General features: G+C 51.5%; 2 protein-coding genes across 6 annotated transcripts; one reads left to right on the top strand and one right to left on the bottom strand.

The window, feature by feature from the left end:
• Positions 1 to 15971: 15971 nt before the first annotated feature.
• RPS14 (ribosomal protein S14) lies at positions 15972 to 21908 on the bottom strand. Of its 2 annotated transcripts, none has more exons than XM_028106684.2 (5): positions 21831 to 21908; positions 19362 to 19512; positions 18524 to 18685; positions 16966 to 17042; positions 15972 to 16104 (listed from the first exon to the last, which is right to left on the bottom strand). In XM_028106684.2, exons 2-5 carry the CDS (start codon positions 19508 to 19510, stop codon positions 16037 to 16039), a joined length of 456 nt encoding a protein of 151 aa, XP_027962485.1. In that variant the 5' UTR covers positions 19511 to 19512; positions 21831 to 21908; the 3' UTR covers positions 15972 to 16036. The 2 variants fall into 2 exon arrangements, with proteins under 2 accessions (XP_027962485.1, XP_087879627.1); XM_088023501.1 differs by lacking the exon at positions 21831 to 21908 and adding an exon at positions 21628 to 21647.
• A 23727-nt stretch (positions 21909 to 45635) lies between these two features.
• Positions 45636 to 108053, top strand: NDST1 (N-deacetylase and N-sulfotransferase 1). Of its 4 annotated transcripts, none has more exons than XM_028106590.2 (15): positions 45636 to 45746; positions 73676 to 74572; positions 84416 to 84910; positions 87767 to 87854; positions 89021 to 89175; positions 89862 to 90047; positions 91767 to 91895; positions 92705 to 92887; positions 93828 to 93924; positions 95140 to 95263; positions 97404 to 97578; positions 99581 to 99751; positions 100413 to 100522; positions 102264 to 102366; positions 103131 to 108053. In XM_028106590.2, exons 2-15 carry the CDS (start codon positions 74060 to 74062, stop codon positions 103248 to 103250), a joined length of 2649 nt encoding a protein of 882 aa, XP_027962391.1. In that variant the 5' UTR covers positions 45636 to 45746; positions 73676 to 74059; the 3' UTR covers positions 103251 to 108053. The 4 variants fall into 4 exon arrangements, with proteins under 4 accessions (XP_027962391.1, XP_087879625.1, XP_027962392.1 ...); XM_088023499.1 differs by lacking the exon at positions 45636 to 45746 and adding an exon at positions 46094 to 46220; XM_028106591.2 differs by lacking the exon at positions 45636 to 45746 and adding an exon at positions 50057 to 50348.
• The last annotated feature ends 26506 nt before the right edge of the window (positions 108054 to 134559 follow it).

Here is a 134559-nt window from a genome sequence, read left to right as displayed (position 1 = left end):
ATGTACTGAGATGCAATTTTGGGAGTATATGATGTTAAATTACGATAATTTCATAGAAAATTAAGTAAATAAAGGAACACTCGTGCACTGTTGGTGGGAACATGAACTGGTACAGCCATTCTGGAAAACTGTATGGAGGTTCCTCAAAAAGCTAAAAATAGAACTACCCTACAATCCAGCAATCTCCCTACTAGGTATTTACCCAAAAAGTGCAAAAACACGAATTCAAAGGGATACATGCATCCCTATGTTTATTGCACCATTATTTACAATAGCCAAACTATTGAAGCAGCCCAAGTGTCCATCAAAAGATGATGGATAAGAAGATGGAATGGAACACAATTGAATATTATTCAGCCATAAAAAATTGAAGTCTTGCCATTTGCAACAACATGAATGGAACTAGAGATTATAATACTAAGCAGCTAAGTTAGAGAAAGAGAAATATATGATTTCACTCTTATGTAGAATTTAAGAAACAAAAGAAAATGAGCAAAGGAAAAGAGACAAACCAAGAAACAGACTTTTTTTTTTTTAAGATTTTATTTATTCATTTGACAGAGACACAGCAAGAGAGGGAACACAAGCAGGGGGAGTGGGAGAGGGAGAAGCAGGCTTCCCGTGGAGCAGGGAGCCCAATGCAGGGCTCGATCCCAGGACCCTGAGATCAGGACCCGAGCCGAAGGCAGACGCTTAACAACTGAGCCACCCAGGTGCCCCAAGAAACAGACTTAACTATAGACAACAAACTGATGGTTACCAGAGAGGAGGTGGGTAGGGGATGGGTGAAAGAGGTAATAGAGATTAAAGAGTACACTTACCATGATGAGCCCTGAGTAATGTACAGAAGTGTTGAATCACTCTATTGTACCACTAGAACTAATATAACACTGTACGTTAACTATACTGGAATTAAAATAAAAAACTTAATTTAAAAAAAGAAAGAAAAATAAATGAACAACCAAGACAACTATTAAGTCTTGGGAAAACAAAAGTTATTTAGGAAATGTTTAGTAATCTTAGTATACTGTGTAGCTCAAATGGAACGATGTACACACTGTCATAATATGGTGAACGTTGAACGCTGATCATACATAACCAAACATACAATGGAGGCATAAGGGAGGATGAAAGGACAGAAAGAGTGACATAGAGGGACAGAGGAGGGAAGAGGGCGAAATCTTCACCTTCCACTGTGAAAAACCAACCAGACAATGTTTAAAATTGAAAAATCAGGAAGTAATACCAGAAGCTATTCGGAGGTACAGAGATAAATACCAAAAGAATCGGCTAAAAAAGTTTATAGTAGTATAAAGAGGAAGGTGAGGAAATGCTATTTTTCACAGCAAGGCTTATAGAGTATTTGATTCTTTAAATATGTAAATTTGTAACTTGGATACAAAGTAAAACTAAATTTAAAAATAAAGAAAAAATGCAACAGTTGATTCTAGGCTGATTGTGAAAATAAAAATGGCAGCCCAAACCCTCTCCCTTGTTTTTTTTAAAGGTTTCATTTATTTATTTGACACAAAGAGAGAGAGCACAAGCAGGGGGAGCATCAGGCAGAGGGAGAAGCAGGCTCCCCGCTGAGCAGGGAGCCCGATGCGGGACTCGATCCCAGGACCCTGGGATCATGACCTGAGCCGAAGGCAGATGCTTAACCGACTGAGCCACCCAGCACCCCCAAGCCCTTTCCCTTGTGAAGCAACTTTAGGTCAAGGCTGAGGATGTCCCCAAAGATCAACCTGGCCTTGCCCAGAGGAGGCTATAGACTAATTCCAGCCAGGAGGGTATACCCCAAGACTGAGTTTCCCCAGGATTGGCGGGAGAGGGCTCCCTTCATCTTTTCTAATTGTAGGGTAGTATGTCAGTTGTCATACAGGCCCCACTGCCCAGTGTAGGAGTCCTGTGCCACCCCTCTCCTTGCGTGGGGAAGGAGACAAAGTGATGGAAAGTAGGAAGGCTTGGTATGTGACACATCCTTAGGGGGATACAGGGTTAAGGCAGGATTCAGCTCCCCCATTTTTCAGATGGAGAAAGTCTGGCTCAGAAGGGGAAAGGAACTGACCCAAGGTCACACAGCGAGGTCACACAGAGCTGAGACTAGCCCCTGCAGTTAAACAAAAGAACTCTGGGGCAGACTTCCTGTATTCACATCCAAGTTCCAAAAGCTGGATCACAGGGTAGAGGAAAAGAAAGTACAGGTAGGTGTGTTGGAGACATCTTTTTTTCCAGAAAACAAGGAAATGCTCAGACTACTGGGATTTGTCAGAAGGATCCAGGATCTGGGGCAACTGGGTGGCTCAGTCAGTTGACAGTCTGACTCTTGATTTCAGCTCAGGTCATGATCTCAGGGTCATAAGATAGAGCCCTGAGTCGGGCTCCACTCTCAATGCAGAATCAGCTTGAGATTCTCTCTCTCCCTCCCCCTCTGCCCCTCCCTGATGCTCATGCTCTCTCTCTAAATAAATAAAATCTTTAAAATAGAACTCCTTTAAAAAAGAAGAAGGATCCAGGATCCAACTTGAATAGGCACCTGCCAGCCAAATATGGGACAATTCCAGAATCAATTAGAGTAATTTACCTTCCCTCTTTGGAAGAAACTATAGTTCAATCCCAGTTGATAAAGAAAAATTCTTCTTTACATAAGAATGCAAGAAAACTAACATAAAAGAAAACATAGAATTAGAAAATCACCTTTTTATAACCTCAGTGTAATAGCTGGTTCAGGCGAGGGCCACCAATGGATGCCAAAACCATGAGATGAAATGTTGCAGGGCGACAGGATATCCACACACAGCAGTATCATCCCAAAGGTCCCTGCTGGTGGCAAAGAGGGAACGGCACTTTACTGCTGTCACTACCAAGTGACCAAACTTTTACTATCACCAACAGTGGGACAACCTGACATTATGTTTCCTAATGGGGTGTAATATTCAGCATCAGCCAGGAAATATCTTTTCTAAAAAATCATTAATCTGAATCTACCTTTAGACCTAAGTTCCAGTTTACAGTAATTATAGGGGTAGAAGAACAAGTTAAATGACACCATGAGGAAATAAAAAATTCCAGGGACAGTCTGCAAGACAATGACTGTTACCATCAAAGGGTCAATGCCATGAAAAAGGTATATGTGTGAGAGGGTTTTATATTTTAAAAGATTAAAGAAATGTAGGGGTGGGATGCCTAGGTGGCTCAGTTGGTTAAGTGTCTGCCTTCACTCAGGTCATGATCTCAGAGTCCTGGAATTGTGCTCCCTTTCTCTCTCTCCCTGTACTCATGTTCTTGCTTGCTCTACTCTCTCTCTCTCAAATAAATAAATAATCAATCTTTTTTTTTTAAAGATTTTATTTATTTGACAGAGAGAGACACAGTGAAAGAGGGAATATAAGCAGGGAGAGTGGGAGAGGAAGAAGCAGGCTTCCCGCTGATCAGGGAGCCCGATGCGGGGCTCAATCCCAGGACCCTGGGACCACGACCTGAGCCGAAGGCAGATGCTTAATGACTGAGCCACCCAGGCGCCCTAAACAATCTTAAAAGAAAGACATGTAGGGGAACCAGCTGGCTCAGTGAGTGGAGCATAGGACTCTTGATCTCAGGGTTGAGTTCAAGCCCCATGTTGGGTGTAGAGATTACAAAAAATAAAATAAAATCTTTAAAAAAAGATTAAGGAAATGTCATAACCAAATGCAATTTGTGAATCTTTTTAAAAAGATTTTGTCAGAGAGAGAGAGTGAGAGAGAGGGGGCACAAGCAGGGGGAGTGGCAGGCAGAGGAAGAAGCAGGCTCCCCACTGAGCAAGGAGTCCAATGAGGGACTCAATCTCAGGACTCTGGGATCATGACCTGAGCCAAAGGCAGACATTTCACTGACTGAGCCACACAGGCATCCCTGCAATTTGCGAATCTTGACAAGATTCTGGTTTGGAAAAAAAAAAAGCTACAAAAGGTATTTTTGAGAAACTGAGGAAATGTGAATCTGGATAGATTATTAGAGGATATTTGGGAATTATTGTTTTTTTAGGTGTGATAATGGAATTTTTGGCCATTAAGTGAATATTTCTTTTTAGGGGCTGAAGGCTGAATGAAATACTCGGATGTGACATGACATGAGGTTTGCAACTTATTTTCAAATGTTCAGAAAAAAGATACAGGTAGATAATAGATAAAATTAACAATAGTTGATTATAGATGTGGGTATAGGAATAATCAATTTTCTATATGTCTGAAATTTGTCATAATAAATGGTTGGGGAAAAAAAGGCAATTGTATACAAATCCTACACAGGAACTGTGCTGGCTGCTAAGAATACACTCCATTCCCATCACTGTTACATTGACACTTGTGGGACAGTGGGTCCTTTCACACCATAGGCACATAATGTGTGTTGTAATCTTTGTTGGACTTTCTCAGTAACTACCAGAAGTTGGTGTTTGGCTTGTTTTTTGTTTTTTGTTTTGATTGGAAAAAATTCCAGCTCTACCACTTACTAGATGTGTGATTTTAAACAGGTTACTTAACTCCCTTTTGCCTCCATTTCATCTGTAAAATAGGCATACATACCATAGAACCAAATAGGCATACAACAGAACCTATCTTACTGGGTTGCTGGGAGAATTGAATGAGTTAATACACACATGCCTGACATAGAGACTAAGTGTGCAATAAAATTTTGGTAGCTCAATATGATTTTTCCTGCAAACTTGCTAAATCTGAATCAGGGACCCTGCCTGTGTACAGAGATTTTGGAGCTGCTCAACAAAAGGGAGCAGCAAGGCTTTTCTTTTTTTTTTTTTAAGATTTATTTATTTGACAGAGAGGGACACAGCGAGAGAGGGAACACAAGCAGGGGGAGTGGGAGAGGGAGAAGCAGGCTTCCCGCAGAGCAGGGAGCCCGATGCGGGGCTCGATCCCAGGACCCTGGCATCATGACCTGAGCCAAAGGCAGACGCTTAACGGCTGAGCCACCCAGGCGCTCCCGAGGCTGTTTGTTCGAGCATGTGTATCCTCCCACCCGGGACCTTCCTGGGAGTCTCATACTGTACCCTTCAAGCTGGTCAGTTGAAAGGCCTGCACTCCCTTGGTCTGGATACTCCAGGCTCCAGAGGCATGAGTTCCTACCAGTTCACTTGGGTGAGCCAGGAGGTGGAGTGTCCCAGGACCTCAGGCCCATCCTGTTCTCCTCCTTAGTCCCTAAGTCCCTGAGAGGGAAGAGCCGCCCCAGGTGGCAGGCAGGCTGTTCATGTCCAGCCCTGTCCACACGCCACATGGCCTGGGGTGGGGCCTCCGTGGATCCTAGTACACTTGGGCCATAAACACAGAGCCAGAAAAGGGGCTCTTTGTGGGGAAGAGCAGGTCTGGGCTCCAGCCTCGTATCTGCTATACCCGCCCCAGGCAAGTTACTTACTTCACTTCTTTCATTCATTCAACATTTATTTATTGCACATCTACTTTGTGCCAGGCACTCTCCTGGGTACTTGGGCTACATCAATGAACAAAGCAGAGAACTATCTCTGCCTTTATGGAACTGACATTCTAGAGGGAGATAAACAAGTAAACTACACTGTATGAGAGAGATGAGCAAGCTGGGAAAAAGGGAAGGTATTGCCAGGGCACGTGGATGGGGGCAGGTTGCAGCACTTTATAGGGTGTTGGGATGGGCCTCACTGGCAAAGCCAGATTTGAGGATAGGCTTGAAGGAGGTGAGGTGGTTTACCAAGCCCATGTCTGAGGAAGTGTCCTCGGCAGAAGGAACAGGCAGAGCAAAGGTCCCTTGGTGGGGATGTGCTTGGCATGGTTGAGGAAAAGGAAGGAGGCTAGTGTGGCTGGAGCAGAGCCACTGAGCTAGAGAGTGCATGGACATGAGGTCAGTGATGTATGCAGCCAGACTGTGTGGCTATGTTCATGACTTTGGCTTTTACTATGAGTGAAATCAGGAGCCATGGGAAGCCTTTGAGCAGGAATGCTGTTATCTGATTGTTTTAACAGAGTGGCTCGGGCTGCTTCCTTGAGAACCTGTACGATAGGGACAGATAATCCCCACTGCCTTGTGGGACTGCTTTGAAGGTCTAAGGAGAGCCTGGATGGAAAGCACTTTGTAACAAAAGGCCCTCAATATAGTACAATGCCTCTGGGAAAAAGAGACTAGCTATTCTGTTTCTTCCCATCTTATCGAAGGGACAATTGAGCAAGGAAAGGATCTGATCTGCCCAAGGTCAGATGTTCTACAACCAATTTAGAATCTGGAACTCCCAGAGTCTTCTCCCAGGTGCCATCTGGCAGGTAGGTAAATAGCCGTTGGACTTGTGATTTCAGCTAGCGCCTCTGAGCAGGACGTAGTAGTCCTCCCCTATGATTCATTCATCCAACAAGTATGTACCAGGCACCAGTTCTAGGCCAGGCATTAGGATACAGGGGCATTTGAAGACACCTGGCGAGGGCTGAGCCCCAGTCTCTAGAGGGTGGAGCAGAGGTCAGAGATCAATCAGAGACCAGGCTACCAATGGCTGGGGTTAAGCTTAGGGGTCAGGGGCCCGTCTGTGGCTGGAGGCAGAGAGACCAGTTAGGAGGCTGTGGTGAAAAGTCAAGCTGGAGCGGCAAGGCCTGATGGAGCCTGTGGCTGGGAGCATGGAGGAAAGGGGACGAAGAGTACAAAGGTCAGAAGGAAAGTCCACAGGACTTGAGCCAGACTGGACTTGGGCCTTTCTAGAGAAAGGGATGGGACCAAGATGCTGCTGAGCATTCCTACTTGGGTGACAGAGAAGATGATGTCATTCACAGAAACAGGAAGTCCTTGGCACATTTGAGGAATAGAAAGAAATGCCATACGTCTGAGCATTTTGAGAAAGGGGGAGAGTGGTTTCAAATGTTGATGGGACAGGCAGGGGACAGATCATGCAGGCTTGGGTGTTAGTGGGTATTATTTCAAAACAATGGGAAGCTAGCAGAGGGTGTGAGTCCGGAAGGGCTGGGTTTGGTTAATGTTTTAAAATGATATGTGAGGGCGCCTGGGTGGCTCAGTTGGTTAAGCGACTGCCTTCGGCTCAGGTCATGATCCTGGAGTCCCGGGATCGAGTCCCACATCGGGCTCCCTGCTCGGCAGGGTGTCTGCTTCTCCCTCTGACCCTCTTCCCTCTCGTGCTCTCTATCTTTCATTCTCTCTCTCTCTCGAATAAATAAAAATAAAATCTTTAAAAAAAATAAAAAATAAAATGATATGTGACATATAGATTTAAGGGGAGCAGGAGTGGAAGCCTGGAGACCAGTTAGGAGTGAAGTAGCTTAGGTGAAAGATGGTGGTGATTTCCGGTGGTGGTAGAGACGGGGAGAAGTGAATGGATTCCACAGCTATTTTGAAAGGAGAGATGTCATCACCTGCTTTGGGGATGAGATCAAAGATGGTGCCGGGGTTTGGGGCACAATAGATGGTGGCATTCAAGATGGGAAAGATGGGAGAGCACATTCTGGAACAGGCAGACTCCAGAGTTTGGTTTTGGCTGTATTCTGTGTGACACCCATATGTAGACATCAAGTAGATGGCTGATGGTACCAGACTGAAACTTAAAAAAAGAGTGAACACAGACATTTGTAAATGATCAACTTGTAGATGGTATTCACAACCATGGGACTAGGGCTGAGCTCTAGGGACTCTCAACATTTAGACTGCATGGAGGAGCAGCCCAGACCAGTGCAGAGCAGCCGTCAGGAAGAAGGAAAGCCAGGAGAGGGTGTGCTCACAGATCCCAATAAGGGAGTGGCGGGGGAGCGTCAACTGCAGCAGATACCGCTGGGAGGACAAGGTGGCGGGGGAAGACGTGGCCACGTAGAGGCTATGGGAGATAGAGACAGGAGATCAGTGAATTGGGTCGGGAGGTGACTGGGAGAAATGGTGCCAGTATGCGAGGGAGAGCACAGGTCATGGCTTTTGGGCATGTTTGTGGATGGGAATGACTCAGGAGTGAATGGGGCAGGGGCGGATGGGGCTGAGGAAGGGTCCTGCCCAGCTCCTGCACAGTGAGGTGCTTCTGCAGAAGCTACCCCTCCAAGCAAGGCCACTCTGTCACCCAGCCTCCTCCCCAGTGCCTCCCCTCCATGGCAGCCAAACCAGCTCCCTGACACCCCCGTTCTTCTGTTCCTCGGGACTCAGCCCTCCTGCCTCAGCATGGCAGCTCGGCCAGCTCGTTTCCCAAATGCTGCCAACAGCACTGTCTACTGGATCTGAGGAAAAAGTGAAACTTCCTGAAGTACACCAAGGCCTTCATTCTTGGCTTTTGTTCCCTCTTGGTGTCTCACCTCTGTGGCTGAGAATAACGGATTCCCACAACATGGTTTCTCATTTCATTGTCACCACAGCCCTAGGAGCCTCAGGGAGATTAATGAGATGTACAAGTATGAGCCAAGGGTGTTAGTAAGTGGCAGAGCTGGGACCTGAACACAGGTCTGAGCTGCCTGCAGATTCCATTCTCTTAACTACCATGCCATGCTGCCTCCACAGACCCCTTACTCACTTTGGCCAGTCGTAGTGAAGGCCATGCCTCCTGTACCCCTAATTCCCAAAGGATAGATTTGAAAGGCAGATGTGATTCTTTCCCCATCTTTGTTTCAGGTGGGCAATTTCCATAATTACTCTCTAGACAAGCTTAGTATCAGTTCACCAGGCTTCTGTCCCACCCAGGAATGACCCTTTTTGAGCATTTCCTCACAATCCCTGATAATCTTTTTGCATGCCTCCAGAGACAGAGAGTTCACTACCTCCATGAGCAGCCTGTTCTAGGCAGTAGGATAGCATAACAATCCAAAACACGGACTCCAGATCAAGTTGTTGTGGCTAAATCTCAACTCTGCTACCTACTAGTATCCCATGCCTCAGTTTCTCATCTGCAACATGGTAATAATAGTTGTACCTACTTCCTAGTGTGACTACGAGGATTAATAAGATGCTGCATTTAAGTTGCTTGCTAATTGCATAATAAATTTTAGCTATTAATATCATTATTTTTCCTGAGGGAAAGCCACCACTTACCTTACTACAACCTCGACCCATTGGGCCCTTGGAATTCTACCCTCTTCTGTACTCACCTGCAGTTTCATCCTATTGTTCTGCAGGTCTCAATTTTCATTTTCTCCTGATGCAAGGTTTTTTTGTCTTTTGGGTTTTTGTTTTTGTTTTTGTTTTTGTTTGTAAGCTCTATTAGTTATCATGAAAATATGATTTTCCTAAGATCATGATTTCTCCTTGACAGTCACTGGTGGTTTGCCAGGCAAGCTCGACGTTGCCAAATACATAACTAGGGTAGGAGAATGATAGCTTAAGGCCTCGCCTTCTACCCTTACAGGCCCTCTTGTTGGTTCCCAGGCTTTTGTACTCCCTGGATTTGGAACCCTGTCAGTGGGCCTCCCATGACTGCATATCTACCATCAGGAGAAGATTATGTCATGATGAAGAGCCCAGATTCTGGAAACAGACAGAGCCAAGCTCAAATCCAGACTCTTCTGCTTACTTGCAATGTGTGATCTTGGCCAAGACATTCACTCAGTGTCTCTGAGCCTCAGTTTCTTCAAGAGCAAAAATGAGAGACTAACCTTACTTACTTCATCAGGTGCTATGAGAATTAAGATAATGCATATAAAACACTCAGCACAGTTCCTACCTCAACATTTGCCATGAATACTCTAGGGCTGTGCTGTCTAATAAGGCAGTTACTAGCCACATGTGGCAGTTGACGCCTTAAATATGGCTAGTCTAAATTGAGATGTGCAGGGTTTCAAAGACTTAGTATAAGAAAAGAATGTAAATGGGGCACCTGGGTGTCTCAGTCGGTTAAGCGGCTGCCTTTGGCTTGGGTCAAGATCCCAGAGTCCTGGGATCAAGCCCTGCATTGGGCTCCAGGCTCAGCGGGGGCCTGGTTCTCCCTCTCCCTCTGCTTGTGCTGTCAAATAAATCTTAAAAAAAAAATGTAAAATACCTTGATAATTTTCATATTATGTTGAAATGAAAATATTTTGGATATATTGCATTAAATAAATTATAATTAATATTTTCTACTTTATTAATTCATCTACTAGAGAATTTGAAATTACATGTGACTCAGTTTTGTGGCTTGCATTATATTTCTTTTGGACAGTACTGTTATAGCAGGGCTTTTGTAGTTTTGGGGGAATGATGGTGGTAGTGCTTGTTTTTTTTTTTTTCCCAGTGGGGGAGAAAAAAATAGTACAACTGGTTTTGGGGTATTTGAATTTTAGTGGCTGTACTTGTCTCTTAGAGATGGTATTTGAGCAGCAAGGGCGCTTTGGAGATTAAGGAGATCTAATCTCCCCTCTGTAAAGATGGGGAAACTGAGGCCTACCCACAGACCCGTGGGATATGCCTAGGGCCAGAGAACTAACGGTGGCAGAACTCAGATCAGAACCCAGATACAGTACCCATCCCAGCAGGCAGCTTCCTATCAGAATGATGCTGCCACCTAGTGGTCACCCATAAATGAGTGCCCAAAGTAAGGGCAGCGGCTAGGCTCCCTTAGGAGCAGGACTCTGCTGCCATCTACTTCCTAGTCCTCTGCTGAAGCGAGGACAGGAGGATCCTCCTCCTCCACCTCCTAGCCAGTCGGACTGTGCGGAGCCCCAGCCTGCCAGGGGTATGACAGTGTAGTGATTAAGGCACTATATGTGGTTACAGACAAGTACAGAATTAAATCCCAGCTCGGCCCCTTCTAGCTGTGCCCCTACACAAGTCACTAATCTCTGACCCTTGGTTTCCCTATATGTAAAATGTGGATAATAATAGTACTTACCTCAAAGTGATTAAATGAGGTCGTGCCAATAATCTGAGTCAACAAATATCTACAAACCATCACCACTTATGCACTGTTCCTGGTACTGGGATATAGCAGTGAACCTAAAAAGGCAAGTCCAGTGGTTCTCAAAGTGTGGTCTTTGGACCACTGACAGCAGCAGCACCTAACATCTTGTTAGAAACGAAAAACTTTAGGCCTCCATCCCAGATCTACTGAATCTGATGCATGCTCAAGGTTGAAGACTACTAGACTTAGACATATAGATGTATATATATCAGGTAGAGTTAAATGCTATGAATATGGCAAATAAATGGTTAAATAGCTTGAGAATAATGGCTGGGTGGGGGGGTAGGTGGGGAACATTAATTCATCTGTGATGGTCAGGGAGAACCTGTCTGGATAAGGTGACAGGTTCCAGCAGAGATCTGAAAGCAATTATCTAGAGGAAAGTTTAAAAGGGTATGCCTTTTTCTGTTCAAGACACTTCCTATATTTATAATAAGTCTTGGGGATATAATATAGTGGACTATAGTTAATAATTCCAAAAGATACTTCCTGCAAATTGCATACACAAATTCTGCTTACATCTCATTGCCCACAACTTAGTCATATGGGCCACACTTAACCGCCTGAGGAGTCTATTTTTGTTTTTTTTAAAGTAGGATCCCGGCGCCTGGGTGGCTCAGTCGTTAAGAGTCTGCCTTCGGCTCAGGTCATGGTCTCAGGTTCCTGGGATCGAGTCCCGCATCGGGCTCCCTGCTCCACGGGAGGCCTGCTTCTCCCTCTCCCACTCCCCCTGCTTGTGTGTTCTTGCTCTCGCTGTCTCTGTCTCTGTTAAATAAATAAAATCTTAAAAAAAAAAAAAATAAAGTAGGTTCCATGCCCAGCATGGAGTCCAGTGTGGGGTTTGAACTCACAACCCCAAAATCGAGAGTCAGATGCTTAACCAACTGAGCCACCCAGGCGCCACTGAGGAGTCTTTATTCTTATCAGCCATACATCCAGTTAAAAATTGAGATTCCTTTTTACAAGAGAAAATGAAGAAGTAGTGTATTGGGAAACAATGGTCTCTGCCACACTAAGAGATTCTAATGTAACTAGCCTTTGACAGTCTGTTTATGCTTGCATGCCTCCAATGATGGGGAGATCCCTATCTCATTAAGCAGCTGTATTCCCTTTGAGCAACTCTTTTAGAAAACTCTTTGATAACTCAAGTCTACCTCTCCACAACTCCTATCCAACGGCCAAATCCTACCACCTTAGGACTACATGCAACAAGACTGCTTGCCCCTTCCTCCCCAAGACAGAACTGACCAATTTTAAGTCCCTTATCCATCTTCTCTCTGGACCACTAAAAGTCAATGGCTTCCCTGAAGCCATGTCTTGGGAAAGGTTTTCCTGATTCTGCATTAAGAGATTGAAAATGACCTTGAAAGTAAACTCCTAGATAACAGGGAGCCAGCCACATCATCACCCAGGTCAATGAAAGCTAACTGGAAGGCTAATGCTCTCACTCAGGCAGAACAGGAAGGGAGCAATGCAGGAATATATTCAGTTCTAATCCCATTGGACTTCTCTGTTTTGTCATTTCTTCAGACTTTGTAGTTCAGCAATTCTTTCTTCTGTTGGCTCTAATCCGTCATTGAACCCATCCACTGAGTATTTAATTTCAATTACTGTATTGTTTTCTTTGCTTCCTTTTCAGAGTGATCTGATTACACATATTTTGCCTACTTTTTTGTTCCATTGTTTGTTTAAACATTTCATTTGAGGTTATATTTTAATTCTAGTATCAAGTCTTTGAGGTATATAAAAAACTTTCTGATGACTCTCATTTGGTGCCTATTTTCATGCGTTGGTATTTTGGGGGGGGTTCCTACTTGGTTGAACCTCATCTGTGGGAAACCAGAGGGCCTCAATTGTGGTTCTTTCCAGAGGATTTGCTTTTGCTTTTGCCAAGAGCCCGGGAACAGTCCTACTTAGGACCATTTTGCCCAGAAATCTGAGGACTTCTGGCTAATTATCGTAAAGGTCAAGCTCCCTCACCTTGGAACAAATAGAGGTAAAGGCAGAGCCTGAACTTAACTTCCTGGCACTGACTTGGTTATTTGCCAGGAGGGCTACCCAACTTTCTTTGCCTACAGCTGTGTTCCCTAATCCATTTCTTCTTGATGAACTTTCCCCCCTCATTTCTTGAATGCCCTTGGGGATTTCCTTAATTTCTTTGAAGCACAGGAACACGTGTTTGTTTTAATTTATCGAGGATCTACCAAGGCTCTTTAAACTATCTAGTTTAGGGGCACCTGGGTGGCTCAATCAGTTGAGTCTGACTCTTGGTTTCGGCTCAGATCATCTAAGGATTGTGGGATTGAGCCCTGCGTCAGGCTTCATGCTCAGTGCAAAGTCAGCTTGAGAATATCTCTGCTGCTCCCCCACCACTCACCCATGCACTCTCCCTAAAATAAATCTTCAAAAATTTTATTTAAAAAAGGGCGCCTGGGTGGCTCAGTTGGTTAAGCGACTGCCTTCGGCTCAGGTCATGACCTGGAGTCCTGGGATCGAGTCCCGCATCAGGCTCCCTGCTTAGCGAGGAGCCTGCTTCTCCCTCTGGCCCTCCTCTCTCTCTCTCTCAAAATAAATAAATAAATCTTTAAAAAAAATTTATTAAAAAAATAAACCATCTAGTTTATAGAACCTATTTAGTTTACAGAAGGGGGAAGCCCACTCACCTATTCTTTCAGTGATTCATTAATCATTATTGAGCCCGTACTTTGGAGACTGGGCTGAGGGCTGGGGTGAGAAACACTGAACAAGACCCACTTGTCCTCTCAGAACTCACGAATTAGTAGGGAAAATAGGCTATTAGAATACAGGGGGCAGTGGTGGCACATGGGAAGTAGGGGTGACGTAGGAATTCAGTGAAGCACTTTGAGGGGCACCCAGGAGGGTGACTTTGAGTGGGATTAAGAATTGATTCTAACAGATGAGCAGAAGATAGTGAGGTGAAGTGGGGGAGAGAAGATGCTGACAGAGCTAAGCTGGGAGGGGACATGAGCAGAAGACTGAAGGCCCAGAGAATTGAAAAGTGAAAGGAAGTAGGTTTGGCTTGGGCAGGAGAGGGTGAAGTGTGTGGCAGGACCAGATAACAAAACATGTGGTCTAGGGCTAGGCAGGGGCCAGTGGGGAGACAGGGAGGCTTGTTTAGGAGACCTGCAGGGCTCAGGTCAAAGAAAGGAGGCAGGAGGGCAGTAGGGACCATTTCTAGGGGCCTGGTTGGGGTTGCAGCTGTAGCCCATGGCATCAGGCTCACCTGCCAAGGCTGGGCTCCCATGGTCCGTGTCGCAGGTGGGCAACAGCTAATCCAGTTCTGCCCTGCATGCCTGTGGCCGACAGACTGCTCCGTTCCAACGCAAGCTGTGCAAGTTGGCTCTCCTTGCAAACAAACCTCTGAAAGGAACTGCTTTCAAAGACCTGGCTGATTGCATCCCTGGTTACCAGGAAACAGCAGGACAAGTTGCAAAGTCCCATCACAGGAAATAAAGAATGCTCTAGCAACTGCCAGCATTTTTCCACCAGGATTCCAGCCAGCTGTCATTCATTCCTTGGCATAAGAACTCAACAGGCATTAAGAATAGCAATAGCTTCTTCAGAGCCAGGCACTGTGCTGAACACTTTAAATCTTATTTCTTATGACACCCTATGAAGCAGCCATTATCACAGGAATTTTCACTCAATGGCTGAGTGCTTATTTGCTTAAAGCTAGTCTGAAGCTGGGGAACTAGGTATTTTCATCCAGGCCTGTTTACCTGAGGGTCTGTACACATCCTGCCTCAGAAACCAGGCTGACCATGTTTGTTTGTTTTTGCCCCCTCACATTTTTACTTCACATTTAGATTCACCAGAAAGTTGCAAAAATCATACGGCTTTTCTGTATACCACTCATCCAGCTTTCCCTAATATTAACATCTTATACAACAACCACGGAACGTTTGTCAAAATTAAGAAACTAATGTTGGTAGATTATTAATTGAACTTCAGGCCTTTTTCGGATTTTACCAGTTTTCAAACCAACGCCCTCCTTCTGATTCAGGATCCAACGCTGTATTTTAAGTTGTCTCCATAATCTCCTCTGGTCTTCTGTCCTTGTTTTTCATCACTTTTGATGACTTAAGCACCAGTATTTTGCAGAATGTCCTCTAAGTGTTATGGGTTTTTAAAGAGTATCACAGAGTTGAGTGCTCCCATCACCTTGAACGACTATAGTTGCCCCTTTAACAGCATAGATTTGAACTGTGTGGGTAATTCAATACATGTGGATTTTTTTGATAAATACAGCAGAGTACTGTAAATGTTTTTTCTCTTCCTTAGAACGTTAATAACATCTTCTTCTCTCTAGCTTACTTTATTAACCACCCACCAGTGTAGCAGCCACCATCCCTGGGCCTATGGTACTTTCTTGCAGAACACTCCGTACCATCTGGTGCCACTGGGTCCTCGGAGGTGGAGACAAGCTTCCGGAGAGCAAAAACTTTTTTTTTTTTTTATCACTGATGAAAATAGGGCTTGGTGTGTTATTTGTGGGGTGACCGAATCTCTATGTACTTTATGTACTGATGTGGAACAATCTCCAAGATCTGCCAAGTGAGAACAAGCAAGATGCAGTAGAGTGTGCTCCCAATTTTGCACAGAAGGTGTGGGGGGCGAGTATACACCCACATGTGTTTATATATGGCTCAAGTCTGAAAGGCTCCTCTTCTGCTCAGACTACACTTGGCTCAACAGTTTCCACTCTGCTCCGGCTCTTTTAAGATTTAGTCCATTTTTGGAACCAACGTCTCCGCTTTCAAAACAAGGTCTCTAAGGCCTTGGTGGGCTTTAGATGATGGCCACAACAAGCAGTGTGGAAAAGACCCAAATGCAGCACAGGTACCTCACCTCTCCTTAGGCTACTCCTCCCAGGAAGTCACTTCACAGAACACAGGCTCACCCGGACGCATGTCAGGGGCCGAACCAATCCCTCCTGTGTTCCTGTTTGGCAAGTTACCTACATCCTCTGAAGTAAAAGATCTACTAAAATGCCTCCTGCTTTGTCCTGCACCTGTGACTGCGAGTCAGTCTCATGCCCTGGTCAAATTTCTAGGAGGAAAGAAACAAATATCCCTGAAGGAGAGAAGACTGGAGTCGAAATAGCTCACACAAAGCCAATTTATTAACAGAAAACAGTAATTTGAGGAATCCTGTTCACAGACGGCGACCACGGCGACCCCCCTTCCTGCGGGTGCTATCGGAGGGGATGGGGGTGACATCCTCTGTGGGGAGGAAGAGAAAACATCATTGCCTAGAGATGGATGGGAAAGAGTCCAGGCCTCCCTAGACCAGTGGTCTAACAGACCAACAGTGAATCCCGCTGCTCCCCACGTGAATCCTCAAGTATATAACACATGGACACGGACTGCCCCATCTGCTGCTTCCTCAAAATTTCTGATGTGGTCTCAACTCACTTTTCTGAAGGGAAAACTGAGGGTCAGAAAAGGCACTCAACTTACAATGTCAGAAGGAGGTGAAATAATCAGGTTTCTGACACCCAGCCCGGGGACTCTCTAGTGGAAAGATTCTTCTAAACGGGCAACTTAAAACTACCTCCTTTCCAAAAGGTAATAGGCTGAACCACTAACTAGACCAATCAGTATTATGATGCTACTGTGTGTACAGAAAACAGGGAAGGGCTAACACCTTAAGTGCTCTACGAGGCCAGGAGATCACAGGCGTAAGGGGGCAGGCACCACACAGATGGAGGTGACTCGCTGTGATTCTCAACCATGGGAGGTGCTGCTCCCTGCATTCATTTTCCACTGTTACAATGACTGGCATGCTCTAATGCTTAGTAGGAAAGAACCAAGGATGTGGATGGTCTTACAATTCAGGGGACAGACCACATGAAATGCCAACTCCCATAAGAAACACTGAAGAAGAGAGACATTTCATCTCTGTCAGGGGTGTTCAGGGAGGAAATTCTGTCATATGGTGCCTCTTGCAACCCCCATTAACTGTGGCACCCTAACTGCCAATAGTCCCCAGACCAGGCACTGCATCCCACTGGGTACAACACAAACTTTCTGGGGTCAATGCTTCAAAGCAAATCCAAGTGCTAGCTAGAGGGAGGCACTTACCAATCCGCCCGATCTTCATTCCTGAGCGGGCAAGGGCTCTGAGGGCTGACTGGGCCCCAGGTCCAGGGGTCTTGGTTCTAGGGAAATAAGGATCTACATGAAGAAAAGCTTTGTCCAACTCATTAGAGGTTCTTCTAGATCCCACAACCCTCTAGTTCAGGAATCATCTGCAACTTTTTGTAAAGGGCCAAACAATAAATATTTAAGGCTTAGTGGGCCACGTATGGTTTTTGTTGCATACTTTCTGGCCCATGCGTCAAGAGTTTGTGCTCTGCTCTGCTGCAGCCCATTGAAGGAACTGTCTTTCTTGCCAAAGGCTGTAATTTTTTTTTTTTTGGCAATCCATTTCCAGCTGCTTCCCCACCCAAAACCAAGACACTAGCATCTCTCCAGAGGACCACTTTCTCTGGTCTGCTGCCCACACAGCAACCAGTTTTTTTTTTTTTTAATGTAAGCTCTATGCCCAAAGTAGGCCTGAACTCATGACCCAGATGTCAAGAGTTTCATGCTCTATCAACTGAGCCAGCCAGGTGCCCTGAAGCAGGAGTCATCTTTTAAAAAAAAAAAAAAAGGGCGCCTGCCTTGGGCTCAGGTCATGATCCCAGGGTCCTGGGATCAAGCCCTGCATCGGGCTCCCTGCTCAGTGGGAAGCCTGCTTCTCCCTCTCCCACTCCCCCTGCTTGTACTCCTGCTCTCACTCGCTGTCAAATAAATAAATAAAATCTTTAAAATAAAGAAAAACCCCCAATCCCTGGAGCACCTGGGTGGCTCGGGCAGTTAAGGGTCCAACTCAATGTCAACTCAGGTCACAATCTCAGGGTCGCGCTGAGCAATGGAGTCTGCTTAAGATTCTCTCTCCTCTGTACCGCATCCCGCCCACACACATTCTCTCTCACAAAAACAAGACTCCAATCTCATCAGGTCATTACTATTAAAAAGTTCTTATGCTCCCCCCACCCTCTTTGGCTAAAGTCCAAATCCTTACTGCTTCCTTTAAGACCTAGCAGGAACTTGCTCCAATCTCTCTGCTCATACCTCATGCAACTCTTTCCCATAGATGTGTCAAGTTCATTCCCACTCAAGACCTTTTCCCTGCAGTTGTATCTGGCTGGAATATTCTCTCCCTGCCCTTCCCTCACTGGACCAACTCCTGGCACAACATTTAGGTCTTAGCTGACATTACACTTTAACTCCCATCCCTCACACTGTACTTCTTACTTCCCAGCACTTGCCACAAATGGAAGGCACATGTTCCCCTAGTCAGGCTGTTTAAAGTCAGCCTCTTCTACCTGCACAGGAAGAGTAGAGGCTGTAACTACCCTTTTCAATCATTCTTTTCTAGTACCTAGAACACAATACCTGGTCTGCAGTTGAGTGCTCAATAAACAGTAAGTTGGGGGGTGGGAGGAGTAGAAGCAGCAGTGCAGCAACCAACTACTAAATACGAACACACTTATGATGTCTTGTGCAAAGTTACAAGAGAAAAACCAAGCCTCAAATCCAGGGGCTCTGGCACCCAGGCCCAGAGATCTCACCAACCAGCCCCTGCCTTATGTACCTATTTCCTCCTGTGGCTCGTAGTTTGATGTGGAGGGCAGTGATGCCCAGTTCCTTGCACCTCTGGGCTACATCCTGGGCAGCCAACATGGCAGCATAGGGAGAAGACTCATCTCGGTCAGCCTTCACCTTCATTCCACCAGTCACGCGACAGATGGTTTCCCTGGGAACAAAAGCGCAGTCATTTCTCTCATCCATCAAGAATTCTGAGTGCTTATCACATCCCTACGGAGTAAAGACTGCCACAGTTCAGGTATGGCAGAGGATGAAGGTCAACTTGAATATGCATCCTTTTTAACAAGACTATGGCCATGGGGTCTTTGAGGCTTTTTTCAAAGTCTTTCAAGACTTTGAACCCCTGATGGGGTTCAAAGACCTAAAATAAATGAACACCGTTATTAACAATATAAATTTACTTCTGCATTTAATCCTCCCAATCGCTCCATGAGGTAGGCACAATTACCTCTCCTTATATGAAAAACCAAAGCTTAGTATTTGAGTGAACTTCACGTGTCATAAAAACTTGCTAATTACAGCCAGAATCTGTACATAGAGTGGATTTCTATCCACCCCTGCTCCTACAAAGTACCAAGAGATTGAGTATTCAAGGATTACACTTTAAGGTCATTAAGGGCAGAGGACGTGTCTCTTTCTTTCTCATAACCCAAGTGCCTGGGAAATCACAGTATTTGTGGCCAAACAGCCAAATGCATTTCCTTATCTGAACATTCTTTTTAATTCTTTCATGAGAACCCCTTAAACTGCCACCCAGTTTCAGGGGCATTTCTTCCCCTAGACCCTTGCCAGTTTGGTCTGTGCCTCTTCACCCAGGTACTCACTTGCCAGAAAGATCGGTGACATGGACAAAAGTGTCATTGAAGGATGCAAAGATGTGGCAGACACCAAACACATTCTCTCCTTCAGCTACCTGAGGTCCAAGGCTGATGACCTGTTCTTCCTTCTTTTCCTTCCCCTTGCGAGGTGCCATTTCTGAAAGAAGGAAAAGAATCCAACATTAGCAATGGACAAGGCTTCCACAACCCTTTCTTCCTGGCTATTGAAGGAAATCTCCCAAGTTTTGCTCCTCTGTGTCCTGCTTCCCTTCACCCTAGTCTGTGAAACCTCATTTCTGTCTAAAACTCGTTTCTCCCTGCATTTGGGGGGCTTTTAATTTATGGCTAAAAATGCAAAGTACCTTGAGATAACCTTTCTCCTGAATCTACCAAAAGCACAGCCCATAGCACTTATAGGAAAGGAGCCTAGAGTTCTAAGCAGATCATAAGTATGCCTCAATTTTTTACCAAGTGGGCCTCAAAAACTTAAAACACACTGGTTTAGGTCTCTGGAGACCTCCAAGTTCAACTGACAGCTCTGCAAACCCGGGCAAATCCGTTATCCCTGAGCCTTACTGCCTCCAATATGTACCCTGAGAAACTTTTGATAATTTGTTTACGGTGACAGAGCAAGTCACTTGAAGAGCAGAAATGAAAACCAAGTTAAGAGATTCCTGGTCTACATATCACAATACTTCCAATGCCAGGAGTGCTTCTGGTTTCCTGGCCCCCAAGTACCATGTACAGGTTAGGCTCAAAGAAGACTTTAAGACCACAACCAAAAAGGTTAGTACAAAGCCAAGGTCAATAACCTACCCATGAATTGGTGACACCTGAAGACCCTTTATGGAAGGCACCTGCTGCCTGAACTCCGCACCAATCCCTTGGCTTAGAATTTAAGGAACCCTTATCCACATACCCTCTAGCTTCATCTACTATATCCTGTGCTCTACCAGATCCCTCCAAAAGCCATTTTAAATGCTATCTCTTATTCTCTGACAAGTGATCTCTTGCTATCCTTCCACAACTGATTAAAACCAAATTCTTAAACTTTTACTAGAATCAAGCATTAAAGGCAGGAAAACATATCTTCTTGGAAGGCTAAAAGCCCCATCCCCAAAATTCAATGTTAGTGAAACCAGGTAACTCTAACATGACATAGCATGTAATGGAATTTAACTGTCACAGACCCTAGGGGAGGGAGATGCTAAGAGGAGAAAAGCAGGTGAGGATCATACGAAGGCTAAGAGAGGACCTACTTTCCGACCGAAGCCCCAGGCCTCCTGAGACTCAAGAATCAGAACAACTTCCTGACACTTCCAGAAGACACTAGAAATAAGAAGGGCTCAGATGACTTAGGCTGTACCCTTCCAGAGGAAGACAAACACAGCCTTGCCTACGTTTGTAAAGACAGTGGCAAAACCAAACCTAAAAACCAGTGTCCCAACCCCCAGTCCAGCACTCTCTACCCTCTATCAAGATGCCTCTATTCCACGAATAACCACAATTCCAGACCTGGATAAGTTCACGTCTCCTGATTCCTGGATCTCCCCAGTGCCTTCCTTATATAAGGTCTGGTGAGTGATCACAGTAAGCCCTACAAGTGTAGGCCTTGGGTGTACAATGTTAACTGCTCCTACGCTTTAATTAAATCCAACAGAGTAAGAATTGTAAGGAGGTGCCAAGGGAGCTCACAGAAGAGCAGCTTTGAGTTCTGCCTGGAGAAGCCCAGAAAGACTCCAGCAGATGTGAACTAAGGAAGCACGAATATGAATGCCTGTAGTGGCCACTCAACAAATGCCCATGTGCAGTTTCCCCACCCCGTGTCGCCCTTAAGTGGTGATGACAATGGTCCTTGGAGAATAAATGATAAACGCACAGCAGGTGCTCAGCAAACACTGATGCACATTCCCTAGCCCCGACTTCTGGCTTCGTGCGGCGCGCCCTAAGCGTCCAGTACTTGCGACGTGCCAGACTTAGCAATCACCCAGACTTAGGGAGCACCCAACACAGCGCCGTTTCTCCTCATTCCCTCCTTGAATCCTCACTACAACTCTATGGGATCGGGGCGAGTCAATCCTCTCCCCCAAACAAGGACACGAACTAGGATTAGGGACCGGGCCTGCGACCGCCCAAGAGGTTGGCGGAGTAGAGGTGAGAGACCACTACTGAGTAGGGTCCCCGCTCCTTCTCAACCACGCTGTGCGGCTCCTTACACGTAGCTGCGGCGGCAGCGCGGAGCCCGGGCCTTCAGGGCTGTAGCCGCACTCACCCCCACTTCACAAGCTCCTCCTGGAGAGAAGACGGCCACCTTCCGAGACAAGGCGCGACCCTGAGTCGGGGTCGGCCGGCCGCGCCCGTCTCGCCCGCACCTGGCTCAGCTTCCACGGAAACACCCCAGTCCCGCGACCCCGGCCCCGGTGAGTGCGCCCTGTCCCAGGATGCCACTCGATTGTCTTCGCCCAGGCCTCTTACCTGCGTGTCTTCTCCAGACTCCGCTACCGGAAAAAGAGAGTGGGAGTGGGCGGGGCGACGGGTCACGTCCGCGTCCCCGGAAGTGTACGCCTGAGGTCACGGAACGAGGGCGGCTCCCGGAAGATGCCGGCTTTAGCGTTTCTAGGGAGCTGAAGATTCGCCCTCGGTAAAGGCGGTTTGCTTAAGAGAGCACGAAAGAAGGCAAGGGGCAGGGTGTCGCTGCGAGCGGGTCGGCCTCTGAGACTGCACGAAGCAGTTACATCAACTGAGTGAGGCGGGCCAGTGTGCAAAGATGGCGGGGCGCCGCGGCTAGACGGACTTCCTGTATCCTGACCCCGGGCCTGGTCAGCCCTAAGACGACAGCGCTTCTCATGGCTCGGAGGGCAATAACAACAACAACCGCGATCATCGCAGACTGGCCTACTATGTACTGGGCAAAATAAGAACAAATTATTCAATATTTGTTATATACTAGCTTAGGCCGAGCAATTTATATGGATTGTTTCATTTGATCCTTACAAAATTATCAAATAGATAACTGTTTTGATTTCCCTTTTTACAGATAAGGCATGTTAACTGAAATCACTCATTTGTGGCTGATTTGGAATTCTGACTTCAAAGCCTGTATGTTTAACAGCCACTTCCATATATCCCTCTAATGTTGAAGGACCTTGAAGGGTTGGGATAATGTATAGATGGAAATATGGGGAAGGGCCGAGAAGTAGGTCGTGTGTGTTTGTGTGTGTGTATGAATGTGTGTACGTGTGTGTGTGTGTGCATGTATACGTGTATATACACATACACACATTTATATAGAGAGCCCATGTAATGGACTGTATATATTGCATATATATATGAACGTTTTTGAACAAAATGAGCGATTATACAGAGTAACAAAGAGCCCTTTCTTCTCTAGAATTGGTGCCACTGAATAGCTTTAAGTTCAATTGGGGGAAGAACTTTTTAAAAAAGTAGTGCTTCTTTTCCCCTTTACAAAGGTAATTAATTACAGAAAACCCATAAAATAGAAACACTCAGAAAGGAGAACAAAAGAGAAAAAAGAAATGACAGTCTTACCCCCACAATTAATACCTTGGTGTATGTCCTTTCCAAACATAATCTATGCAAATACATGCAGAAGAGGCACATCCTCTTTTTTAAAAGAGAATAACCTTCCAGTATCTTTCCTTGATGGTTTAAAAAAAATCCGTGCTCAATATAAACAATCTACACAATAAAGAAAAGCATGGACAAAAAAGTAAAAATTGTCTCTACATACTTTCTTCTAATGATACCGCCATTATCAAATTATCATTATCAAAGTGGAGCATCATTCGAGAAATAACTTTCTATTATCTATGCCAATATTTTTATTATATAATACACAGTCTTAGGTAAATGAAATTGTATTCTGTATGTCGTTTGGTAACTTTCTTTTACTCAACGTTGTGGACATCTTCCCAAACAACTAGTAGAGATCTTCAAGATTTCTTCACAATATTTTATTTTATTTTTTAAAAAGACTTTATTTATTTACTTGACAGAGAGAGAGAGGGAGGGAGAGCACAAGCAGGGGGAGCAGCAGAGGGAGAGGGAGAAACAGGCTCTCTGCTGAGCAGGGAGCCCGATGCAGGGCTGGATCCCAGGACCCTGGGATCATGACCTGAGCGGAAGGCAGACACTTAACGGACTGAGCCACCTAGGTGCCCCGCTTTACAAATATTTTAAATTTTATTTGCTATTTTGAGTATTAAATGCATTCACAAAAATAAAAACTACAAACAGATATAAGTATGCACAAAAAAAAGTCCTCCTCAATTCTGACTCCAGCAACCCAATCCTCTTGCATGCAAACAACCAGGAATAGCTGTATTGTATCATTTTTAACTACTGTATGATATTCCTTTGTATAGCTGACCCAATTTTTATTTAGCCAGTTCTCTATTGTTGGGAACAGAATTTGTAAATGTAGACAAAACTGTCAAGAACACACTTGTGCTATTTTTTCCTCAGGGTAGATTGCCAGAAGTAAAAAAGAATATATATTTGAAATTTTGATACATGTTGCTAAATTGCCCTTCAGAAAGTTCTTATCAGTTTCCACTTTTGCTTAACTGAGAAACTAAATATGTCTCCTTGTATTATATTTCTTCCATGGTTAGGAAGGTGAGATGTCTCTTTATGGATTATTTTGCACATTTGCCTAATTTATGTGAATTGTCTGTTTATAGTCCTGAAAAGGGAGGGCTTTTTATTTTCTAGTAGTGAGTTCCTCAGTAGAAGAGGTATGATAGCAACACTCAGGTTGCTGGAGGGGAGGAGTGTGGGGGGATGGGGTAACTGGGTGATGGGCATTAAGGAAGGCACGTGATGTAATGAGCACTGGGTGTTATATAAGACTGATGAGTCACTGACCTCTACCTCTGAAGCCAGTAATATATTATATGTTAATTAATTGAATTTAAATTAAAAAAGACATTTTCTTTCTCTTTATGAATTTCAAAATTATTTGCATAGAATATTTTACAGTATTGTATTAAATTATTTTAACATCTGTATTTGTAGTTATGTATCTCAGTAAATGTTTGCATATTTTACCTCAAAAAAAAAAAAAGAAGAGATAATGATAGTAGAGACTGGAGCATTGTGGAGTGAGTTCTTGCTTTGGGTAAGAATTTTATTAAACCCACAGATCTCAGTGAGGGAAAACTTCATGAAGGAAGCATGGCTTGATCTTACAGCTGAAGATAGTCCATACAGTCACCGCAGAACATTATTTTTTAGGGGCACCTGGCTGGCCCAGTCAGCAGAGCATGTGACTCTTGATCTCAGGGTCATGAGTTCTAGCCCCACGCTGGGCATAGAGCTTACTTAAAAAAATAAAGTAAGACAAATATTTTAAAAAGAACGTTGTTTTTTTTTCCACAGGGAAGTCTTATCTTCATATCAGAAATCAGCAAACTCACTGCTTTCAAACTCCAATTCGATTATTTAATCAACATATTTATTATTTCTACAAATAACTATTAGTCATGAGTCCTTGGGCAAAAGTTGTAACCTCTCTGCACTGTAGTTTTCTCACCTGTAAAATGGGGTAATAACTGTATTTTTAAAAACATGTATTGAAACATATATCTTCAGTGGGCACTTGCTCTGTGCCAAGCTCTGAGATATAATAATACTGGCATTTAAGCTAAGACTTAAAAACAGAGCAGGAATTAGCTAAATGAAGGTGGAAAGAATGGTCTGGACAGGGAGAACAGTTTATGCAAAGGTCCTGAGGTAGGAAGGAACTGGGAGAGCTCAAGGAATTAAAAACATGGCCAGTATGGTTGGGGTATTGTGTGTGAGGGAAGAGGGGTGGGAGATCATGGGAGGAATGGTGAGAGCCACTTCCTGCTGGGTCTTCTTACCTCTCTGTTGCCTTGCCTGCTTTCCCCATCACACCCTACCCCATGCAGTGTCAACACTGTAAACACAGGAAATATGTTTGCCATCACCTGCCATATTTTATTCATTCATTCAATAAATACTTACTGAGCCCTTAGTATGTGTCTCGCACTGTTCCAGATACTTGGAGTACATTTGTGATCAAAATAGATAACGATCCTTCCTTTCTGGGAGTTTATGTTCTGGCAGCAGGGGCAGACATTAATATCTAAATAAAATTTCTATTACGTTAGAAGGTAATTGATCAGTTACTATGGAAAGAAGAAAAAATCCAGTAGGGTAAAGGATATTGCGGGTGTAGGGGCTTCTCAGGGAAGGGGTGGGGCATGTGGCAGAATTAAATTGAGAGCGCAAGATAGTCTTGTTGAGAGTTTGAGCAGAGGTGGGAGGCAGGAAAAGGAGCAAGTATTGCCAGTACATAAGGGAAGATTATGACAAGCAGAGGGAACAGCATGTGCAAAGGCCCACGTCGGCGGGAGCACGCTGGTATATTCCAGGAACAGTAAGGAGACCAGTGTGGCTGGAGTAGAATGAGTGAGGGGAGATGGGTGGGAGATGAGATGCAGTGATGGAAGGTAACGGGTGGTGTGGGCAGATCACGTGGGCTTTTAGATCATTGGAGGGACTTTGGCTTTTACTCTGAAAGGAACCATCAGAGGGTTTTGAGCAAAGGAGTGACAGAATCTGACTTCGGTTTTAATAGGATCATTGAAGATGCTCTGTGGAGAATAGACTCTCGGTAGGGGTGGGAGTGAGGGGCTAACATAGAAGGAGGGCTTCCAGGTTAGAGGGGAGAGATACTGGTAGCTGAGCCCCGGGTGGCATCGGTGGGGGCAGAAAGAAGTGATCAAAATTTGACTATATTTCTGAGGTAGTTCCAACAGGATTTCTTGATAGATTAGAGAAAGAGACAATAACATATGAGAAAGAGGAGTGTCAAAGATGATTCCGGCATTTGTGGCTGGAGGAACAGGAAAGATGGCATTGCCATCAGCCAGGATGGAGAAGGCCGAGAGTGAAGTAGGTTTTGGGGGGAAGATCAGATGTTCAATCATGGGCCCGAGTTTAAGGTGTTTATTGCACATCCAAGTGGAGATACCAAGGAGGTTTTGGGGCTAGATGAGTCTGGAATCGAAGAGAGGTGTCTTAAGCGTCTAGATGGTATTTGAAATCGTGAATCTGCTGGTGACCGCTGAGGGGCTGAGTGCAGATGGGCAGGAGGACCAGGGAGTGAACACTGGAGCATGGGGGTAAGAGAAAGAGATAGCCAGCGGAAAAGAAGCTGGGAATAGTGAGTTGGGAGGAAAGCCGAGAGGGGTGTGACCAGGAAGCCAAGCGAAGAAAGGGAATCAAGGAGAAGGGAGGGGGCAGCTTTGCCAAAGCACCCAGAGGCAGATGTGGGGGGAGGCTGAGAATGTGCACGAATGCAGCAACATGGGCGTCGGGGACCTCGGCAAGAGCAGGTTCAGCACGCGCGTGTTGGAGTAGATGTAAGGCAGAAATGAAGGTAACGTGTGCAAAGGACAGGATGAGAAAACGAGGAGATGGGGTCAAGAGGTTCTTTGGGTTTATTCTTTTTAAAGGTTCTATCAATAACAGATGTTTGTACGCTGATGGGAATGGTCTAGTACAGTGACAATTTGATGAAGGCGCTGTGTCCTTAGGCAGGCGAGATTTGATGGGCTTTAGTGCCCACAGGGAGGAACTGACTCGAGGTAGGAGAGTGGGTAGTGCATCTGTATAAATGGGGGAGAAGGAAGGTGTGCAGGGTGAGCACATGTCGGGGAGGGGGCTCGAGAGTGGCCTCGTCGGGGGAATGGCACGAGGCTGGGGCCGGGTGGGGGCATAGGGAAGGCGGGAGGTGAGAGAAGGCTCGAAAGGGTCCCTGAGGTCCAGGGCACTAGAGGATAATTCTGGGGCAGCACGCAGGGCCCCCTTGAGGTTGGTGGTTGGCGTTTTCTCCAGCCACGTTCAGCTGCGTGGATGCAGCTATGGAATAAACAGAGCTTGGGATTTAACCAGAGCTGTGGTTGTGTCCAGAGAAGAGAAAGTGAGAGAGGGGCAGGATAACAAGGGTGAGTGCACAGGAACAATGATCATAACCAAGCATGACGTTCAAGCTGGATGACTGGGGTCGTGAGAGCATCAAGGAGCTAAGGGACATCATAAAGACTGTGGGGGCAACAGGCCAGAGGTCCCGATGGGGCAAGGGGACAGCTGCAGTCAGTTACCGGCTGATACTTTGGGCTGGAGGTCAGGGGCTGAGGGGCATGGGATTGAGATGTTGGTTGAAAGAGGAGCTGCAGGCATTGGTAATGACCATGGGAGTGAGTGGCTCTTCGTAGAGAAGAGCAGATCAAGGGACCAGAGGCCAGGGTGATGGCAGCATCCTCTGTGTGAATACTGAGAGGGCCAAGAAGTAAAACAGGAATAGACAGATGGAGAGTGATACTGAGTCCAGGGGAAAGGCCTTGAGGATGGGAGGCAGGATGGGACTCGGGGTTTGGGAGATATCTTTGCTGAGGTGGAGCAAGGCATGCTAGCTACAGGCGTGCGGTGACAAGATTCAAAACTAGTGTCCTTTAGTGTGTGTGATGGGGGAGGGGGACGGAGAATGGCCTGGAAATAACAACGAGGAGCAGGAGGACAACACGCTCACACCCTGTGGTTCCCATCCCCCTTCCATAGGCTGTGGAAGCAAAAGGGGAAGCCATGGGGAGGCCTGCAGGGAGATGGAGGGGAGATGGAGGGGAGATGGAGGGGAGATGGAGGGGAGATGGAGGGGAGATGGAGGGGAGATGGAGGGGAGGGCCAGATTTCCTGGGACTGGACAGGAAAGAGAAGAGACGGAGAGAGAGGAAATCCCATTGCCGATGGCCTGGAATTCCCCAGGGCAGAATTCCAGAAGGCTTTGAGGAACTGAAGGAGGTGGGTGGGTGGGTGGGGGGGGTGGGACTGATGAGGGGCTGCCAGGGCCGCACTGGCACTGGGATGGGGACCGGGTGCGGTGTGCCAGAGACAAGGGAGGCCCTGGGTGTGGGCGGGCGGTCAAGGCGGCAGAGCTTAGTGACAGCCCTGCAGCCGCCCGGGGAACAATGGTAGCAACAATAGCCCCTCTGTTAATGGAACACTTACAGCAGGCCAGAGCCTGTCCCAAGCCAGGTGCATGTATCACCACCCTGGGAGGCAGGACTGTTTTTGTCCCCTCATTTACAACTGAGCAAACAAGTAAGCAGTCAACAGCCGTTGGTGGTGAGCCCAGGCAATCTGACTCCAGAGCCCCGAAGTTTTAGGTGTTTTCTAAACGTCTGTTGGCCGGGTAAATGAAGAGCAGAGAATTAACCTGAGAAACCCACACCCAGCCCTTTGCTGGGCCCTGCCTGGAATGCCCCAAACTTCCCATGTTCGGCAACAGGTCACACTTTAATTTGCTCATGGGTTCCATCCTCTGCTCCTCTTGGAGGCAGCTTTGTGAACGGGAGTAAGGGAAGCGTGGGAAGAAGAAGCTGTGGCCCAGAGAGGGTGAGTTAGTTCACCACAGACACACAGCCAGGAATCAGAGACCAATGGTAGCCCAGTGGGCACGAGGGCTTGGAGGTGGGACCCAGCCTGAAGCAGCACCCTGCGTCCTTCCTGGAAACCCCCAGCGTCCATCCTCCACAGGCTGTGACCCGCTCGCTTCTGATGCTCCCGGGACTTACTCGCAGTTTGAGTGCATGGGGCCCGGGCCCTCTGAGCACTTACCCTGCTGAGGAAAGCATGACAGAGCCTCTGTCAAGGTCTCTGTTGAAGGAGGGATCCGGGCAAGAAGCATGGTGAATGTATGTGGAGCAGGCTTAGCAACAGGGCGGGAGGGATGCCTTGGGGGGCAACAGAGGGCAGGCCTAGCTGGGTCAGGGGCCTCCGGGCAGGTGCCATCTAAGTAGAGGCCCCGAGTGTGAGCAGGGGCTAGGGGTCAGCCAGGACAGGGAGAAGAGGGTGGGGAAGAAAAGAGCCTGTGGGAAGGTCTTGAGTCTGTAGAAAACGTGGACCATTCAGGATCATTCATGGAGCGGTTCTGTGCGGCCGGAGGGGAGGGAATGGTGGGAAGTGGGGTCCCAGATCGGGGGTGAGAGGCTCAGTGCCTGGATGGGCAGCTCCTGTGTTTGCTCCTAGGCCCAGCTCTGCCCACGGAGGGAGTTCAAGGTGGCAGTGGGAACAGAGGGGCTGAGAATGCCTGCTCCTGCCTAGGTTCCCCACTAGATGGCGCGGATCCCCACACTGGGGGCAAGGACAGGCCTTGGCTGAGGCTGGCGTGGGGAGGATGCTCTGGGGTTAGGGACCGGCTCTGCAGGTTCTGAGCCCAGAAGTTGGTTGGGGAGTGTGAGTCTGTGTGTGTAAATCTGCACTTCAGTGGGGACATCCACCTGGGACATGGCTGTGAGGTCGCCTTGGCATACATTCTCTCTGTGTGCCTCATCTCACCCCCAGGAGCTCAGATTTTTATCCTCATTTTCCAGAGAGGAAGCCAGGGCTAGAGAAGGTTGGGGACATGCCCAAGGTCCCTGGGCTGGCTCGGAGTGGAGTAAGTGGTTAGAGGTGGAAACCAGGCCTTCCCCAGATCTGAATCTAGGCCTCTGCACTTCCCCACACTGCAGGCCCGGCTTTCAGAGGACCTGCTCAGGTCGTCCTGAAGGAAATGCAAGGCCCAATGGGGTGATGGCACGACAATACAGATTCTGGGGCATTTACCCATTCAGCACGCTTGTTGAGTGCCTGATATGTGCCAGGATCTCTGCTAGGCATTGGTGAGCAATAAGGCAATGGGTAGCACAGACCCAAAGGCAAAATCTAGCAGTGGAGATAGCCAGATGATGTACGAATAAACTGGCCCAAGTGCTATGAAGGAAACAGGCAGACTTAGACTCAAGAAGGTCACAGGGCTGGGCTCATTCTCTTGGAGGGCGGTGGGGACAAGACTCTGAGACCTGAAGGGAAAGAAGGCACGCGGCCAGAAGATATAACTAGCGCAAGGACTGCCAAGGCAGAGAAGAGCCTAAGGGACTGCCCAGAGGAGGGGGCAGGCAAAGAGGGAGAAAGAAGTAAGATCATCCAGGAGGTCAGGAGCCTGGTGGACCTTGGTGCCAGGGTGCCATGGGAAGGCAGTGAGGAGCTTGAAGCAGGGCATGGCATGCTCCGATTTGTGTATTTCAAAGTTCACTCCAGCTTTTTTGGGAGAATCAGGTAAAGATGGTCATGCAGGTGAGAGATGGCACTCAGAGCATGATAGTAGCTGTGGGGATGGGAGGACCAAATCCAGATTTGAGAGCTGCTTTGGAAGTAACATTTGTAGCATTTTGAGCAATGGGTGGACAGTGGGACCACTTATCAAGGTGGTGGAGCCTGGGAGAGGTCATGATTTGAGTGGAGGGTGGGAAGCTCAGGCCCGTTACTTTTGGAGCTAGCTGTAGGACCTCCTGATAGAAAGATGGGCAGGCAGCTGAGGCTCACTGGAATGGTCAGGGCTGCCGATGTCACTTTAGGAGCCTCTAGATTGTCCTAATGTCAAGGGATCGGGGGAGGTCACCCAGCCCACACTCCAGGTGGCTCCACAATGGAAGGTAGCAAGGGCCCCATCGCTGCAGATGTGCAGGGGAGCCTGGCTGAGGTCAGCCCCAGCTGCGGGAAAGGGGAGGCCTCTTTGAGAGGGCCGGAATAAGTTGGCCTCTTAGGGTGCAGGAGACCAGGGCCGGGCGGCCCTGAGACTGTGTGGAGGAAGCTGGACATGCTGACTCTCTCTTTGTCTGGTTAGATTCTCCTCAGTGGCACTTCCCCCATTGCCATCTGGCAGGGCCCAGAGATGAGACCCTGGGGTGGGGGTGGGGAGGCCAGCCTCAGGGATGGGCTGTAATTTCAGCTGGGGGCAGGGTTTCTCAATTTCAGTTGCACCTGGTGTGAGGTTCCTTTCTGGCGCCTCCCCATGACTGGCTCTGCTGACAGTCCCTCCTCCCCAACTACAGCTCCTCAGCTAGCTTCCCACCTGGAAAGGCACTGGGTCAGGTGGCACAGCATGGGGGGGCGTGGGGAAGGGTAGTTGGGGGGGGCTGCCAAGTTTAATTAGTGGTTGTGAGGCCCTGGAAACTGCGTCTGAGAGCACCCCACCCCCAACCCCAGACTTTCATCTTCAAAACTTCCCCAGCAGCCTGGATGAAAGGGCCAGGGAGGGGCCGGGTATTAATAGTAATTATTAGTTTCACTAATAAAGAGAAGAAACAGGATTATCCCCAAGCCTGACTTGTTCTCCCCTCTTTGTCTACCTCTTCTCTCGTTCCTCCGGCAATATGTCTCTGTTCTTCCCTCTTCTCCTCCTTCTCCCTCTTTCTCTTTCTCTTTTTATCCAGGCCTTGACCATTCTATGCAACCTTGTTTCGAGGCCTCAGGATCCTGCCCCTCTGGGTCTCATCAGACCGTTGCGTTGGGATGTCTAGGGCACCAGGATATTTGGGGAGCACCCCTGTGGTTGTCTGGGTTGCAGAAGGAGGGTGGGAGAAGGGGTGTGTGTATATTAAGCTGTCTACGTCCATTCATTCACTGTTTTCCAAATAGTTACTGAACACCTACTAGGTGCCAAGCACTGGATTGGACCCCAGGGATTCAATGCTGAACAGGACAGACTTGGGTCCTGCCTGTGGAGCCAACATCCGAGGGAGGAAGAGGGACAATAAACAGTCAACTGAGAAGTACGTGTGAGGTCACAGACTGTGACGCACACTGGGAAGGGATAAACAGATAAGATGGCGGCCACTTCAGACTGGGGGACCAAGGAGGTCTCCATGAGGAGGTGGCATTTGGGCTGACACCTGAACAATGAGAAGGACCCAGTTTTGAGACAAGATCAGGAAAAGGGTCTGTGGCAGGGAGAACAGGCTTTAGAAAAGTCCTGAGGTGGGAAAGAGCTTGGAATGTTTGTGGATGAGATAGGAGGGTAAGGTGGCCCTGTGTCAGGAGCGGGGAGCTAGATTTAGAAGGGGTGAGCTGAGCTGGGGCAAGGTTGGCACATGGGTGTGCCCTCTGTGCACTCACACCCCCCTGTGCACTCACACCAGGCCCCACACCTGCTTGAATGCTCTGCCATCACTGTCTTGAAATTCTTTATTTTTGAACAAGAGGTTCTGCATCTTCATTTTGCACTGGGCCCCATAAATTGTGTAGCTATTCCTAGTTGGAGAGGTCGGCAAAAGAAGTGAATGTCTGTGTGTAGAAGTATGAGGGCAACTTGGCTGGTGTTTAGTGAAGGAAGGAAAGGAGGGAAGGGAGGGAGGAAGGAAGGAAGGAAGGAAGGACTGAAGGAAGGACCAAAGGAAGGACCGAAGGAAGGACCGAAGGAAGGAAGGACCAAAGGAAGGACCGAAGGAAGGACCGAAGGAAGGAGGGAGGGAGGAAGGAAGCTGTGTGCTCACATGTGTGAGCTCATCTGTGAGGCTGTCGCAGGGCCACATTAGCCGACCAGGGTTGCCGTAATGTGTGGAGGGTTCACACACAGATGTGGCTGCAGCATGCCCCAAGGTCCTGCGGCACCTGCTACATTCTCCAGAGCCTGTCACCCAAGGGGCTCCCAGGAGCTGTGTGTATGGCCTGAAGTAGCACCATGAACAGGGGGTGAGGCCAGGCTCGGCCCAGCCCCCACTCTGGGAGACAGGGTGATTCCTCCACTTCCAGTGAAGGCAGCCCTGTCTTGCCTGTAAGATTTGAGACTTTGGAGCCAGACAGACTTGAGTTCAAATGTGACTTTGACACTCTGTCTAGTGCTGGCAAATAACTAAACTTTGAGCAGGTGATTTGCTTCTCTGAGCCTCAGTTTCTTCATCTGTAAAATGGGGGTCACTACTTCAAAGTGTTGAGGGGATTATAAGAGAAGAGCTCTTGGCCAAGTCAGCTTGGGAGATACAGGCAATAGTAATTATTATTACCATACAATCTCTGGAGCCTCGGGTAAACATTCGCTTCTGCCTCTAAATGTCTGCATAATCATGAATAAGCTCTTAATCCTCCTGGGCCTCAGTTTCCTCTTCTCTTAAGTTGGAGTGATAACAGTCTAACCCATCTCTAACCACAGTGGTCAGGACAGAACCACATGATCATTGTGAAGCTTCGCTGTAAACTGACGTGTGCATATGTGCGTTGTTGGCACATTCCTGTCCCTTTGGGGGCAGGTTTTCTACAAATCTGCCCACCTGGAGAGAAAAGCACCCCTGGGTTTTTGGCAGCACGTAAAACTCAGTCCCTGGGGGCGCCTGGGTGGCTCAGTCAGTTAAGTGTCTGCCTTTGGCTCAGGTCGGGATCCCGGGGTCTTGGGATGGAGCCCTGCTTCTCCCTCTCCCACTTCTGCTCCCCCTGCTTGTATTCTCTCTGTCAAATAAATGAAATCTTAAAAAAAAAAAAAAATTCAGTCCCTGGATTGCCAGCACTGGGTTATTGCGCTCATGCTGGAAAGTCTGCCTGAGAGTGAACCTCAAGTTTAAGGTCCGCATTTGGGCAAAGAAGAGGAAGGTCCCGAAGCTGCAGCAGCGGAAGGGGGAGAATGAGCTGAGGCAGGGCAAAGGAGCTGGAGCCCAAATCCCTGTGGGTCTTGCTTCCTGCCTCCCTCTGGGCAGCAAGCAGCTGGGAAGCTATGAGAATTAGTTTCTGACAAAGTGTCCAGGTGACAATGTTGGAGTGGGCTGACCCCCACTTCATCTCCCACATACACTCCAAGCAGCTGATTTGCAGGTGCCTCCAAAACTCATGGGGAGCCCTAAGCAGCACCAGCACCAGCCTAGGAAAGAGAGCCCCTTGCCTGGAGGAGTCCTGGTCTGGGGAATCTGGAAGAAGAAAGTGAAAGCTCCCTTGGCCATCCCTGAGTAAAGACTGTGAGCTCTGGGTCCATGTCTAGGGGTGGCCACCAACCAGCAAGGTGACCTTGGGGCTAGTTAGCCTCTCTGTGCCTCAGTTTCCCCATCTAGAACACATCACACCTTCTCAGGGCTTGCTAGGATAACTAAGTGCTCTAAGGTTCTCAGCAAAACCTGGCACACAGTGAGTGCTTTAGCAACACTGGCTATTATTATATTCTTTAAAAAATGAGGCCACCCAGCGAGTTGTGACAGTCTGTCAGATATCCTGATAGGCTAGTTCAAAGCCCTCTATGTTTTGCTGTATTTTTGGTTGGCAACAATCCTCCGTTCATTTGTTTATTCAGTAAGTGTTTATGGAACATATTTATGGCAGCAAAAGGTGGCAGATGGGGGGGAGGGCGGGACTGGTCGGTTCCTGGAAGGCCATTTGAGCGAGAACTAACATTTACTCAGTGCGAACCACGGGCATAGTTTCCATGCACTCTCGGACTCCCGCAAGCCTGGAGATGGGCCTTCGCCAGTTGATAGCAGGTAAAGTCACAGATGCAAGATCACACAGCTACTCAGCAGCAGCTCTGGGATTCAAAGCCCGGCTCACCTCACTCTAAAGTTTGTGCTTTTCCAAATCTAGCTTCCAGGTCCGCCTTCCTGCTGCCCCTCCCCTCAACACCTGGCCCCTGCCCCCACTTTGGCACCGCCACATCCCTAGGGCCAAAGGTTGGCCTGTTTTCTGTCACCCTCTGCAGCAGGATCTTTGTCATTTCCTCCCTGGTTCTCCTGACCAGGCAGAACAACCTTGGGGCTTTCCTCAGAGGGGAAACCCAGCCTGGAAGCAGCCCATGGAAAATGTGGCTGTGGGTGACTCTTGATGTTTGTCTCAGCTGCAGAGCGGCTGGGCGCCCAGGGGGCGGAGCAAGGTGGGCGGGTGCTGGATGGGTGCTGATCCAATGATCCCCCAGCAGCCGAGACCTAGCCCCTCTCTGGCTCTGTTGCCTGAGACAGATCATAGCGTCACTGTGGGCCTCAGTTTCCCCACCTATAGAAAATGGAACAGCTGGGGCTCCTGGCTGGTTCAGTCTCAGTTAAGTGTCTGCCTTTGGCTCATGTCATGATCCCAGGGTCCTGGGATTGAGCCCCGAGTTGTGCTCCCTGCTCGGTGGGGAATCTGCTTCTCTCTCTCCCTCTGCCTCCACCCCCTGGGCATGCTCTGTCTCTGTGCCTCTCTCTCTCTCTCTCTCAAATAAATAAATAAAATCTTAAAAAAATAAATAAAAGAAAATGGAATGGTAACCAAGCTCCGGGACCAGGCCCTCTCTCTGCCTGGCGTTTGGGCTGGGAGTTTATGTGCTGGGTGACAAGTCCTGTCCACCTTCCTCTTGCACTCTTGTGAGGATGAAATGGGACTGTGGCTGCCGAAAGACTCTGAAGGGGGATGCAGAGCTGGACGACAGCAGGGGCAGATCACTGTCGACTGAGCCCCTCACTGTCCAACTCCAGCTTCTGCCTCACCCAGCCTCCTGCCTGTACCCAAGCCCCCTTTCCCCAGACCTTCTGAAGGACCTGAGAGCCTGGGGGCAAGGCTGGAGCCAGGGGGTCTCTGGGCCTGGCACAACTATCCCCCAACCAAGAAGTCATTCACCCAGAGGAAACCCCTGTGGGACCTTCCCGCAGCTTCCCTGACATCCTACCATGCCAGGTTTCCGCCTTGACTTTCCCAGCAAGCGGAGACAGGAGAGGGAGTTTGGGAGTAGGAAGAGGAACCCTGTAGCTAACCAGGCCTCCTCCTGGCAGAGCACAACACTTGCCTTATGCCTAGATTGGGAAACCCTTTCTGCTCTCTGGCTTCAGTTTCCCCATCTGCACAACTCAAAGCGCACATCACATGACCTCAGAGAGCCCTCCTGGGTCTCCCAGCCCTAGACAGTAGGTTTCTGACTTCTGCCCTCCTCGGGGCTCCCGGCTTCAGCCTCCAGCAAATGGAGACCAGTTCCACCTTCAGTGGCCTCCATCTGGGGTTTTAACCACACTCCCTAGCTCCATCTGCTCCAGTAGTCCCCAGATGCTCTCCAGAGTGGACAGAAACGAAGGGAGGGAGGCAGGGGCATGCCCCCTCCCCAGGGAAGATTCAAAGGCAAGAGTTTCACTTCCAGGCTTGTGCGCATGGATGGAGAGATGATGAGCTGGAGAGATGGCTGGTGAGGCAGCTCCGCACAGAGGGGCCAGCTCCCTGGGCACATGGGCACGCCCACCCCCCTCTTCCATGGGTTGGGCCAGATGGAGAGGGCAGCTGAGGGGAGGGCTCCTTGCCCCTCACCCCCCAGGGACTACACAGGGGCCTGGATTTCTTTCCACACAAAAGACATGTTGTGGGGGGGAAGCCTTATCCACAAGCAGGCTTGGGGCAGACTTGGGGAAACATTTCAATCTGGTGGAATCACTATTATAACATTACAGAACCGTAGTATGTTGCAGAATTCTAGAATCTTGGAGGCACAGCATCCTAGAGTTTTAGAAAGAGGAGGTATAGATTTTAGGTTTCTAAACTGCTGTCCAACACTGTAGCCACTAGTCATGTGCGGCTAGTGAGTACTCGAAATCTATCCAGTCTGAACTGAGAGGTGCTGTAAATGTAAACTACCGGCGATTTTGAAGGTTTCATACAAAAGAAAGAATTTAAAACATCTCATCAATAGTTTATATTAATTGCATGTCAAATTGCTAATAGTTTGGGTATATTGAGTTAAATATGATATGTTGCTAAAACTAATTTCATTTGTTTCCATTTTTTAGAATGTGGCTGCTAGGAAACTTAAAATTCAATGAGCGACTTGCATTATATTTCTAATAGAGCTGTTCTAGAACCTAAGAATCATATTTAAAAATCTCAGAATCAGGGGTACCTGGGTGGCTTAGTCAGTTAAGCGTCCAACTCTTGATTTCAGCTCAGGTCATGATCTCAGGGTCATGGGGTCGAGCCCCACTTCGGGTTCTGCGCTCAACAAGGAGTCTGCTTGAGATTCTCTCTCTTCCTCCGCCCCTCCCTGCACTTGCATGTGCGCTCTCTAAATAAATAAATAAATAAATACACACATACCTGCATACATACATACATATATACATAAATAAAATCTTTTTAAAAATCTCAGAATCATGAAATTGTGACATTTCAGAACCTTGAAGTGATAGAATTTTAGAACCAGATTTCCAGATCTTTACATTGCTGACTTTGAATCTTAAACAGTAACTCTCAAAGCCTAGACGAATCTGAGAAGAATCCTGGTCTCTCTCCCACCTAATATAGGGATCCTTCTATCCTTCCCTGACTGGTGCTGACGAGCTTCTGCCTACCGCTTCCTGTCTCCTGGCAGAAAGTTCACTGGAGCCAAGGCTGCTGGGCTTCTTGAATGCTCAGTTTCTTCATGTTGGGTGGGATCTACCCCCTGCCCCTTTCTCCACCCTTGAGATCGGTTCCCAGAGCACCTTCCAGGGCCTCCCGGTCAAGTCCCCATGAAAGGTAGGGAGCCTGGGTCCTGTCCCTCCCCCTCCAGACTGCTGTCCTACAGGCAGGGTCTACCTTGACAACTCTTCCTAAAGGTGGGCTTCAAGTACCACCAAGCAGGGACCCTCAGCTCCAGATGACCTTCCCTGCTTTACCATCCCTCAGCAGAACTGGTCCTGGGACCCCAATAACAGAGGAGGGGGAGTCTCCCAGCCTCTCCCAATTTATAGATTATCCTGTCTGTCCATCTGGATAACTGGCCAGTAGTATGGGCCTTGGTCTAGACCCTGCCTTATTTCCAGCTCCAGGTAGATGGGGGATGGGTGACTACAGGTGCTGGGGCATGGGATGGCACAGGAATCAGGGGGTTGATTTAGAGTGCCCCGAATCTGCTTGAAAAGTGCTTTCCATCTTAAGAGACTCTTAGAGGAAGAAGGAAGAGGCTTTTTTTTCCCCCAGCAGAATCAGGAATTCCAAGGCAGGACTAAGGGGCAGTGACTCAGAGGGCCTCAGCAATTCAGAGGGAGACAGAGATCAGTCAGGGAAGGCTTCCTGGAGGAGGTGGGACTTGAAGGAAGGGGCGGGAGTCGGAGTTGTGAAGAGGTGGGGGTGAGGGCATTCTGGGCAGAAGGGATGCTGGGCAGACATGGCTTGTGCTCAGGCCTTGAGGGGCTCAGGCTGCCTGGAGTAGAGGGGACAGAGGTGGGAGGGCTGTGAGGGTGGGTCAGCGGGCGGAGCGCAGCCTGTGAGTTAGCCTCTGGGAATGGGTGTGTACAACAGAAGAAAAGGAACTCCAAAGAGCTATAGGGGAACGTTGAAGAAAGTAACAGTAACAGCTATAGCAACGCATGGCCTGGTGCAAAGCAGCTTCCTGAAATCTCATTTACCCTATGAGGTAAATATAACTATCCCCATTCTACAAATAAACAATGGAAGTCTAGTTAAGTGACAGTAAGAGGAGGTTGACCTTGGATTCCAACACAGGACGGTCTGGCTCCCAGGCTTTTAAGCACTGGATGGAGGGTGGTTAGGGGAGAAGGGAGGTGGGGGGGGCACATGGGGGGGCGCAGTTTATGATTGTGAATGAGTGGGGCTGTGCGCAGTGTGCACATGGGGGGAGGTATCCCTGCATTTCCCTCCCGCTTCCCTCCCTCGCCCCGCTCCATCTCAGAACACACCCAGCCTGGGCAGGTGGGTGTGAAGATGGGCCTGGAAATGAAAAAACTTCTATGCTTGTTGGAGCAGACAGCCCCAGACAAGAGTGACTGACCGCCCCCCCCCGCCCTGACCGCCAGTCACCGGAGCGAACTTCCCACTGGGTCAACTCTGCCCCCCCCTCCCCATGCTGGCACATTTGCCAGGGCCCAGGAATGGTGGCTACCCTTGGTCCTGGGAGTCCTTGCCTTGCCGGCGTCACCCGCTCCGCAGCTGCTGCACATACAGCGGGGCAATGGGGCAGGCTGCCGGGCAGGGGCCTCCCCAGGTCATCCTAGCTCTGCCACGTCACTGCTCCTCCCTGGGCCTCAGTTTCTCCACTTCTGCAAGGAGGCGCATCAGATTGGCTCAGGAATCATAAACTAAGATGCCAAAGGGGCCCATAATGCAAATGAACAAATTGGGCTGGGCATGTGCATGGAGTGGTGGGGACCAAGGAAAACGGTATGGCAGCCTCCAGACTAGGTGACCTAGACCATCCCTCCCAGCTTCACTGGGGTTGGGGGGGGTGGGGGAGCAGCTACTGGGACCCTGAGCCTCAACTCCATTCTTCAACTAAAGAATGGACATCATAATGCTTAACCCTCCCCCACGGGAGTGGCGAGAATAAACTAGGATAATTGATGGGAATCTTGTGGAGAAATGCCCCCCCTTTTGATTAATGCAATCTTTGGATTTGAGTGATGCTAGAAGTATTTGGCTCCAGGGGATCAAGTGAAGAGAACTGAAGAATGAGGAGGCCAGATAGTGGAGGATTGGATGAGAAATGGGGCCTGGGGGTAAGGGCAAGGCCGGGCAGAGCACCTCTGACCGGCAGCAGAAAGGTTTGGGAAGGAACAGTCCCTCCAGGCCCTTGGCACCTGCCATCCTGATGGCGTCTGAGCCTTCCACTCAGTTTGCCAGGCATGAACTCAGCCCTGGACCCTGCCCTGCCCTCAGGGGACTTTGAGCCCTTGCAGTAATATCATTTAGAGACCACATGTCCTTGTGTGTTTTTCTTTCACCAGGTTGTAATTGGTGCATCACAATGAACACAGTAAAAAGGGAAATTAAGCGATTTACATTTGTTTGCAGAAGCCATTACCTCCTGGCGTGAGCATTGTGAAGATGTTCACCCCCCCCCCCCTTCGCTGTTCTATCTGTTCCGTGGTCAAGACGAATCCTCTGGGGACGTGGAAGCATGCGGGCAGGTGGTCTGCAGACCCTGGGGAGCTGCAGCTCGGCATTTTTGCTAGCTGTGAGCATCTCCTCCAGGTTAGCCAAATCTCCATTTTCTCATCTGCGAAATGGGGGTAACAAATCTCCACTGTGTCTACCTCCCAGGACTGCTGTGTGGTCCCCAGAACTTGGTTTACAGAATGAGACAGTGCTGCCCTTGAAAAGGACTGTGCTAAGTGAGCCATTGGCCAGTGGCAACTCCGGAGAAGGAGGGATGGTCTAGGGAAGGCAGGACACCTATCTTTAGGTTCTGCCTGAAACAGGAAACCTGGGGCGGGAGGTGGGACTGCTTTGGAAACAAGCTTGCAAGTACTCTTCAAACCGCTGCAGCCGCGGGGATGAACGTGGGTTTACAGCAGGGAAGGGCAGGAAGGGAACCCCTGGAAGTGAGGGATGGGGGTGCAGAACCTAGGTGGTCTTGGACAACATGGGGGCTCATGGCCCCTGGGCACCTGCAAGGTGGGGTGAATAGTGACAAGAACTCAGTCTTTTAGTTGGATGGACCTGGATTGGAAATCTCTGCCACTCCTCTCTGGGTGACCTTGGGGAAGTTGTTTCACCTTTCTGAGCTTCACGCCATCTGGGTTGCTGAGTAACAAACAGAAAGCGGGTGGCATGCACCAGAGCAAGTAATTAATTGCTGTTAATTGCTCCTATCCCCCACCTCAGATAGTCTTTGGTTGGTTTCCCGAACATTTTATATCCGTTGTCCAACTGAAGCATGAATCATCTGCCCATTTCACAGATTTTCTCCTTTATTCGTTTAAGAGATTATCAAGATCTGCCAGGAGAAACTCACTGTGCGTGCCTGCGTGTGTGTGTGTGCGTGTGTGCGCATGTGTGTGCGTGTGAGAGAGAGAGAGAGAGAGAGGAGGGGGAGGAAACTGTTACACCATGTGGTCAATGCTGTAATTACGGTGACTGTATTCTCCAAACCACAAATCAGGTCACGTGGTCTGACAGAAGCTATTTTCTGCCTCCACTGAAGTCCAAACATGAAATCACATGTAGTTACACATTCATTGAATCACCTTTTATTTTTTAAAAGAAGCAAATGACATGAAATGTGGATCATTCTTGACAAATCCCAGGATAGTCCTAGAAAATCACTAAAGCCATGACTGGGGCCCAGAAAGAGCCCTGGCAGGAGCAGGAAGACTTCCTGGAGGAAGTGCTGCTTAAGAGGAGCCTTGAAGGCTGAATAAGAGGTCTTCAGACAGAGGAAGAGGAGGTGAGGCCTGAATGCCCTTAGGACAGGGCCTCCTACCCTTCCTGCTCTAAAGACAACCCTACTAGGAACTGGGGATGCTGGCTACAGTCAGCAACTCTTGTCTGTTTTCAGTTACTTTTTACTTTTTGTTGTTTCCAAGACCTCTGGAGGGAGGCCAGTGTAACAGCACACTACTATTGCATTTACTTGCCTCTCTGCAGTAGGCTGTGCACTCCTCCCAGGCAGGGACCACCTCTGTCTTGCTCATCTCTGTGTCCCTCTGCTTGTCCTCCCCCACAAGAAGGGCATGAGGAAGACTACAGGAGAGGTATTTAAAAATGTCAAATAGGGGTGCCCAGGTGGCTGAGTCAGTTAAGCGTCTGACCCTTGATTTCAGCTCAGGTCTTGATCTCAGGGTGGTGAGATCAAGCCCTGCCTCTGGTTCCCATGCTCAGCGTGGAGTCGGCTTAGGATTCTCTCCCTCTCCCTTTGCTCCTCCCCTACACACCTCCCTCCCCACCCCCAGGGCACAGCATTCTCTCCCTCTAAATTAAAAAAAAAAAAGTCAAATAAATAAATGAATAAAGTACCATTGATGAGCATTTTGTAGGTAGACAGTATCTATTTGGTGCTGAATCCGTTGAATTTCATTTCATCTGTTTTGTTAGCGAATGTGTGCGAGTTGCCTACCCTATGCCTGGTGCTGAGCAGGGCCGCGGGGCTCAGCAGTGTCTGAGACAAAAGAGGGCCTGCCCACACAGAGCTTACACTCCAGGGGGAGAGATGGGCAGTGGACAAGTAACTAAGGGGGATGAAGAGGGGGATGTGGCATGTAGACCAGGAAGCCTGGTCTGGATTAGGAGTGTAGGAAAAGCCCCAGGAAGAAATGAAATTTAGCCTGAGATCTAAAGGATCACAATTAATACTAAACTAACACTTACATATAGTGTTCATCAGGTAAAGGAGACCACCCTGAAGGCTTGGCATATTTAACTCATTTAATTCTCACAAAAAAACCTGTGAACTACAATACTATTATTGCTCCTATTTTAGAGATAAGGAAGCTGAGCACAGAAACGTTGACAAACAGGCCCAAGGTCACACAGCTTGTAAGTGGAAAGGCCCGCATTCAAAGCCGGCAGTCTGGCTGAGTCTACACTCTTATCAAAGAATTAGTCAGGTAAAGGGGAAGGTGGGGCATACCATTTAGTACAAGAGGTGAGGTTGAACATCAGGGCAGGGAATTTATCCTAAGATCAATGGGAAGCCATTGGTAGTTTTGAGTAGGAAATGAGCCGATGAGGTTGCATCAGAGGGAGCAAAGTGGGAGGGAGGGAGAGAGAGCAATTAAGAGACTGTGAACATGGGCCACAGTGGAGACAAGATGGCCGCTTGTGTTAGGGTGGCAATGGTGAAGAAGAAGAAATGGGGTTGCATTGGATTTAAAAAACAGCTGGAGGCAGAACCAATGGGACTGGCTCTTGGATGGGATGCGGGGACAAGGGGCTGGTGTCAGATTTCTGGACTGGACGTGTGAGTTGGGGACACAGGAGGAGGGAGAGAAGCATATCTGGGTGGAAGAAATGAGTTCAGCCTCTGACTTGTGGAGTCGGATAAAGCCTCTGACTTGGGACAGCCAAGGGACATATTCAGTGGGCAGTGGAGAGGCCACCTGGGGCTGAGGAAGGGGTGTGGGCAGGGGAGTTGTCAGCACAAAGAAAATCCCTGAAGCTCTGAGAGGTGTGGGTGGATCCTGAGGAGATGGAGAAACAGGACATCTCGACAGTCTTCCTCAGAACGTCCTGGGGTGTGGTTAGAAATGCAGGTCAGCTTCGCCTAGTCCCGTGGAGGCGAATTCCCTGGGTGGGGCCTGGGCCTTGCCTCCTTACAGGCTTTCTGGGTGACATTAAGCTGGAGGGCCTTGCAGCCAGCTTGGTGAACAGCAACTCTATAAAGACATGAACAGGGTAGGAAGCGGTAGCTATCAGTGATGGGGAGTTACCCCAGCTCACTGCTGCCCCCCCAAATGCTTTGGATTTGCGACTCCATTGATGAGATGCCAGATCCCAATCAGCCTGGGCAGGAGGATGCGGCTCTGTGACCTGACCGGCCTCCCTTCCCCTCGACCCTCCCACAGCTCCTTCACCTTATGGCCTTCTTGCTTCACCAGGCCCTCAAGATAATGTCCAGTCTGTGGAGCTTCTCCCAAGAGGTCCCCTATAATCTGCTCCTAACCCACCTCTCCAGTTTTCTTGCTCATTCTTTCCTTCCTGCTACCTCCGCCCTTCTCCTCCTGCCCCCTGCCTCCCACCCATGCAACATTCAGCTTTTCCCCGAGCACTTTCCATGTGGCCTTTGCGCGGGCTGTTCCTTGTGCAGAGCATGTCCTTTGCCCCACTGCAATCCCACCCATTCCCCCTGATCCTGCTCTGAGGCTGCCTCTCCCAAAAGCTCCCGCATTTTGCTCCCCTCTTACTGTAGGCCATAGCACTTGCCCTGGGCCTCCACAGCAGACACTCAGCTTAGCCAGCTCCTGGACACAGGGAGGGGCATGCGGATCATCTCCAAACATGCCTATACATCTCTTGAGTGTAGACCCATGTCTCTTTCAACCCTGCTTCTCCCTTACCAGGAGCTTGGTGCCTGGCACAGAGAAGAAGCTCACAGGACCTCATGTGGATGGAAATGGTCTTCTAAAGCAGAGATTAGCATGAGTAAGGTTCTAGGGGGCTTGTTTAACCTGCCGAAGACTCAGAGCATATTCAAGGACTTTTAGATCATTGACCACAGGAACATAGATTATAAAGGATAATTTGCTGGTGGGTGCTGATTCCCTGGCCAAACTGGTGGCAGGGCTGGAGTATGCACTAAGAAGTCACAAGCCCCTTTTTTGAACGTGGCCTGTAGTTTGGGCCTGGGACCATCACTACCAGGCTCATTCCTGTCTCATGGTACTCCATCTGGAGCTGTCACTTGGGCACATCTAGGAGTCAGGAGCCCAGTCCCATCCCCCAGCATCTCTTCTTCTTCAGGCCTCAGCATCTTTCCCCTCTCTGAGACATGAGTGGGCTAGCTGAAAACCCCTTCCCCCCAGCACAAAGTTACCCTTTAGGGGACTCGGGATGAGTCTCTCCTGTCATATGTCCAGCTTGGGCTTTCTGCCTCTCTTGGCTCTGCTCTGGTTGCTCATATGCTTTTTGAACTTTGTTCCTACAGTTAATCTTGAGCCTCAGAAGATCCTTAGGAAACTACCAATCTACTGTTTTCTAAATTTGCCCCGGTCTCTCCCCAGGCCCACAGAGTCAGGATCTCCAGGGGAGGGGCCTAGTGATCCTCATCATTAGCAAGTTCCTCAAGGCTCACTAGTCCAATCCCTCCTCCCCCTGCCCCATCTCTCCTTATTCAGGATGGTTCAGAGAGGGCAAAAAGCCCCTCTGCCTAGAGCGGTCAGATCTGAGCACAGACTCCACTTAGCTCTCAGTGAGACTCCCAGAAATCATTGCATCTCTCTGGGCCTCATTGTCCCCATCCATTTAATGAGGATGGCCACTTATAGTCTTGCCTAACTTGCAGGGCCCTTGAGATGGTTGAAATGACACTGGAGATGGGAAACTGAGGCTTAGTGGGAGAAGAAATCTGTAAAGGTCATCCACCCCTTCATCTGCCAGTTCTGGGCCAGGCTCTGGGGATTCAGCTGGGAACAACTTGTTGGGGGAGATGACATTCTAGTAAACAATGAGACCAGTAAATGAACCAGATAATCACGATAAAGGAAATAAAGGGGTTTTCGAGAGTGGGGGCAAAGGTGGGGTGGGGTGGGGTGGTGAAGGCCTGCCCAGGAGCGCAGGAGAGGTCACTCTGGCAGAGACCTGGTAGTCGGGGGAGCCGTCTGGGGAGGCCCTGGAGGGTTGTCATAAGCCCAGCGGCGGCAGAGCCCGGAGGCCCCCCTCGGCCCCGGCCAGGGCGCTCCCTGGGGCCCCCGGAGGCGCGGCGGGCGCGGGTCTTTGTCTCCCTCATTTTCTCCGAAGCCTCTCGGACCCCCAGCGCTGTTCCCTCTTTGACCTCGAATAACTTGTTGGCTTCCCCCGGGCTTTGTTTCCCCGGGGGTCACCGCCTCCCGGACGCCCGGCAGCCGCCCGGGGCCCTCGTGGGTCCCGCATCTGACACCCCCTCCGGCCCCCGCCCCCTACTCGCTCGGAGACAGGGGTCAAAGGCAGCCCGCGTCACGTGGTCGCCGAGCAGCACCGAATCGGCCGGGAGAGCCGAGGGAGAATCCGGGTGGAAGCCGAGAAATCCAGCCCCGATAGCAGCGCCCGGTCCCGCCCCGGCCCCCGCCCCGGGGCGCTCGCCACACGCGCGCTGGCCGCCCGGGCCTCCGGAGCCGATCTCTGGCCGGCACCCACGCTCCATCACGGGATCGAACCCGGCTCCCACCGCCGCGATTCGGGGAGGTAGGCGCCGCGGCGGGCGAAGGGAAGGGGAGACGGGCCGGGGGCCCTGGGCGCGCGGGCTCGCCCCTCTGTGCCCCACCGGCCTGCGGGGCGCGCAGCAGCGCGCCCCAACTTCCAGTCTTCGGGGAGACCCCCACCTCCCCGTCGCGGGAACGCCGGGCGGTGAGGTGGGGGGGACTGCGAGCTGCCCCAGCGCAGTACCGGGGGCCGGGACTGGGGGCTGGGCACCGGGCGGGAGGGGGGAGGGGGAGGGGGACAGCGGGCGGGAGGCTGGAGGCGGAGCGGGCGGTGGCGGTGGCGGCGGCTGCGGCGTGGAGCGGGGATGGGAGCGGCGGGAGGCGGCCGGTGAGGGGTTAACCCCGACCGGGGCCAGAGCCCGGCGGCGCCCGCACGGCCCGGGGGGGAACCCAGGCGTCCCGCGGCTGGCCGGGAGCGCCTCCTCCCCCGGGGGGGGGGGTGCCCCAGCCTGGGCAGGTAAGAGGCTGGGAGGGCCGGGGCCAGCTAGTCCCCAGTCGCTGGGCCGGCGGGGCCCGAGCCGGGCGTGCAGGCCGCGCGGGGCCCAAGCGGCCGCCGGCGCAAGTTTAGTGCGGGCGGGCGCCGGGCGGGCGAGCCGAGTCTGCCGGGGCCCCGCGCACCGGGGTGGGAGGACAAAGGGGTGGGGGGCCGCGCGGGGGCCGGGGGCAGGCCAGGGTGCGGGCGAGGGCAGCGCGGCAGCTGTAGGTCACGGATAATGTCACTCACGAGGAATGCCCCCTCCCCCTCCCCTCCTCCCGAACAGGGGAAACTTTTGTCTGGCTAAGGAGGGGGTTAGAGGCCGGGTCCCCGCTCGGGGCAGGGTAAGGCAGCCGGACCGGTTTTCTCGGGACTGTGCGGCCTGGTCTCTAACTCCCTTCCTCCCTCAGGTTCTCGGAGCCAGGAGCCTCCGTTTTGAACGCTGCTCTTGAACACCCTGGGACAGGGTGAGGAGGGGGCGCCAGTGGACGCGTGGGCTCTGGGACAGGCCGGGAATCTGGGAACTGGCCTCCTGGCTCTGCTTTCCCGGATTCGAGCACACGGGTCAGCCAGGAGCCAAGCCAGGCCCAGGGGATTCAGAAGCCCCCCAACCCCGTCTAGCCCCAACGCTGTACTCCTCCCCACCAACCCCCAATCATTCAGGATGGCCTCGGGCAGTACTGCCCCCTGGTCTGAGGTGCAGACTGACCCGGGTGTCTGTCACTTCCCAGCTCTGTGACCTTGGACTGGTTCCTTACCTTCCCCTCACCTCAGTTTCCTTACCTGCAAAATGGGGAAAATTTAGTATCTTCTAGAATAAGGTTGAAATGAGAACCAGTGGTACCTCAGTAAAGGGTAGCATGTTTCTACTCAACAAGTATTTACTGCATGTTTACTGTGTGCCAGGCACTGGGCTACTTGCTTTACGTACGTTATTTTATTCAATTCTCCCACTCTACTATTAACCACATTTCACCAAGGGGGCAACTGAGGCACAGGATGGTGAAGGTCACACAGGTGGGGAAGTGGTGGAGCTTGGATTTGACTCTCCTCCTCCCAGCCTGAGAGCTCTCAGCTACAGAGCTCTGTAAGGTCCTGCTGTGACTGAGCTCGCGGTGTCATTTTCAGTTCAAATTATGAGGACCCTTGTCCCCTCCCTTTCCCCGTTACCCTTACCCCCAGCTGATGCTCCTTCTGCCTGGTACTGGTGCAGGGTGAGATCTGGTGCCCAGCTCTTGTTATTGTGGGCAGCTGGAGCAGAAGGGAAGTCTACTGGAGCCTGGGCCCAGAGCTCTATGATGGTCCAACTTTGGTTGCTGGCTGGGTCCGTGGCAGGAATGCTCTCCCAGTGCGGGGGGTGCAGGGAGGAGCTGGTGTCCCTGGCTTCAGCTAGGGACAGCTGGTGGCTTTGTCAACAGGCCTCTCCCCAGCACCCAGGGGACGGCAGAGCCTTTCATCTCCATTCAGACCAGGTCACTTTCAGATCAGCAGGGGGCAGAGGTAGGGCCAAGAAGTGGAGTCCTTGGGGCGACGAGGGACATAAGGCCAAGGGATTTATATCCCAGGTGTCCTCTTCTATGAATCATCAGCAGGGTCCTTATTACTAAACTAATGGGCTGTTCTAGGTGCTCCAGCCCCAAAGGTCCCTGAGGACAGTCATGGGGGGTGACTTTGAGCCGGTGTCAGAATTACAGAATCCTATTGGAAAATGCATGTGTATATGGGATTTCTGAGCCTAGGACGCAGTGTAGGCCGGTGAGTGAATGTGTGGGGTGACCCAGACTTCCACTGGCTTTAATGCCCTGTGCTGGCCCAATCTTGTAGTGGGGGTACCATCTCATGACTGCTGATCAGCCTCTGATTGGGGGACTTGAGTAACTTTTTTTTTAAGTGGAAAACAACTTGCTAGCTAATAAATGACGTCTTAAAACAATGGAGTGGGGTAGGTAATGAAAGTTCTTGGGAGATGCAAGTTTGGGCATTACTGTTTGAGCTGCTCTGAGGGCCATGCCTGTGCTCAATCTGGGATTTGCAGGGTCTGCAGGCCTTTGCTAGACTCCATGAATAGGGGGCCCTCCTGGGCCGACAGATCACTGTTAGCCTGTAGGAACAAGAGTGGAAATTCCACTACTAGCTGGACTTTGAGGGGACTCAGAAATATGGGGCAATGAGTGGAGGGGCTGGATGGCTGAAAGGAGTCCTGAGAGATGGGGATGACCCTTGGCATATGGCCAGACGATCCTTCTCATCGTGATCAGAGAAGGGAGAGAAGCCTCTGGGAGAATCAACAGGTGAAGGGTTGGAGCCAGCAAGCAAGAAAAGATGGATAGTGAGCCTCTTGTCAACAAGGGCCATGCAAGAAGCAATTTTAGATCACAAGTTGAGGATGTGGTCGAGTATGGAATCATAGACTGGGGGTTGGCCCAGGGGCCAACTGAGAGACTCTGCATCTGAGAAACGTGGAAACGGGCTCTAGTCTCAGCAGCCCTGAGCTCTCTCTGCCCTGGGCTTTGGGCCTGCTCGACCTGTCTTCCATACTTTGGGACCAGTGCCAGGCCTACAAGTCCCTAGAGATTGGGCAGACTTCTGCTGGCTTGGAATTTGGTTTTGGGTATGGCTTGAAATATCTGGACTGTTTGGAGGACTTGGACGTGCTTTACATGAAATGGAACATTAGGGTAATTTGTTAAATATGTGTGGAAACTGCGGAGTGGGGTGATGGGGAAATGAAATGGGATGAGGTACCGCTTGTTTCTCAGTGGAGAGGCTGCTGGTCTGATGGGGGAGGGAAGACGAGGATCAGTGATGGTAAAGAGGCAGGACGCGGTCAGTGATAGATGGGCTTTGGAAGGTCAGTAGAGGGGAAAAGCTCTTTTGGTTGTTAATGTCGGCAGGGCTTCCTGGGGGAGGAAGTGTCTGTGAGGATGCAGGCTAGGGGAAGGGGGGCAGTGGGAGGCAAGACTGGGTTGTGGGGTGTTTGCAGCATCCTGCTCAGGAGTTTGGGTTTTATTCTGTAGCCGGTGGAGAGGACAGAGGGTAGTAAGCAGCTCCTTGAGTCGATGCCTGTTATTGTGTCTCGTGCCAGGCTCCTTACAGACGCTCCATTGGAATCTCCCAATACCCCTGCAAAGTAGCTGCTGCCGCTAGGAACCCCCACCCCTGCCCCATTTTCAGATGGGGAAGTAGAGGCTCCGAGGGGTTGAGTCACTTACAGAGCTGTATTGGAACGCAGGCCAGAACTGTTTCTGCCCTCGCGTGCTGTTCCTCTCAGAAGTCATTTGGCCAAAGATGATGGCAAGACTGGTGGCGTTGAGACCCACTCAGAGCTTATGCTAATTGTGGTCCAGCAGAGAGCTGACCAAAGCCCGACACAGGCCATGGGGCTGAGGAAAGGAGGAGGAGGCTGCAGGGCTTGGTAGCTGCCTTGGGGATCGGGGTCATTACGGGTGACCTAAAGTTTGGGGAAAGACCCTTAAGTGGCAGTGTCACCGCTTTTGAACCCCTGCAGGGTTCTCTGTGGGCAGAGGGCATAGCCTTGTCCTGTGCCTCTGAGGCCAGAGACAGCACCAAGGGGGACAGGAGCCTAACAGGGGGATAGGACGCCTGGGGAGGAGGCAGGGTCTCCATTGCTAAAGGTATGCAGTGAGACCGGAGGGGGAGGGTGCAGAGGGCCTGTATACCAGCAGGGTCAGGCCTAGGTGACCTCTCCTAGTTCCCTTTTCTCTCGAGAATCTCAGCAGTTGGGGTGGTGCTTGGCCCACTTCCACCCCCTGTTTTTCTTATAGCTCTCCAGAGCTGCCCCTTCCTGTGCTTCTTGGGAAGTTCCCTATACTTGCCTGGCCTGCAGTGCTCTGCCTGGGAGAGTCCTTACCCCGTGGAATACACCCAGCACAGCTGACCTTCGAGGAGCCCCTTGGGACGTCTGGATCAGCTCCCAGAGCCTGAGCTGCCCGGGACTGTGGTTTCACAGAGGACTGGCACCTTCTGCTTCCATTTTCCAGTCTGTGAAATGGGTTCAGTCTCTCTTTCCTCAAATGTGTAGAAAGAAGGCTGAATCACGAATCAGTCAGAATCAGTAGGAGTTGGAGGAAAGGGCCAGTGAATTTGAAAGTAAGGAGTGGGAGGGCTGGGGTGGGGGCAGGGCTGTCCCCCTCCTTCCCTGCAGTAAAGGTTAAGGCAGGGTCTCCTGGTCCTGGGGCGGGGGGGGGGGGGCTTGTCACTAGCAGAGGTGTTTTCTCCTGCCCGTGGGGCTGATACAAAGTTCTGCCCATTTGCTTCAGCTTGGAAGCTTGGAGCTTGGTAGAAGGGAGGGACATGTATGTCTAGGGACTGTGTGGCCTCTGGGCCAGAGCCAGTCTGCCACAAGGAGTCACAGAGGGGACCAAAGCTCTTTTCTAGATGGAGGAGAGTTTATATTAAGTTGCCTCCTAGCCCTTTGTATTTCTCCCTGTTCTATTTCTTGATACAGATTGGATTAATCTAATCAAAATATAGATTGCAAATGAGCATTTATTTATTTGAGGGCAAGGTCTAAGGAGTAGCCCACTATGTGACCCTGTGCCCCATCCCCCATTCCCCTCAACCGTCAAGCAGAACCTGCCTCTTGTCCTTTCCTGTGTGAACATCTCTGTTCTTGGTGAGGGTACGGCAGGCCAGTCACTTCCCCTCACCGCGCCTCCGCCCCCAGTCTTCCCCAGCCAAGGCCCAACTCCAGTGTTACCTGTTCATACAGTCATCCCTAATGCCACAGAGCTGGCCTTGCCTGCTCCCTGCTTTTGCATGGGCAGAGCCTGTTATATGGCCCCCTCACCGGGCCCGTCACACCCCTGGCTTTGAATTCTGATTTCTTAAGGACATGTCTCATTTCTTCTAGGCTCCATGCTTTGGAGGTAGGCGCTGCGTGTGGGCCATTCTCACACCAGCGGTGGTGGGCAGCATTGCAGAGTGGAGTCCACAAAGTTGGGGGTTCGAACCCCAGCTCTGCCACCATTAGCTGTGGGATCTGGTGCAAATTACCTAAATCTTAGATCCCTTTTGGGCATTGGTTTTCTCAACTGCAAAATGAGGATAGTAATCGTCCCGTTTTGCTAGGAGAGTTGAACAGATCGATGCCTTACCCAGAGTAAAGAACCCAGTGAGCAGGAGCTCTTCAAAGATAACAGTGGGTATTATTATTGTTTATACCTAGGGGGTGGTCTGTCCCTTCAGAGATGGTGGGAAGAATCCTTGGAGTTTGAGTTCCTGAACTTTCTAATAGCCTGAGAAGGCTTGTTCAGAAGAGGGAACTGAGGCCCAGAGAGTCAGGGCAATTTGTATGGGGTGTGGGTGCTGGCGTTCTTATCCAGGAAGCCTGACAGGATTTCTTCTCTTTGTTATCCCTGTTAAGGTGCTCAAGTTGTGTAGGCCCAGTTTCCTCTCTGGTGGCCATGTGGAATGGTGTCAGATAAGTTGGCCCGGCTGGCAGGTCCTGTGGCTGTCCTCAAGACGAGGGACGCATACCCCAGACAGTGCACACTGTGGGCTGGAACCTCCAGAGGCCTCCCGCCTGGCCTCCCTGCGCCCTGGAAACAGGGACAGGATGATGGCAGGGAGAGGTGACCCTGGGGTAGGTCTTGAGGCAGGTGAGTAGGACACAGACAGAGCTGGGAGCTAGGCTCGGAAGGGAGGAAACACTCAGAGCCAGCCAAGATGGACGGGGTTGTGTCTGGAGGTGTGGAGCCGAATCCCAGCACTTGGAGACTCTGGCCTCCTTCACAGCTGAGGTCTGGCTGTCTGAGGCAGGGCGGGGACCCTACTCACCCCTTGGCCAGCCGGGGGTCGACCTGTCTGGGCAGGTCTGCGGTGGCGGTTGGGCGGTGGAGGTCTGCTGTAATTGCGCTGTGGCAGAGCCACCTCTGGTCTGTGCTACCTGCCCAGGCAGAGGCCAGGTGAGGAGAAACGGATGTCATCATCACGGCGCCTTCGCTCATGCCTCCCTGTCTGCCCAGGTTCCCTTCTTCCTCTCCTTACAACAAGGCAGCTCCTGCTCAAGCTTTTACAGGGGTCTCGGCGTCACATACTCCCGAGAGCTCTTCCCAGTTCACCTGCAGGCTGAGTCAGTGGTCCTCAAAGTTGGTATCTGCACCAACTGCACTTGCTGGAGATGCAGATTATCTGGTCCCACCCCAGACCTACTGAATCAGAAACTGGGATGAGGCGGGAAGGAGGGACCCAGCAGTCTGTTTTAAGGAGCCTCCAAGGGATTCAGGTGCATGCTAAAGTTCAAGAAACACTTGGTTAGATAATTAAAAAAAAAAAAAAATGCTTCTCTCCTTGGGCTCTCAGCATACTCGGACACCCGGCAAATGTCGAAGACCCGGAGAAAAGCCCAGTTTCTCTCTACCCTGTCTTTAGGGAGCCACCATCTTGTAACAGCTTCCCATCTCCAGGAAGCAATCTTGTGACACAGTAATGAGGCTCAGTAAAACCCCAACACAATTATAGGAGATGGTGCTGGGGCCACTCGAGGAAGGCAGGATCAGGGGACTTGAAGGGTAGGGGGTTTTGTGGGTGGCAAAGGTGGATGCCAGGAACAAGCCAGCTGTGTTCTGGGGCTGGAATCAGGCAGAGAGCGTGGGTCCTGCTTCAGAGAAGCATGTGTGCTGGGGGTGAGGCCTCACGCATGTGTGTGCGATTACAGTGGTCAGACGTGGTCTGAGAGGGCTAAGGGGCCTTAGCAGTCACCAGCCTGGTGGTATTAAGCATCTCAATCATTTTAATGATGATGATCATAAAATTGCCACTCAGCATTTTTTGAGAGCTTATCAATGCTTGCTAGGCGTAATCCTATAAAGCAGGCGCTATTATTGTCCCCATTTTTTAGATGAAAATACTGAGGCCATACAGCCATAAGGTGGTAGATCTAGGAATTCTATAGAATTCTGTAGGGGTGCTTAGAAGCATGATTTCTTTGGAAGAAGGGAGGTGGGGGATTGTCTTGGAGTGTTTGTTTAGCAGGCACAACATAGATTGGTTTTTTAAAGATGCAGAAATGTATATACTATCAGATGAGTGAATTAGGTTTTGGCGGGGGTGATGGGATTGTGTTGGGGTGCTTAGGGCTGAAGCCTCCACATTGGGGCCTCCACTGCAGACCCTGTCATTCTTCCTGTCGTCTGGATAGCCATTTGAGGCACACAGAGACTCACTCAGTGCTGGGAGTTCAGGATCCCACCGCTAGGGCAAGAGAGAAAATCAGAGAAGAGTGGGTCTCCTCTGGTTCTAGCAGGAGGGGTGGGGATGGGGGTCAAGATCAGAGCCCACTGTCTAGCCTGCTGTTCTTTTCCCCCTCGGTGTCCCCAAGGAGCCCAGGAGCTGGAGGGCTTTCCTGACACTGTGGGAGCCTCTCCATTTCTCAGCAGGGAACCGAGGAGCAGGGACTTGCCCACACAGGGCCACACACAGTGTCATGATTGGGACCAGAAGCCAGAGCTATCTCAGTTCTGACCAGTGAAGGGTTTGTTTCCCGAACACTGTCCCTGCCCCGCACCCCATCTCGGGCAGTCTGGGTAGCCATCACCCTCAGGGTGGCCCAGAGCGATGCTGGGGGCAGAGACGGGTGTGTCCTGGGGAGAAAGCTGCCAAAGAGAGGTGGGGCAGTGTCCAAGGGAAGAACACCAAGAAGCCCAAACCCCAGACGGAAACCAAGTGTGTTTTCTAGGTCCTGAGAGGATATCTGGAACAATGGAAGTAGGTTGGGGGAAGTTGGACTATAAAAAGGGCTTCTGGATATCCTTAAAAAAAAAAAAAGTGGTCTTTAGGTTTGACTTTTGTTTCTCTGAAGGATGTTTATGTAACTTCTTGAAAGTGGGATCCCAGGGCTCCGTGAAGTTTGTCATGCTGCTGTTTATATTCTCAGGCTTTGAGCTGGGAAGGGCTTGATAGGGTGGTCTCCCCATTTTACAACTGGTGGACTCTGAGAGGCAGGAGGGGCCTACCTGAGGTCCCGCAGTGAGACGGCAGAAGACTTGGCCCCAGAGCCGGGGTCCTCTGGTGCCTTGCAGGGGGCTGTCATCTTGACTCACTACTCCCTGGGCTCCGACTGGCACAGAAGCTGGGCAGGGGCTGTGGAGGGGTCCCCTTGGGAAACACTCAGAGCTGTAGACTTAGGGCAAGGCCAGGACTGGTCTCTAGCGACGTGGGCTCACTGGGTGCTGACTCGTGGGGTGGGCGAGAGGCTGGGATGGTGTGCTTAGTGATGCCACCCCCGTCCAGATGCCACGGCCCAGCTGTGCACCGTCTGCCCAGCAGCTGGGAACTGTGAGTCACACCCAGTGGGTGCAGAGGCGAGGGCTATTGTATGTCATGATTTCTTCTGTTCTCCCAGCCCTGAAGGGATGACTAGGCCCTGAGCCCTGATTCGTGCCCACACCTATGAACTTAAGCAGCTGTGAGTTTAGGCTTCATGTTTACAGATATGAGCCGTCCCAAAGGGCTTGGGGGAGCCCCCTTCCTCTGCCACCTCCTATCTCTCGATCCTGTGGATGCTATGATCTTGACTCACCCGTTCTCACCAATGCAGGAGTCTGTGTGCCCCTGAGATCATGCACGACATTTGGTCGGCATTCCTCTGCATTCTTTTTCTGCAGGGAGTCTGTAGGTTTCATCAGGTTGTCAGAGGACTCAGTGTCCCCCCAGGTGCTGACAGGAGGGCAGGAGGCCATGTGCCTGCACTGCAGCAAGCAGGTTGCTGACGAGGCAGCGTGGCTGTGATATTCTAGGAGACGGTAGGCCGGCGGCAGCAGAACAGGACGGTTCGGAGTGTGGTCGCGGAGGCCAGCGTAGGGTTCTAAATCCTTCACTTAGGAGCTGTGTGACCTTGGCTAAGTGGCTGTGTCTGTGCCTCAGTTTCCCCCTCTGTAATATGGGAGGAATAATAATAGTTATCTCATGGGGCTACCGGCTTTTAAAATAAGATAATCCGTGAGAAGGACTTATCCCAGTGCCTGATACAAAGTAAACACTTGGTAAAAGTGTGCTATTATTATTATTCCCAGCTCTGCGATCCTGTTAAGTGCCTTACCTTGGGGTCTTAGTCTGCAGCTTTGGCTGTGTACTCTGTGTTGGGCTTTCCAGGAGCTGCAAGGCAAGGCGGGAGAGTAGGGGTAGACAGGGAGGGAGGGAGAACCCTCTCTGTATTTCTGGGACTCTCTAGCCCAGGCCCTCCCTGGTGCCTTGAACGTGGCTTTGTCCTGAGGCAGGCTTATGTAACCAGCCAGGCCTGGCCAGGCAGGAGACGATTCTTAACCTCGTTTTGTCCTCCATTGTCTCTTCCTCTGATGGAGCTGTTGCATTAGCTGACCTGTTCCTCAAGCGCCAGGGATGAAATCGAACACGTGCTATGCTGCCGCCCATGGATTTCATCTGGAGGTTTGCTGGGCAGGGGGCCCCTCCTCCTGCCACGTGGGGACAGACAGAGCTGATGCCTCTTGCGTGCTTTGAAGACAGAGACAGGGACTCCTCTTTAGTGGAAAAGGCAGGCCATAGGCGAGGGGCCCCTTGATCCATGGCCCCTGTGTTTCCAGCGAGTATGCCTACCCCTCCCCAGGATTCCCTCACAGGAGTACTCTCCCTATCCTGCAGCCTGCACCCATCTTTCTCTCCCCAGAAGCCTTCCCGGGGACCTCAGCTGTGGGGAAGTTGGCTTCCACTGAGCTTCACAGCATGTTCTGTGACAAAGCATGTCCCTTTCAAGAAAACAGAGGCCACACAGATGTGGCAGGCCACATCTGCCCCACGGGCAGGCTCTGCTTAGCCCATGCCAAAAATTGAGCTGATTGCCAAGAGGAGATTTTTACCTAAAAATCCTGATTTCTGGCTTTCCTTCACAAATTTGGAAGATCGGGAATACCTCGAGCCTGAGTTCTTCGCACACTCAGCTGGTCTTTCTGGCCGTCTAGGCGTCTGAGTTTGTAACCCTATCCTGAAGGCATGGCCTACTTTCTCTCCTGTGTTATATAGTGTTGTTCCTCGTCTGTCTGCCTTGTGAGCTCTTTAAGAACGGTGGCGGGGCAGGGGGGGCTGGCTCATCTCTGCTCAAAGCATCGTGCTCAGGCTCAGGGCCGTGCACACAGCAGGAGCAAATTAAGGGTTTCGTTTATGAAGAAGGGGTGGCAGTGGTGCTCCCCACCAGCTGGGAAGGTTCTATTTAATCGAGGCCTCTGGATCAGCCTGCCCTGTGGCCCTCGAATCCTCCTCCCAGATAAGCCGTGGCTGCTTAGCCACTGACCCAGGCAGCTTCTTAAGCTGTGGATAAACTGTCGCTGAAAGTGTTGTCCCCACGCTGTGGAACATTTCACCTGCAACCACCCCACATTTCACTCTCCCAGGGGGCTCGGAGGAGTTTGGGGGAGAGAGAGGCAGGGATCGTAGCCCTCAGATGGCACCAAGTCCAGACCTCTGCATCCTGGGGGGTTGGGGGGGAAGGGAGGCATCAGTTCAGGTGTTGACTGGGCCCTCTTGCGAGCCTTTCTCTGCTTTATTCTGCTCCTAGAGTACATGCTTCGTCCATCCGCTCCTTTGTCCAGCTGTCTGTCTGTCCAAGGTTTATTTCACTCTTTCGGTTGAAATCCCAATGAGCCCTAAGGCCAGCTAAGCTAGCTCCTCCTGGAAGAGGTCTTGGCTGAGAGGTTGTAGTTGTTCTGGGTACAAGAAAAAGCTGGGAAGCTATAAACACTGCATGTAGATTTCTGTCCCCCATCTTCGGTTCCTTCAGTCTAAGGTACAACCTCCCTCTCCCCACAAGGTTCACACATGGGGCTCTGTAGCCAGGTTTTGAGGACTCTGTCTTAACTCATGAAGCCCAGGCCTGGTGGGGGGACTCCTGGGTGGCAGTTGTGCTGTGTGACGTCAGCATGCCCCTTTCCGTCTTGGGGCTTCTCTTTTGCCCTCTGTGTGCTAACATACTGGGTTCTTTTCAGTAGTCGTCGCTGAAAGGGCCTTATGAGCCATCCTCGGAGAAGGTGAGAGAGGGGATCAGCAGAGGTGCCAGTGTCTGGGTAGGGATGAGGCCCTCCGTCACTGGGCCAGGCCCAGAGAGCTTTCACACATTTCAGGTAATCATGGGAGGAGGGAGGCTTGAAAGCCTGGGTCAGAGTGGGCAGGGGCTGTGCCCTGGCTGGCAGGCCCATAGGGAGGACCCGAGCCCAGGGAAGTTGGAGGTCTACCTGGCCACAGGCTGAGCAGTGCCCCACTGTGTGGTCCTGTGGCAGGCAACCCTTGGGGTGCCTTTAAGTACCGGCCTGGATAAGCTCTTTACAGATGGGTAAACTGAGGTACATAGAAGAAGGCACTCTCTCAGCGTCGCACACGGGAGCATAGAAAGTCAGGCTCCGATTCAGGTCATCTGACTCCCAGGCAAGGCTACACTCCTCTGTCCCCACCTCCCTCTGCAGGGTCAATGCCAGATCACCCAGCTGGGACAATCGTCTGATTGTCTGTGTCAGCCTCCAGGCTAAGGCCTGGAAAAGTGAAGCCACCATCGTCACAGCCACCCTGGAGGCATGAAACCGATTGGGTGTGCAAATTATCCCTCAAACGTTCTCCATCCCATTTTTTTTGTTGTTTTTCCTTAAACTGTCTCTGATGGGCCAGCCCCCTCGGTGCCCGTTTCCGCCTGGCACTGGGCTTCATGCTCTTTATTCTGAAAACAAAGCTTCCTTCTGATGGCCCTCCCACTGCAACAGGAAAGGGGCAGGCGTGGCACTGCGCTGCCCCCGTCCACCTCCTCTTCCTGGGAGCATGGGGCAACCTTTGTCAGAAGCCAGACCCGGGACCCGGCAGCCCTGGGGGGCTGGGAGAGCAGGCAGCCCAGACCCTGCTCCTGCTGGTGGCAGGATCCACCCCGTGGGCCCCACTGTCAAGGCCTCCCCCAGTAGCCAAAAGGGTGGGCACAGGTACCAGACAGGGACCAAGGTAAAGTCCTTCTCTGGTCCAAGCAGTCAGTTGTCCCAGGACAGAATGGAGATTTGGCCAGTAACTGTTCATGTGACAACCGTCAGGGTTTCAGCTGCCACAGGTGACCGGCCTCCAAGTGACACTGGTCTCCAGGGGCTGCAGAAACCAAAAGATGTGTTCAGATGAGAGAGGCAATGGTCCCTCATTTAACAACTTTTTTTCAAGCATTTACTTTGTTCAGGCACTTTTTCTTGTCCTGGGACACGGCAGTGAGCAAAACAGACCAAGTCCCTGCTTTGGACATGGGGCTGACGTTCTAGTGATGGGATAGAATCAACAAAGCAGCAGATTAGTTCAACACTGGCTGTTTGTCAGGTGGTGAGAGGGGCCTGGAGGAAAACTAAAGCTTGGTTGACAGTAAAAAGAGTGACCTGAGCAAGCGGCTCTGCTGTGTCTCGGGTGAGAGGGCGGGGGAAGCCACGGCGTATCTGGGGAAGAGCATTTCAGGCAGAGGGAACAGCAGCGCAAAGGCTTTGAGGCGGGAGGGTGTGGGGTGTGTTTGAGGGGCAGGAAGGAGGCTGGTGTGGCTGGGACGGAAGGACCAGCCATCCTGGCAGGAGATGGGGCCAGAGGGAGTATGGAGGGGCAGACTGCAGGGCCTTCTGGCCCCCCGAGGGGTCTTTGCTTTTTAGTGTGAGTAAAGGGGAAGCTGCCGAGGGGCTGGGGCTGAGGTCACACTCACTTCAGCACACATCTGGGAAGGATCAAGTGGGCCACCGCCTGAGAAGAAGCAGAATGCCCGGCCAGGAGGCTTCTGTAGTCACACGAATGAAGAAGGGCTCAGTGTGACCACCATGCGGGAGGCAACCAGAGGTCAGATTCTGGATCGATTTTACAGGATAAGCTGATGGATTAGGTGTGGGGTGTGAGAGGGTGTCCACAGCAAGGACTCTGGCCTAAAGGACTGGAGGGACAGTGTTGTCATTTACTGAGACAGGGAAGGCTTCAGGACAAACAGGTTTGAGGAGAGAAATGGAGAGTTGAGGTCAGATGCATTAAGTTGGAGCGCTGGCGGGAGTGGAGGAGCACATGGGTGGAAGTTGGTTCCGGGCCTGCATATTCCTGTTGTCAAAGGGGCGATTCCTGCGCGGGCGTGGGGGGTACCCTCCCGAACTCTGAGAATCTGTCCTCTAGGAACAAACGTTTCCTGGGCTCCTCATGTTGTTTTCTCTCTTTGCAGACCTGCTTCTGCTTTTCCCTTCTGAGGAAAAAGGCAGATTCTGGGGACTCATTGTCATGGGGGTCCCAGCCTTTCTGCCCAGCGTGCCTCCTGTGGGGGTGTAGGGGAGCCCTGGAGACTTCAGGCCTTGCCCTGGCTCTGCTACCAATAGAGAGAGCTTTCACTCTGTGCCCTCTTTTAAAAAAATATTTTATTTATTTATCTGACAGGGAGAGAGCGCGTACAAGCAGGGGGAGCGGCAGGCAGAGGCAGAGGGAGAAGCAGACCCCGCACTGAGCAGGGAGCCCGATGTGGGGCTTGATCCCAGGACCCCAGGATCAGGACCTGAGCCGAAGTCTACCGCCTAACTGACTGAGCCACCCAGGCGCCCGTCCCCTCTTGTACATAGAAGGGTTGAGCTGGCCCCAGGGTTCTGAGGGTGGCACGGTGTACTTGAGGATGCCGCATCGCACAGTGGTTTAGAACCTGGACTTGGGAGTCCAGATATGGGTGTGAATCCTTGCTCTGCCACTTGCCTGTGAGACTCTGGGCCAGTGATGTAATCTCTCTGAGCCTGAATTTTCTCATCTGTGAAAATGGGCCAACCATAGTACCGTGTCAGCGTTGCAGTGAGAGTTAAATGAGAAAATCCACACAAAACACTTAGCGAAGGCCCTGGCACATCCTATACTCTGTTAACACAGGCTCTTAAAACCAGTGACCTGGGTGGTGGGTCAGGTTCAGGGGTTTTGCCTTTTGGCAGTAGGAGCCATGAAAGGTTACAGAGGAGGAGCATGTTACACGTAGTGATTTGAGGGCAGCCGTGAGTGTGGGGACTTGGCCTGAGTCCTCTTGGTAAGTCCCTGACCCCTTCTACCTGCCAGAGTGAGAACTGAGGGCTGGCCCTACTGGACTCGCTTGCCCTTCCCCCGCTGAGGGTCTTCACTGACAGCATGAGCCGCCTCCACTTTGCATAGGTCCCTCGGGGACGGAGTGATTATTTCCCTTAAGTTCTCCTACAGGACCCCTTGTCTGTACTTCCCAGTGGCTGACCTGGGGGAATGCAAATGTGGGGCTTTGAGGGGTGGGTGACATCAAGGGGACTTGAGTTACACGGAGGGCTCTGGACAGGGCCGATGGGGGCAAGGCAGGCCGGGAGTGGCATTCCGCTGGGCACTTGACTGTGCCCTCAGTTCCTGGTCTAGGTCCAGGCTGGGTGGCACTTGCTCCAGTGGAGCCGTGGAGAGGTTGACAACGGGCGGAGGAATGTGGCCCCTTCAAGACCCACCCTTCACTTGTGCCCAGGCATGCCGCCTGAGCCCTGGGCTTTTGCAAGCCTGTTTCTCAGCAGTTGAGCCATGCCAGGATGGCCAAGGACATTTCAGAGACCCCAGGGCTCACAGCCAAGCTGTCAAACCAGGCATTGCTTGTTTTCCCAGGGTCCAGGCATTTTTAGGGGTGGAGGGGGGCTCTGGAGATATTCCAGGGACTTTCTTACAGTGGGTAAATTGAGATCCAGAGAAAGCAAGGCACTTGACCAAGGTCTCACAAGGCCACCTCCCTACTATCTGTCACCTCCCTCTGTTCCCATGTCCTTTGCTTAGACTCCTGGCCTCCTGCCCGGATGTTTGTAACAGCCTCTGTCTTGTGGGCTCTCCGCGAGCCTTGCTTGTCTTCCTATTATCATACTCTGGCCGTAACCTGCCAGGCGCACATGCTGTGTGAGTGTGTCTGGTCTCCTTTCCCCTCGGGTCCCAGACAGCACAAAGGTTCTGAGCTTAGGCCCCAGAGCCAGCACTGCCCCTTCCTAGTGAGGGGACCTGGAGCAAGGTACCCACGTCTCAGAGTCCCGGTGTCTCTGTGAAATGAAGCCAGTAGTACTTTGCTTATGAGGATGGTTAAATGAGATAGTATGTGAAGCACTGGATATAAACCTGCACGGAGTGAGCTCTCAAAAATGTACTGTTATAAGTGCTGGTTGAACCAAAGTCAAGGACCTGGAGGAGTCAACAAAGCTCTGGACCGGGCGGCAGAGGAGGTGGGCTTCAAGTTCACTCTCGAATACTGCCTCACTGTGTGCCTTTGGGGATGTCACCCTGCCCCTGGGAACCCCATTTTTCTCATTTGAGAAAGGCGGAAGAAATCACCGCTGTGTTTTTATGAGGTTGTCATGTGACGCCGAAGCCATGGCTGTGAGAAAGCTTTACATCTGTGTAATGATTTAAAAATGGCACGGCGGCCGCGGTGTGCTGTTGGCGAGGAAGACACTGCAGCCACGGTGGTGGACAACTGGCTTGGCTGGAGGCTGGTCGGTCTGCAAGTGCTCAGCATCCACGCAGGCTTCCCATCCCTGCCTGCCTACTCCTGGCCCCCGCCAGCCTGCCTTTCACATTAGCCTCACCACTGCACCCTCGGAGGTGTGGGAGGTGCAAAGACCCACTGGCATCCTCCAGGCCCTAGTGGGGTTTAGGTTGTCTGTGGCCAATGCCATGGAATGTAGGATTACAGCCAGACACTGGTTCGAACCTCAGCGAAGCACTTCCCCACTGGGAGCCTTAGCAAGTTGCTTAACTTCCGTGAGCCTCAGTTTCCATACTTGTAAGATGAAGCCCTAATGAAGTGGAGGCCAAGCATCTAGCAAAGGGCCCAGCACATGGTTATATCGGGGTGGGGGGTGTTGTATAATGTGTTTTCTGCCTGGAGCTTGGGGACTGATGGGTTTATGGATGGCAGGGAGTGGGGGCCATTGTGCCTATGTCTGGGGATGAGCTGCAGAGGTCAGTCACCTAGCTTGGAGCCAGGAGGGCCTTTGGAGTCATCTGGCACTGTCCATTTTGCCGGTGAACAAAGCAAGTCCTGGAAAGGAGCAGGTGCTTGGCTGAGGTCACCGGCAGGTTAGAGGAGGGCTGGGCCTTGGGTGAGGCAAGTGAGGCACCTAGAGGCACACCGTAGGGAGCCCTCACTCTCAGGTGCCCCTGGGAGACGGTGCTCACTCTCAGCAGTGGGCAGGTACGCACCAATACCTGAGAATGGGTGCCTCTGGCCCATTTGTGCCTGTTGCCTCGCCAGCCTCACCCTAGCCGGGGCTAGGGCTGCACCTCCGGTCTCCTGACCCCAGGAAGTGATCCCCAAGCCTTGGAAGTGCAGGGACACCTGTGAGGCACCTTCTAAGCAGCTCACTGAGGCCTCTTGGGCCCCTTTAAAAGGAATCTGCAATAAGTAGGTCACTGGGTGCTTTTCACTCTGTCTGTGCTCTCTAGTTTCTGGATTCCAGAGAAAGTGAGGCCCTTCCACCTGCCTCCCCCCACCTCCTGCCCCTTCCCCTACCAGCTGTGCCTCCATGTAAGCCATGTGGGTGGGGGGCTTCTGTCGTGGTGGCAAGCTGCAGCAAGTCTAGAGGGATGAGGCCACTTTCATGCGTGCCCCGAGTGAAGCCTCCCTGGTCTCAGCAGGCCCGTGCTGTACCCACCAGACCTCCAGGAGATTAGGGAGCATCTGCAGCTCTAAGTGACTCAAAGCTTTCCCCTCCTCTTTGTTGCTGCCAACACATCCGGCTTCCCTCCACTCTGGCCACAGGGCCTGGAGGCTTTTTGGTTTCCCTAAGGCTTTCCCTAAGGCTTTCCCTATCTTGTGGGCAGCCTAATCTTGGGGTGTCCATCTGGGGCAGTTTCCCCATCACCCCTGCTGGGCCTGTTGGCTGGGCCTTACGTGGCTGTGAAGAGGTAGCCAAGGCCTCTACTCCCTGCAGGGGTTCTCAGGATTTACGCAGGGCTGGAAGGGTCCTGGCCACCATTGTGATGTGACATGAGGGGACTTGGACAATGAGTCCAGTCTCCACCCCCAGGCCCACACATACAAACACTCCATCTTTTTCCCTCCTGCAACTCTTGGGGCCTGAACTCCTGCCATCAGCAAGTAGCCTTGTGCTTTCCTTGGTGTCCTCTAAAAAGGCAAATACCCTCGTGGGTGGACAGTCTCCCATGTATTATGCTGCTGCAGAGCAAAGCCAAGCTAGCCTGGCCCCTTTCCAGCTGTGTGTGTGACCATGGCCTAGTTGCTTCTCCTCTCTGGGCTACGTCAGGCCCTTTTTACCCAACACCTCAACCCGCTGGCATGGATTCTACGCCTTCCACACTCTGGCAGTTAGCCTCATTCTTCCTCTGCTGGACGGGGCAAAGGGGAGGACTCGCCAGCTGAGTTGGAGTGGGGGCAGGCCCAGAAGCCAGTGTCACAAACGCGTTGACCACCAGCTGGCCCCCATAGAGGATATCAGGCCTTCTTCCTCTTCTTCTCAGGACACGTGGGGAAACTGAGGTCTGGAGGGGGAAGGGCCTTATTTGGATCACATTGGAAGCCGGGCAGGACTGCAGCCAGTGTGGGCTCCCTCCAGTGCTGGCTGCTACCTTTCTTGACAGTGTCTGGAGGGCCCATCAGCATGAAGGCCAGGGACATGCTTTCTCCCCTTCCATGGAAGGCGCCTCCAGGCAAGGGCCTCTGTCTGCTGTGGGGCCCCTGGGTGTGGGGCAGAATTGGGCAGGACATCCTTTTCCTGAAGTCCAGGAGGGAGGGGCTGGTGGCCTCTAGCAAGGAACATGTTAGTGAGGGGCCTGGAGGCTTCGGGAAGGGATGGCAGGGATCTCGGTTGGTGACTCGGTTCAGGGTGCCCTAGGGCCACCCCTCTTTCCGTCCCTCCCTCCCTCCCTCCCTCTTTTCTCCCTCCCTCCCTCCCTCCCAGGGAGGCGGCTGGGCATAGAGTAATGCCATTTGTCCTAGCTCTGGGATTAGGTGCGGCAGCATTAAGTGAGGAGTGTGTAGCCATTAAGAGGACGCACTGAAGGGAAGCGGAGCCCAGCGCTGCTGCCTGGAGGTCTGGTGGGTCTTGTCGTTCTCTCCCCAGCCTTCCCATACCCTCTGACCATGGCCCCTAGTCCCCTCCCTCCTGTCCAGTCCTCCAGGTCTGTCTGGACGGACGTGTGTGTGCCTGCATGTTCACAGCCACGTGGGAGGGGGCTGGGGGCTGGGGGTGGGGGTAGCCTGGCCCCCAAGCCTGGCACTGGATCCTGTCTGCATTTAGGACCGGGAGCAGGTTCCTCAAGTGTTCCAGCCCCTGGGGCCGCCCCAGAGAGATGGCTCAGGGCTGACAGGGCAGATTTCTGATGGAGTAGAAGGAGGTGGTGGCTGAGGGATGGGAAGGAAGGGCTCAGTTTCTGTTGTAGCTTCTCTTGAGCCGGGCAAGTCCGTGAATCCACTGGAAGCCAAAAGGTCTGAAAGGTAAAGATTTACTGCAGGGCCATGGTGGGTAGCTGGAATGGTGAGGTCCCAGGGTGCTCAGAAGTCACATTCATGACTTCAGTCTTATCTACACTGTGAAAGCCACGGCATGTCAAAGCCAGAAGGACCCCTAGAAAGTTCCCATGTTCTTAATTTGTTGTATGGTGGGGGCCGGTCACAGTTACCCTGAATTTGTTTGGAATGTGGTATCTCTCTGGGGGAACTCACTAAGAGTTTTTATAGATTCTTAGAGGGTTCTGTAACTCCAGGAGGTCACAGACTTCTGATCTAGTCCACACCCCTCATTGTCCAGTCGAGAAAACAGAGGCTAGAAGTAGGGAAGGGTCTTGTCCAGAGGTGCAGAGAGGGTGAGTGGAGGGGCTGGGATGCTGATGTGGACTCCAGGCCCACGTGGATTTTGGCTTTTGCATCTGTGAGATGGAGCCCCCCCGCCCCAGAACACCTGCTTTTTGGAATCTCTCAGGGGGCATCCAGTGACCTGGGGTGGGCATGCGGAAGGACTGCCCGGCATTGCCTGGCTGCCCTGCAGGGGTGACAGGCGGGGCAGGGTAGGTGTTCAGGGCATGATAAACTTGTTTCTACTTCATTGGGAAGAAATGGTGAATAAATGAGGTCATGATTGTGCCTGGTGTGCACCAGAACCGTGAAGCATGCTGGTCACCATTATCCTCCGAGTTCACTCTCGAAGTTGAGATTTCCTGCTTCTTACCCTCACTCTTGCTTCTGTCTCTTCTTCCTTCACATGAGGCCTTTGCCTGGGGTGTGGGGGCAGCCCCCTTTCTCATGTGGACACCTGCTTGTCAGAGATGACAGAGGCCCCTGGGACAAGGGAAGGTGAAGACCCTCTGGCTGAGATCTTGCCTTTCTGGGAATCTGTGGTATCCTTCTCTGCCAGTGAAGGCTTTCCCAGCCCTGGAGAAATTGGGTCAGCCTGTGTTTAGGCAGCTGGGGCTGGTGATCTTCGGGAAGCCTCTCTCTCGATGTGCTCTAGGCCACAGACCTGGGTTAAGAATGGTGTGGAATGCTGGACTTGAGGACTATATAGGGGTTACAAACAGGGGCCGCAGGGTGGGCTGGCTTGGGGTCATCCTAAGCTCTGCCTCTGCCCAGCTGTGTGACCTTTAGTCAGTTGCTTACCCTCTGTGAGCCTAAGTTTCCCCATCTGTAAAGTGCAGATATCAGTGACCCCACCTCTCAGGGTGTGAGGATGGGGTGTGACAGATTGGGGAAAGCTCTCAGCACAGTCCCAGTGTAGGGCTGCTGAGTTACCAGGAGCTCAGCCAGTGCTGGCTGCTGTCAGCAAGGGAGTTTATGATATTTGCAAGGAAATATCATTCCATTCCTTTTGAATGCCTATGACCTGAGCCTAAGAAAAATAGGGATGGATTTGACTCTGTCATAGATGGATTTGGGGGTTGAGGGGAGAGAGACCTATTTGGGGTAGCTTCATGGGCTAGTGGGGAGCATGCCCTGTGATGGGCCTGCCCACCCTGATCTGTGTTAGGAGCTTTGGTGGGACTGGAGGGCAGCTGGTCCTGACCTGTCTTAATTCCTAACTCTGCCCCTCTCCACAAGCTGGTTTGCTTGTTTGCTCGGTAAACCCTTTCTTGAGAGCCAGTGCAAAGGTAAACTCTCAACTTGGGCTCTGTTGGAGGAAAGACAAATTCTCAACAAGTGGGGTCCAAGTTCCTGAGGTTTTTTGGTTGAGCATTCCCTGCTGGGGAACCCAGAACAAATCCCAGGTTGGGAACCTGGGAGTGAACCAGCACTTTATGCTTTGTTTGCTTGTTGAGTGATGGATGATTTGTGAGTCTTCTGCCAAGACGGATCATGAGAGGCTGCTTTTGATGTTAAAACACACATAAAATGGATGAAAACAAAAACAGAAAGAGCACCATTCAAAGGGAGCAGAGAGTGGGATGTGCGGAGCAGTGGTAAGAGCTGTGCCGGGTGAACGTGGGGGGCCCACGTGGCCAAAAGCTGATGAGCCCGGGCTCTGGAGCCGGCTGGCCTGTGCGGGATCCCAGTCACCACTCGTTCGCTCTGTGGGAGGGGGCCCCTCCGGCCCTTACCGTCCTGGTCTGTAACGTGAGGGCCAGGTAGGTCGTGGTGCTGTGAAAGGGTTAATAGCACGGAGTACAGACATATTTGTGTCTAATAAATGAAAGTTCATATTATTAATGCATTTAGCTTGGAGATTTCTCATAGCAGATCCAAAAAGGGAAGGTAATTGGCAGGGGCCCATCTCTCTTGAGCACCTGTCGCGGGTAGGAGACCGCCTCTGCTTTGGAGAGCTTTTGGTGAAGTTGGGGGACTGGCGCTGTAGTCACAAGAGCAGCCGGCGTCGGGCAGCGTATGCGTGCAGAATTGCATGGTGGGACACAGAGCAGGGGAGCTCACCTCGGGCTTTGAAATACAGCCGGCAGAGTCCAACTCCAGGCTGAGGCTGGGCAGCGTTTTAATGGACAAGAAAATGGGTCCAGGTAGGTGGGAGTGGAGCAGGGGTCCTTTCTTCTCTCGGGGTCTCCGTGTCCCCACGTGCTCAGTGCAGGGTGGGCTGCACCCTCTGCAACCCCGAGACTCTGAGCCAGACTGCCGACTGTCTCTTGGTGGCAGCCCTGGACTCCGGGGTGACTGATGGGCAGCAGCTTGGCCCTCAGCCAGGCGGCACTGCGGGCCTGTGGGGGATGGGGTATGCAGTGAATTCCAGCAGAGGAAGGGATTTGCTTCTGGTTCGGCCTCCCAGGGGGGTAATTGGACTGGAGAGACTCCTGCACAGCTGGGAAGCAAATGTGGAGGATTTTCTCTGCTGCGCTGTACGTGGTGGGTGGGGCAGGCTGAGGCTGGGTGGCTGGTGGAGCTGGGCGGCTATGGGGTGTGGCTGGGCAGTGGGTGGTGGTGTGATTGTGCTGGGGGTGTGACAGGCAGGGAGGGGCCGGGTCAGCTGTGGGGAGTGGCCCTGGGATTGCCTGTGGGGCTACCGGCGCCTGGACCCGCAGCCACCCCTCCTCCCACAAGCCCGGGTGCCCATTCACAGACTTTTGAAGCTCTTTGCTTCCCACCCCACACTTGCGCCTGTGGCCCAGATGGCTGTGATGACACCACTTGAACAGATGGGCACCATGTGAGTTTGTGCATTCGTGTGCATGTGAGGATGGGGATATGGGGACAGTGTCAGGAATGCCCCAGGCGGGGAATAAAATCTGGGCTCGGTGAACATGCAGGACTGCAGGGACCTTCCTGCATCTACCTTGCAGCAGCGTCACACCAGAGGCACAAAACCTCAGGGTCCCCAAAAAGCCTACATCTTCGGTGTCCAGCGCCACGCTCGGTGTCTCGTGGTGCCCAGTAAGTACAGAAAGAGGGGACGGGGAATGGGCCTCTGCTTATTTCCAACTTCCAGTGTGCTCCCAAACCCGACCTCCTTTCTTCTCCTTCTGGATCCACTGTGAATTTGATCTGTGGCCTTGGGCCAGGTGCTTCCTGAGCCTCAGTTTCCAAATCTGTTAAATGGCTAATCATCGTATTAGCCTATATCACCGTGTGCCAGGCCCCGAGCTGTCTGACACGCATCATCTCTATTAGTTTTAGCGCTGTGAGATAGGAAGTGGTATGAAGCCTGTTTTACACCTGGGGAAACCAAGGCTCAGAGAGATTGAGGGATTTACTCAAAGATCCCAAGGCTGGTAAATAATGGAGGCAAGGTTCAAGCCCAGGCAGGCTGGCTGCAGTTGGAGCCCTTCACCGTAAGGCCAGCCCCTAGCACACCGCCACCTCTCAGATGGAATGCAACAGAATGACATGTGCATCCCTTCGCGGGAGATCGGGTGCACAGAGTAGACCCCGAGTACATGAGAGCTGCTCATTAGGTGTGCCGCCCCAGGAAAGGCACAGGGAGCTCAGCCTCAGAGAGCTCTTGCTCTCACTCCTGGAGTCTACCTGTCCATCCGGGACAGAGCCAGACCCTCTCCCCAGTCCTGATTTCTAGACAGCTTGGTCTCTGGAAGGCCCTTGGCCTCTGCCTCCTTTCTCTCCAGGTCCTAGAGAGGATTATGGGGGAAGCAGAGCATTTTGGAGTGGAGTGGGGTGAGGGGTAAGGAGTGACTTTCAACTCCAGAGCAGTGGCCACAGTTACCGTGGTATTTCCCGAAAGTGCAGCGTTGCCATGGCATCTCCATGACGACCAGAGCATCTCATTCATTATCCCCAGCACCTTGGCAGGGAGAGCTGGGCTTAGGGCTGGGAGAGCACAGTGGGAGCCTGGCTGATGGCTCGAGGCCTCGGTGGCTGAGGTCCCCTCCTGCTGTCCCCCTTCGCAGCCAAGGTGTCCCTGCCAGGCTCTGGAGCCACTTCTGTCTCCTGGGGTCTGGGTTCAAATTTCAGCTCTGGCACAGACTAGCTGTGTGATTTTGGGCAAGTGACTTAACCTCTCTGAGCCTTATTTTCCTCAACTGGAAATGTAAATAATGACAGTAGTAGTTAGTAGGAGTAGGCTTAAATGAGGTAAGGTGTGGGAAAGTGCTAAACACAGTGCCAGGCCCGCGGTAAGTGCTTGAAATGTGTAGCAGTAAAAATAACAATGATGATGATTATAATGGTATCACTGTTGTTATTATTTTTATTATAGAAGCCCCTTGGAGGGACTCCCGATGGAGGAATGAAAGACCAAATTTGCAGTTAGGAAGGAAACTTATTTGAGTCAAGACTTAGCGGTTTCCTGTGTGACTGTGGCAAGTCATTTCACTTTGGAGCCTCAGTCTCCTTATCTATAAATTGGGAGTAATAACAGCTCATTATGATTCATTCATATCCTGAGTACTCAATTAGGACCTATGCCTGGGGAGAGCAGTGGGGGCTTCCACGATGAATCAGACTTGTCCCTGCCCTTCAGGGCACCCAGGTGTGTGGGGAAGGAGAAGGAACGAAATTAGTATTTGTGGAGGGCCTCTGTGTGCCAGCTGCTGGGTGCCAGGGAGGGCCTGCCCTGGCAGAGGTCAGTAAGTCCTGGCCCCGCCCTGGGATCTGGAGGCTCCAGAGTTGCGTATGGAAACACCTCGAGTCCACTCTGCATGGACCTCACGCTCAGGTGCACCCAGGGACTGAGCAGGAAGCCAAATGAAGGAAGGAGGTTGGCTATGGGACTGTGTTAACTGGAGAGTCCATGTCTGTGGGGACCGATGGTGGCCTGTGGGGATGAGTGCCCAGTGTCAGCAGAACATACTCTTTTTATAAAAGTTAGAAGTTCTAACTTTTATGTGGAATCTCCTGATTTTGAAATATTGATAGCGAATCTCAAATTTAAGAAAAATGCCGTGTAAGCCAGAGAATGCACATTTGCGTCCTGTTTTGGCCTGAGGGTCCTGGCTTTCTGGTTTCACACTATGGAGTGGGGATGGGGCTGGCAGAAGCCTGAGGAATGGGACTTGGGGGCAGGAAAGGGGGTGGTGCATGGGGATGACTTCAGAGAGGTGATGACATTGGAACTAGGGTCTTGAAGGATGAGTAAGTGTCCCAAGGGGGAGGGGGAGGCATTCCGGCAATGGGAACTTCATTAGCAAAGGCCTAGATGCATGACCAAGATTGGTGACTGGTTGGGCGAGGCTGGAGTTGAGGAAAACCTCTGGCAGTGTCGGCAAGACCCAGGCAGGCCCAGGGCAGCGGGGTGTCGGGGGTGGGGCGTCGAGGCCTCAGCCTCCAGCTCTCCTAGAGGACTTGGTGGCTGCAAGGGGATTAGAAGCCCCCCAGTTCTCCATCCTTGAGCCACGGGGGCTCTGGAATACAGGTGGGCATGGAGGGTCTTGAATGGCTGGCTCCAGGCCTTTGAGGGGGTTGCGGTGGGGGTCAGTGCTGAAGGCCCCTCTTGCCAACATACTGGGGGCTGACACTTTGTTCATGAAGCAGCATCTCGCCCTCCCCCACCCCCCACTCCAGAGTATTTGGCCTTCTCTGGGGACAGGAGAGGCCTTTACCCTCTCCTGGGCTTGGGCTTTGCCATGGCTTTCTCCCTGGTCTCCTGGCCTCTAACCATCTGGCCCCTGCTCATCCGTCCAGCTCCGGGGAAAGGCCACGGCCTCTGCAAATGGGGATTTGGGCTTCTGAGGACTGGCTATCAGAGACTCGAGAGGAAGCATGGAGCTGACTTGACAGAGCTTTGTGAGTTCAGTTCTTGTCCACACTGTGCCTACATTCAGTAATCAGCAGGTGTGCTCGGAGAGAGTGGCTGACCCATATTTGGTGCTGTGTGCTTTATGTATATCAACTCATTTAATTTTTTCTTTTTTTTTTTTTAAAGATTTTATTTATTTGGCAGAGAGAGACACAGCGAGAGAGGGAACACAAGCAGGGGGAGTGGGAGAGGGAGAAGCAGGCTTCCTGCTGAGCAGGGAGCCCCATGTGGGGCTCGATCCCAGGACCCCGGGATCGTGACCTGAGCCGAAGGCAGATGCCTAATGACTGAGCCACCCAGGCGCCCCACAACTCATTTAATTTTCACAATTATGGGAGCATGTCAAACTTTGCTGTTTTACAGTTTAGGAAACTGGGAGCACTGAGAAGTTAAACAACTTGCCCAAGGTCACACGGCTGCTGGGAGGTGGCATGTGGGTGTGAATGAAGCTGCCTGCTTCCGGTCTGCGTGTAACCATAAGGCTTTCTTTACATTGTTTAGGTCCATGGGTGGGTTTGGGGGCATGGGGTTTGGACTCCTTGAAATTGTTACAAGATTTTCCAGCATACATGCATTTTTTTTTTTACATGCATATTTTTTATGGGAAAGTGTTGTCAGATTCCCACAGGGGTCTGTGATCCCCAGGTGCCTGACACTGCTGGGTGCATCATTAACATGCACGCTGCAAGTCTGTTAATGCAATCGACCAAGGGCCGGTGATCACAGCCCCCAGGCCTACAGGGGAAACACTGTTGGGCGGCCGGAGTGGCCAGGTGCCCCCAGGCATGGCAGACTGGCAGGGCATCCTCCGGGCAGCTGTACCTCTCCACCCACTGCACTCTGGTCCTGGCCCCAAGGCCGAGAGGTGGGGCTCACTGTGGCCGCAGGGCAGAGGGCTGCCCTTATCAGGGGGAAATGGGACGCAGTTGCAGCCTGGGAATAAACAGGACTGTCACCCCAGCCCTTCAGGCCTCCGCCCAGGAAACCTGTTCGCTCTTGCCCTGCTCTCAGCTAGAATTGCAAGGAGTCCCCGGGAAGCTCTGCACTGTCCCTTATCTCCAAGCTGAGGCATGTGCCCTTCTGCATTCCTACCCCTGGTCAACCCACACGTGTTCTTCTGGTCAGTGCAGGTACCATTTCCTCCAGGAAGCCTTCCTTGATCCTCCCCTTCTAGGAGAGTTCAGTGCCCCTGAGTTCTCTCAAACACCCTTCCCCCACTATCACACTCGCCCCCCCCCAGCATTGTAGGTGCCTGTTTTCTTGGCTGCCTTGGGTTCCCCAGGGTGCTGGCACATAGTAGGGACTGAATTACAGAATATGGGAGGTGGAAGAGCCCGCCTGAGATTGGCCCAAGCTCCTCGCTAATAGGCAGGAAGCCCAGGGAGGGGTTATGTGCTCCGAGTCACACAGCATATCACTGGCAGAACTGGGAGCAGTGGTGGTGTCTGAGACATATCCTCATTTCACACTCCTGTCTCTTGCTTCTTGAGCACATCTTTTAAAAACATTTTTTTTTAATTTTCACAAACATAGTAAATGATTGTTGTAGAAAATTTAGGAAACAAAAAGAAGAATATAAAAATCATTCGCAGATATCATTGTTAACATTTTGGGTTTTTTTTGGTTTGGATTTAGTACCAGTTTCTGGCTTACGCATAACAATTTTTAACAGAAATGTGATCATGCATACCGTTTTATAAATGTTTTCCACTTTAACAACATGTGTGGCAATTATATTTCTATGTCAGTAACTGTCCTTCCACATCTTGTACAAGTTGTAAGTGGCTGCCTGGGATTCTCTCTGATGCTTGCATCGTAATTGCTAAGGACAATCCCCTATTGTTGGGTGTTTGCTATTACAAACAGCCTTGGGATTCGATTTCTTTTGGGGAAATCAGTACACACTTCTACAGTTAGAACCCCTGGGATAATAAGTTCCTAGAACTGCAGTTGTTGGGTCTCTGGTACGCTGTGGCCTGGGAGGGATTTTCAAGATCTTCACCCCCAGCTCTGGGTCTGAGGCTTCTATTCCCCCGTTGGCTGTGTCTGCCCAGACCCTCACACTGTCCCTGTGCACAGAAGTGCCCCCAGGGCGTCAGGGTCTCTGTCCCCATCCCCATCTCTCTCCTGCTAGCTTTCAGCGGCTGCATCCACTCATGTGTATGGGGGACTGGGGGCTGCTATTTGGGGTGAGGAAATTGGGGCCTTGGTTTAGTGGGTGTGGGTGTGGGGTCTTCATTTACTTTCCAGTGAGACCAATACAGGTGGCCTGCTCTGGGCAGGGACGGTGGGGCTGAAGGGGACCTAGGAACCCCAAGTTCTGGCTGCCTGATGAGGCTGCTCAGCCCATTCAGAGAGAGAGAAATGGTGGGGGGAGGCATTGTGGGTGAGGAGGAGCCGGTGAGGTTGGGGTGTTCAGCCGTGATTTAGAATTCCACCTCTAGCTCCCAGGCCTTGCAAATATTTGTTTCACTTTGTCCTTCCTGCACCTGGAGTTCGCGTGGTCTAGTCTTGGACTCTGATAATTATAAAAAAATAGCAACCACCGTCGCAGACACCATATTATACACATTATACACATTAGGATTAGGGACTTACGCCCTGAGCCTCTTGTGAGGCAGGTACTGTTGTCAGCCCTGTTTCACAAGTAGGGAAACTGAGGCTCAGAGAGACTACAAAGCTTGTGTGAAATAATGCAGCCAGGTTGGGCAACAGTACTTGAGCTTGGGCCCACCGAGGTCAGGTCCTGTCTGTCCACAGTCAGTGGACCCCCCACAAAGCCCACAGTCTGACTTTTCACCTCTGGCTCTCCTCTTCTCTCCACAGCCTTGGCCCCGGGGGCCCCACCAAGCGAGCAGCATGTGGTGCCCCCAGGCCTGCCCAGTGTCCTTTGGCCCGCTGCCCAGCCCCCCCAGGAGACCCTGACGCCCTGGGGGCACTTCTTCTGTGCACAGGACCACGTGGGGGTTTGCCATGGTGACATAAAGGGGCGCAGAGGAAGGAAGGAGCGCGACCAGCCTGCAGACTGTGCCCCTGGCTGGGAGGAAGGGCCAGGGGCCCGGATCCTCCACTCCTGCTGCCCACCGAGGGCCGCGCTTGCTAAGTGTCTGTGAAATTGTTGGTCAGTGGACGACTCTGGTATTTCCTGCGTGGGGCCTGGGGGTGGCCAGGGCACACGGGCCTCCAGCGGCCGAGGTCTCCGGGGCCAGGATGCCCGCCCTGGCGCGCCTCCGGAGGCTGTGTCGGCATGTGTCCCCACAGGCGATACTTTTCCTGCTGTTCGTCTTCTGCCTGTTCAGCGTTTTTGTCTCGGCCTACTACCTGTATGGCTGGAAGCGGGGCCTGGAGCCCTCGGCGGACGCCCCTGAGCCTGACTGTGGGGACCCGCCCCCCGTGGCCCCCAGCCGCCTGCTGCCGCTCAAGCCCATGCAGGCGGCCGCGCCCTCCCGCACGGACCCACTGGTGCTGGTGTTTGTGGAGAGCCTCTACTCACAACTGGGCCAGGAGGTCGTGGCCATCCTGGAGTCCAGCCGCTTCAAGTACCGCACGGAGATCGCACCAGGCAAGGGGGACATGCCCACACTCACTGACAAGGGCCGTGGCCGCTTCGCGCTCATCATTTATGAGAACATCCTCAAGTATGTCAACCTGGACGCCTGGAACCGGGAGCTGTTGGACAAGTACTGTGTGGCCTATGGTGTGGGCATCATTGGCTTCTTCAAGGTACGTGGAGCTGGGGCCCCCAAGCAGTGCATACTCTGGCTGAGTTTGAGTCCCATTTCTACACTCCATAGCTGAGTGTCTGACTTTCCTCGTCTGTAAAATGGGTAGAGTGGTAGCACCTACCTCCTAGGATTGTCGTGAAGGAGGAGTGAGTGAGTATATGTAAAGCACTTGGAGCACCTAGTGCCTGGTGTCTAATACGTGCTTTTTAAATATTAGCTGTGAGGGGCTCCTGGGTGGCTCAGTGGGTTAAGCGTCTGCCTTCAGCTCAGGTCATGATCCCGGGGTCCTGGGATCGAGCCCCTCAGCGGGGAGCCTGCTTCTCCCTCTGCCCCGCCCCCCACTGGTGCTCTCGCGCACTCTCAAATAAATAAATAAAATCTTTAAAGAAATAAATATTAGTTTTTATTAAGAGCACATGGCAGGGGGATTGCCTGGCACACCGCAGGCACTTGCCTAAAGGAAGCCCCGGGAACAGGTGTGAGGTAGGAGAGGCTTGGTTCCTCGAACGTCACGGCAGTCTTCCCTAAGGGACGGGTGTGCCCTCATTTTGCAGATGGGTAAACCAAGGCCTTAGGAGGGTTACGTATCTGAGGCTAGGTAGCCTGAAAGTGGGAGAGCCGGGATTTGAACTCAGATTGAGGCAGTCTGGGCTCTGGATCCTGTGCTCTTTCCTCTTGGCTCCGGTGCGCTGTGGCATTTATGCACCTCCTGAACAGAGCCATTTTGCATTGGAGGAAAGAGGAGAAGGAAATCCCAACGGGCAGGTGAACTACTCTGGGCTCCGCGGGGCACCCAGAATGACTGCTGGGGTCAGAGTCTTTGCTGAAAGTGTCATAGAGAAGCTGTCTGTGGGGAACAGCTGGATGGGAGGCTCTAGAGGCTCTGGCTTCAAGATGGGCAGTAGGGACTAGGTAGGTGCTTGGGGACATTTGCTTCTTCATTCAGCAAATATTTACTGCATGCTGACTGTGTTCCAGGTCCTCTGCTAGGCACTGGGGACACGGTGGTAATCGGAGTGTGCAGTCACTGCTGTCATGGAGCTGACATTTCAGTGCAGTGGGGTGGGGTGGGTGACAGGCAACAAAGAAGTAGACACACCATGTGGCAAGTGGTAATAAGTACAAGAAGGAATAAAGCCGGGAAAGGGCACAGGGAGTGATGGGTATGGGCAGTTGACGCCGTTTTTGATATAATGGCCACTTTGACAAAGCGACTGGGAAGAAGAGAGACAAGGAGACGCATAGGTCTTGGTACAGAGGGCCTTCCAGGCAGAGGTGACAGTAAGTGCGCAGGTCCTAAAGCAGGTTCTTTTTTGGCATGAGCTAGGAGAGGAGCAGGAGTGGGTCAGAAGGGGCCCATGTCTGCTGGTGGGGGCCATGTGTCCCCAGGCATTCGTGGGCCCTCTGGTGCCTTGGGCCCTGTGCTCAGTGTAGGGAGGAGCCTGGTTCAGATGAGGGGTTCCCACTGTGTGTGCTTTCACGCATTAATGCAGCAGGATGCTCCGCCACTAAAAGAAGGTTTTATGGGCCAAGAAATTGAAGGCCCTTAGAAGTCCTGCAGTAGAACAACCTGGTGAGATTTGTTCCCCAGCTGGCTTGATCACAAAGCCCTTTACTTCACAGAGCACCCTCTGGGAAACGCTGGCCTGGTTTATGGCTTTTCAGTGGCATAACCTCAGACTGTTTTTTCTTTTCTTCTGGACTCTTCCATTCCCTGCCATGAACTTCATTAAGTTTGGTTCTGAGCCTCAGTCCTGAAGAACATCGCAATGGCTGACATTTACTGAGTGCTCGCCCAGCACTGTGCACTGTTCCTGTGCTTTGTGTGAAGAATGAACTCACCTAACACTCACCAGCCATCCTCTAAGGCAGGTGGATGTCATCCTGATTTAAGAGAAAAGGAAACTGAGGCAAAGAAGGGTGAAGAAATGTGCCTCCACTCATCTCTCTAATAAGCACAGATCCAGGCAGTCTGGCTGCAGAGGCTTTAGTTGTAACCACTGTGTGATGAGTCCAGGGCCTCAACCGCCGCTTATGTAGTAGAATTTACATCAGCGCATAGATCTCCTGTAGTCTCTGCAGACCAAGCAGCAGGCACAGTTGGTACACCAGAGCTTGGATCCTGTCTAGCCCCAATTCTTGGCTCTACAGAGGGTGGACATGAGGCCCCAGGGAGCAGGGACAGGCTCACTGTCTCACTGTGGGGTCAGTGGAAATTCTAGTCTTCGTGCTGTTCCTACCATATTGCTTAAGACCCCCCCTTGGTCTTGAGCAGGGCCCTGTGATTTTCTGCTCAAACAGAGCCCTCTGGTGGTCAAACTCCATCTGTTGGCTCTTTCCACAAGGCCTGCGTCAGTGCTGTACATTGGGTTTGTCAAACCCAGAGGGTTTATGGACTCCAGAGGTCTGGAGACACTCACTTTCCAATTCCCATGGGTGCTGGATTCCCAGATCAGTGTAAGAGTAGGGGCTGAAAAATCCAGGCCCTGGTTCACATCTTTCCATCATTTATAAGCAGAGTGACCTTGGGCAGGATCTTCAACTCATCTGGCACCGTGTTGAAGATGACAGTGGGTGGCACCCTGAGCCACCCAACAAATGGCAGCTGTCTTGCTTTGTCATCTCCGTGTTCAGCAAACGCAGCTGGTGGTCACCTTTGCCTGTCTTGTGGCTCTGACCAGTATGCGCCCCTCTGAGGTCCTGGGGGTGGGGGCGGATCTTCATCGGTAGCCCTGGTTCCTGCTGTTGTTGTGTCTCAGCCTCATGACACCAGGGGCCCTGGGGGTGACCATATCCCAGCAGGGGACTGACAAGGGCTACCCACCCACTTTTATTACACACTTACTATGTGCCAGACACCGAACTCATTGCTTTGTAGGCCTTATCATGTGTAATTCTCACAACCAGCCTGTGAAGTGGGCACTTTATTTTCAGGGAAGAAACTGAGGCCCCAAAGTGGAATGGCTGTCTGGAGTAACATGGCCAGTAAGTTGGGGCCGAGGATGGACAACCACCCTCGTGCCTTCCAGCCCAGCCACACACGTGAGCATGTCAGTGCAAACCGACGGACAGATGGGGGGCCTGAGACCCGCAGAAGGGATACCGTGGGAACCTTGGGGGTCCCAAAGTCATCCAGCTAGTTACCATCAGAGTCTGTATTAGGCCTCTTGATTCTCGGATCAGGGCCCTTCCTTCCTCTACCTGCATGACTCTGTTGGGAGATTTGGTGTCTCCTAAGTGGGTCCTCAGTGCTGAGGAACAGAAGGGGTTCCCCTCTGGTGGGCTGAGGCCTACAGTAGGCATCAGTCTCTGCGACACTGAGGCTTGCTCTCCATTCCCTTCCCCAGCTGGCTCCTTTCCATTACTGACTGGCGTTCCCTCTTCCTCCATGTCCCCCAGCTGGGCAGCTGGCTGAGCTGCCAGCACCTGGCAGTCAGCTCAGGAACAGGGCTTTGAAATGGGATCCCCCGGTGCCTGTGGTCCAGTGTGGCCTCCCAGGCCACAGCAGGTGATGGACAGGGCCTGAAATGTTACCGGGCCCCACTGCCTTTGCCCCCACGTAGCCCAAGTAGTTCCCGTCCTTGGCCAGTGCTGGGTGGAGAGGCCTCTCAGGCTGCAGCTCTGCCTTGGGTCTCAACACTCGAGGCTGGCTCAGGACAGGGTGGGGCCTTGGCAGGTACTGGTGCATAGAGAAGTGAATGCAGGTCCCTTATTGCATTTTACCGGGCCAGAGCCCTGAAGAGCCTTTGTGGGAATTAGCAACAAGCATTCCTGCCTGGCAGCTATTAGCAAAAGACACCCTCTGGGCAGAGGCAGCTCCACTTGGGGCACATGGCTCAGTCCTCAGCTGAGTGTCCTTGTGCAGTGCTCACCTAGCCAGCTCTCCTGGGTGGCCCTGTGTAACCCCCCCTATCTTTCTCTCCAGACTCATTGGGTGCCCTCATTTGGTGCCCTTTGCTTTGCCCCACCCCACTCATTCTCCACTCGGCAGCCAGATGGATCTTTTTTAAAATGCAAATTAGAATCTGTCATCCCTCTGTTTGAAACCCTTTGATAGAGTCTTTGCTGGCTTCCCCTGCCACTTCAAGCCTCCAGGGTCCCATGTCTGGCCCCAGCTGACCTTTATGCCTCATCTCCTCTGCCTCTTGGTCACTCTGCTGGCCTCTTACTATTGCTTGAGCCCTCTCCTTCCTTAGGGCTTTTGCACTTGCTATTTTCTTTGAATGTGGCCCCTACTTTTCTCCAGTTATACTTAGGCATTCTTTAAGTCTTAGTTCAAAAGTCCCTTCTCTGGGAAGTCTTCCTTGAGCCAGCTGTCTATGGCCAGTTATTGACTCTTCTAGAACGATGAACTTGCTCTGTGTAGCATGCACCCCATTGAAGTTTTTTATTTATCTCTGTGATTTTGATTGCTGTCTCTCTTCCCTGCTTGACTTTAAGGTTCATGGAGGCAGGAGCCATGTCTGTTTCTCCTCGCTGCATCCCTGGCACTTAACATAATGAATAGTTGTGGAATGAACAAATGAAACCTGTATTGAGTAACTGGCAGGTGCCAGGTACTAGGGATCTGTCTGTTCCTTTTTATTCTTTTTAAAAATCCAGTTAACTCGTGGCTCAGTCTGTTAGGCATCCGACTCTTGATTTCTACTCAGGTCATGATCTCAGGGTCATGAGATCAAGCCCCACCTCTCTCCCTCTCCCTCTGCCCCTCTCCCGCCCCCTCTCAAAAACAAATAAAAATAAAAATCCAGATCTAACAATTGTAAATATCTATGCCCCCAACATGGGAGCAGCCATCTACATAAGCCAGCTGTTAACCAAAATAAAGAGTCATATTGATAACAATATGTTAATTGTAGGAGACCTCAATACTCTACTCTCAGCAATAGACATCATCTAAGCAGAAAATCAACAAGGAAACCAGAACTTTGAATGATAACAATGGACCAGATGGACCTCATAGATACATACAGAACATTCCACCCTAAAACCACAGAATACTCATTCTTCTCGAGCACACATGGAACTTTCTCCAGAATAGACCACATACTGAGTCACAAATCAGGTCTCAACCGATACCAAAAGGTTGAGATTATTCCCTGCATATTCTCAGACAACAATGCTTTAAAACTGGAACTCAATCATAAGAAAACATTTGGCAAAAATTCAAACACTTGGAAGCTAAAGACCACTCTGCTCAAGAATGTTTGGGTCAACCAGCAAATCAAAGAAGAACTTAAACAATTCATGAAAATCAGTGAGAACGAAAACACATCGGTCCAAAACCTATGGGATACTGCAAAGGCGGTCCTAAGGGGGAAATATATAGCCATCCAAGCCTCACTCAAAAAAATAGAAAAATCCCAAATTCACCAACTAACTCTACACCTTGAAGAACTAGAGAAAAAGCAACAAACGATGCCTAAGCCACGCATTAGAAGAGAAATAATTAAGATTAGAGCAGAGATCAATGAATTAGAAACCAGAAACATAGTAGATCAGATCAACGAAACTAGAAGTTTGTTCTTTGAAAGAATTAATAAGATCGATAAGCCACTGGCCAGACTTATCCAAAAGAAAAGAGAAAGGACCAAATTAATAAAATTATGAATGAAAGGGGAGAGATCACGACTAACACCATGGAAATAGAAACAATTATTAGAAATTATTATCAACAACTATATGCCAATAAACTGAGCAATCTGGATGAAATGGAGGCCTTCCTGGAAACCTATAAGCTGCCAAGACTGAAAGAGGAAGAAATTGACAACCTGAATAGGCCAATAACCAGGAACGAGATTGAAGCAGTGATCAAAAACCTCCCAAAAAACAAGAGTCCAGGGCCTGATGGATTCCCTGGGGAATTCTACCAAACATTCAAAGAAGAAATAATACCTATTCTACCAAAGCTGTTTCAAAAAATAGAAACAGAAGGAAAACTTCCAAACTCATTCTGTGAGGCCAGCATTACCTTAATCCCCAAACCAGGCAAAGACCCCATCAAAAGGGAGAATTTCCGACCGATATCCCTGATGAATATGGATTCCAAAATCCTCAACAAAATCCTAGCTAATAGGATCCAACAATACATTAAAAGGATCATCCACCACGACCAAGTAGGATTTATCCCTGGGATGCAAGGGTGGTTCAACATTCGAAAATCAATCAATGTAATAGATCATATTAATAAGAGGAGGGAGAAGAACCATGTGGTCCTCTCAATTGATGCAGAAAAAGCATTTGACAAAATACAACATCCTTTCCTGATTAAAACTCTTCAGAGTATAGGGATAGAGGGAACATTCCTCAAGTTCATAAAATCCATCTATGAAAATCCCACAGGGAATATCATCCTCAGTGGGGAAAAACTGAGAGCCTTTCCCTTAAGATAGGAACACGTCAGGGATGCCCATTCTCACCACTATTTTTCAACATAGTACTAGAAGTCCTAGCAACAGCAATCAGACAACAAAAAGAAATAAAAGGTATTCAGATTGGCAAAGAAGAGGTCAAACTCTCTCTTTTCGCAGATGATATGATACTTTATGTGGAAAACCCAAAAGACTCCACTCCCAAATTACTAGAACTCATATAGCAATTCAGTAATGTGGCAGGATACAAAATCAATGCACAGAAATCAGTTGCTTTCTTATACACTAACAATGCAACTGTAGAAAGAGAAATTAGAGAAACGATTCCATTTACAATAGCACCAAAAACCTTAAGCTACCTTGGAATAAACCTAACCAAAGAGGTAAAGGATCTATACTCTAGGCTAAACTACAGAACACTCATGAAAGAAATTGAAGAAGACACAAAAAGATGGAAAAAATATTCCATGCTCATGGATTGGAAGAATAAACATTGTTAAAATGTCTGTGCTATCCAGAGCAATCTATACCTTCAATGCCATCCCGATCAAAATATCAATTTCAAAGTGCTGGAACAAACAATCCTAAAATTTGTATGGAATCAGAAAAGACCCCGAATCGCCAAGGAAATGTTGAAAAAGAAAAACAAAGCTGGGGGCATCACGTTGCCCGATTTCAAGCTATATTACAAAGCTGTGATCACCAAGACAGCATGGTACTGGCACAAAAACAGACATATAGACCAATGGAACAGAATAGAGAACCCAGATATGGACCCTCAACTCTATGGTCAAATAATCTTCGACAAAGCAGGAAAAAACATGCAATGGAAAAAAGACAGTCTCTTCAATAAATGGTGCTGGGAAAATTGGACAGCCACATGCAGAAGAATGAAACTCGACCATTCTCTACACCATACACAAAGATAAACTCAAAATGGATGAAAGACCTCAATATGAGACAGGAATCCATCAAAGTCCTAGAGGAGAACATAGGCAGTAACCTCTTTGACATTGGCCACAGCAACTTCTTTCAAGATACATCCCCAAAAGCTAGTGAAACAAAAGCAAAAATGAACTTTTGGGACTTCATCAAGCTAAAAAGCTTCCGCACAGCAAAGGAAACAGTCAACAAAACAAAGAGGCAACTCACAGAATGGGAGAAGATATTTGCAAATGACACTACAGATAAAGGGCTGGTATCCAAGATCTATAAAGAACTTCTCAAACTCAACACCCAAAAAACAAATAATCAAGTCAAAAAATGGGCAGAAGACATGAACAGACACTTCTCCAAAGAAGACATACAAATGGCTAACAGACACATGAAAAAATGTTCATCATCATTAGCCATCAGGGAAATTCAAATCAAAACCACACTGAGATACCACCTTACACCAGTTAGAATGGCAAAAATTGACAAGGCAAGAAACAACAAATGTTGGAGAGGTTGTGGAGAAAGGGGAACCCTCTTACACTGTTGGTGGGAATGCAAGTTGGTACAGCCACTTTGGAAAACAGTGTGGAGGTGCCTCAAAAATTAAAAATAGAGCTACCCTGTGACCCAGCAATTGCACTCCTGGGTATTTACCCCAAAGACACAGATGTAGTGAAAAGAAGGGCCACATGCACCCCAGTGTTCACAGCAGCAATATCCGCAATAGCCAAACTGTGGAAGGAGCCGAGATGCCCTTCAACAGATAAATGGATAAAGAAAATGTGGTCCATATGTAAGAATATTACTCAGCCATCAGAAAGGATGAATACCCAACTTTTACATCAACGTGGATGGGACTGGAGGGGATGATGCTAAGTGAAATAAGTCAAGCAGAGAAGGTCAATTATCATGTGGTTTCACTTATCTGTGGAACATAAGGGATAGCATGGAGGACATTAGGAGAAGGAAGGGAAAAATGAAGGGGGGAGATCGGAGGGAGAGATGAACCATGAGAGACAATGGACTCTGAGAAACAAACGGGGTTTTAGAGGGGAGGGGGGTGGGGGGTTGGGTTAGCCTGGTGATGGGTATTAAGGAGGGCATGTACTGCATGGATCACTGGATGTTATACGAAAATAATGGATCGTGGAACACTACATCAAAAACTAATGATGTATTGTATGGTGACTAATATAATAAAATTTTTAAAAAATTAAAAATTAAAAAGAAATTAAAAAAATAAAAATCCAGTTAGCTCATCAAACATGGGTTTTCTCCCTGGGTATCAAGCCTGTTTAGGGCACTGGGGACCCAAAGGTGGAAATGATATAGCTCCTGCCTTCAAGAGGGCTGACTGGTGGGAGAGAGACCCTGAGCTGATAATGCAGAGGCCAAGGTGAAAAGTGCTACAGATGAGGCTCTAACCTGGTTCCAGGGAGGCCAGTGCAAAGAAAAGTGTATTTGGATTGGGTTTTGAAGGATGAACAGGAGTTTGTCAGGAGAAGAAAACAGAATGGAACTGGCACAAAGACAAAGGCCAGTTGTAACATATCCAGAATCAGGTGACTGGGAAGGGGAGGGGTGGTACGAAGGAGCAGGGGCTATGCGTCTAGGGAAGAGGAGACGGGGTACTGTGGGTCTGCAGATCCCAGGGAGCTGGGCTCCTGTGAGGGGGTGGCCTTGGGGTGCTAGGTGCATTTGGAGGGTTGGGGATGCCCAGCAGACACCCCCTCTCTGATCTCTTCTACGTTGGCATCCACCTAAGATTTCTCCCGAGGAAAGGATGGTGTGGCAAGAGCCAGCTGGGAAAGCCAGGCAGAAGGGCCTGGTGGCCAGGTGTGTGGGCCCTAGGTGCAGATGGTCTGGCTGGTCACCGTGGCTCCTCCTGACCCTGTGTGGCCGAGGGCAGCCTCAGCTTCCCCCCACCTCATGAAGTAGGATAACACAGGAACTGCGTCCTGAGGCTGGTATGGGGACCGAACGAGCAATTGTGATGCCGCTGGCCCCTTCCTGAGCACTTCACCGGGATGAATACTCATCATCCTCTACCACCCAGTGAGGAACATTTTACAGGAGAGGAAACGGAGGCACAGAGAGTTTACATAACTTGCCCAAGGCCAGGCAGTCTGATGACAGAGTCTGGGCTCGCAGCTGCTAGACTTCTCTGTGTGATTTTTGGACAAGTTACATAACCTCTCTGGGCCTTAGTTTCCTCATCCGTAAGATGGGAATGATAGTGATGCCTCCGTCGTGGGGTCACTCTGAGGATTAAGAGCATCCCTGCATGCCAAGTGCGTGACCTGGGTTCCTGGCTTTGGTAAGCGCATGGTGTGCATTTGCTGGTATATTGTTGGGACGGGCGGAGTGGAGTCTGTGCAGCTCGGTTAGCACAGGGCCAGGGATGTGCTAAGGCCTCTGCGAACATTAGAGAATACTGTTGACGCTACTGTTATCAGTCCCCACCTGAGATTGAGCGTTCCCTTGGGGCTTCTGGATCTGACGGCTCTGCTGCCCTCTCCCCGTCCCGGCTACAGGCCAACGAGAACAGCCTGCTGAGTGCGCAGCTCAAAGGTTTCCCTCTGTTCCTGCACTCAAACCTGGGCCTGAAGGACTGCAGCATCAACCCCAAGTCCCCGCTGCTCTACGTGACACGGCCCAGCGAGGTAGAGAAGGGCGTGCTACCCGGCGAGGACTGGACGGTGTTCCAGTCAAACCACTCCACCTATGAGCCGGTACTGCTGGCCAAGACACGCTCCTCCGAGTCCATCCCGCACCTGGGTGCGGACGCCGGCCTGCATGCCGCGCTGCACGCCACCGTGGTCCAGGACCTGGGCCTTCACGACGGCATCCAGCGCGTGCTGTTTGGCAACAACCTCAACTTCTGGCTGCACAAGCTCGTCTTTGTCGACGCCGTGGCCTTCCTCACGGGCAAGCGCCTCTCACTTCCTCTGGACCGCTACATCCTGGTGGACATTGATGACATCTTTGTGGGCAAGGAGGGCACACGCATGAAGGTGGAGGACGTGAAGGTATGGCCAGGGGCGGGGGGCGGTGCCGGACAGGTTGGGCTACGGGTGCCCCTTCATGACTTCATTGTCTGCCTCTCTCCGGTGCTGTGCATGTCCCCCTTCCTTGGCCAGGTGGCTTTAGTGATTGTTTTACTAGACAAAAGTGTCACTGGAGATTATATTGAAGCATTGGATATAGAAGAATTTTGGCGTGTGGAACTCAGAAATATACCTGTGGAGGGAGAGACTCCATCATTGAAGCCCAGGGATGGGAGCTATGCAGGGTTACATATCTGCCTTTTAACCCAGACGTGATTTTTCACTCTCAGAAATGTTTATGTCAGTACCAGAGCTCCCGCAAAACTTCTAAAGCAAGAATTAGAGCTTGAATCATACACAGGCATATTTTAACTGAGGTCTGTATAAATAGTGGAATGCATGTGTTTATTTCAAAAAGTGTTTACCAAACTAAACTGTATATAAAAGCATTTTGCAGACCATGACATTTTACACACATGCATCACTACTAAAGAGACCATTAAGCAAGCTTTAAAATGTGCTTTTCATCTAGTCTCTATTTTACTCAAAGTTCTTTGCAAAGAAAACGACATCACTAGTGTAAGTGGGGGAAATCAGTACTGGTTGCCATAAATAGAGGGCAGGCACAACAGTGGATCCAAGGAAAACAAAACCAGGGGATTAAATTCTACAGAGATTGTGCTGCCTGATGACCCCGTCCTCCCTTAGGAGATTAGCAAGCGTTAGAACATATTAGCACCAAATCCAGACTTCGCTTTGATGTTCGGATGGCAAAAGAGACTTCTAAGAGGAGTGCTTTCCTCCCAAGTGAGTCCGGTTGTGGGTGCTGTGTTCCCTGTCCTCCTGAAGTCACTGTTGGGGTTGGCCCTGGGGCCTGGGAGGGAGGCCGTGGGGCAGGAGTGAACACTCTACTCTTCCTTACGCCGCCAGAGGAGAAGAGCACAGCAGATGGTGTTGGGGGGCAGGCACCATGTGGGGAGTCAAGACCCATTTGACCCTAAATTGACTGGAACTCGTGGGCAAGTCCCTTCCCACGTCTGAGCCTCAGTGGTGAACTGACAAGAGGGGCGGATGGGAAGTTTTCAGGTGCCCCCAGCCCCCGGGGGGTGGTTTACAGAGGGGCCTGTGCAGATGGGCCAGGCTTTGAGCCCTCCCAGCTCCCATCTCGTGGGGCGGGGCTGTGTTGCTTTGATCTGCTTTACACATTGTGTTTGCTCCTGAGATTTCACCTCCTCAAGGGCTGTCCTGTTGAAAGCAAGTGTTAAGATGATTCCTGTTGAGGCTTTCCAGCTCTGAGGCTTCATGCGATGCCATAACCTACCTCTGACAAAGCAGATCGCTCTGTTTCCTACTGAGGGCGCTCTTCCGCTCTCTCCTGCTGACCTTAGTGTTTGCTGCCTGTCCAGGTGAGTCCTTGAGACTGGTTCAGGGTTGATCCCACAGGGAGACCAGGCTACCAGGCTCACTGTGTCCCCTCATGAGCCCTGAGGTTGCCCTGCTTGCTTTTTATTTTCCCCACTTTCACAGCGAGAGGGGTGAGAGCAGTTCGGAGCTGTTTCTGTCGAAGAGTACTAATAGCGACGCCCTCTCCCGCGTGCTCAGCCCCGTGCACACTGCCGAGCGTTTCGCCAGCCAGGGTCCCACTTGCCTTAAACATCCTTGTGAGTCTGAAGGGGCAGAGGTTTTCTCCCTCCCCGTCCCTTCATCCCAAGCACAGGCTGCAACTAAGCCTTTCTGAGACACGAATGTCGCCTCGTTAATTTGGACAGTACCAGCTGTACGGTGCACCTTAAATCACACGGACAGCAGCTGCTTATTCAGGGCGTGGCAAATCCAACCTCTGCGCTTAGCCCTTTGTGGGTATGGCCTCAGGGGATCCTCACAGCAGCCCCATGAGGCGGGTATCGTCGTAAGTCCAGTTTCACAGAGGAGGCCACTGAGGCTCAGAGAGGTGACATTACTTGCCCAAGGCCACACAGCTAGAGCAAGCCTGTCTGTCAGGTAGTGCCTGGCCTTGGTGAGATGCTGATGGTGGCCCCAGGAGGGCCAGGACTGTCTGTTTGCGAAGTGGTCTGACAGCAGGCTCCTGCTGGTGTCTTAGCAGCCTTGTGTGCTGTATGTGGGTGGTGTGTGGGGCGGGAGGATCTTTTGGAATCCTGACTCCAGAGTACAAGTGTGTGTTTTGTTCTGCAAGCGTTAGCCTCCCTTCGTTGGCTTGCCCAGCGTGGGGTGTGCCATGCACGGGGACATCGCATGGCTGGGGACGCAGTACGTCTTTGGAAGAGTCATGATCCTGTGATATCGGCCTTGCGCTCAGCGGGAGAGATCCTCCACATTTGACAGCCGAAGATCCGAGGCTCATAGTGGCAGTGACCACGGACACAGCCATGCCACCATTTTACATTACTTACGAAAATGTCGGGCACTTTGACATGCAGGGTCTCATTCAGGCATCCCCGGAGAAATTACTATCTCCATCTCACACGTGGGGAAACTGAGGCCTAGGGCAGTCACAAAGCTTTCTCGAGGGCACATAGCAGAGCCGGGCTGGTGTCAGGTCTTCTCTGGCCAGAGGCCTGGGGCAGGTGGCAGCTCAGGGCTGGCTTCATGGGTGTGGGACCCTGCGCTCAGAAGGGGCCTGTACAAGATTAGTGCTCTGCCATGGCCTTCTTGATATTTTAATTTTGGAGCAAGGGTCCCACATTTTCATTTTTTGCTGGGCCCTACAAGCTTTGCAGCTGGTCCTGCAACAGTAGGATCTTTCTGGGCCCTCAGTGGGAAGAATAGGGAGTTCCCAGCTTCCGCCTCACCCGCTTCTTCCTCCTCTGCCTATCCTAGGCCCTGTTTGATATGCAAAATGAACTACGCACACACATCCCAAACTTCACCTTCAACCTGGGCTACTCAGGGAAATTCTTCCACACAGGTAAGTGGGCCTGGCTCTGCCCCCACGAGCAACTTCCAGGGGCCCTCGGCATCTGGATCCGTGGAGTGCTCTGCCACAAGGGCAGCAGGTGGGCTGATGGGCCCACATTAGGGCCACATTTGACCCTGGTGGCCTCCCCGCTGATCCAGCAGCCCACAGAGCAGTCAGCCCCAGGCAGAGGGTATTTGGGGGCAGCAATAAGACAACAACATCCCTCACTCATCCCTCCCTGTCCTTCAGGCTGTGCTGCCTTTGGGGACATCTTCTCCCTCTGTCTCCCCCTCTCCTCTGTCTTTTAAAATTATTTGTCTTATGTCTGCTTAAAAAAGTAATTGGTTGAATCTTAAGAACATCATAGAAATATATAGCATAGAAAGTGAGAATGCCCTCCAATTGTTCCTGCCCCGGAGTTGGCCATTGCCATTTCATTTTCAAGTCTTAAGGGTCGAGGTTGAGGGTGTAGGTTGCATGGTTCATGCCTTCCCTCCTCTTTTGGGCTCTCCCAAGTTCCTCAAATGCTGCCCTTCTGGGCCAAGCAAGAGGGAAAGACCCCTGAGCCATCATCTGTAGTCAAGGTTCCCTGTAGGTGCCTTCTGCTTGGGCTACAGTGTGGAGAGCCTCTCTTGAATTCTAGGAAAAACCCTAATACTCTGCAGTTCTGGGGGGAAAGTCTGCAGCATGGTCCCAAGGCCAATTAGGAGCAATACTGGGTTGTCTGAGTGCATTTTTCACATTCTCGGCCCTCAGCATTTCAGGGGTAGTTTGAGTCATAGCATGAGACAGGATTAGACATCCTGTATATATACCAAGAGCTTCTCAGATCATTAAGTAAAAGACAAATGACAAATGGTCCAATACACAAACAGGAAACAGATCAGAGCAGGCCTATCAGAGCTGGGAGAAACCCTTGGGACTGTGGATTGCACACATGGGGCCCAAGGGCCCAGAGAGGAGAAGGACTTGGCCAAAGTCACTGCTTGAGTGAAGGCCCCACTCTGGACTAGAAGGCAGGGCCCTGGGCGTTGTCTGCTCCCACCCGGTGGCTCTGGTAACTCTCTGAGCAGCTCCTGGGTGGGCTATGGCTGCGCGCTCCCGCCCCCGGGCACCAGCCCCCATTGGAGAGCCTCACGGTGGCCGGGCTGAGCAGGCCTGCACTCTGGCTGCAGGTACTGATGCTGAGGACGCTGGGGATGATCTGCTGCTGTCGTACGTGAAGGAGTTCTGGTGGTTCCCCCACATGTGGAGCCACATGCAGCCCCACCTTTTCCACAACCAGTCGGTGTTGGCCGAGCAGATGGCTCTGAACAAGAAGTTCGCTGTCGTGAGTAAGATTCCCTACAGGGCGGAGCTGGGGGGGCCGGGGGCTGGGGGGTCCGGCCTGCTGGCCTCTCACTGCTGTTTTGCAGTTCCGTCTGACAGCATTTTATTAGTATCTTTATAGCCACTGTCTCTCTGAAGCCTCTCAGAGACCCCAAGAGGTGGTTATCGATATTCTCCCTTTTAGATAAGACACCGAAGCTCAGGGAGCCCGCAGCAGCTAGGAGGAGGTCCAGCCAGAACTTAAATCCAGGCCAGTTTATTTCCTGAGTCCAAGCTCTATCTTCAGGTCGGAGTGGGAGGCTCAGGAAAGCTGGAGCTGGTACTTGGGGAAGAGGGGACGAGGCCCAGGTATGGGCTCAGCCTGGGCCTACCAGCCAATCAGAGGCCAAGACAGGCAGGAAGAGCCCCTGTCCTTGCTCCTCACTCCAGGGTGCCGGAGGGCATGAACTCCGGGCTGAGAGTTAAGAGTCCCCCAGCGTGGTCAGTCCCTCACTCCGAGACTCTTGACTTGGGGCCCATCCCTTTCCCTCCCTGGGCCTCAGCTTTCCCATCTGTACCACGAGGGCGTGGACCCACTGCCCTGACATTCCAGCCTGTTGATTTCTCTCTCCCGTTCTACCAAGGGGAAATGAGACCCCGTGGGGAAGGAACCCTGTGCTTACCCCGGCCTGGCCCTCTTCTCCCCAGGAGCACGGCATCCCCACAGACATGGGCTATGCGGTGGCCCCCCACCACTCGGGTGTGTATCCCGTGCACGTGCAGCTGTACGAGGCCTGGAAGCAGGTGTGGAGCATCCGTGTGACCAGCACGGAGGAGTACCCCCACCTGAAGCCGGCCCGCTACCGCCGCGGCTTTATCCACAACGGCATCATGGTGAGTGGGCCCCACAACCTGTGAGGCGGATGTGCACACACCGTCTGGGGAAGCGTGGCTTGCGTGCGCGGGCTAGGGGTTGCAGGCCAGGCTCTGCTGCCTGCTCTGGCATCCAGGGCTCTCAGTCCCAGGGAAGGCAGGCTGCCGGTCTGGCCCTTTCCTGAGCTCCTTTTTAGCGTTCGTGATGGGATCAGGGGCTGAACATTTTTTAAAGGGGCCTCTGGTGAGGACTGGGCGGGTGAGGCCTCTGTCTCGTTCATTTGCTTATTGAAACATTTTTAATGAACTTCTACAGTGTGTCTGCACCTGTTCTGGGCACTGGGGATAGAGAAGTGTACAGAACCAACGAGGGTCCCTGCCCTTGTAGACCTGACATTCTAGTGGCAGGAGACAGACAGTGTGCTCACAAATGTGTGACATTTGTAACATATGGCCAGATGGTGTGGTGATGGGGCCATGGAGAAGAGTCAAGCAGGGAAGGGAGATTGGGAGTGCCAGAGAAGAGGAGAAGCTATTTTAAATAAGGTGATGAAGAAGGGCCTTCCTAGGAATGAGCCATGCTGCTATATGAGGAAAAGCTTTAAAGGCGGAGAAAGCAAGTGCAAAGGCCCTGTGGTAGGCAGACTTTGTGTTAGGTGTGTTTGAGGACCAACTAGGAGGCCAGTCTGGCTGGAGGGGAGCAAGTGAGGGGGACATGAGGTCAGGGGGTGATGGGCCAGATCATGTAGGGCCACAGAAAGCCATTGGATGGACGTTAGCTTTTCTCTGAGATGGGAAGTTTTTGCATGGAGTGCTGTTAGGGTCAGACTCATTTTTTAAAAAAGATTTCTCTTGTTCTGGCTGCTGTGAGTTCCAGAGACTGCAGGGGACAAAGGGGAAGGCAGGGAGACCAGTTGGGAGGCCACTTCAATCTTCCAGATGAGAGAGTGGTGGTTCCATCAGGGTGCAATGTTGGGATATGATCAGATTCTGGACTTACTTAGAAGGTCAAGCCAACAGGATCAACTAGTGATTGGAGGTAGGGTGTGGGGGAGAGAGATGAGTCAGGATGACTCCTGGGTTTTTGGCCTAAGCCACTGGAAGGATGAATTGTTGACAGTCCAGATGGGGCATGTGTGGGAAGGCCAGATTTATGCTTTCATCTGTCCATCCATCTGTCCATCCATCCATCCATCCATCCTTCCCTCCTTTCTCCTTCCCTCCCTCCCTCCACTGGCCTCCTCCATACCAGGCATTCATATTCTCTCTGGGAATGAGGTGGTATCCAGACAAGCAAGTTCCCTGTTCTCTTGGAGTGCAGTTTTATGAAAGGAGACAGAGAATCAACAGTTAAACCAGCACGTGACTGGGAGAACTGGGCAGGTTCTAACGCTGTGAGGGGGTTGCGAGGGTGACTGGGAGGACTGCTTTGCAGAAGGTCAGGGACCTTCGCTGGGCAGACATTCTCACTTGCCTATCTCTGCTACTTTGGGGCCTGCTCATTTTGTTACAGGGAATAGTGGTGAAGTTTGTAAAATGGCAAGGGCCCGTGGGCTCACTTGAGGGAATGTTGCAGGCTGCAGAAGGTCACAAGGGGAGGAGACCCCCAAGAGTGGGGGCTGTGTAGTCACACAAGAGGCTGCCCTTCTGCGGAGACACCCTGGCCGTTCACCTGAGGGAGGGTCTTCTGCCGCCGTCCGTGCCTGGAGATGCCATAGCTCTCCCCTGCCCCATCCCCAGGTCCTCCCGCGGCAGACCTGCGGCCTCTTCACGCACACCATCTTCTACAATGAGTACCCTGGTGGCTCTAGCGAGCTGGACAAGATCATCAATGGGGGCGAGCTCTTCCTCACTGTGCTCCTCAATCCTGTGAGTGCTCATAGCCCTGGGCTGGGGGTGAGGGGCCGCTGCCGGGCAGCCTGTCTACAGCCAGGGCTGGCTTTCCTGGGCCTGGGGAGGAGGGGGCGGCCGCCAGTATGAGGGTGGGGAGTGGGCCAACCTGCTCTGCCCCCCTGGCTCTGGCCCTGCTCTGCTGTGTGACCTTGGGAAGAGAATCCAAGTTGTCTTTCCTTTTTCCTTTCAGAATCTTGTACTTCACTGCAATGGTGTGAGCATTTTGGTCTGTGTTCTCTTTCCAGTCTTTGTGTGTGTGTGTAAATATATGGATGTTATGTACTAACATACATAGTAAATCATTAATCTATAAGCTATATATGTATATATACATATATTTTGAAATACATATATTTTAAACTATTCATCTGAGCTTTCTGGCCCTCTCTTTCCTTATCTGTAAAATGGCAATAATCATCCATGCTTTAATACCATTAAGTAGATATCCAGTGGTGGTGGTATTCAGCTTTACGGGATAACCGAGCACTCCTTGTCTTCCATGAACACCCCACCAAGAAAATACAGAAGAACACCCACATGACTGCGCAGTAGGTCAGCCTCCCATTTCAGGGTTGCAATAGTTGGTGGTCAGTCAGACGTGGCTTCACCTGGCTGTGCCTAGGCCAAGTCACACAGCAAGTTTGCTGACAGCCCCAGTGAACCTTGGACTGGTCATAGAGTGACTCTGCAAAGCTGCGGCAAGACCAGAAGAGTCCAAAGTGGGGTGGAGGGTGAGGGCTCAGATGCTGACCGGCCCCGCCCCCCACCTCCCTCCCCTGGAGCAGATCAGCATCTTCATGACGCACCTGTCCAACTATGGGAACGACCGCCTGGGCCTGTACACCTTCAAGCACCTGGCGCGCTTCCTGCACTCCTGGACCAACCTGCGGCTGCAGACGCTGCCCCCCGTGCAGCTGGCCCAGAAGTACTTCCAGATCTTCTCCGAGGAGAAGGACCCGCTCTGGCAGGTGGGTGGGTGGGTGCGGTGGTGCAGACATGGGATGTCCCAGACACACGGCAGACGTGGGCTTGGCCCTCACACCCTCATAGTCCCTCTTGAGTGCAAACCAGCACAGGCACACTCGCTTGTCACACGCACATATATGTACACACTGCCCACGCAGATGTGCATGCGTGCACACTCACACACACCTTCCGAAAAAGCATTACAAGATTGTAAGTGAGCACAGTGTAGATCAAGTGCAGATCCAAGCAACTGCCTGGCCTGGTTGGACTCTTAGATAGTCCTTTATACCCCTTCTCACACTAGAAGGCTCTGTACCATGGGAGAGGGGACTGATGGGTGGAGGTCTTGAGGGGCCAGTTCTTGGGGAAGTCTTCCCCTGGGGACTGTCAAAATCTGGAAACAGAAGCTAAGCTGGAACGGAAGCAGTCTCATAGTTCAGACCAGGGGTCCACAAGCCCCGGCTCATGGGCCAAATCTGGCCTGCAGTCTGTTTTTGTAAATAAAGTTTTATTGAAACCCATCCACACTCATTCTTGTATGTACTGTTTAGGGCTACTTTCATGCTACAACAACAGAGTTGAGTAGTTGTGACAGAGACCAGGCAGTACTCCAGCCTGAAATAGTCACCAAACACCAAAGATTTACTAACTTCTCCAGAGAAAGCTTGCTGACCCCTGGTTCCGACACAGCTCATCCAGTTAATTCAACAAGTGCTCGTGAGCTGCTGTTGTGTGCCAAGCCCTGGGCTGAGTGTTTTGCTAGGACTAACTGGAAGTGGTCGTTGCCTGCTAGCAGCTCAGTGTCCTGAGGTGGGGATGTGACAAGGACACACGTAGTTACTCTACCTGGCAGTGCTGTAAAAGCCACATATCCATGTGCAATGAGAGTCTGTTCATTGGGTTTTGGGCCACCCCCTAACATTCCTTCCACTGTTGTTTTAGGACCCGTGTGAGGACAAACGCCACAAAGACATCTGGTCCAAGGAGAAGACGTGTGACCGCTTCCCAAAGCTCCTCATCATTGGCCCCCAGAAAACAGGCAGGTCTCTCTGCTCCTGGCCAGCATCCCCCACTGCCACGGAAATCCGTGTCTCAGCCACGGAATTCTGGGGACCACCTGGAATGCCCTGGCTCCACTCCCCAATAATCTGCCCCCCCCTTTCCCAGGAAGTGAGAGTGAAGTTGGGATGAACATGAACTGCCTATCAGTATGGAAGTGGGGAGGGGGTGGAGGGTGGGTGTAGAATTTTCCTATCTGTCCTGAACCACACCTCAGGGAGCTCTGTTTCTGGGAGTCTCTGAGTCTAAGGCAGAGAAGCCCAGATCAGCTGTTCTGCACATTTGAGCAGTGCCAGGTAAAACTGGTTCAGTGCAAAGGGGATTGCAATCAATTAGTCGTGTTTGCCAGGGGTACAAGAGGGAGGAGAGGTGATACGCTTGCTAAGTATTTGCCACCCACACACACTGTGAACCATGAATGGGTATGCCCATTTTACAGATAAAATACTTGAGGCTCAGAGAAGTGAAGTGACCCCCCCTGACACATTCAGTTAGGAAATGACAGGTCTAGGTCTTGAACCCTTATCTCTCTGACCCCCAAAGCTTATATTATACTCTTCAGGAAACTAAACTCTATAGTCTCTTTCTCTTCTAGGACATCTCATTATAGCACACAGGAAAGGAATGAACTCTCTAAAGGAGGGGGTAGGTCCTGTACTGTCAAGTAGGACAGAGTGTGAGTGGGGGAAGGGTGCCCAGAAGGAGAAGGCATTTGAGCCAAATCTCTTAGCCCTTCACGAATTTCACATCAATAGACTGCAGGGTCTGGCGCTCCCTTTTCTTTGAGCTCCTCCCATGTGTCAGAGGACAGAGGCCCAGACCTGGAAACCATCTAGTTCTGGGATTATGAGAAGACACCAATGAACTGGGCGTGGCTGCTGGAGTACAGTACGTGGGTGGGAAGGATTCTGAGGCCAAGTTCTTGTTTAGTGTTTAGGATGCCATGATAGATTAGTGATGTCTACAGTGGATGCAGGAGTTGGGGTGCCCACACGCATGCCCTGTATTTGCTGTCCTGGCTTTCATAAAATTCTTTTGATTGCACAGATGTAGAAACTAAGCCCCAGAGAAGGCAAGGGACTTTCCCAGGATCTCCCAGTGAGTCATGGAGAGCTGGAGTCAGAACCTGGGATCCCAGACTCCATGTTTGAGTTCGGGGCTGGGCCCTGGTCTCAGCTACCTTCCATCCCTGCAGGCACCACGGCCCTCTACCTGTTCCTGGGCATGCACCCGGACCTCAGCAGCAACTACCCCAGCTCAGAGACCTTTGAGGAGATCCAGTTTTTTAATGGCCACAACTATCACAAAGGCATCGACTGGTGAGTGACCCTTTCTGTCCAAAGCTGGATGGGAGCTTGCCATCATGGAGTCTGCCCCAGAGGAGGTCTGCTCTGCTCACAGTAGGAAGCAGGTGGCCCTTGCTTACACACAGCTGAAGTTCCTGTAAACAGGGACAAAGCTCAGTGACCCTTGCACTCATGATGTTGGAGCCTTATCACAGGCAGGACACTTGATGAGGAAGCCCTTTGCCCCTTTTCATCACCACCTGGGCTCAGAGACTGCTAGAAGTGGGAGCCAGCACCTCCCTTGCTTGCAGGAAAACCACCTGAGTCCCAGAGGAGCACAGGGACTTGCCCAAGGTCCCAAGAGTTGAGGACAGAGCAGGGGCTAAATTGCAAGTGTTCTAACCCCGAGAGCTGGCTAAACTTTGCTTGCCTGATTGTGGAGCAGGAGGTGTTCTTGTGAGCCCTTCAGAGGCGGCTTGCTGGGCTTTGGGGACTTTCCTGGGGAAGTGGTGGAAATTGCAGCTTCCCTCTAGAACCTGTCACCGGACGTTAAGGTGGTGCGGGGCGGGGCGGGGGGGGGGGCTTCGTGGGGATAGTTTTATGCTCCAATTATTTCAATTTGCATCTTTCTCTACTATTCGCCTTTTCTTTCCCTATACATGTATTGCTCTTGTTTATTATTTTCATGTCAGTGGTTTACCCGGGTGGAGACATTATGGCCATTCTTCTGTTTATTTGTTTTCTTTCCATACTTTTTTCTTTCTCTTTTGTCAGCCTGTTGTCTGCCTACCCCTGGCTACCCACCTGTCTCTGTCTCTCATATGGGTACCGTCTCTTGTCTAAAACTCACTGTAGCCAGATGTGTCACTGGAAGTCACCTTCTCTCAGGTTTTAGGGAGGTAATATGGTGCAACACCATACATTTAACCGTATTTCCGGCAGGGTCTGGGGCAGCACCCCATCAGCAAGTACCCCAGCAGCAAATACAATACTTCTATAGCAAAGTCTGTGAATATTTACACTAAGATTAGTAAGTCGGGTTTTGCTGCCAAATGGCTTTGCTAAAACCTTGAGGGGAAAAGCTTCTATTTTCAGAGCTTTCTCAATTTAGGTGTTACAAACAATGGCCTGTGGGTATACAGATGCTATTTCATAAAGAAAATTCAGAAATACACTTGAAACTAATATAACACTGTATGTTGACTAACTAGAATTTAAAATATAATAAAGAAGAAAAAAATAAATAGAATTCAGAAATAGGAGAGAGCTAGCAATTCCTCAGCCCCATTCCCAAGATTTTGATTCTGTAGGTAGGTGTAGGGTGGGGTGAGGAATCTCAGAAGCCCCAAGGTGGTTCTGATAAAGGGGTTCCTGGGACCTGCCTGGAGTAACCCTGTCTCCCAGGATATAGTAGGGATCCTACACCCTCACCTAAGGTGGGCCTGTGGGCTTTGATTCCCATAAGCCCCTGAAATTGTACCTCTATTTTGTACGCGTAGGTGCCTGTGAGAGGCTCTGGAGCATTCATTTAGCTTCTTGAGGTGTCCTCCATCCAGAGCTGGGCCCACAGGTTGGCATGGACGTCCCTCTGGGTGGGATATGGGAGGTTCCTCTGGAAAGCCAGCGGCTGACCCACGTGAGGCCTGGGAGGGGTGTGGCCGGCAGGCGGTGATACACTCCCCGTCTCTTTGTCTCCTGGTCCATGGTGACATCCTAGAAAGTGCCATCCTAGGCCAGGAAAGAGACCCTGTACTCGGGAGACAGGAGAGGGCGTCTCTTGGGTCCATGCTGTTCCTTCCCGGGTCGAAGGTGCCCCAGTTCTCCTCCTAGAGGCAGTGAGTTAGGGCCCTGTCGCTTTAACTGGGAACATCTTATTTAGGATTCAAAGACACACCCCCCCCATCCCATGCCTTGGAACCCATATCACTTCCGTAAGTCTTCCCATCCTCCTGACTCCAAGGTACCCCCTGAAAAGGAATGATTCAACAAAGGGAGACTGCCTGGTGGCCATCCGTCCATCTCGAATCCCTGCCAGAAGCAGGTCCTTGGGATCAATGTGCCTGCTGGCTTTCTGAAGTTCTACCCCCAGCAACCCTCACCCTCTCATGCTGCATTCCTCAGGCCCCCTTCTCGTGAGTCTTGCTGTGAGCTCTTCTCTCTGGGCTTCCTGCAGGTACATGGAGTTCTTCCCTATCCCCTCCAACACCACCTCCGACTTTTACTTTGAGAAAAGCGCCAACTACTTTGATTCGGAAGTGGCGCCCCGGCGGGCAGCTGCTCTGTTACCCAAGGCCAAGGTCCTGACCATCCTCATCAACCCAGCGGACCGGGCCTATTCCTGGTACCAGGTGAGCCGCGGCCGGGGAGCAGCCCTGGGTAGGGGCATGGGGCTCTGTCCATCACTCAGCTACTCATAACGTCATTCGACAGATATTTACTAAGCACCTACTATGTGCCAGCCCAAAGCTAGCCTTCTGGAATGCGGTGGTGGGTAAGAATAGAGTCTCAGCTCCACAGGGCTTCTAGCTTAGTGGAGGAGACAGGCAGAAATCGACATTGCATCCCAGCCAACAATTACCTGCCCACCCTGCTAGCTTCACCATGGGTCCCGCCTCTGATTCTGACACCAACAAGAGGTGGAAGGTGGTTCCACCTGGATGAAAGGGAGATTTGGTGAATAGTGATCATACTAACTGGTCTCCTCACTGGACACTGGGTGGGGTCGGGATGGGGATTCAGAGAAGGATAAGATATAGGGCTCCGCATTCATAGTAGAGGATGCAAACACCTGATCAGGTAAAGAAGTTACCTGACTGTTGTCTATGGGAGAGAAGGTATGACTCCTAATTCCCACTCGACTATTGAAGAACTAGAACTTCCTTTAACATCAGTGACCTGACTTAATTTCTTCTGAGCACTAGGCTTACAGAACAGCATAGACTCAGGCCTTTTGGGAGGTTTCCTCCCCTGCCTGCCAATCTTCCTGGGATTCTGATCCAGTGCCAGGGCATGGGGGGTAGCTCGTCCACTAGCTGGTCTAGGAAGACCTCCTCGGGTCAGGCCGCTTCCAGCAGCTCCCTGCCACCCTCTGAGCCTGTCACTTCCTCTCTGGGGCCTCACTGCCTCTGCAGTCCCGGCGGGGGTGCTGGGTACAGACCCTACTTGCTCTCTGGTCCTCACAGACTGTCCCTTCTCTCACTGCCCACCCTGAGCTGTGTGTGAGTGTGGAGGCTCAAGAGAGCGTGACCCCTGGTGGGCAGGTTCCTGGTCTCTGGCTGCTGATGGCCCATGGCATTATTGTAGGTGGTTCAAACATGGCATTTCCCCCTTTCTGATTCTTTTCCTATCCTGTCTTAGTCTGTTCGAGGAGCTGTAACACAGTATTCATGGACTGGGGCTTAAACAACAGGAGTTTATTTCTTATAGTGCTGGAGGCTAGAAGTACAGGATCAAGATGCCAGCAGGTTTGGTTCCTGATGAGATCACTCTTCCTGGCTTTTAAACAGTCACACTTTCACTGTGTCCTCACAAAGCAGAGAGTAAGAGAGAGCGAGCGAGAGCAGGAGCACCCACTCTCTCTGGTGTCACTTCTTATAAGGGCACTAACCTCATCATGGTGGCCCCACCCTCCTGACCTCATCTACCCACAATTACCTCCCCAAGGCCCCACCTCCAAATACCATCATATTGTGGGTTAGGACTTCAACACGGGAATTTTGGGGAGGGGACACAAACACTCAGTCCATAACACCTTCTGATTTCTATAAAGGACAAATTCTCAGTTTAGTGTAAATGGCTCTTAAGTCCTTTCTAACATTGCTAAGCTCTGTTTTCAACAAAGAGGGTGCAAGCGTTGGGCTCAGGGCCTATAGCAGACATTGTATCTGGCTGGCATTTGAGAACATTGCTTTGTTTTTATTGTATTTATGAATGATTACCTTCTGTATGTGACGACTAATTCAGGTCTTCTGCTTACGAAGGCAATAGTGAGTTTTATTTTGAAATAGTTTGATGTGAATAAGAAAGACGAGTCAATGTAAATCAAAGTATGTGGACCTCGGCACATACAGGTGGCTTGTGGATATGGGAGACATCGGAGAGATGACAGGCAGATGACCAACCTTTGAAAGCTCTGATCTAGTCCCACTCCTGTCTTGCAAAGATGGAAAAACTAGGGCTCTGAGAGGCCATGACTCCCCAGAGTCAAAGAGCAGTGGGAGGCAGAGCCGGGACTTGAACCCAGGGCTGCTGGTCACAGCCAGGGTCTTCGGGCCACTTCATGGCTGCTGAAGAGAACCTCTTCCTTTGTGCCCCCCATGGGACGCACTGACCCTCTCCCCTTGCCTGCAGCACCAGCGAGCCCACGATGACCCAGTGGCCCTGAAGTACACCTTCCACGAGGTGATCACAGCTGGGCCCGACGTGTCCTTGAAGCTGCGGGCCCTTCAGAACCGCTGCCTGGTCCCCGGCTGGTACGCCACCCACATTGAGCGCTGGCTCAGCGCCTTTCACGCCAACCAGGTAGCTGCTGGTCCCTGGCCCTTGGGAGGGCACTCACAGTTCTGGCTTGGGGCAGCTAGCAGAGAGTCTCGAATCTCTTTCGTCAGCCGTGGGGCCCAAAAGGTCCTCATTGGCGAGCTAGACCTTTGGGGGCTTCGAAAGTTTCATTCTTGTTTATCCCAAGGCCGATGTGTGAAAATTCCCTAAGCCCCTGTCCTGTCGCCGGGCTCTGTGTCCCTAAGGGGATCCCAAAAGCCCTGGGGTAGGTTATCTTCCTGGGAGGGCTGTGGTGATGTAGGGAGAGCCTGGTCAGAGAGGTAAGCAGGGCCAGATCACATGAGGCATTTAGGGAAACCCTTGGAGGGTTGAGGCAGGAGAGTGATGTTGGGCCAGAGGCTTAGAGAGAGGCAGAGAGGGATATGGTAGGGTTGTGCGGGGCAGGCAGGAGTGGAGCGACAGCTTCATCTCTAGGAGAGGGAAGCTGGTAGAGGGCAGGGAGTTGGACTGCAGAAGCCTGAGGCGCGGGACACCTGCCGCTCGGAGGTGGAAGAGGAGGTGGAGACTGTACCGTGAAGAGTGCCCAGTTTGTAACCATGGCTGGTGACCAGGAGACTGGGAACCTGTTTGCCCCTGGAGGAAACACAGGTTCAGATCATCCTTCTCTGTTTCCTCTTTCTTCCAGATTCTGGTCTTGGATGGCAAACTGCTGCGAACAGAACCTGCCAAAGTGATGGACACGGTGCAGAAGTTCCTTGGGGTGACCAACACTATTGACTACCACAAAACCTTGGCGTGAGTGTTGCCTTGGCTTTTCAGCAGGGTGATTTCCTGAGCAGGCACCTGGGCCAAAAAGCCAAAGGCTTGAATGATTATGGAAGAGACACAGATACATTAGAGTTAGAAAGTGTGCATATTCCTGATGGCTGTTTAGCAGAAAAGCTGATACTAATATGATTTGAATCATATTAATAAAGGTTATCAACTCAAGAAAAAAGGAGGTGGTGACTATGTCCTACTCTGGTCAGTTCCACCCTGGGGTTTTCTTTTCAGTCTGTGCTGAACATTTTCGAACCTTTTATTAAAGTAAGTTCGACTAACATTAAGCAGCCCTAGTTCCCACAAAGGTTTCTTAGCATTGGATCATGATTTAAATGTAATTTCAGGAAAAGGAAACTTCAGATATTGCCGATGGCTTATAATCCCACTCACTCAGAACCTGGCACAAGGGCACTGAGAATGCCCTCCCACGGTGGGTGGAGGTCAGCCTGTGTGGCAGGCGCTCAGGGCTGGGGAGTGGTTGCGCGTTAACCATGTTACAGACAAGTAACTCACTCACCTGTGTGGGGTGGGGGTGGGTCTCGAGAGAGGGAGGAATAAAGTCACCTTCCCTGGCTACCTACTTGGGAAAGTCATACAGCAAGAATGTTCCCTTCTCACTATCTTGGAGGTTGAAGGTGAAGAAGAGAAGCAGTCCTTTACCTTGAGGCAGACAGGGGCAGCACCTAAGGGGGTTGGGCCATTGGCATCCGAGATGCCTGGGTTAGGAGACCCATTTCTTCTTTAGCTGTGTGATCTCGGACAAGTGTCTTAGTGCCTTCACACTTCACTTTCCTCATCTGTAAATTGGGAATAAAGGTTTTGACTCCTAGACCTCCCGAGGGTCGCTGTATTGCATGAAGTATACATGTGGAGCTCTTAGCTCAGCGCCTGGCACGTACTGATGCTCAAAGATCGTCTTCATCATCATCATCTTCTTCTTCTTCCTTTATGCCTACCCTGTGACCCATTCAGAAATCCCTGTCTCCCACACCTGCCAAATGTGAATTCTGTTTTCCAGCTGTCCTTATGCCGAAGCAGCTCCTAATGGTTCCAGATCTGGGGTTGAATTCTGATGCCAGTGTGCCTCCCCTCCCCTTGGCAGCTTCAGATCTCATCTCCCTCCCCCACCAAAAACCTTTGAAAGCCCAGCATGACTTCAAATCCTGAAGGCAGTCTTGCTCTGTCATTCCTGAAGTTTACTCCAAAAGCCAAAACTTTCCAGTGATGGACATGCTTAAGCACAACTGCAGATACTGCATTTCTGGAAAAATAGACAATTTATAAAGACACACACCCAAAACCCCCACTAAGCTTTTTCTTCCCTATTGGGTTCTTGGGTAAAAAAAATTGCTCAGCCCTGAGTAGGAGAGTGCTTAGGAAAGGTTTCCCCACGTCCTAAAGGACAGCACGTGATCCTGTTCTGGGTTGCTTGCTGGAGGGACTTGGGCCGCCCCACCCAGACAAGAGCAACTCAGAGCACATGAGGTGCTTTCTGCTGGGGAGAAGAGGGCAGGCGTGTTCAGTGTAGCCCAGGGCCGGCAGAAGCAAGCCCCAGCCCCACACATCTGTCTATCTGTGGGTTCCAGAGTGTGCTTAGGGGAGTGGGTTTCATAGCCTAGGCTCTGCCACTCCTGGGGTCTGTGACCATTGCCTTAAGGTGGGAAGGGGATGGGCTGGGCCAGCTCCCATCCATAGGCTTTCCCCACCTCCACAGGTTTGATCCAAAGAAAGGATTTTGGTGCCAACTGCTCGAAGGAGGAAAAACCAAGTGTCTGGGCAAAAGCAAGGGCCGGAAATACCCAGAGATGGACCTGGATGTAAGTGGGCACACTGCCTGTGGCAGCTGGATCACTGTGGGGGTCCCTGACTGGCGGGGGGGCCCCTCTCCCCTTTACCCTGCACTCAGCACCTTAACGGCCTTGGCCTTTCTTGGGTGGTGTTCTTACAAGGAGGAAGTCGAAGCTGGGACACGGTGGGTTAGAATAGATTTAGTCCAGCGAGAATTTATTACCTTTTGCCTAGGGCTGAGCGCTGTGGGCTTTGAGGATGGATGAGACGTGTTCTTTGCCTTCAAGGGACTCCTAGTCTGGGAGGGAAATAAGTCACACACACACCAGTAAGAATACGAGGCAGGACGCGCTTTATGCAGTAAGAGAACTGCACACGAGGGCTAGGGGATTTCGGAACCAGAGATGCTACTGAAAGGGACCCCGAAGGGGAGGGGCTCTGGAGCTGGGCCTGCGAGGACCAGGCAGCGTTTGGCCCGAGGCATGGATGGATAGGTGTTCTTGTGGCAGAGAATGGCATGTCCAAAGGACGAAGGGCAAAGGTCACACGCCGTGACTTCCAGTCTTCCTGATTTTAATTAATTCCTTCTTTTCTCCCGATCACAAGAATTTTGACCTTGTGTACTATGCTTTGGTGTCCTGCCATCTAGCTTTCTTTTGGAGGCTACCAAGGAAGATGGTGAATAAATGATAGGTGTGTGGGTTGACACTGACCGAGTGGTGGGTTTACAGAGGGGAGGGGTCCCTCTGGAATCAGCACATCCCTGAGATCTGAACTCTCCTTCCTGTTCCAGTCCCGCGCCTTCCTGAAGGACTATTATCGGGACCACAACATCGAGCTCTCCAAGCTGCTGTATAAGATGGGCCAGACACTGCCCACCTGGCTCCGGGAGGACCTCCAGAACACCAGGTAGCCACGGCCACCACAGCCAGACTGAACGTATGTGATGGCCTGGACGGCCTGCCGCATGCTGAGCCAGACTGACCTGCAGAGTGGGGAGCTGGGCCTGGGCTGGCCAGGCACTTCTGAGCAATATTCAGCTGAGGCCCAGGCAGGGCCAGAAGAAGAACCCAGGCAGGTCCACAAGCGCCTCGGAGCATCCAGTGCTGGGTCTGTGGCCTCCAGGACCTCCCTAGCCACCAGAGGTCCATTCTGTTCACGGCCTTCCGTGGGGAGGCCACTCCCTGTTGGTGGAAGGCCACTTCCTGGTGAGAGGGAGTCCGTGAGACTTCCTTTTCTGTCCCTCACTGTGTTCTACCGACCATGCCCTCCCTTCATCCCATCAGGCCCTGCGACGGCAGGGTCTCCCCTCAGTATTAGCTGCCATATTTTCCCTGTCCTCCAGACAATAGGGAGAAGAGCCCAGCGGGGCCTTTTGCCAAACAGGGGAGAGAGACTGGATGCTTCCCTCACTGTTTTGAGCCAGGCACTTCAGAGGGGTCAGCTGGGTACCCAGAGTCACTGGGCTGGATGTGGGGGTAGCCACCTCAAGAGAACTCTGAACCTCTACACACATTCTGGTTAATACCTTCACATCTCACTTTCCCTTTTGGGGAAAGAATCGCTGATTCCTACAGTATCCACCCAGTCCTCAGGGCCTGCTTCAGGACCCTGGGGCACTGTCATGCCATTTGGACCCAGAGACCCAGGCCTCCCTCCCCCTGTTCCTCACCCTGGGATACGACATGTGGTATTTCCTGTGGTAAAAGACTGAGGCGGTTCAGGAGTCTGCCAGTATACATGTCCCAATGTACATATGTTGTCCCCACGCCCAGCCCCAACCTTGGCCCCTGGCAGACACTGGGCAGCGTGGGTAAGACTGCCATCCACAGCTTTGCCCCAGCTACCTGTGGCCAAGGGCTCCTAGAGACCCCCTTAGCCGCCCCCCCCAAATACTAAGAAGCTAAAGTATTTTAATATTTTGTTTTTTTTCTTGGTGCCAGAGTTTATACCCTGGGTGCTGGGGTCGCACTGTGTTATATATATATATAATGTGTATATATATATATTATATTTTTTTTGGTTGGGTTTGTTTTTAATTCAGTCGTACAAAATGGTGGCAAGCCCCAGTGTCCTATCTCAGTGCTAGAGAATGAGGTGGAAGGGAGGGAAGGGTGTGTCTTCGTGTGTCCAGGCCTTGGGGAGACAGTGTGGAGGTGCCCCTCGGAGAGGTCTCTGTTCCCTCCCCAAATGTCACAGCTGCCCTGGGGCTACTGCGGCTGGACAGAGGTGGTGAGAGGTACAGGGAAGACCTACTCTCTCCAGGACACCTGGCTTCATGAAGCGCAGTGACCCTGGAGGAATTTTGGCCAAAGGAAACAGCAGGGCTGGGGTGGGAGGCCATGGGGCTGAAGGCCAGCCTGTCCCCTCCCCCCTCACATGGTGCTAGGTTGGGAGCTGCCCTGGGAGCTGGGCTGCCCGCCGGGACCCACAGAACTGTCTCCAGGCCCCCTGTAGACCACGGGATCTTGGGGCTGTTTTCTGGTTAGGGTCTGCTCCTACCCCCTTCTTTAACAATGTGAAGTGACTAAGGCTGGGCGCCTCTCCCCAGCCCCTCCCACTGCCAGTTCAGCTTCCAACCGAAATCCAGAAAACCCTTTCTGGAGAGCCTTGTCTTGTTCAGAAGACTCTAGCATCTTGGGACTGGAAGGGTCTTTCGATGGGTTTGGAAACAGGTCCAGAAAGGCGAGATGGCCTCCTTGGCTGACATCTCAGAACTGGGTGCAAGCAGGGCCAAGAATTAAACCTGAGGCTCCTGATTCTGAGTCCAGTGCTCTTCTTCCAATGCCACACTGCCTCTGAGCCCATCCTGGGGACCCTCCTCTGTGCCAGCTTCCTGTCCCTCCCTTAGTCACACCGTGGTCATTCCAGGATAGGGGACAAACCACTCCTTCCCAGCCAGGGTGCCTTTGAGCTTTCTCCGTTCCTGGTCTGCACATGCAGTCCTGCCTTGCTCTCCCTGAGAGGTCCTCCCCTGGTCTGTGGGTGGGGGTGGGGGGGCAGGTCTGTCTGACCTCTGAACCTGACCCCTTTTCTCAAGTTCTTCACCGGCAGTGGAGAAGAAAGGCAGATACTCAGCAGGACAACTGCATGTGGGTTCACTGTCTTCCGAGAGAAGCCTTCCCATCATGCTTCTCATCAGAGCCTTTGAGCCTGGGAACCCAGTGTCAAGCCCGCAGGGGATGAGGAACAGAGTGTCTGGGGACAGGGTGGCATGCGTGCTTGTACGCTCGTGAAGACTTGCCAGTGCCGTGGGGCCAGACTCGCAGAAGGAGGTGGCGACTTCCATAGGGCAAACCCCAGGCCTCGTCTCCCATCTTGTGGTGAGGGGCTCGGGCTCCGTGGCGTGTGCAGACCTTTACAGCTCCCACTGCTGAGATCTACCCTCTGTGTCTGGATGCCTGCCCCCATCTCTGGGAGCTCAGAATGGCCGGTGGGCGGGCAGCTCCTTTCTCTCTGCCTCTGGCCTGAGGAAGGAGCAGGCAGGTTGGACACCCCATGGGAGCTTGTGGGAGCAGAGGAAATAGTGGGAAATGTTGTCCAGGCCCTTCTGGAAGGCTGGGGACTTGACCTGCCACATGTTCTGAGTCTGTCTGGCAACTACTACTTCTTCCCTCCCCACTGGTGAATCTTGCTCATGGACCCACTGTCAGGACCTGTAGATATTGGGGAGGGGGTCAGACAAATCCGTCTAGGGGCTCTCAGCTACTGAGCACGCAGATCCTCCTCATGAGAGAGCAAACCAGAGGGCAGTGGGTACAGCATCTCTGCATCTTAAGTGTTCACTGATTCACTGTGTTTGGCCAGAGAGAGAGAGAGAGAAACAGTTTAAATCATGTCGTGGACGCCGCCATCCATTCTCTCATCCCTCCCATGAGCCTTTGTCTGGGGCGGGCGCAGGCGGGTTGGTCACCTGCAGCTGCCTCAGCCACTCGGGGTTCTAGAGCTGCCTGTAGCTCAGGTGTCCAGCACCTGGAGGATGAGTCCGAAGTTTAAAGATGGGCCTCTTGCGGGCCTGTGAGGAGAAGTAGCCAGCGCCTCTGGGGCCCAGCTGAGGGAGCAGCCGTCCGATCCCAATGGAGGACGACTCGGCTGACCCGCAGACGTTGGCGGGCTCAGTAGGGGGCGGTCCCTACCGGTTTGTTAGTGAAAGAGCAAGTGAAAACACGTTGTACCAATTATTTTATGATGAACACCTACTACCTTCCATCTAGAGTTAAAATGAACATTTTGCCACATTTGATTTCTCACTCTCTCTCTCTCTGTATGTATATATTTTTTCCAAATTAGTTTAAAAGTAAGTTGCAAATACCGTGAGACTTGACCAAAATGCCTCCACATGCATCCCCTAAGAGTTAAGACATTGTCCTACGTATTGGCCTATATCACACTCAAGACAACAATGATTTCCTAAAAACATCTGCTATTCAATCCATGTTCACTTTTCCCCCAGATAACTTTTACACCTGGTTTTGGAATCAGGATCCAGTCAAGGTGCATACATGACATCTTATAACTGCAGTTTTTGTTCAATCTCTTAAGTGCTGAAAAGTCCTCTCTCTGCTCGCTTTGGTTTTTTAAATGATGTTATTTCTGAGGAGAGCAGGCCTCCTGTGCTGTTGAAGTCCCACATTCTGGATCTGTGTGATCATTTCTTCATGGTGTCATGGAGTATGTTCCTCTAGCCCCCATCTTGTCAAGGGTGATTTAGGCTGTATGGATTTCTGCCTTTTGTGCTGACTTGACAACTTCACTCCAGCCTGAGATGCCCCTCTACCATCCCCTGTACCAAGTGCCAAACCAGCAGAAGGGCTAGGTGGCGCTCCAGGAGCTCAGGGAAGGGCAAGGGAGGCGGCCATTGCAGCTGGGCCTGGCAGTGCTGGGCCTGCTGGGAAGGAGGTGCCTCTGGTTCAGAAGAGCCTGTGCTGCCCCCTCTGATCCTGGCGATGGACCACAGGGCACCGAATAACATCTCTCTCTCTCTCTCTCTCTCTCTCCCCCCCTCCCTCTCTCTCCCTCTCTCTCTGTTTTGTGGCCTCCTGGTTTTTACTTCCTGGAGGCCCGTGGTCTGTGTGCACTGGAACAGAGCCGGGCCCCTGGGATGCACCAGGGAAGGGCCTAACTGGGGAACTGCCCCCCCCCCCCCAAGCTGTGGTGTAAGGAGAACAGCCCAGGGCTGGAGGCAGGAGATGTGAAATTTCGTCCCAACTGGGTACGTTTAGTAGCTAACGTCACGGTTTCCCCCCAGGGCCTCAACTTCCCCATTTATAGCATGAGCAGATGGGGCAATGGCAGGGGTTTTCAAATGTCACAAAGAAAGTGGATCTGCTCTAGTTGAAGTGAGCAGTTGGAGGGCCCAGACCCCTGCCCTCAGGGCAGTGCTGGGTGCCTGGGTTGCAACCTTGGGCCGGCTGCGCCCCCAGGCCTTGCCCTTGCCAGCTCGGACAGCCAGAGATTTGGGGGGGTGGGGCATGGGCTTTGTGAGGGGTCAGTGTCAGGGGCCTGGGGAGACTCTGGCTGTGTTTTATCCTAATAAGTTCATCCCTCCCTCTCTCCTTCCTTTCTCTGGCTCTTGAGGAGAATGAAGAAGGAGAGGGTTTTCTATGACTGTGCTAGCTTTTATTATCAGCAAGAGGGCTCCTTTTGTAATTTGTGCATGAAATTCATGTCATTTCCTGGGGAGAGGAGAGGGCTGACTGGAGAGGGTGGGGGGCACGCTAGGGGAGCAGACAGGTTTCCTTCCCTTGTGGGGGTGGGGAGAGGGGGGAGAGGGGGTGCTACCCAGCTCATCTGATCAGGGCTCTCGAACCAGCCGTTTTGGGTTGTGTTAAAAGTGGGAACCTTCCTCCATTAATGTACAATCTCGAACTAACTACTAATAAAGTGGGATTCTATTTGTATGCACTGGTCATGTCTGTCTGTCTCTGAACTTTAGGAAAGGCCTGCAGGGGAGGGTGGGCATAGGGAGGTTCTCACCACAGCCAGTGTGGCCACCCCTGTGTATGGTGGAGATAAGTCATCTCACTCTTGGATCCTCAGTTTCCCTCATCTTTGAGGGGTATGGAGGAAGTTGGATTCAGTGGCCGTTCCCGGAGAATTTGCTTAAAATGCAGATCCCCAGGTCGCGTGTCCAGAGAGTCATCTCTGGCAGGTGTGAGGTAGGGCCCAGCCATCTGCATTTTAACCCCTTCACGCTGAGACACTGCACTTTGGGAAACCTGGGCTTTGATTGAGGAGTCCTACAGATTCTCATTAATTCAGAGAGTCCCACTATCCGAGGAACCAAAACTTTGGTTAAAATACATGTCTCTCTAGCCCTCCCAGCCTGATTGAGGGCTGAGCTTGAGATTTGCCTGGGAGAGGCAGAGCAGAGAGGCCCAGTCCACTGTCTGCAACACAGGCCTCTGGACCTGCACCCTCAGGACCCCCTGCGAAGCTTTAAAACAATGTGCATCCCTGGGCTCTCTGAAATGCACTCTTTCAGAACCTCTGGGAGTGGGACCCCGCAAAGTGCATTTTAACACACTCCCTGATACGCAGGAAGATTTGGGAACACTGAACCAGGCCACTGAGTGCGAGGCAGAGAAGGTCCAGAGGAACGTGGACAGCTGCTGAGGGGCATGGAAGGACACAGCTGGGAACACGCACACGCAAGCCCTGATGCATGGGGGCGGCGCTTGCAGAGACCTTTACGGTTTGTCAGCTGGGAGCTTGGCACGGGTCATGGGGCATCACCAACACTACATGGCTGGAGGCTGCAGTAATGGGAGCAGCTCCGGAAGTTGTGATACAGAAGGGTTCCTGTGCCAGTTAGGGGGTCCGGCCACATTAGAGATTTTTGAGTTTTAAAATAGCCGGTATTTGTTTTTTAAAAGAAAAATTGAAAACCAGGTGAAGGTAGGGGTACTCTGGTTGGAGTGGGGTCAGGGTCTGGACTCTCACCAACTAATTCCTCCTCTCTATCCCCCATATTATCTTGGAATCCTAAAACTCCTTGAAACACAGTGTGAAATTCCAGCCCGACTGCTCTCAGAGGTGCCAAGAGTCTGCATTTCTTTTTTTTTTTAATATTTTATTTATTCGAGACAGAGAGAGAGCACGCAAGTCAAGGGGAAAGGCAGAGGGAGAAGCAGACTCCCCACTGAGCAGGGAGCCTGATGCAGGACTCGATCCCGGGACCCCAGGACCACGACCTGAGCCGAAGGCAGACGCTTAACCGGCTGAGCCACCCAGGCACCCCGAGTCTGCATTTCTAATAGGTTGTGTGTATAAAGGCACGTTAGACTTTCCTCATCCCCTAACTGAGGAGTCTACTCAAGGAATCTGGTACTCCAGGAGCAGTCTAGGCTCCCAGAAGTAGACATCTCCCTCAGAGAAGCTGTGGGTCATGTGCATAGGGCAGTGCGTTCCATAATAGCAAAATGCTGGAAACAACCTAGATGTCCATCCATGGGGGGGTCAGCTACATAGCTGCTAGTGTAGCCACACGTGGTACATGATGATGCAGTTGAAAATAATGAGCTCCGTCTTCAAGTCCTCCCAGGGAGATTTCTATGAGACTGACCTACAGTGTGACCATTTTTGGAAGGAGTACTACATAGTGTGTATTCTTCCTGGGAGTGTCGATACATACCTCTCATACCAAACTGATAACTGGTTACTTCTGGAGGAGGGAGAAGAGACCCGGAAGAGGGCAAAGGTTCAAAGGGCACTTCAGCTTTGGCTGCAACACTTTTTAAAAAACAAAGATAGGATATTTGTACATCACTTGTGGAATGAAAGTCTTAATAAAAAATAACTAGAATGGGTGATGCCAAAAGGGAGGCCCGGGCGCTCGCACTAGTGTAGGGATTATGCTATGAAGGCAGCACAGGTGTCCATGACCCAGCCCTTGGGCTCCCATCAGAGCTTGGGGCCGTGGAGGGGGGGAGGGGGCATTCTTGCCTTTGCCACAGCTATCCTGAGCACTCATCAAGATCCTGAGCTGAGGATCCTGACTCGCTGGGAGACAGTAGGCAGGTCTCCCCTCCCTCTCTGGTCCGCAGAGCCCAGCTCCCACATGCTAACAGATGGGGGAGTGTTAGAGCCTACATCATCAGAACTGGACAACCTGACGTGGTATGGGACGGATTCTGCTGAACGCCTGTGAAGTTTCCGACAAAAGCGTAACATGAATCCAGCCAGCAGGTACATCTCTGTTGAGAGATAGTTTGTGAAATAACTGGCCTGAACTCTAAAAAATCACAGTCATGAAGGATAAAGGCTGAGAAATGGTTCCGAATTAAAGGAAAGTGAAGACATCTGGCAATCACATGTCCTGTGTGACCCTGGAAGGGGTCCTGGGCCAGGAAACAATCAGCTATAAAGGATGCCAGAGGGAACACTGGCAAAATGTGGAAACGGACTTTATGGATTGGGTATGGTGTTGTATCGATGTTAAATGTCCTCATTTTAATAATTATACTGTTATTTAAGAATATAGAATTTTCCTTAAGAAGGTCACGCTGAAGTATTTATGGGTAAAAGGGAGGAAATGGAGCTTGAATTTGGGCTTATCCTGTGCAGTCTAGAACTTGTCCAGCAAGGGGCAGTGTGACCCCAGCTTCTCACAGCTAGTGTCCCTGCGAACCTCTACACAGAAGATTGGGCTGGTGGTTAATGGTGGGGGTGGGGGGTAATAATGTTACAAATAATAATATCAATCAGTTACATCATATGAATACTAAAAAGCATTTCTCACTGTCAGGCAGGCCCTCTGCTTGCCAAGGACCACCTCTTTTAATCCTTCCAACAACTCTCTGAGGTTAAGGGTTAGAATCATTCCCATCATATAGATGAGGGATCTGAGGTTCAGAAAGGCTAAGTAACTCTGCCAGGACCACACAGCTAGGAGTCCTTGGTCAGGGAGACTCCACAGCCCATAGCACACGGGGTTGTACTGCGCAGGTGATCAGGCATGGAGCAGGATAGGAGAATCTACCCTCCCCCATGTTCTATCTCCAACCACGGGGAACTCTGGACTCTGGCTTCCCAAACACCTACCAGCGCCAGACATGGACACTTCTTGCCTCAGAATCAACTGAGTGGATTTTTAAATTAAACTACCTGGCCATGTTGCTCCAGATTCTGCTGCAGGAACTCTGGGAAGGGCCCAGGAATCTGTGTTTTACCAAGTTCCCCAGGTGTTCTGTCATGTCACCAGAGGCTGGCAAGTCTCGGTCACTTCAATCCGGCATGTTTTCTTCCTGCCTTCTACAGCGCCAGGCCGTGTGCTTCTGGGATAGAACATAGACGCGGATCCCTGCCCCAGACAACCTCCCAAGAAGCACTGTAAATTCCCTCTCCTTCAAGACTTCCCCCTTCCCCTCCATTATGACATTTTTGGAGGCTTATTTCCTCTGCCTGTCAAATCCACAGCCCTTAAATCTCTATTCGTACAGGAAGTCGTCCTGGCTTGCCTCTACATACTCTCTGATCTCAGATATCCATAGATGGTCATTAAAAAAAAAAGGAAATATACTATTAAAGAGTATGATACAATAATACAGAATATGCAGTATGGGTTATAGTGCAGATAATTTTATTATAGTGTATGTCTATATTATCAAATGGCATATATTGTTATTATACTACAGTTAGGTAGATGATAGGCATTTCATCCCAGGGCATACCTTTAGGCCTGATGTGGTAGAGCTAAGAAGGCCCATTTAGGGGGCGCCTGGGTGGCTCAGTCGGTTGAGCATCCGTCTCTTGATCTCAGCTCAGGTCATGATCTCAGGGTCGTGGGATTGAGGCCCATGTGTCAAGCTCCACGTTGAGCCCCACATTGGGCCTCATACTAAGCGTGCAGTCTGCTTGTTCCTCTCCTTCTGTTCCTTCCCCTGCTCACGCTCTCCTCTCTCTCAAATAAATTAATTAAATTTAAAACAAAAAGAAGGCCCACTTAGTCTCTTGGTTCTTCTCTTTCCCATTTTACAGATAGGTAAATTGAGACCCCGGCGCAGGTAATGGGGCTCTGGTGAACTTAAAGATCCTTGGTCCCCATACCACCTATTCATGAAACTATAAGCTCACCCGTGACTGAACCCCAAGTCTCTAACCACCTGGCTCATAGCAGCTTGTGGTCTAAAGAGGGGAGGCAGAGAGAAGTCCTCCGTGGCCAGCCCAGCCCCCACCCAGCCCCTAGCGTGAAGGAGGGCCAGGGCCCTCTGCACAAGCTGGAGTCAGTTACCCAGCTGTTTATGGGTCTTTGCCTCTGGTGTTTATAGTTCCGCCTTCGGGTCTGCTTTGTGTCCCCACTAATTAGAACAATACTCCAGGAGGCAGCGCAGGGTGGTGGGGGACCACTGACGGGGAGCAGCGGGCTGGACCTGTGCCCTGGCTTCTGCCTTGCCTCACTCCAACAAGGATTTCGGGTCCTTTTCAAGGACATACAAGGGACAGCAAGATGGCGTCAATTAAAATCAGGTGAAAGAACAGGCACATGGGGGAGGGGAAAAGGCTAGACAAAGGCTAAGAAATGCAGGCAAAATTTGGGGCCAAATCCTTCCTTTTAAGAAAATACACTTTTTATTTTTTATTTTTTTATTTGTATTTATTTATTTTTATTTATTTGACAGAGAGACGGGAGAGAGGGAACACAAGCAGGGGGAGCAGCAGAGGGAGACGGAGAAGCAGACTCCCTGCTGAGCAGGGAGCCCTATGCGGGGCTCGATCCCAGGACCCTGGGATCATGACCTGAGCCAAAGGCAGACGCTTAACGACTGAGCCACCCAGGTGCCCCGAAAATACTCTTTTTTAAAAGAAAATCACAAAAATGATAGATGTCCATTGTGGAAAACTAAGAACATACAGACAAATGAGAAGAAAATTTCTGAAACTGTACCCCACCGTTGCTCATATTTTAGGACTTTGCCCTTCTGTCTGATATGTAAAGTTGTTTCTGTAGAAATGGGAATATCCTCACATTCTGTTTTGCAAATCTCTTTTAAATCATAATAAGTTGTCAACATTTTTGCATCTTACTAAACATTTTCTACTACATCAAATGATGTCATTTCCATTTTTATTGTGATACAAGATTGTTGTGAAAGAACTGGAATCACCAGTACGTGCACAAACTCTGACGTGGGAGTGTCCCTCTTGGTCTGGTCCCTGGGGTAACACTTCTAACTCTTTGGTGGGATGCCTTCACACATTGTCCTATGCACGCTGTAGAGCCTGGGTCGTAGGTTATTTAAATGCTCCCCTGGCACTGGACATTGAGGTTAGGCACACCGCCGTGGCTTGAAGCCCACAGGCAGCCAGTGTGTTCCGGGAAACCTCCTGATACCCAAAGCAGATCGGTTTCTCCCAGAAAAATCTCATCAGTGCATCACAGTGAGTGACGTCCTCAGTAACATGCTGGAAAACTCAAGAAGGAGTTCCGTGGGGCTTCTTCCTTGTGCAGTCATGTTTGTTTATATATTTTTTAATTAATACTAGTAATTCGCATTTATAGCAGAAATTTTTAAAAATACAAATAAGCCAAACTAAGAAAATGAAAATCACTCCACACAGCCATAAGCACTGCTGTAAGTAATCATCAAAGCTCATGTTTATCAGATGCTTGGTCTGTGCCAGTCTCACTGCGCTAAGTGCCTAGTACGTACCAGAGGACCAGGTCCTCCCCACTTGACAGATGCTGCGAGTCCAGCTTTTAGGTGTGCCTAACCTCAGGGTTGTAGGGTAAGATGGAGACTCGGAAACTAGAAGGCCCGGGGCCAAAGGCGGACTTTGTAGCCTGTAGCCAGGCTACAACCCTGCTTCGTTTACATATCTGCCTGGAGGCTGGTTTTCCTCTTCCAACATAATGTTTCATAATCTGCTTTTTTTTTTTTTTCCGCTTAGTGATAAATGATGACCATCTTCTGGTGAATTAAAAATTAAAAATTCTTCTTCATGGGCTTTAGTCTGTGAATGTACCACACTTTATTTAATAGGTGAATACGTGCATTATTTTAGATTTGTAGTCTCCTAAACAAAGCCACACTGAACATTTTTGCCACTTAACTCTTGAGAATGTCCACAGTTATTTCCACAGGGCTGCTTTCTCTAATGGCCCTCCCTGACCCATCACAGCAAAGGGCAAGGAGGAAAGTGTGACGGGGGGGGGGGGGGGGGGAGGGGGACGCCCAGGCACACCAAGCTCCTGGCTGAGCTGGTGCTGCTTGAGAGGGACAGTCTATCTATACAGAAGACAGCCCGAATGTCTTGTTCTTTAAACTGTGCTCCAAAGGTGGTTTCTCAGTGGAACCACCAAAAGGTTAAGAGCTAGAAATGAACCGCCCAGCGAATGACCCACATGTAGCCACATGAGTGCATCTCCCTTGACTTCATAGACAGTTGAATAAGAAAAGGAACAGGAGAAACCAGTCTGAAAAGGTGGTGTCCCATCTCCAACAGACAGGAGAGGAAGCATCTCCTTCCTCCACAGAGACAGATTAGATTCTGAATTTGGGGCCAATTCCAGAGAAAGTCCACGAGGCCCTAGGGCTCTGCGCCCAGAAACATCTGGGAGGATGCTCTGGAGCCCAATGGGGCAGATTGGGCATCCTGGTGCACAGAGTGCTTGGCTGGGTTTTGGAGGACTAGCTAGCCAGGACTGGGGACGAGAGGGTTCAGGCAGGTGAAATCGTGGGCACAGCATGGAGGTGAGAGATAGAAAACCAAGGGCTGCTGAGTACCTGAGGGGCCTTAGCCTGGAGAGTGGAGAATGGGGACGGCGGGGCGGGGGCTGGGGGGTGGTGGCAGTTTAAGGAAGGAGGGGTGACGAAACTGGAGGCTTTCACAGGGTCCATGGGCCTTTGTCCAAGGGGTAAGGAGTCTGCACGTGACAGTCTGGTGGTAGGACCCGCATACTGGTCCAGTACGAAGAAACATGATGAGTTTTTTGCCTCTCCCTGACACTTCCTCCCTCCCTCCCCTCTGTTCTCAAATGCCCAGAGGCCTCTTCTCTGTGCCAGGCTCAGCCTGCTGGTGGGAGACAGGTGGAGAGGAGGACATGGGGCCTTGGGCCCTTCGGACTGGGTCTTTGGAAGCTCTGTGGGTGGGGAAGGAGGCTGAGCAGGGACACCAGGGAGCACTGCCCCCACCAGCTGTGTCCACCGGAGACCATCAGAAAAGCAGCTCTCAGCTCCATGGACGGGTGCCCTGTGCCGGCCACCCAGGCAGCAGGTGGGGGAGAAGGCGAGAGCCTGGGCTCTGAAGCGGCATCGTGCGGCCTCACACCCCAGCTCGGCTTCTCCCCAGCTGTGTGGCTGCAGCCTGGTTGCTTTCCCTTTCTGAGTCATAGTTTTATTACGTGTGAAGTGGAAACATTAATAGAAGGAGGCGGAGGACGAAATAAGATGATGCACGTGACCCGCAGAGCTCAGCACCCAGTAAGTGCTCAGTGAACATGACTTCTGCCTGGACTGGCTACCCTGAAGCTCTCCTCAGCAAGAGAGGTGGGGCGCGGGCTCTGCCCCCCTCACGGAGCCGAGGCCTGCTTCTAAAGCTCCCTTTGGAAGGCCCCTTCAAAGTGTGGAGGGAGCTGATGTAAGCAGTTGGTTGCAGCCTTCCCCCTTCGCATATGAAGTCGCCTGCTCTAAGCGGGGTCCTCTCCCTTCCCCATTAAATCGAGTTTGTGGGCCTCCTGCCCCAGGGTTCCCTGACAGGTTGGCCTGGATTCTAGGTAACAAAGAGCCTACTGGGTGCCAGGCCTTGTCGGCATGCTGGGCATCCTCACGGAATCCTCAAACCCCCTCGAAGGGGCCTCATTCCTCCCCTTACCCTGGAGCCGAGGCCTGGAGATGTCTGGTGAGTTGTGGGTGGCAGGGCCGGGACCCCACTCTTCCCTGTCTGACCACAGGCCCTGGCTCCTAAGTGCTGTGCTGTCCTGTGCCCCTAGCCCATTCCCCACCCAAGGTCCCCTCGCACGGCCGCCTCCCAGAGGCTGTCCCACCGGGCTGTCCTCCTCTCCGAGGTGAGCCCTGCGGAGCTCTCACAAGGCACCATTCATCCCGCAGGCTGCTGATCGAAACCATGTGTGCTGCAGCCGGCCAAGGTGGCGGCAGCTCCGGAAGCCAAGCCTGGCCCGGGGCCTGGGGGCCCTGGGAGGATTGGGGGAGGAGGGCCAGTCGACCTACAGGCCTGCCGGGCTGAGGGGAGCTCCAGGGCGGGACTGACCTCCCCCACCGGCGCACACACCAAGGGGACCCTGACCCCTGGGCCCACACTGGGGACTTGGGACGCAGAGAGGCCTCTTCCAGGTGAGGGGGGGGATCTGGGCCTGGATAGTCTTAGGCCCTTTCCAAGGCTGTCCTCGGCAGGGTTGGCTACTAAGGAAGGGGTGTGTATGTGTGTGTGTGTGTGTTTCTGTGTGCTGAAATCTATGCAGGGCACCCGAGCCCTGGGACTCGTTGTCACTTGGGGATTTCTGAAGGGTAGTTTGGTGCAGTGATTAAGACCCAGTAGGCTCTGGAGGCACACAGACCTAGGTCTGAGTTCCACTTCTGCTGCTTCCTAGCTGTGTAACCAGAGGCAAGTTGCTTAGCCTCTCTGAGCCCTTCTCATTCACCAAATGAGAACTAAGGCTTGGTCAGAGGGTCTGAGCAAAGACATCGGTTGGGGTGGGGTTTTGGGGGTTCATGGCTGGTTCTGCTGAGGTGCCATCTCTAGGGCTCCTAAAATCATTCTGGCCCTAACTCCTGACCTCTGAGCCGTGGCCTATCTGGGAGTTGGGAGGGTGTTAAGTGTGGGGTTGTCTGTGTTTCCTCTGAGGCCTGAAGGCTCCAGTTAGTAGAGGTGAGCAGGGGAGCATTGGATCCCCAGCTGGAGTGAGGTGCTGCTGAACTAACCACCCCCTCCTAGGCCAAGAACAGAGCAGGGCATTGTTCACAGGGCCGCCTCCCTGGCATTGAGGCCCCCACAGGAAGGGGTGTGCAGGCCAGGCCGTGGCCAGCACTGACCACAGTCTTGGCTGAGCCAGGACCCTTCAAGGGCCTGGTGTCCCAGAAGGTGCTCTGGTTTCCCAGGGAATGCACTTTCTACTGGGCAACTCGGGCCTTGTCCAGCCTGAGGCTGGTGACAGAGATACTTTGAGGGCATTCGGTCCTGGCTGGGTGTCTCCCACGGTATGGCCTTGGGACATCCCCAAGGGTGGGACTAGCCCCAGAATAGGAGCTCCCTGGAGACAGGCGTCCCTGGCTGGGCTCCACCCTGCACTCCAAGGCATCCAGACCCTCCAGTGTCAAACCCAAAAGAGCCTTGCCCCTCCTTACACAGGACAATGCTGAAACCAGGAGGAAGAGGGTGCCTGTGACACACAGAGCATTCAGGTGCAGAAGGTCAGCCTTTTCCTTGGGGGTGGACAGCTGAGGTAAGAGCAGCGAGAAGGTGGCTGCTGAGAGGAGAGGAGTCTGAGCGGATGTGGAACAGCCCTCCACTTCCTGGCTGAGCGAGCAGGGTGGCCACCTGCCCCCTGTGAGCCTCCACATGCTTCTAAAGCAGACAGAAGAAGCCCGCAGAGGGCTGTGTGAGGGCTGAGGACGATCGTGTGGTGATGCAGAACCCGGCGGTGGTGAAGAGCCTGCGCTGGGAGCAAACTGGCTTCAAACCCCAGCTCCTTCCCTCTCTGCTGTGTGACCTTGGGCATGTCGCTCTCTTCCTTTCTTTCTTTTCTTTTTAGATTTATTTATTTATTATTTTAGAGAGCAAGAGAGAGAGCATGAATGGGAGGTAAGGAGGGAGAGGGAGAGAGAATCTCAAGCAAAGCCCGACTCGGGGCTCAACCTCATGACCCTGAGATCTCCACCTGACCTGAAACCAAGAGTCAGATACTCAACCAACTGCACCGCCCAGGCGCCCCATGTCACGTTCTTCTAGAAAAAAGAGTTTTAAAAAATCTTCCTCATGGGACTGTTGGAGAAACAAATGAGCTGACACGTAGCCATGGGCTTGGCATCCCATTTGGCCCATGCTGTGTTGGTCAGATATATGTGTCAGCTTGGCTAGGCTGCAGTGCCCAGCGACCCCGTCAAGTGCCCATCTAGGTGTTCCTGGGAAGGTATGTTATAGATGTGATTGTAGTCTATAATCAGTTGGCTTTTAGTGAGGGGGATTATCCTAGGTAATCCGGATGGGCCTGATTGAATCAGGTCGGAGGTCTTCAGAGCAGACCCATCCATGTGTCCCTGAAGAAGAGATTCCACCTGACAGTTTCAGAGTGCGTCCTTCCTGACAGTCTGCCCTACTGTATGTGGCAGGGTTCTCCAGAAAACACAACCAACAGAACGTATATGTGTGCATGTATATACATTCTACTCTTTATATATGGATATATATACACATGGTGAGTTGGTAAGCTGTCGGTGTAGTTCCTATTCTAGTCCCAAGGCCCGAGATCCAGGACAGCTAATGTTTCAGTTCAAGTCCAAGGGCAGGAAAAACCAGTGTGTCAGTTCAAAGGCAGTCAGGTAGAAAGAATTCTCCTTTAGACCCAGGAGGGTCAGCATTTTTGTTCTATTAGCCCTTCAACTGCTAGGCTGAGGCCCACCCACATCAGGGAAGGGAATCTGCTTTGCTCAGTCTCCTGATTCAAATGTTAATCTCATTCAAAAACATCATCAGGGAAATACCCAGATATCTGGACACCCCATAACCCAGATAAATTGACATAAAATGAACCATCACATACAGATTTCCAACTTGCCTAGCGAGCCCCTACCATTGTATAAGCCAGTTCCTTGCAATAAATCTGTTAATGTGTTCCTCCTACTGGTTCTCTTTCTCTCGCTGAACCCTGACAGATACATGTGGTAAGCTGAAATAAGAATAATGATCATTATTATTGTCATCTTCTCTGGGAAGTCCCTAGCAGTGGGCCTGGACATAGTAAGCCCTTGGCAAACACTATGGGAGCAAGAGTCATGTCGGTTTCTTCTATGACTCCTAAGGGATCCAAGCAGCAAGGACAAGTCCCTTCCCAAGACCCCAGCATGGGCAACCCCATCGTCCCATATCAAAAAAACAATTCTTTCACAATAGCATCAAAAAGAATAACACACATACAAATAAATTTATCAAAAGAGGTGCAAAACTTATCTCTGACAATTACAAAACATTGTTGAAATAGACTGGGGAAAATCTAAATAAATGGAAAAACATCATATATTCATGAATTGGAAGACTCCAGTAATATTACTAAGATGACAATACTCCCCAAACTGATCTACAGATTCAACACAATCTCTATCAAAACCCCAACTGACTTCTTTGTACAAATTGACAAGCTGATTCCAAAGTTCATATGGAATTTCAAGAGATCCAGAATGCACAAAACAACCCTGAAAAAGAAGAATGAGGTAGGAGGACTCACATTTCCCGATTTCAAAACTCACTGCAGAGCAACAGTAAGCAAGACAGTGTGGTACAAGGACAAGGCTAAACATTTAGATCGGTGGAATAGAACAGAGAGTCCAGAATCAAATTCATATCTCTGTGGTCAACTGATTTTCAACAAGGTGCCAAGGCCATTTAATGGAGAAAGGATAGTATTTTCAGCAGGAAGAGAAGAGCCAGGAAAGAGCGTGGGTCTGGAGATCAGGCAAACTCTGCCTTGCTGTGTGATTCTGCCAAGTGAGTTGACCTCTCTGAGCCTGAGTTTTTTCACTTGTTAACATGAAGATAATGAGACGGCACTCATTTCCCAGATCCGGACACACAAAGCCCCTACGTGAAGTGCTTCACTCAGATCTGGCCCCTCGTGCAAACCCGAGGGCAGGGTGGAAGAGCAAGGTGGGACATACCAGTGAGGGTTAGGGTCTGGTACTCCTCCCAGGTGTCCCCTGGGGAACCCCTTTCCCCAGGAAAAGTCAGGGCTGGTGGGTTTTCAATCTGCAGACTGAGCTTGGCGGAGCTCTGTGGGTCGGTGATAAATAGACAGGAAAGGAGATTCCATTACGCAGGAATGTCTGGGGAGGGGGTGGGGAAGGAATCAGCTCCCCTCCTAGCACCAGCCAGCCCTGCAGCTTGATTGATATGCCTTGCACCACAGCAGCAAGGCCTGGTGGAAGGAGGCCCCTCCGCCGCCGCCACTCACCCCTCCTGGAAGGAGGCCAGCAGCCAGATGTTCCTGGCCTTTGGGGAGCTGGGATGGGGGCAGGGAAGGCCGGCAGTGGGCCAGGGGGCAGCCACCCAGATGTTGAGCTTCTACGTCTTTTTCCTCCACAGCTGGGCTCAGGTGGCTTTGGTTCCGTTGTTGACCTTTGGCCAGTGGTCATGTCTCTCTGGGCCTTGACTCTGTTCAGAGTTGGGGATGGTGGTCTTCACCCACCCTGTCCTGTGGGGCGAGGCACGTAGCTCCCCAGAAAAGAGCTTTAGGCTCCAAAGAGGAAAATGTCTCACCTGCCTAAGGCTCTTGTGTTATTCTGGCCAGAGCCATAGGCAGAGGTGTGACCAGGGCCTGGGCCCTCCACAGGGTGGGAAGATCCAAGAGAGGCCCCCGGATTTGTGGTCTGGGGAGTAGGTCTGAAGACAGATTCTGGGTAAGAAGGTGGTGCTCCACCAGCAGGTGCTAAGATCCACCCAAGGTTTATTGCCTCATAGACTCTTCTAAAGAACCATGATTGTAGCAAAGAGCACAACATCATCTTTGGCCTTCTAATGCTTTCAGTATTAAATACATAATACAAGAAAACAAGAAAAATATATATATAAGGAACAACTAAAAAAGAGAGAACTAAACATTACCCCAAGATTCACCATGTGTGACGGATTAACTGCTAACATGGTATAAATTCGTCTTTATTTGTTTTCTGAATATATGGTTATAAATATTTATGTATTCATATTTTTCAAATAAGTGGGCTCACCATACACACTAGCTTTGTAACCTGCCTTCCTCTACTCGGCAGCACGCTGTGAACATCTGCCCACGTTCAGAAATGTAGATCCACATCAACCTTGTTGGTGCCTTTTCATTCCACAGCTGCCCCGTGTCATTGCCTTTGGGGCAATTTTCAGACTTTCCCTAAAATGGACAACGCAGCACCGAATCACTCTGTACCTCTACCTTTGTACACATATAGATGATTCCCTTAGGATACCTTCCAAGAAGTAAAATCCGTGGATTGAAGAGTATGTCGTATGGGGACTTTGAGGGACTTATGACCAAACCTACCCTCTGAGAGCCTGAACCAATTTAACTCGCACACGTGAGCCCCCATCCCCGCTCATGCACTTCACCCTGGAGGCTGCCTTCTGTGGCCACCCTGCCCTGGCCCCACCTTTGGAGGAAGGTGTTTGGTCCCCACAGGGACCCCTGGCTGGGACTGCGGGCCCAGGGACACATTTTTCCCCGATGTTCTCTAGCGGACACCAAGGAGAGGGGAAGCCCTGGATTGGAACTGAGGAGAACTTGGATAAATCCTGTCTGGTCCTCAGTTTGCCCACCTGCAGCCTGGGGGGAGCCAGCATCACAGTTCTCTCCAGTTCATGGGACCATGAAAGATAGTGCCTCTTCTATAATCCCACCTATAGTGGGCAGGGACTTCAGCGACTGGCGCGGGGACTGCGGCAGGCACAGTTCTGTGCAGGAGCAGGCCTGCTTACCACTGGGCAGCCGCTGGAAGACCCGGCTGGGGTGAGCGGCACAGCCTGGGAGCCTCAGAGGCCCCGCCTCCCAGTGGTCCTGGGGAGAAGGATGTGTAACCATGCAGCCCGAGTTGTGACCTCTGGGAGAAGTGTTGGGGGAGGGGAATGGACTTGGAGGTGACCTCTCAAGGGTTCCCGGCCCCTGAGAATCCTGTGAACTGCTTGGAACCAGCACCTTTCGTGGCATTAACGTGTACACACTCATTCAACTTCACACGCAAACTGGTCCATCAGCTACTCCCGACAACATTCCAGCATTCTCTTCCCTTTCACACCACACCCTCTCCTCCCCACCCCCACAAACCGAAGCCTGCTCTTGGCCTCACACACACTTGGTCACACTCAGATAGGCAGTACTAATAATAGGATAACAATAACCGTAAGAGCACATTTATTGAGTATTTCCTAGGCTGGGCCTTTCCCACGCACCATTTAATGCCCCCAGGAGCAGTCCCGATCGTGAGCTCCGTGACCCAGAGGAGGTGAGGTCACTTGCCTAGGGTCACAGAGGTGGTAAGCAGAGGAGTCCCGCCCCGGGCACACGGTGGGCCCCTCGCCCACACTAGTGCTCGCACGGACACACCCTGGCCCACTCTGGCTCCCCGCGCTCTGCCTTCCTGCCCAGGCTGCCGGGGGCCGCCGAGGGAGCGCTTGCTGCCTGAGTCCCTCCAAGCCTCACCCAGCCCTTGGTACACAGTTGAACAGACCAGGCTTGTCCAGACTCAGGCAGCTGGAGACACAGTAAATCCAGGCTGTAAACCACCGTCTTCGTTTCTCACGAGCTTTAAAGAGCTTTCCCCAGACCGGAGCTTCTGCACTGGAAGGGACAGCCCCCTCCCTTCCTTGGCCGCCCCTCCCCACCCCTTCATCTCCCCTCTTTCTCCTCCTTTGTACTCTCAAGCCGACCTGGAAGACCTACTTCCGTGTGCCCGGCACTGAGGTTAACACTGGGCCTCGGCGGGGAAAGTAGCCCAGGCTTCCATCTTTGAGGGACTGACAGCTCAGTGGGTCCTATGAGGCCCAGAGGCCTGGCTTGCTCAAGGTCACCCAAGGAGTGGGCGGCAGAGCCAGACCTAGCAGCCAAGTCTCCTACGCCAAGGCCAGGGCTTTTCTTGGGGAGGCAAGCTCAGGCCCACCACGAGAGCTGATGGTTGTTCTGTACTCTGGATACGGGGCTTAGACGTGGAATCCTACAGAGCAGTGTGAACACTAACTGCAGCGCCAATGGGCTACCGTTGGTGCTGTGTGCACCGGGCATTTTGTATGCCTTCTCTTCTTTACTCCTCCTGATAACCCAATAAGGTAGGTACTATTATTACCATCTTTCCCCCATTTTACAGGTAAGGAAATCGAGACTCACAGCTAGTCAGAACTCAAACCCAGGCCTGTTTCTTCAAAACCCAAGCTCTCTCATGAGGCCATAGTGCCTTGGATGAAGAAGGGACTATGGCACCCAGCACGGGAAGGCTTTGGCAAGCTGGGATTCGAGCAGACTTTTAAAAGGATGGGAGGAGAGAGGGGAGCATCCTGGGACATCAGTGCAACTTAAAGCCAAGGTACCTGTGAGCCCCGGCACCAACAAGGGGACTGACCACTCTGAGGGGAGCCAGGCAAGCTCTTGCAATCCCTCTGGTCCTTTCTTGAAGGAGGGGCTAATGGGTGACCCTGGCCCTGGTGCTCTGGTCTGGAGTGCTCTTGACGACTGTGCAGGGTTGTCCCCAGAGAAGCCACAGAAACCTTGAACCGGGCAAAGTTCTCCCTGGCGTCACTAACCAGGTGCTATGGAAGGAGGAGACAAGAGGCCCCTAGTGACTGTGCTAGCCCCGGAGAAGGACACTGCCAGGGCAGGTGCAGGAAGCAGACCCCAAAGGTCCTCGGGACCCATGGGCATCCAGTTCCCTGGAGCATGGGGCAACTGCAGGCCGGTATGCCAGGCTGGCGGAGGTGAGTGCCAGGAGGAGGCTGGCAGATGGAGGAGGGAGAAGGGGAACCCTACTTCTGCCGCTTGTCTCTGGCTAGGGTAGGCAAGGCAGCTGAGAGCAGCCCTCTGACCTGCTAGGTCAAATCCTCAAATCACAGGAGTTAGAATCCAGCGCACTGTAGCAGAAGCAGGGAATGATCATGTCAGGAACCTCCGAACGCGCAACTCTTCCCTTTCCACCCTGCTTTCTGGTTCACTGCCGTCTCTTCCTGCCATTCTCAGCTCAGGTGACCCCTCTTTGGGGGGAGCCACCCCCGATATCTACCCTCCAGCTCCTACCACACACTGGAGGTGCAGTCGAACTCCTTTGGAATGGCCCTTTTAGAACTGGGGCTTCGCCTGGCGTAGTTTGTAATTCTGTTCTCATTTGTGGGATTATTTGATGGCTATTGGGCCCCTTCTAGCTGTGTGCTCCGTCCGAGAGGGCGGAGATGAGTCATTCACAGTCACCAGTGTCCTCCCCCCCCCCCCCGCCCCCGCATATAGTAAGAGCCATTTGTTGAACAAAAGAGTGAATGGGCGGGTGGGGGGCGTGTGTGGGGGGGTGTGTGTGGGTGTGGATGGGCAGGTGGGTAGGTGAGTAGAAGGCTGAGTGTACGGAAGGAGGTGTTCATGCATGGGTGCTGGGTGGTCAGGAGGAGAGAAGGGCCGGTGGGGGACAGAAGCGTGAGTGGAAGAATGGCTGCGTAGAGCTTCGGAACGTTAGACTATAAGAATGTTAATAATCATGAAACTCTAGGTTGCTGACGTCCTACTTTTAAAAAAATTGCATTATCCTGTTAGAATAGAACAGCTCAGCATCATAATTAGAAGGGGCAATTACAGAGCTCAGCTCCCTCTTACAAGAGGTGAGCAGACAGACTCAGAAAAGTGATGTAGATTTGTCCAAGACGACCCAGCAAATTAGGTGATGCTCAATCCCTGTTTCCTAACCATTGTGCAAAACAGCCTCTGGGGAAGGGGTCAAAGTCCCGTGTTCCGGGCCTGACTCTCCCGTGGTTTCTGTGTGACCGGGGACAAGTCACTGGGCCTCCATTTCCTCTTTAGAAGGAAAGGTTATAGAATCTAGGGTTTTCTTTGCATTCTTGGGGGGGCCAGCCTCCCCGGGCTTTGCCAGATCTGGGTACAGATATCCTCCCACACCTTTCTCAAAGCCCAGTAGACCCGTCAGAGTGGACGCCAGGCCCCTGGGGTGGACGGCAGGTAAGGCTCCAGATCTAGAGTGGGGACACCAGCCTCCATCTCCCTCATGAGCCGGCCTGGCCCTCGGCTGTATTTCTGGGCCTGATTTTGCTCTCTCGGGTGTACCCCAGGGAGGGGGGCGATAGGCCCCTCAGTGAGTTTCTGGCTCCACATCCCTTGGCTGGAACTTGGTCACCTGCCTGGGCACCTGTAATCCCAGCCCCTGAAGCTGGGGAGGGGTGCGTTTAGTCGGGGAGAACCCCCTCAGAGGCAGCCTTGGGCTATCGGTCCCAGTCTCGAGAAAAAGGGGTTCTACATGTTGGCAAGGAAGGGGGCTTTGTGGTGGCCCTGGAAGACAGTAGGGGTTAAGTATACTCAGAGGCCCCAGACACAGGACTGTGGGGGTCAGAAGAGGAGGGGATTCTGGTGTGTGTGTGTGTGTGTGTGTGTGTGTGTGTATCAGAGGCAGAGATAGAGATAGGCGACAGCCCCATGGCAGCGGTATGGGGTGGGGTGCAGGAAGGGGACAAAGGACAAAAGAAGAGGCTGGCGTGGCAGTCCCACGGACTCCTGGGGCCATAAAGTCAGGCTGAGCCTTTGGCCTTTATCCTCTAGAAAGCGAGGTTAAGGCTGTCACATTTTTTTTTTTTTTTGACACTAAAAACAATTCATGTTGCGTGTTCATTGTAAAAAAACAAAAAAGCAAATGTACAACTGAATGTTCGGTAAAGTCTACATTTCCCTTCCCCCTCCCCCAAGTTCCCTCCCTAGAAATGACCCTTATTGCTAGGTCTCTTCTATCCTCCAAGAGATATTCTATGCTGTATTTATGCAAAGTAGCCATTCCTCCTTTTGACACAACGGAAGCCCATCAGACACACCATTCTGTTGCAACGTATGCATTGCAGGTCGTCTCTGAGCGTGGAGTTTACTGCTGGGTGCTGCTTTGCTGTGTGGACACTGCACTTCATTACCCAGTCCCTACTAATGAACAGTGACATTTTTTTCCAAGGCTTTTGTTTCCACAAACAATCCTGGGATGAACAGATCCTTGTGCATCCACCCTTAAGCACACGGGCTGGTACACGCCACCTACATTCCTAGAAGCGGCCATGCTGGGTCGAAGGGAACCATCCCTCAGCACTCAGTCGACAGCACCAAGCTGCCCCCAGCAAGTTTTGAACAGGGGATGACAGGCTTCCAAGGTCCGGTTGTTTCTGAGGGAGGGGGTGGAAAGAGCAGGCTATATGATTTTGAGCCACACAGTCTCGAGGTCGAGGGGGGCTAAAGGATCCTCAGGTGAGCGTTCTTTTGGAGCCCCTGTGAACTCGGGCTCTGGGGCTCCCTGCAATGCCTCACGGAGCCTGGGAGGAAGGGGCCTCTGTGGATGTGTTCCTTTGCTGTGGGGGAGGCCCCCCGGCCCATGGCCAGGCCCAGGACTTGCATCCCCCACGGGGGCCCGCAAGCAGCCTAGTGGAGAGAGGACAGGCTGGCGGCAGCTGTGAGGGGCCCAAGTTCAGCCAAAACCCGTGCGGAGGGCTGCCAAGAGTTTCTTCTTTTCATTTCTCCAAGTCTTGTGCTTTGGGCTGGGGCAGAGTGTCATCCTCATGTTTCCTATTACTTTACAAGACTCCCTTCAAAGCGCCAGCCGTGCAGGCCCTTTGATGTCTGGGCCGAGCCTGCCTCCACCTCGGGGAGAAGCATCTTTGCTGAGGATCAAGAGAGGAGTCAAGCTGAGATGGTCCCCAGGCCTTCCCCACCTGACGTGCTCCCCTGGCCCCACTCCTGTGGGGACCACAGGCTCCTCCTGGAGGGGGCGTTGGGGAGATCATCGTTGCCTGGCCCAGGCCCCTGTAACAGAGCCCAGGAGGGAACCAGAGGCCCAGAGCGGGCAAGGGGCTACCCCAGACCACACAACGAATTGGTGAAGTGGCCCCTCTCAGATGATGTCCAGTCTCTGGGGGAGGCCACTTAGGGGATTTCTACTGTAATTGAGCGAACCTGGCAGCCTTGTTGGTCTCTCAGCTTCCCCACCTGGTTTCCTAGAACCCTCCTGGTGCCAACACACTGCAGCTGAGGCAGGAGGGGCAGTTCCTCTGGGAAGGTTCAAATCCTGGGCTCTGTTCCTTTGAGCTGTGTGACCTTGATCAAGTTACTTAACTTGAGCTTCAACAGGGTGATGACATTCCCACCTCAAAGGGTCCTTGTGGGGGGGAACTGAAAAGATTCCTGCAAGTATTTAGCATAATGTTTGATGCAGAGTCTCAAAAAGAATAGCTCCTACCATGGTTGTTGTTGGTGATGGGGATAAACAAGGGGGGGGAGGGGTTTCTAAGCAGAGGGGGCTCATGTGGAGTAGCCCTGCTGATACAGGGCCCCACCCCTGTCCAGTCGGGCTCAAAGCAGGGGCTGGGGCCATCACTGCCTCCAAGGGATGAGATCCTTCTATGCTCCTCCCCTCGCTCCCCACCTCTGATACCAAGCCTCTTTTTCTGAGCCTCAGCTGGAGGGTGTGAGGGCGGATGGAAACACCGTGCCAGGCGTGGGGTGCGGCACCGATGGGGTCTGGGCCAGGAGGCTCAAGAGGCAGGAGAGGCGCGTCTGGGAGGATGTGGCCTTGCAGCCCTCACTCCCGGAGGCAGCCAGGGTGGGAAGGGGGGGGGTTGGTTTCCTGGCAAAGCTGAAAAGCTTTGGATTTGACTTGGAAACACATTGAGAAGTCCCTGGCGGCTGCCTCCTCAGAAACAGCCTCTCTGAAGTTGAGCCCAGGCTGGGGAGGCTGTTTTATATAAAGGGGCTCGGGGGACCTCAGTGATGGAGGACAGGCTGAAGCCTCTCCCCAAGAATTGCAACACATGCCCCCTCCACTGAGCCTCCGCGTCTCCTGAGGGCCTGCCCTGGGGCCTGGAGACTTCTAGAAGACAGGTCACAGGGGACCAAGTCAGGGAGGAAGGGACCCTGCCTAGGAGCTCACAGGTGGGGAAGGGGGTAAGCACTTTCTCAGATAGTCCCTTGGGCTCTACCTTCCTGGTTTTTGTCATATCTGTGTTTAGCCTGTGATTTCACTTATCTAACATTTTTCTTTCAATTGACTCCTTTTTAAAATCTGAACACATTTCTTTAGAAAAGAACTTTATATTGCTATTGTAAATGCAAGACTTCTATCACTTGCCATGCAGAGTAACCATATTAAATAAAATAAAAGCAAAACAATGTTGTTCAGTTCTAGCTAGCCTGAGACTTGCTCTGTCTTTGATAGAAACAAACGAGCTTAGCCAATGTGAGAGAAAGGCTAGCACCCAACTGAGACTTCCTCCATGAGTAGAGCTGTCAGACAAAATACAAAATGCCCAGTTAAATTTACATTTCAGATAAACAATGAATAATATTTTCATACAAGTATATCCGAAATGTCGCATAAGCTATACTTATACTGAAAAAAATTTGTTGTTTATCTGAAATTCAAGTTTAACTGGGAATTCTGTATTTTTATTTGCTAAATTTGGCAACTCTCTCCTTGATGAATGAAAGACAGCTTTTGAAGGAATAACTTTCTTACTGCTAGGAAATTAGATGTTTCCATGCAGTATCCCTGAGACACCAAAAATAATCTTGAGAAAAGCTGTTCTGATTCAAGGTGGAATGAGAGCAAGCAACAAGCACACCAGCGTGGGGATCTGGAGGCGGGAAGAGCAATGCACTTGGGGGAAATTCTGAAAGGCTCCGTGAAGGAGAGGTAGATGTGGGGTCTGGGTCCTAATCAGGGACCAGTGAATGCAGTTCTGTACACCCTTCCCCCAGTGACCCCCAGGGCTGGAGGAACAGAGGACACTCCGCGGGGGTACAGTCTCAACCCTGCTCGCAGACGACAGAGAGGCATGTGTTTGAGTAGCTGTGGCTTGTGAGCATGAGTGACTGTATGTGTTTGCTCAAATCACACCCTCTCAGGACACAAAAGGGCTTTTGAGGGAGTCTCCTCCAACACCTCCCCCAGCCCCTGCCTGCCCCATGCGGGAATCTGAAACTTACTTGCACTTCTCCAGTGACGGGGTTCTCACTACCTCCTCAGGCATCTCTTTCCATCATTAGGCAGTGTTGACGGTGAGAAAGCCCTTCCTTAGCCTGAACAGAAATCTGCCTTCCTGCAGAGTCTCTGTAGATTCACGTTGGCCCTCTGAACAAAGTGCTCCCCTCTGGCCCAGGACAGTCCTTCAGAGATCTGTCAGTCGTGAGAGTAGGCCCTCCGAATCTATTCGGACCCATTTCTTTGAATTCTACTTCTGACGGCTTGATCTGACTTCCTCGTTTGCAGGGAAGAGGCTTAGGGCTTGGGATGGGGACAGTGCTTGGGTGGCCCTGACTTGTGTACTATCCTTAGGGAGCAGACAAGAGGTTGACCGTGGGGAATGCTGGGAGCAGAGGTGAGGATAGAACCGGGATGGGAGGGAAGTCTCCTTCTTGCAGAGGCTCAGCTTGCAGGAATTGCAAGAGGAGCCCTGGACACCTGGGGTCTGTCCCGGCTCAGCCCCTAGTTCGCTGTGTGGCCTCAGGCAAGCCCCCTCTCCTTCCTGGGCTTTGCTCTGCTTTATGCACTGCGAGCATACTTATCTATTCTTATAGGTAAAAACGCTGGTGCCTGTTCTGATTGATTGGTACTCTGCCCCCTGGGGTTCCATGAGAGAAGGGTTTTAGGCAGCGTCGGGGCTCAGTGGGAGGGTGGGCAGTGCGTGGATGACAGCAGTGGCAGCCTGGGAACTGCGCTTTGAGGGGGCCACCAGCTCTGGGCTGAGTGACAAAGAGGACAAAACAAGGTGATCGGTGAAGTCAGGTATGGGGGAGGGGCTGTCCCTGCTGGGAGCGGGGAGCACCCTGCGTGGGTAAGCTGGCCCCGGGCCCTGTGTTACTCCAGCCTGCAGACTTGCACACGTGTGTTAGCCCACACCCTGCCACCCAGACGGCCAGAGGACAGAGGTGCTCTGTGGAGTCCTGTGAGCAGGCCAAGACTCCCGGCCTGAGGCTGGTGTAGAAGCGCGGGCGAGACTGGCTGGGTGGGGCTGGGGGTGCAGATGGGCCTTCTCTGCCAGGGGGAAGGTCTTTAGGAAACAAAAACACGAGTCAGAGCTGGGGCCTGGCGGCTACACAAAGGGGCTTTCTCCCTGTCCCTGCCCTTCAGGGCCGGGAGGCTGAGTGAGGGGAAAGCTCAGAGGGCTCATATTGAATCTTCAAGCTGGGCAGGGTCTCCAAACACCACCAAGTCGGCCCCCCGGCCTTCGGACGAGCCATCCTCACAGAGGGCAGATGGCCAGAGAAGGGGGTCCTGCCACCTCCCGGCTCTCTCCTTTGTCCCCTGTTTCTGCTGCTATCTTGCTGGTGACTTTGTCCCTGCCCATCTCTCTGGGCCTCAGTTTCCCCAGCCGCGTGAGGAAGGACTGGGATAGATGGTCTCGCTGAGCCCTCCTGGTCCCACACTTGCAGACTTCCAAGCTCTCAACAATAAGAAGCTCTTACAGTGTACAGACCACTTTCCTATTTCCTGCTTAGTTTTCCTCCCAACAACCTGGTGGTTAGTGAGGGGGGCGTGGTGGGCGCTCCCCCTCCAATTTTTTTCAGATGACAAAACGAAGGCTCAGAGAGAGGAAGGGGTCCTCCAAGTTCACACCGTGAGGTAGTGGCTGAGCCAGCCTCCTGTGGCCGAGTCCAGACCTCCATCCACCGCCCTGGTGGTTTGCACACTCCTGGAGTGTGGGGGGACGAAAACATGGGTCAGAGAAGGCACGATTGTTTCTCTTGCCTGTTTTCCACATGGATTTCTACGTAAGAAGTACTTCACGGGAACAATATTTGTATCTAAAGAGAAATGAAAGCCTTGTGCTCTCCTTGGATTCCTCAGGTGGGAGCTGAGAAGAACCCCTTCTCAGCTGCACGAGCTTTTGGTTGCATAGCTTTACCTGGGGTTCAGGCAAGAGCTTCACATGTCTAATGGAAATGGAGGGATTTGCATGTTTTTTTTTAAATTTTTATTTAAATTCAATTAAATTAACATACAGTGTATTATTAGTTTCAGAGGTAGAATTTAGAGATTCATCAGTTGCATATAACACCCAGTTCTCGTTCCATCAAGTGCCCTCTTAAATGCCCATCACCCAGTTACCCCATCCCCCCCCCACCTCCCTGAACGTTTTTTGTGTGTGTGTGTGTTTTTTTTTTTATCAGAGACATTTATAGCATGTGATGATGTTTGAGTGGAAGTTGGAAATTTTTACAACGCACGAAGTATGAAGATGTTAGTATCACAAAGTGTTCATAATGGAAGGATCTTTAGAAACCATCTGGTCCATCCATGCCTCCCTGCTTTTTACTGAAGGGACACTAAGGCCCAGAAAGAGGAAGGCATTTGGCCCAGGTCACCCAGCCTCAGTGGCAGAGACAGGACTAGAACTTGGGTCTCCTGACTTCCCCCACAGTTTCAGCACAGGCCACTCTGGGGAGGCAATGGGGTAGAGGGGCAGGGAAGGGGAAGAAGAAAAGGGGGCTAGGGGCCTGGGGACAGTCAAACAAGAGGCATGTGGGGTCCAGCCGCCTGCTGATAAGAGACCCACAATGCCATTCCAAAGGGATGTTTTATCAAGATGTCATTTTTCCCACTGCACACTATTTTCATTCTCGTGCAGACTATGCTGGCCTTTGCGATAAGGCGCCTAGACATGTTCACACTAAGGCAGCCAAAACATGAGGCAGGAGGAAAAAAATTCCCTTCTTAGTCTGCCCCCCAACCCACTAACCCCCCTCGTTTCCTCTCATTCTCTGCAAGTTCTCATGCCCCCCCCCCCAACCCAACCCACCCAGCTGGCTAACCTCTTCCTGCTTTCCAGTAAGCCAGCCCACAGGAGCCAGGAAGGTATGCGGCCCAGAGGAGGTTAAAAGAGAGACGTATGGAGGGGCTTCCCCTGGGAAAAGAGGTCTCCAGGCTCTCCCACCACCAGCAAGGGCTAGGTGGGGTGCAGGGGACATGTTGTTTACGGGCTTGTCCCTGGAGCCTTCTTCCTCCCTGCCCCCCAATCCCTGCAAATGAAACACAAAACTCTCTGGTTGGGGGTTTAAGATGGAGGTGATTAGAGTTTCCCCCATCTGCAGATTCCTTACTCCATGAGCCCAGTTCCTCACCTCCTAATCCAAGGGATGGAGAAGAGGCTACTCTGCCTCCTTCCATCCATCTAAAAACTCCCAGACTTAAGAAATCTGGCCGGACAGGAGATCTGGGACCCACCAGCCACTGTTGGACCAGTCTCTTCTCCTCTGTAGGCTCTCCACACCTCAGTTTCCCCATATACTGACTAAGGGAGGGAGCTAGATTCATATCCTGGCACTGAAATTCTATTTCTGGCTTTTTCACAAGATGATGTTCTAGCCCAGGCCTCCTGGGTGCTTGGCAAGTTGGCTGCATGGCCCTCATGTATCAGTACCCCGCCCCTGCTCTGCTCAGGAAGTCTGCCCCGCCCTCCACATCTGGATGGAATTTACCCCCCAAAGCAATTCAATTACCGGTGATCTGATCAGGACGGCTCATGTGTCAGAGGGGGCCCTGGTGAAGGTTGCTTTGCCAGAGATGAGGGTTCCTGGACGTGTGGTCCACCCTTCTCACAGGCTGGGATGCCCTCCTGGGGCCCCTGTGGGGACAGGGCTTGGTGAGCAGTGTCCTGCTGAACAGGGGGTTGGGGACACAGAAGGGGCTGTCACTTCCTGCTCTGTGTCTCAGGCCCCCTGTCCATTCAGGACCTGTTTCAGCACATAGAGGCTGGAAGGTGAAGGAAGATGGTGTTTGAATCTTAGACCACCTGGTCTGGCTCCATGCCCAGCTGTGGAATCCGCGAAGGTGGTAACCCTTATGACTTCTCCTTACATTCCAATCCCTAGCAGGGAGCCTGGAAGGTAAAGCCTGGTGCTTACTTGCAAGGCTGCAGTAGTGAAGGTCAGGGATGGAGTGCTGTGTCATAGGATGCTCCCCCTTGGGAAATTCAAGTGATCCCTGCTGTCTTCCTGCGACTTCTACTAAGTAGGTGAGTGGGGAGCAACGGGCTTTGGGGTTTCCTGTTTCTTCAAGTCTGCATTCAAAACCTCTTATGCTGAGCCTCATGCTAGAGAACTGTGTTCCTGGACATCAAACCTCCCCACCCCTCACCATCCACATACACAGAAGGGTCACTGAGCCCAAAAGTTCTGGGCTGTAGTGAGCCATGCCCATCAGTTTAGTAACCTGCCGGGAGTTGGGGGCCACCAGATTGCCCGAAGGATTGGAAACAGAGCGAGTCACGCTTATCGGCAGCAGAATCACGCCTAGGAGTGCCTACTGCCCTCCTGGTGACCTACCATGGTCATGGGCTCCGCATGAGCTGGGCTGGGCTTGCCAGGCTGGGGGAGTAGTGCACACATGCGCACAAACATCCATGCCCCACCTCCTTCCATCACTGAATCTCACCAGGACTGCTCCAGTGTTCAAGCCAGCAAATATTCACTAATGCCAGTTAAGAACAAAGCATTGGGCTCAACTCTGCTGTGCGAAGAATGAAACGTCTGAGGCCAAATGTCACGCCCCAGGGGCTCCCACTGTCGATGGGGATAGAAAACATTGACTTGAGAGCCAGTTAGGAGCAGAAGCTGGGGCCGGGCAGGCCAGGCTTGAATACCAGTTCTACCACGGCCGGGCGGGGGGGCTTCAGGCAAATAGCTCAGCCTCCCTCCCAGCCTCAAACGGTTGTCCCATTGTCAGGAACAAGCAGGCAATGCATGCTGAACACCAGCATGGTGCCTAAACCAGAGTAAAGTGGTCCACGAATAGCTGCTTTATTATCATTGTATGAAATAATTAGCGTTAAGACAATAACCTCTCGCTTACCTGGAAACCCTCCTACCTTGCAGAACCCAACCAAGAACTTATATGAAGCTTCCCTTCTAAAAAGACCTCTGAGGGGTACCTGGGTGGCTCAGTCGGTTAAGCGTCTGCCTTCGGCTCAGATCATGATCCCAGGGTCCTGGGATCGAGTCCCGCATCGAGCTCCCTGCTCAGTGGGGAGTCTGCTTCTCCCTCTGCATCTCCCCCCGCTAGTGCTCTCTCTCTCTCTCTCAAATAAATAAAATCTTTTTTAAAAAGGCCTCTGAGCTATCACCAAGAGAGTAGCATGTTTGTGCACCAAAGTTCAGGGGCCTTTCTCCTCAATAAGCTGGTGATAGAAGTGAGGGTGGAGCTAGTTCAGATCACTTGAGGACAGGAAGGCCTCCTGAGGCCTGAGGATGCCAGGCTGACATGGGTAAAGGGTCTGGATTGGGAAAGAGTCAGGAGGCTGAGGTAGGGACCAGGTTCCCAGGAGTCTAACTCATTGGCTGCCCT

This window comes from Eumetopias jubatus, unplaced genomic scaffold (assembly GCF_037043125.1).
Source record: "Eumetopias jubatus isolate StellerSeaLion01/CBP00866 unplaced genomic scaffold, mEumJub1_p1.0 scaffold_5, whole genome shotgun sequence".
NCBI lineage: Eukaryota > Metazoa > Chordata > Mammalia > Carnivora > Otariidae > Eumetopias > Eumetopias jubatus.
This window is presented reverse-complemented; position numbering and strand designations above follow the sequence as displayed.

Bases quoted from the DNA above. Each gene is read 5' to 3' on its own strand.
- RPS14 (XM_028106684.2), bottom strand. From the start codon at position 19,510: ATGGCACCTCGCAAGGGGAAGGAAAAGAAGGAAGAACAGGTCATCAGC. The intron at 18,686-19,361 runs GTGAGTACCTGG...TTTTGTTCCCAG, and splicing joins GTCACCGATCTTTCTGGCAA to GGAAACCATCTGTCGCGTGA. The intron at 16,105-16,965 runs GTAAGTGCCTCC...TCCTCCCCACAG, and splicing joins AATGAAGATCGGGCGGATTG to AGGATGTCACCCCCATCCCC.
- NDST1 (XM_028106590.2), top strand. From the start codon at position 74,060: ATGCCCGCCCTGGCGCGCCTCCGGAGGCTGTGTCGGCATGTGTCCCCA. The intron at 89,176-89,861 runs GTGAGTAAGATT...TCTTCTCCCCAG, and splicing joins TGAACAAGAAGTTCGCTGTC to GAGCACGGCATCCCCACAGA. The intron at 97,579-99,580 runs GTGAGCCGCGGC...CCTTGCCTGCAG, and splicing joins GGGCCTATTCCTGGTACCAG to CACCAGCGAGCCCACGATGA.